The sequence below is a fragment of the Passer montanus genome, unplaced genomic scaffold, assembly GCF_014805655.1.
Source record: "Passer montanus isolate IOZ18808 unplaced genomic scaffold, ASM1480565v1 scaffold54, whole genome shotgun sequence".
NCBI lineage: Eukaryota > Metazoa > Chordata > Aves > Passeriformes > Passeridae > Passer > Passer montanus.
Genome location: NW_024370374.1, coordinates 3,714,623 through 3,858,801, shown reverse-complemented (window position 1 = coordinate 3,858,801; position 144,179 = coordinate 3,714,623). Strand labels below are relative to the sequence as shown.

General features: G+C 41.6%; 1 protein-coding gene across 1 annotated transcript; it reads left to right on the top strand.

The window, feature by feature from the left end:
* The first annotated feature begins 48,496 nt into the window (after positions 1 to 48,496).
* KIAA1549L (KIAA1549 like) lies at positions 48,497 to 126,655 on the top strand. The gene is made up of 21 exons (XM_039724969.1): positions 48,497 to 48,662; positions 50,422 to 50,754; positions 53,944 to 54,558; positions 55,903 to 56,015; positions 58,711 to 58,930; positions 60,068 to 60,201; positions 62,434 to 62,596; positions 65,701 to 65,760; positions 67,250 to 67,401; positions 68,811 to 68,982; positions 72,140 to 72,303; positions 77,855 to 78,045; positions 81,754 to 81,881; positions 90,558 to 90,736; positions 92,281 to 92,498; positions 97,065 to 97,194; positions 103,564 to 103,911; positions 110,790 to 110,887; positions 111,608 to 111,753; positions 115,538 to 115,686; positions 119,210 to 126,655. The coding sequence occupies exons 1-21, from the start codon at positions 48,497 to 48,499 to the stop codon at positions 119,489 to 119,491; spliced, it is 4,161 nt and encodes a 1,386-aa protein (XP_039580903.1). The 3' UTR covers positions 119,492 to 126,655.
* Positions 126,656 to 144,179: the final 17,524 nt, after the last annotated feature.

The following is a 144,179-nucleotide window of genomic DNA, read 5'->3' as shown; positions in this document are numbered from 1 at the left end:
AACTAATGAAAATGACTTAGCTGATGTGATGTCCCTTGTCACTCAAGTTCTGAAAAACTGATTTAAAAGAAACCATTACAGACTTGACAAGTTCTTCCTTTTGTGTAGTTTGCCTTTAATCTGATGAATGTGTCAGTAGTGAAAAATTGGAATTTTATAGGGGTCATGGCTAATCAGGACAATTTTCTGTCATTGTCTTCAATGAGTGGTCTTGAAGCTGAAATTTTTAGGGGCAATTTTCAAAAATTCCTGAAACTGATGTTTTTGGTTTTATTTAGCATGTTCTGGTCTGGCCTTCCACTGCTTCCAATACTGCAGCTTTAAAAGTTCTTCTGTGATCTTGTGGTCTTGGCGTCTTGGCTGAATATTTTTAAGACTGCTGTAGGCTTGGTTGTTGTAGCTGTCCAGTATTCTCTGACAGGTTTGTCTGAATTTCCTGGTGCTCACCAGTTATGAACAACCCTGATGTGTGGTTTTCTTTTATTTGGTTGGTTTCGTTGGGGTTTCTTTTGAATTTTTTCTGTTTGTTTGTTTTTGTTTTGTTTTTTTTTTGTTTGTTTGTTTGTTTGTTTTTTCTGAATTAGATACACATAAAAGTGGACTTGAAAAAACCTGTTTGCTGTTGGCTGTCAGTCCAGAAACAGACAAGAGCTCTCATAGTGGATGCTACAGGGATGTTTTCAAAGCTGCAGCCTCCTGATTTTATCAGTATATTTCCCTGTGCAAGATTTGGTGTCTAAAATGTGTTGCTGTTTAAAAACAAATGTTTGACTTTATTAGATTAATAGAGCTTGACCTCTGCATTGTCTACAGGCAGTGATCTCTTGCTAAATGAGTAAGTGGGAGTGTTGATTAAACATTTTATGATCTTTGTGGCTCTCCTGCTATTAAAAAAAAATTATTTTCTATGTGTACCTTTCTTTAGGCCACTGAAACACCATAAAAAGATTATGAACACCTCTCATGTAATTAGCATGAAGTTATTGAGTTATTTTCAAAAGGAATTTCACCAGATTATCACCTACCAAGAGCTCTTTGTGTTGTATTGAGTGAAGAAAAATCTTTGTTTTCCTGAGAGTCAATGTACAAAAATGTTGTTGACCAGCTGGGGCTCTCCTGAGCACATGGAGTTTTTCCTCCAGTAATCCCATATCCAAAAGAATGAAGAAGTGCAAGTTGGGGAAGGGTACTGGTTGGCCATAGGAAGGAGTACAGAACGCAGGAAAATGTCTTCTGGTAAAACATTTCCAGGCATTTAGGTCACAGAGGAGCCACTGCTGTTAAATTTGCCTTCTGAATCGTGTGAGCCACAAGTTTTCTCCTTGTTTTAGTGACTGATGTGGCCCAGCTGCTCTTGCGCTGTGATCAAGCCACGCCTGTTGCTTTGGGCTCTCAGAGGGTTCCATCAAAGGGTATTTCCCACAGCTCTCATCATCCTGGTGACTCCTCCTTGAGGTGTTTTCAGCCTGGGCTCCCTCTGAAGCTGCAGCCTCCAAGGTCTGGTGTCCTGGTTTGGCAGCTGCAATGGAAGCTTTTGTTGTAGTGCTGATCTTCCCAAATACAAAAGTTGAATTAAGGCTACTTCTGTAGTGGTGCCCATTGATCTGATTATTCGTCTCTGCTTCCAAGACTTGCTTTTTTTTTTTTTTTTAAGTCTACTCTGCAGACTCTGTAATTGAGAGAAGCAAGATTAATGACCCTGCAGCTCAAGTGCCTCTCCTTGAGGAGGCTGCTCAGCAGCCACAGCCCCTCTCACCCTGTAAAACTGGTAAAACTGGTCCCCAGTCCTTGTTTCCAGATGTGTGCTCTGGGACTTGGCTGCATCTGCTGGACTTCATTGTTCCTCACCCCCCCACTTGTCATCTGGGAGCTTTTATCAGAGTTTTGACTTCCTCCTGACAAGAATGTTGGCTGCAAGGCTGTGAATCAGTCCCCACGTGAGTCTATTAAAAGCACTGCTGCTCAATTTAATCATTTAAAGTCTATTGCATAGGCACTGTATCAATTTTATGATTTATTAATCAAAATGTGAGATATAAAGTCAAATGCCTTGCTGAAATTTAAGAATGCTAGATCAAAAATTTAGTCTGGTAGAAATATAAAATGAATTTAAAGTGGCTCATTGTCCATAAAAATTCAATCCTGGGCATTAATTATTCCATCTTCTTTTTGTTCCATCATCAATCAAATCCTTTCTCTGCTAATCCAGTCTATCATTGTCATCAATATCAAAATCTCTATTTGACAGTTTGCATTTACCCTGTTTAAATGTCACAATATTAGAGAACAAAGATAAATACTGTTCTTTGTTTGCTTTGTCTCCTGGCACTAGCAAGAAGGAGACAATCAACAATTGAGGAAAAAACCCAACAAACCCTTACTCCAAACCAGTCTGTGATGCTTCACTCTCCCTCTAGCTGTAGGACTCCTCTTTTTGTGATTTTTTTTTTTTTTTGTGATAGCTTCTTCCTCTGTTTTTCAACGTGGGCCTTGGTGCCTTGGGTAGGAGACCAATGGCATCTTGATATTAATCTCCTTTTTGTCCTCCAAAAGGTCCCAAGTCAGCCTCTGCAATTAATGAAACCCTTGGCATGCTGGAAGGGAAGCACTTCTAGTGCTTATCTGAAATTACACTCCAGCCCTCCAACACGCTGCAGAGCACTCATCCCTGCTGCATGGGTTCTCTGAAAAATCAGAATTAAAAGTAACAGATAATGGGAGCAGGACTGAGATAATAGTGTGTGGAATATTCAAGGCTTATCAGATATTTCAATATAGCTAATATTTTAAGTTTAATGCAGATAATTAAAGTCACCCCAAAGAAATAATCTTACAGGAGCGTGTTCTCAGAATTCAGTGTGTTTTCAACAATATCAACTTTAGGCTACAATAATGTAGCATATTGTGCAGAGTCTGTGTAGGACAGATTTCTGCAGCTATTATTGCAACTGCCCAATCAAAGAAATCTCTCTGTATAATTTCTACAATTATTTAACTGCTAATTTGGTTCTAAAATTGTCTTTCTAGGCAATTATTGCTGAAATCAATGCCATCTACTCATGCACACAGAGCAAAATTCTTAACATTGTAGCCAGCCTAGATTCACTGAATTGATGTTGGACTGCTTAAGATACTTGGGTATTTAATGGCTAATTAGGTGTAACCAGGAGTATCTTGGCCGTGAGCTCTGGGCTGGTCAGGGAGGGGATGGGAGGAATCCTGGGGACATCAGTGGGTGGGGACAGAGCCTCTGAGCAGTGGGCTGGGTCTGAATTATGGGCTGCTCCTCCTGGGATGTGCCACCGAGTTTGCAGGGATCCAGTAGGAGAGCTTTCCAAAGGCTTTCAGGATTTTTCTTGTTTGTTCTGCAGTAAGGATGAAGGAAAAAGGTGAATAGTATGGAGAGCATCAGGTGTAGAAGGTGACACTGATGCTCCCCTGAAATGCAGGCTTGAACAAACTGAAATTGCCATTTTAAGGTGCCCAGCAAGTTGTACTGCTCATCTCTTGAGCCCTTCAGTGACTGGAACAATAGAAATAAACACAGTCAAGATTTATCTGGAAGAGAAATAGCTGCAGTGTGGTATTTGAGTTGTCTGTGCCTTCTTAAAACTGGCAGGTCTTTTCAGAAGATGTAATTGTTAGCCTGACAACAGAGTGTGAAGTTACCTGCATTAGTTAAACTGGTGCAGTGCTGAGACATCTGCCTCTGCTCTGTGTGAGTGTGACATTTTCAGGAATGCTGTGAACTTCATTCCACTTCAGAGTGGTCCATAGTTGTTGCTTGGAATCTGTTGATCTCTCTTTCCAGGAAGAAGAAAGAAATGCAGTGATATGTGTATAAGTCTTCTCACTCTTTTTTTTTTTTTTTCCTGTTTTTAAATCCAAGTACATTTTGGTTGAGAGTAATGACAAGTATATTGATTCATCCTTCCCTTTTTAGAAAAAGTTTGGTCTCTCTATGGTCTCTCTTGTTTCCTTGGCTTTTGTAGAAATCTAGTTTGGGAGTAATTAACTTGAAAAGTGCATAGATCTTACCTCACATCACCCACCAGTAAACTCCCAGTTAAAGAGCAAGTCAAATTGTGTGCCTGAAAGCTACTGTGAGCAGCAAATCCCACCCTTTCAGTATCTTTGTGTATATCTGGGTGTTTCAGCACATCTTGCTAGAAATAACATGGTTTTGCCTATTAAGCATTCAATGTGTGCCTCTGCAAACAAAGATTATTAGTTAGAGCACCTTCCTCTTTTTACAGACTTTTTAATATCAGAATAATGTCATTGTTTCTCTTCAATACTATTTAAATATGTGAAATATTATAAAAAATGATACCAACTACATAATGAGAAGTTATGTCTTTTATTTCTGTATGAAGTAAGCCCCTGGGTAACACTTAGAATTCTTTTGCTATATCAGTACTTTTCCCAGTGATGATATTGGCATTTGTTCTTGTAAATAACTGAAGGATTGCTATTTTATCTCCTTAAGGAAACAACTTTTGATGACTATTAACACTGTGCCTTTGATTTTCATGTCAAAAAGGGGAAGATAATCTCAACTTGGATCACAGAAAGGCTTTCTATTTAATACAAGTGGGTTCTTATGACTGAGGTGGCAATATGATTTGGAAAACTTAGAATAAATGGAGTTTTATGCAAGAATTCATATTTTTATTCCTAAAATGCATCCTGACAGTGTTGATACAGTGGCATTTAGATGAGGTTTCTGGTGTGTATTTTTGCCAGGGGGGTGCCATAGGGATTATTTTTAAATACTTGCCAACCTGTACATATCCCACTGTGTGCTAACAATTGTTCTCAGGACTATTTTTAGGCTCACTGGGTAAGCTGTCTTTGCTGGATGTAGTATTCAAGAGGGGTGAGATAGTGAAGTCACTTGAGGAAATGTCTCCTGTGGGTGCCCCAGCAGTTCCAAGGAGTTTGTGTTCCTGTTTTGTGTTCCCTCAGCTGGAAAACCAGGGGAGGTTCTTCATCTGCTTGAGGAAACCAGGTTCACATCCTGCAGTCCACATGAGCCTGGTCCCACCTGGCAGTGGCTGTGCTGCAGGGATCTTTGGGTTCATCTGGAGATTTTCAGCTCTTCTGTGGGGTTTCCATGCTGGAAATTGTGCTGTGCGTGCTCTTAGTTTGTGGGGCTTCTGGTGATGCCTTGTGCAGGCTGCCCCAGAGCAGAGGCTGGACAGAGCTCCAGAATAAAGCAGGGATTCATTCCAAGGATCTCCTCCATGGATGCACCTTGGGCAGCACCAGAGCCCAGCCAGGGCTGCACCCAAGATGAACCCAAATGGCCCCAAAATGCACGAGCGCTGCCGGGGTCTCTCCCTGGGCTCAGCTCTGCTCCATGTGCACATTGCAGTTCAGTGTCCAGTTCCAGCTGCAGCCCCTGCAGTCCCATCCTGCTTGTTTTTCTCTCTGCAGCCCACGGGGTTTGTGCTCCTGGGCTGAGATTGGGATCATTTGTCCTTGGTGCCCAGCTGGAGCAGGAATTGTTTTGTGTCCCTGCTCTGTGCACAGAGCTCACCATGCCCTCATGTGAAGCCCAGACCCACACACTAAAGCAGCACAGAATGTGAGAAATAGAAAAGCTGAAACCTGAGGCATCACTGGTACTTCCTGCATTGACTCCAGCTCGTTGACCCCAGTGTGGGCATGAGTCCAACCCTTCTGGTCCTGCCTGGGCTGTGCAGGTGTCTGAAAGGCTTTGGTTAAGCTGTGCCTGGGCCTGGCTGCACAGCTGCTGCTGGCAGAGGTGACATTATGCACACTTGTTCATCCCATCAGCTCTGGAGGATTTGTGCACTCTGACGAGTGTCTGTGCTTGCACACCAACAGCAGTATTTATATTCAGTGAGCTCAGGCTTCTGCAAGCCACACTACTGCACATTTTGCTTCCAAAAGGTCACAAATTGCAGGAGCAGCACCAATGCAGAGTCAGTAATACACTTACAGTGTATTACACTTACAGTAATACACAGACCTTGCTGTATTTATTGAGAACTGTGGACATGGCCAATAGTTCCTCTCTAAATCCAGGTGAGAGGAGGGGCCCCAATCCATTTTACTGGGATGAATTTCCTTACCTGTGGTTGCTTTTGCTGAGTTAATCTCAGACTAAAGCATCAAATTTTCATCTTCACTTTTTTTCTGTTAGCTTGGGTTGAGTCAGATCCGACAATCTGCATGGTCCCAATGCTGTAGCCCTGCTCCTGGTTTACAGTGTTTGCCATCCCAGTGTGACATCCCTCTTTTGGGAGGATTTGCAGCAAAGAGGCAATATAGATCTGAATGTATTTCTCCTCAGAGCCACCTGCCAGCCCTGATGCTCTCTGAAGGCAGCAGGCCACCAGCCTGGTGGTGTCAAACACCTCCATAACACCCCGAGAGGCTGCTCCTTTCCTGGCATCACAGCTCTCCATTTTGTCTTTGTGTTTGTTCTTTGACTCGGGCGCAAACCCGCTGTGCATTTCTAAATTTATGTTTTTATCTAATTGTTTTTAATAGCTCTTTCTTTCAGGCCAGCCGATTCGTACACTTTCCCGAGCATTTAATTTGGTTCCTACATTAATTCCATATCAGGGAGTAATTAGAATAGACAAAGAATAAGTAGGACTGAAGTTATGAAACAAAACTGCCATGTGAATTTATTGCCTGTGGTTCTTCGGGACCCAGTCATCTGCTACAACTTCTTTTAATAGCTCCTTCTGACTTTAATGTGATCAAAACAAATGTAGCGTTTTGTTCTTGAGTTACATTTGGATTCTGCTGCTTAGTGGTTGGCACAGAACCCACGGAAAGAGTGGGACCACTGACCCTGAAGCTTGGAGTACCCAAAGCACAGGGGATGCAGTGCAGAGCCTGCCTGGAGCCCTGGGGTACACACTTCTCCTCCCTCACCAGCTCCCTGCCTGATGGTGGTGGCAGAAATGTTCTACAAAACCATTTCTGACTTCTCTGGGGTTTTGCAAATACATTGGTTTTTGACACAGTTTGGTAGTGCAAGAAGCACGAGGTAACATTTTGAGATATTTTGGCTGCTTTCCTAGGCAAACACAACTAAAGCCATGGATTTTACCTTTCTCTTCTCAGTCCATTTGAAAGACTGACAAAGTACAACCTTTGTCAGTAACTTTTTAATCCTTTGGCCAGTTTCCATCACGTTTGTCAGAGATAGAGTTGTCTGCTGTCTCAGGTGCTAGGTGGGGAGCCAGGAGCCACTTCTGGGTGTAGGGAAGAGAGGGATAACAAACGTTGAAATGTTACCTTGTGCTTCTTGGGCTGTCAGATTGCATCAAAAGTAAATGTATTTGCAAAACCCCAGAGAAGTCAGAAACGTTTTTGTAAAATATTTCTTTGTCCCCACTTCCTAGGAACCAACTAACCGCGAGTGCAGCTGCAAACACATTACTGGCACAGTTGTTATTCCATTCCTCCAGCACATGGTACCAAGAAATACAAATTCTCTCTTAAAAGGTCTGACCTATTTCTCCAGGCTTTTCTCATTTGAAACAAAACTGCTGTCAGCACTTGGTCTTGTTTACACAAACACATGTACACGTGCAATAATCCTCTTTTATTCCATGAGCATCATCCTGCTGAGTGCTCCCTTGCAGCTCTGGGTCCTGCATTTATCACTGTGGCAGAAATTTAAACTTTTCAGCAGTTTTCCACAGTGCAATTGTCAAAAAACTGCCAAAAACCAAACAACCACCCCCAACTCCCTCAGTGCACATTTCAAGGATACAAAATTATATTTTGTCTTCCAAGATATCTTGCATTTATGTTATCAACTGTCAAACGCTCGACAACTTCCTGAAAATAAGCTTTTATTTTCCTCTGAGAGATTATTCAAAAATTGTTAACTAACTGGTATCAAGTTTTTGGGTAATCCCATGAAGAGGTGATGCAAATCACTGGTGCTTAGCCATTTCTTTGGGGAGAGGCAAAAAAGAGGACACGCTGCAGTGGGGAGTTTTCAGATCAGCGATTTACATTATCACAAAGTGTTATTTAAGCTTTTATGGTAAAACAAGATGAAATTAACATAAACTTTGGTGCAAAAATAGCAGTATGTTCCAGTTGGTGCTTTCAGAAAATGCTTGGAAGCAAACAGCAAGTTGGGCTCTTGGAAGCTTCTCTTTCCTGCTCATCCCTGGAATGAACCTAAAACCTGCTCATCACTCCTGGGTAGCTGGGTCAGGGCTTGTGAAGGTGCTCCCATGGTTACAGGAGTGAAAAGGCAGGATCCCAGTAGGAAGTCATCTCTATTTTGAGTTTGCTGAACTCTGCCTGTAATTCTCTGGATGTGACAGCCCAAAGCAGCATCCTGTGTGGCTCCTCCCTGGCTCCTGATATTCGGTGTTTTAGCTGTTGGAGTGCTACTCCTCATTAGTGCCTGTAATATTACAGCCCAGATTTTCATCAAGGCTTTAGTGAGCCGCAAGCTAAGCATTTACAATATCCTATTTCTTGTCATTTTTGCCCTTTTGTCAATGGGAACAAACCCCATTTTAAGTACTCAGGAGTTTCTAAAGGCTTACTTTTAAGCACCATGGGTAGTTCAGGCAGCAGGGCTCGGTAATTTTCAGTGAGTCAGTGGTACCAGAGCTGCTGAGAGTTACAGAGGCGTTTGGGTGCCTGCACTTGCAGATGGGAGCCTGCAAGATCACTGGAGGAATTTAGGAATTGCACAGGAATTGCACAGCCTCTTCAAGGGGCTGGTGGCTTCTCAAGTGAGTAGGTGTTAGCTGGCAGCTCCTCCAAGTCCTACGAGGCACTTACATGCCTCATTTGTAAATCTGCCCCTGAGGACTTGTGATGAATTGTTCCAAGCCCTGTGTTAGTTTCGTGTTTCTTTTGCCATCCCTACAGGCTCCGGTTTGTTTGCAAGGTTACCTATTGCAGGTCATTCTCTCCGTGGCTTTCACTCAGCTCCAAGTCTCTCTACTTGCCTTTAGTGTTCAACATAAAACACCAGCCCTTCGTGTTGCTAGTACTTAAGGAATTAAAAATAGCTGGCACGCTCCAGCGTTAATTTTGCAGAGTTGATGCAAGGTGCTTGGGCTGCTCAGTGCTGCCTGTGAGCAAAGACTGCTGCTTACTTCTGACTCTGACTTGTGGCTCTCAAAAGGCACAAATGCCCTTTTAGAGGTGAAAGAATCTTTGCCCTGTGCATGTGTTCATGTGTGTGTCATGATCTTTTACATGGCAAGGAGCGTTTTGGTAGCTGTGCTAGACTGGAATATTAAGTAAATGTGTTTGTATGTGGATGTATGGCTTGTATGCAACTGTATGTGCTTTTCTGAATCCCTACTTTCCCTCATGTTTCTGTAAGGCCAGCATCTGTTTATCTGAAGGTGCTATCTTTAGAGTTGCTGTTTTCATGAATATTTGATCTGATATAGGGTGCCCAGCTCCGTGATTTACGTTAATGAATCAACAATCGCTGCAATTTCAGAATATATGAAAGAAATGGAAACTAGCTCTCTCCCTATATTTATTTCCTCAAATTTGTATTCACTCCTGATTTGCATTTGACTCGAGAGCCACCCACACTGCTTCGCACAGGTTGGTGTAGCTGGGGGGGCTCTGCAGCAGGGCCCTCTCCTCCTCACTCTGAGGGGGCACGGCTGCCTTCCCCCTGCCCTGGGGGCCAAGGCTGCCTGCCCAGCTGGCCAGGATGTGCCACAAGGGTCACACCCAGCAGGCTGCAGGGTTTCTTCATGATTTCGGGTCATTTAAGCTCAGTCTGCCCTTCAGCTCCTCCACGCACAGCTGCATCAGGCACCTGCCCAGTGAGGAGTGGGTGGAATGCTGAGAATAATCACACCAGAGAGCCCTTTCACAAAATTGTCATGAAAAATGGGGAGAATTGAGCAAGGCTTCCAGCCCCTGCTCCCTGCAGCACACATTGCACACCCAGAGGTGGTGGAATGAGCAGCAGCACTGCATCTGCTGCAGCATTTCCCACCAAAGCACATGCTTTGGGCTGTGCGTGGCCACAGGAGGGATGTGCACATCTCCAGGCTGGTTCCTGTGCCTCCTATCACTGCTTCCCCTGGTGCTCAGCAGGGGAATTAATGTGACAGCAACATGGGAAGTGTGACATGTTTGTTAGAGGAGATGGATGAACGTTTCTGTTTGTCCTGTCTGCCCAGCTCTCTGCGTGTCTCCATCACTGCCATCCCTGGCCTTTGCTTCATGAGGATGGAGCATATTAAAATGCTTTAGCCTGAAAAAGATGACTGGAGCTTTTTGCAGTCTTGAATTACCACTCATGTAAGTGATCGAGGCAGTGAATAGAGACTCACTGCTGGCTCTTTTCATTTATTTGTATTTATTTGCTACACATCTCTGAAAACCTGGGCTTCTTACCACTAAGTGCTGTACAAAAAACAGGCTCAAAGGTCACCTTTCCCCAACAGCTCCTAATGCTTCTGTGTCCTGTTCAGCCCACTGCTGATGGGCAAAGCCTTCTGTGCTGCTCTGGAGTAGTTTTCCTCTTCCATTCAACTTCCCAAATTACTCTGTGGGTGTTTTGTCCCATACAGGCAACACGGTTCCTAGATCAGGTGTTCAGCAATGAAATGTGAACATCTGGCCCCACAAAGCTGGGTTTTGCTCCCTTTCCCCAGACATGCATTCTTTGCTGATGAAAGCAAGATTGATCTGATTTGCAAGTGAGGAAATGTCTGTCTTCCCCTTTTCCCAGCTGAAAGTGCAGCCAATTTACTTCAGGGAGCTGCACAGGGCATTTTTTAATTAATCCTTTCCCTAAATGTTGACATTGCATTACATGATTGGGATAATGGGTACTAAACTCAGTGGCTCAGGGTTGTTTTCCAATTATCATTTTGTAAAGATAAAGGAGAGGGAGTGCAGTGAGGTTCTCCAAAAATGCCTTCTGTTGTGCCAAGGTAATGTTTTTCAATCCAACTTGTTCCATAAACCTTCTTCCATTACCTTCTTTTCTGGCATTTCTAATTCTTGGGAAACTACTGAATTCTACATGGTTATTGTAAAACATGACCTTAAGGCAGGCTGCTGCTTATCCTCAAATCTGCTGGATTAGGGTTTTCCAACTGGATGAACACAGGTGAAATCTTGATAGTGAGGAAGGTTCCCTGAGCAGAGTCTGTCTGTCAGCAGTGGAATGGAGTCAGCATTTTATTACTTAGAGCACTGAAAGTAATTCAATGAAATTAACAGAAAACCCTAATTATATTAAATTGCTATGGCAGATATTTGGACTGAAAGTGCAGTGTAATGAACTCATATTCATATCAAAGTGGCAAATCATGTGTAGTGTTGGGCTAATCATTAATTTTTCTGCATTTTTTGTGAGTTCATTTCTAAATGAACGCAGTGATTTCATGGCAGTGTTGATTTTCCTCACTTGCAGTGCACTCACTGTGTTATTAATGTCATTTATGAGCAGTATTGCACTAATGCCTCCAGGTGTCCATTGGCAGGTTCCTGTTTTTAATGGTTTAGTGCATCAGGAAGCCTGGCATTGATACACACCTGGTAATTTTTGTCCTAACACAGGATATCTGTGTTTGTGCTGTCTTCTTTGAATCTCTCAGCTCATTTCTTCTCTAAAGGGAATGGAGGGAGGATGTGAAATGAGGCACCCGAAGCATCTTCCATGCAACTTCTCTCCAGCTAAAGTGTGCTTGTGATGGGGAGTTTCTGCATTTGCCATTAATTCATTTGCCATTAATTTGCTGAAAATGGCTGAATATTGCTGATCAGGGAGGAGAATCCCCCATGTGTCTGTCTTTGTTGAATTGCTGTTGACAGCACTCCAGTTTGGTCCTAGCACTCCAGTTTGGTCCTAGCACTCCAATGGTGCATCAGGATTTGCTAGCTATTACCTTGACATGTTCAGCAGAGTTTCCTGCTACAGCAATTAAATAAGTGAATTATTATTGAGCCATATATGTTGATAATTAAGTGACGAGGTGACTGGATTTCAAGTTGCAGGTGTGACCAGTACAATTTACTGCTCACACTAAAACTCACTAGTTATAGCCAAGGTAAGGAGTTTTTAATATTTGCTTGGATAAATAATCTTTTTTCTTGTCTGGGCAGTATTACCAGAGTGTGGAGTAAAATAATTTAATGACCTGCCCCTTTCTGGTCATATACTGGGAAAGAGTCTTACCTTAATGAGCAGTACTCAGACCTGGGAGCCATTTGGGGGTGAGGGGAAGCTGTTGTTGGTTTTTATTGGTGTATAACCAGAGTAAATGCACTGACACAGCAACGATGGTGCAGAAGTCTGGAGAGAGGGAGATGTTGCTTTTGAATTCTTATAGAATAGTCTTCAATTTCATAGTCTCTTTTCTTACTTATTTTTTAAGCCCTTGAAAGTTTTTATCTATTTCAGTAAATAATGGATCAAAACCTAGGAATGAAGCAGGGCTGTGAAGCAAGGGCTGTTATCAGTGAGAGCTCTGTCTCACTGATAACAGTGAGGATTTGGAAGATGAATTTTGCTGTGGAGAACAAATGCAGGAAAGGAAAGGGCTCTTGGGACAAGGCAGCTGCCATGGGCTTGGTGCTTTTGAATGCAAAGAGTGAGCACAAGAGGGTTTGTTCGCAATGCTAATGCAAAATGATTCAAATCAAATCAAAGTTTACCCTTTATCTGAGTCTCTAGTTTGAGAAATCTAGGGCCTGATTTAGAATGTGTGTTGAGAAGAGGGAGTTTTGACAATGCTGCCAAATTCTAACAGGTCTTTAGAATGAGCGAATTGTCATTTTTTAGAGGCTTATAATGAGTAGATTTGGCTGGATAATCATAGGGACAGTGAATGACACATTTCTGTATTTCATACTCCTGCTCAGAAGAACTTGTATGCTTGTGTTTCTCAAAGAAAGAGCTGCAGGAATTTCTGTGAGGACAGAATAGCAAATTTCATCCTGAATTTTCTTCTCTAAAAAAAACCCCACGTAATCTGTTTTATTCAAAACCCACATCGCTTTATCTCCAGGTCTGATTTAAGGATCATCTCTGTACCAAACCTCCTCTTGAATATTGAAGCTTAGAAAAGAGAAGGAGGTGAAAATAGGGCCTTATGGAAGCAATTCAGCAGGCTCAGCTGCAGGAGTCCCACCCAGGGATGCCTCCCTGGCACAGGGAGAGTGCCATGACCAGAGCTGCAGAGATCTGGGAACTGAGCTCAAATGTGGGAGCCCTGGGTGCTGAGAATCTCAGTCTTTCTGTGCTGACAGGCACTGACCTCCAGGAGAACACTGCATTGACCTGAGGCCTTGGAGAAGGCTTCCAAAATGGAATGACAGAAATGGGATTGTGGGTGTGGAGTTGGAATAGAAGTGTGTGATATCACAAGGGGGGGAAACTCAGAGTTTAAGGGCTTAGAATACAGTAATATATATAAAGCAAGATGGAGGTTTTAGAGTGGGTGGTCTTTCTTCTTCACCTTCTTCTCCATGGGTTTGGGTGGTTTGATGTAACTGGATAAAAAAGTCCACATTGGGGGCCACGGGTGGTTGGTTATTGGGTTAAAAGTGAAAATAATTTAGGTATAATTTCTTAACTGGACAGTTCATCCTTAAAAGGCCTTGTAGAGAGGCAGATACAGCTCTGTTTTTAGAGTGAAGTGCTGCAGAACTCAGGGTTTGTGAGACTGTAACATGGATAAGAACTAATAAATATCTGAGTCTGAACAAGAAATACAACCTCACACATTTAATCCTGACCCTGGCAAAAAAAAAGAAGCAAAGAATCCACATAGTAGTGATCCTGTGTGAGGGAGGACACCTGTCAGGGTTGGGACCTCCCTGAAAAAAACAGAGCTAATGAAAGCAGCTGGAAAAATCCCCGGGGAGAGAAGGAAGAATCCACACTCAAATCTACCAGTCCAGCACATCAGCACTGGGGGATTTCTTGCCTTCCCTTCTTTTGAAGTCTTCAGTGGGTTGTGATTCATGGTGCTTTATGAGGAGGGTTTCACAGCATTAGCTCTGGTTTCAGAGGGAAATGCTCATTTCTCTCTAAAGGAGCTGCCAAGTCAGGTACCTGGTGGGATTCAGTGTGACAAAAGCACTTCAGTCTGGAAATTGTAATAAATATTTACAGCTATTTCTCCAGAGCTCCTTAGTATTGATAAAATGAACAAGTCTAATTAAGGGAATGTTTGTTGAGGCTGTGGTGACTCAGCCACTGGTGCAACAAGCAGAGCAACAGAGACATTTTCCTCCTTGGAAGGTGCTCCTGCTGTGGTTTTGTGGCACGTGTGACTGAGTTGGCACCATTTGGGCTGCCCCTCACCTGTGGACCTCCTGCTGCATCAAAAGCTTTTATCAGCCCTTTTTGAATGTCCATTAACCTGCAGCCAGGGTTAAGTATCAATTGCTTTTGTGACTGTTTTGAGAATGTCTAGCTCGTTGTGAACAATTCTCCAGTGGCAGTTTGCTGTGCTCAGATTAGATCATTTTGGTTTGTTATTGAAATAAAAATGAGAATATCACCTGCAGTGCTTGCAGTGTAGCACTGGTGCTGATCAAGGCATCTGCCCAGCTGCAAAATGTGCTGTGCAGTCCCAGCCCCTGTTGGTCTGAGTTTTGGAGTGAGTGGTAGCTGAACATTGCTCTTGACCTGGATTTCTGGGATAACAAACCCCAGGAGAACAGGCCTATAGAATTTTAGATGGGTGTAATTGGTGGGTTTTATAGAAATGAGACTTCCTTTAAAAATCTCTAGAGCTCAGCAGAGAGCACTCTGTGAATTCCTATAGGCTCGTTCATGAGTTCCACAGAATTTTGTTGAATTTTGTAGTATTTCACCATAAAAATATTTTATAACCTCAGCTTACTCATTGTGGCATTCTCATTGGCAGAAAAACCTCTTTTACTGTGAGGGTGGCCAAATATATACAACAATTTAAATCTATTACAAATATATACAACAATATAACAAGACACAAATATATTACAAATATTTACAACAATATAAAACTCTGTGCTGCAGCATTGCACAGAGACCGAGGTGATGGTTTGCAGAGCCCCTTCAGGAAGGAGAAATGTTATCATGCAAACAGGGGTGGTCTCAGCCATGAACACCCTGCATGGTGCCAGGATCTCAGCCACAGCAGCGTGGCTTCTGCTGCCTTGCTTGGAAAAAGGCAATAATGAAGAAACAGCTCCAAAATGATAAAGGAGAGGGAGTGCAGTGAGTGAAAAATGCCTTCTGTTGTGCCAAGGTAATGTTTTTCAATCCAACTTGTTCCATAAACCTTCTTCCATTACCTTCTTTTCTGGCATTTCTAATTCTTGGGAAACTACTGAATTCTACATGGTTATTGTAAAACATGACCTTAAGGCAGGCTGCTGCTTATCCTCAAATCTGCTGGATTAGGGTTTTCCAACTGGATGAACACAGGTGAAATCTTGATAGTGAGGAAGGTTCCCTGAGCAGAGTCTGTCTGTCAGCAGTGGAATGGAGTCAGCATTTTATTACTTAGAGCACTGAAAGTAATTCAATGAAATTAACAGAAAACCCCAATTATATTAAATTTCTACAGCAGACATTTGGACTGAAAGTGCAGGAAGACAGCAGGTAGCAGAAGGTAGGGGTAGGAGAAGAAGTTAGCACATGGATAACACAAGTTTTTGTCTAAGATGGTGTCCTCTACAGAAGATTGCATCTGCCAGCAAGGAAGAATTGAGATAATTGTTCAGAAGCTTGGACCAGCTACTCATTTTTCCTTGCCCTGCCAGGAGCTTGCCCTTGTGTGAAAAGGTGGACATTGTTCCTTCTCCAGCTGATGTACTGGCCACTACAGGTGCTGCTCTGCAGCAGAACCAAGTCCACCTTTCTGTGAAGACCTGAGATTACCAAATGCATTTTTGCCCCCAAAAGCAGGGGGAGAGGCACTAGAGATTTTCCAGGAAGGTATGAGTCAAATACAAAAAGCAAGGTTTCCACTAAGTGGATACACCTGCGGGAAATAGGCTTTGGAGGTGTGACCAGATTGTCACAGTTTTCTATAAACAGCATTACAAATTACAATTTGGATTTAGATGTCTCTGTTGTAGCTGTGAGAAATCAGGAGCCTTTGGCACAAAAAATCCTGAAGCACTAGATTGTTCCATTAAACTGTATGGGCATCCTAAATTAAGCAGGTCAGCTCATTTCAGACTTAAATTTGTAACAACACACCTGAAAGCCTTTGCAGATTTGGAGGTCACCCACAAAACAAAATGACACAGAGTGTGGAACTTAAAAATCACAGAATCAGTACAGGAGCTAAGCTTGAAAACCAGGGTACCATGACAGGGATTTTGAATGTGGAGCAGGTTGGAGGTGCATTTTCAGAACTGCTAGAGTGAAACTGAGATCTGAAACTGGGCATATCTGATTTTATTATTATGGGCTCAGCTCTCATCTGTGGTTAGACCAAAGAAAGGTAGAGTTTTATAGTACAGCTCCAAACATGATCAGGGTTTGCATTCAAATTCATCCCTTCAACACCCCTCCTAATGGTTTAATTCCACTCACCTTGCATCCTATGCAGTTCCATGGAGGAAAAATCTGGCCTCGCAGCTTCATTTTCACCATCCATACACACAGAGGAATTATTCCACAGGGTTTCCAATTTGCACTGGAAATATCCCTGTGTGGTTTGGCTGAGACCATTAGAAAGAAAGGTATTGAAAAATTAAGTCTGAAATGAGCTGACCTGCTTAACTCTGAAACATTATATTTATAAGCTCTGACAATGGAACAGTTAAATAAGACACAGTTTATTGTGTCAATCATTAATGAGCTGTTTCCTGAAGATTTCAATATAGGTCATTACACAGGGTGATCCAGTAGGAGATAAACACTATCATCAGCCCAACTGAGCAGGGAGGGCAGTAGATGTTACTGCTGCCTTGCAGCACCTTGGCTCTGCTCAGCACAGGCATTTTGTGATGCTGCTCACTGGATTGTGCCCACAGCTCCTTCCAGCCTGCTCTGAAAGGGCTCCAAAGGTTCAGTTGAAGGAACTGGGCAGAAATGTGACGGATTAATTGGCGGGTGAAGCACCTGTGTTCAGAGTTTTTTTGTTGTTTTGTGTCTTCCTGAAGTCGCTATTGCCAGAGGCAGCGTGAGCTTACATGGACAGGCTGTCCTGCTCTGGGTGCTCTCCTCCACACAGCAATGGTCTGCTTAATCAAAATCTAATCTTTATTGCTGGAACCCTGGCTGCTGAGGATTTCAGACTTTCTGTGCTGACAGGCACTGGCCCCCAAGAGAACACTGCAGTGACCTGAGGCCTTGGAGAAGGCTTCCAAAATGGAATGACAGAAATGGGATTGTGGGTGTGGAGTTTGAATAGAAGTGTGTGATATCACACGGTGGAAAACTCAGAGTTTAAGGTTTTAGAATACAGTAATATATATAAAGCAAGATGGAAGTTTTATGGTGGGTGGTCCTTCTTCTTCACCTTTTTCTTCATGAGTTTGGGTGCTTTTGTGTAATTGGGTAAAAAAGTCCACACTGGGGGCCACGGGTGGTTGGTTATTGGGTTAAAAGTGAAAATAATTTAGGTGTAATTTCTTAATTGGACAGTTTATCCTTAAAAGGCCTTGGAGAGAGAGAGAGAGAGAGAGAGAGAGAGAGATAAGGCTCTATTTTGCAGCTTGGTAAAGTGCTTGTAGAACTCATGGTTTGTGTAACTGTAACATGGATAACAACTAATAAACATCTGAGTCTGAACAAGAAATACGACCTCACACATTTAATCCTGACCTTGGCAGAAAAGAAGCAAAGAATGGACATTTACTGATCCAGCACACTTGGCCTGGTTGAAGGTCTGCATTTTCATTGTCCTTTTCCTTGGCTTCCATTTCTCTTTCTGTCCTGCTGTCGTCCTTTGGATGTCAAGTGGTATCAAGGGTTTTGCAGCCTGCAGGTCTCCCAGCTCCAGGGGCAGTGAAGGAACCTCCCTCTGGTATCTTGCTTCCTGGTTTGACTTCATCAAGAGCCAGATGCTTTCTGACAAGATAAAATATGTCAGCTGTAATTCTTAAATCAACTGAAACATCGAATCAGTTGGTATTCAGGAGCAAAATTACACGAATGGGCAGAAGAACTCCAGCAGATGACAGAGAAAACAGGAGATAATGTTGGCCATCACATGCAATCCTGCAGCCTAATCAGGATGCCCTTTTCACGCTGCACCAAGAACTTTTCCAGCTAGACTTATTTTGAAAGGGCCTCATAATTCTGTGGTGGATAAGGCAACATAATACCTAAAAGTCATTACCTTGTGTATGTGTGAAATGTTGCAATATATTAGAAATAAAATTCAGCTATTTGCCAGTGAGAGGTGATGGCATTATCACTGGCCAGGACTGATTACCCTGCAGCCAGGCACAGTGTGGATGTCTTGCCACAGCCTTGTCACTCTCTATCTCCTACAAACACATTCCTCTGCTGCCACAGCCCCACTGTGAGTTAGACCTGGCTGTACCAGTCAATCTGTTGGCTGGGTAAATATCCCTTGGACTCCCAAGCTGAGACCATCACCATAACTCTCCTTTCTCCCATTTTTCCCTCCTCAATCTGTCAATAGCTACTGTGCTGCTTCAGTTTGGGTCAGAGCTGGCTGAGTCACACCTGTCACTGGTTATTTTTTTGTTCCAAGCTCGAGTGTTCTCAGATGAACTGTGAGCAGCAGGACAACTCGACTGGCAGGGCTGTGGGAAGAAGCGTGGAAACTTTCAGTACTCTCAACAAAATGTTCTCTGGGAAGGCTGGTCTAACTTGTTAACTGTTTCATGCAGCCAAAAAGTACATTTTCCCCAGGTGATTCACATGTTATTTCATAGTATTTGCTGACTTAAGTGTGAGTGTGGGGATGAGGGCAATCCCTTTATAGAGCTTGAGAAATCCTTGACTGTACTTGTCTCTGCCTAGTGGTGGAAAATCTTTTTTCACCACAGTTGCATTTGGGTTGATATCTTCTGGGAGTGAATCAGTACAAAACCTCAAATCTCCTTCTCCAGGGTAAGTAAAAGTGGTGATTGTTTCTCACTTTGTTTTTGTGAAATGTCCTATAGACACTGCAGTCTGATTCAGTCTTGGTTACTCTGAGAGCTTAGCAGAGGATGTAGCAGTTGCTCCTTACTGACAAAGGAAATCCTGATTTAATAATTAAATATTTCTCATAACATCCCTACCCATTAGTCGATACATTTATATGTTTATGCCAACTGTTTTTAGATTTTATTATAAGTAAAATAAATTGCAAGGAAATATGATGCATTTAAATGAGAAATGGAAAAATATGGCACATAAATTATAGTGTTGTGCTGGAAGAGTAAGGAACTCCTAAGAAATTCTGTGCTGCAAATGCTTTATATAAAATTTATATTAAAAATTCAGTGCTGGAAGTGGAACAGGAAAATGGATCAAATTTGGCCCTGCAAAATGAAGCTGAGCTGTGTTTAGTAATCCCACAAAACCAGACTATAAGAACAGTGTGTTCTAGTCTTAGCTTAGGTTATTGCTTCTATTTAAATACTTGTTGTACCATGGAATAGTGTAGCTGTTAAGTTTCCTGGCCTTATTTTGTGTTTTATTTTATACACGTATGTATTTGTTTTCAGTGTGGTCTTGCTGAGTGTGTCCCAATCCTTGGAGACACTCAGTGCATCCTTTCATTTCCTGATCCTAAACTTTGCCTAGGTAGGAAAAAATATTGTTGTGTCCTGTCTACTGCTTTTTTGGGGGGGATTAGCTTTACTAAAAATCCTTTGCCATTGGAAGAACCATCTCCAACACTTGCTGTTCTCATAGCTCACGAGCTGACAGGAGCAGTGCATCTTCTGGAGGTTAACTCAGAAGTTATCAGGAAACAGCATCTGGCTGGGATAGGCAGAGCCTGTTAAATCAGCCCTGCAGACACTCCACAGCATGAAAATAACACAGATAGCGTGTGTGGAGAAAAAAAATAAAATATATTTGAATGTAATAGAGAGGGAGCCAGCAGAGCTGCTGTAAGATCTGGGCTGTGAAGAAAAACATGAAGCTGCAGATTTATTTCTGTTTGGACAGCATGACAAATTCACTGGATTCTCTGGACAAAAATCCCAGCGCTTCTCCTGCTGCCAGCATATGATGAGAAAGGTGCATTCATTATTATTATTATTATTTTTATTATGTCTGAGAGGGCACTACCTAATGCTGCTTCTGCACTTGTTGCCTGTAACATTAATTTGGATAATGTGGAGAGGTTGGAAGAACGAGTCAGTGTTTGGTAACAGAACAAGCATTTTATTTATTGCTCCCAACTCCTGAGCCCTTCCAGAGCTCACTTTCATCTTAGAGATGCATCTTCTGTGCTGTGACTAACAGGTTTCTCCATCCCACTGTGGATACGTGCCAGTGCACCACAGAATGCAGATTTCTGGCTGCATGGTGATTATGTTCTAGCCTGGGGACAGAAACAGAGCTATAAGTCCTTTGGGGAAGGCTGACAAAATGTAACCAATATCTAATCTTTGCATTACACAGCTGCTGATGGAGCTCTAGTGACACATCTACCAACTCACTTGCCTTTGCCTGTTAGGCAGCTTCCCACTCACCAGCTACCCTAGGTGTTAATCTGTGCTCCTGGGAAGCAGTAAAGCCTCTGATAGCACAACTTTTTGCCTTTAAAGCCTTCTCTTGCTGCAGATATTTTTTTTCCCCCTGCACTGAATAGATAAATACAAATTTGTCCTACCTATTACCATGGTACTGTTTAGTGATGTACATACAGTTGGTAATTTTCAGACAATATTTGCCAATAGGGAGGCTTTATGAGTAGAAGGGCAGCCAAAACCAGCTCAGTGGTGTCATAAAACTTCCATTAATCCATGGCTTTGCTTCCTTACTTACCACTTTGAAGCAATGCCTTGCAAGTGATGTGGCAGAAAGGCTGAGAGCACAGGTGAATTATGGCTCCTTTCTGTCTGAACAGGAGACTCCTGCTGCACAACTGATCTTGGGGTTGGTGGGGTGGGCCCACACTCCTTTCTTCTCATTGCCATCTGCAAGGCTGGCTTGTGCTGAAAGGGCTGAAAATGCAAAGCTCTTCCCCCAGAATGGCTTACTCTATAAAAATGTTTCCTCAGCCATGGGAAGAAGATGTGAAGATCTGCATCTTCTTGACAGGGATGTTGACTCCATCTCTTGGTAGCAGCAACTCTAAAATGTAACAATTCAGTAAAAATGACATTGCAACAAACCCCCCAAAACAGCCATTTCAGAGTTGCTTTGAAAATGAAATCTAAAATGGGTTTGTTTTCTTTACTTTTTCAGTATTTATTTGTTTAAGGCCATAAAATAAATCATTGTAATGCTGGCTGGATCTTGCATGCTGCAAAATGAATCCTTTTTGTCTTCCAATACTGAATTATTACTCCCTTTCATCCAGAGCATGGAATATTGTTGCCTCAGTCACAGCATCAAAAGTTCAACTAAAAACTGATTTCTACAATTTCTGTGTGTTGCAGTTTCTATACCCTTTGGTTAAAAACCAGTGAGGTTCATTATGGGAAGACCACTTCAAAGACCAAATTTACATTTTTTGATGATAGAAATGTTCTGAGCACAGACCTAGGCTGTTAATCCTATCAGGACAGACCTCCTATAACCTCCTGCACATTTTAGATGCTTTGGGCAGATTCTCTTTTGGCTGATGGGAGCTTTGACTGTTTGCAGTGGATTTATACCAGCAGCTCTAAAGCTGTGTGTGATGAGAGTGAATTTGCTATAAGATGTGTTTACTTTGTGCCTTATTCAGTACCCTGAGCTGTTTTCCAGGGAACTGCATGGAAGTGTTTGCTGTACTAACTGATCATCTGGGTCACTCTGGTAAACAGAAACCTTCTGGAATAAACAGATCACTGTCTGAGTTCTGTGCTGCTGAATTTTTATGCATCAGTGTTTCTACAGTAACTTTGAAAACTAATTATTTTACAGATTTAGGATTTTTTTTTTTGCCTCTTGTTTGGTGTATCTCCCTAGCACAGCCCTGGCTGGAGAGATCTCTAATCCACCAGGCAGTTAGCCTAGCTGGCAGATCCCTCTCCTAATAAACCCTCAATCCACTCAGAAATACCTCACTCCTCTCCCTTAGGTACAGGTTTGCCATGAGGATGTATGCAAACCCCTTTATTTACCCTGTATTCAAGTAACAAATATGTAATCTGAGACACGTGCCAAGGAGTGGCAATATTGGTGTGCTGTTACAGTGCATGTGCAAGGAAATTGTGTCTCTTCTGAGTGGGATATTCATGTAAGTGTAGCTCTTTTCTTTCAGATTTCCTGGGTTTTCTCCATTTTATGGAAGCACTTGAATACATTTTATATTAATCTGCGTATTTAATGCACACTAACATTTAATACTTAAAAGCATGGCATTTCACTGAATTTCTGTAAATATTAAAATAATTCAAATGAGACCACTGCCTCTCACATGGTCATTCTTTACACCTACTGCAAGTGGGGCACAAAAATATGAAGAGATTAAATACTGTCCAGAGGCTCACACAAGGAATTATTGTCCAAAGCTGAGTCCAAAATCCATTTCAGATTTGCAGGAATCTCTCACGCAATTCCCTTGGGTGCTGAGAATACAGGATACACAAAATGAAAGTACCTTTGATCTCTTGATTTAACCACTACACACTTAATTAAAGCCTGTTTGTATTTCATAGAAAAGGTATCAGAGTTTTGATTTATGAGTCTTGGATTTGTAGGAGCAGATGTAACAGGACAAGGTTTTATATTTGCAGAGGCAGTTGCAGTACTGAAGCCTTCTGTGACTTTGATGCAGGAAAGTGAATTTCTAAGACAGTTAAAACACACCTTTTGAAGTGGAATGTAATTGCAGCATGTGCACTTTTAGCTGGCAACATGCAGGTGAATATCTGCTTGCTCTGACTAGCAAAATGCAAGCCAAGCTGCTGCCCTGAAAATCTTCATCTCACAACCTGAGGGGAAAATCTGACCCTCTTCACATTCTGATTTAGCTTGTGTTCACTATTGAATATTTTAATAGTTTTTATTTTATTTTTGGTATTGTGTCTGTGTATTTTGTGAAAGTGTCTACTTCCCTCTGAGAAAGACTGGGAGTTTTATTAAGATTTTCTCACGTGCTCTGTCACCTGCTTTTTTAAGGTGTTTTCAATTCAGTCCTTTCCATTAATAACAAATCCAGCTAGTGTCAGAGAGCACTCCAGCTGTTTTTCAGCTTGCCAGTTTAATTCCAAATCTTTCTTCTTTTTTCACTGTTGTCCACCCAGTGAGGTTGGCTTTAGGGCTTTACTGTCACGGTGTGTGCAGGAAGTGTTAATCCAGCTTGTGCTCCAGAATGATTTGGATAAAATATGTGGATGCATAATTTCTGATTCCATTGCACCAGTTGTTTCCTCACACATTCCCTGCCTTCACACACCACCCACGTGCTTCTTCTGGCCTGCCTGTCCCACCTGCTTTCCCCTTGCCCTTTGTCTGGGCACAGCCCCTTTCCCTGGGAATAGGAAAGGGACCACAATCTCACTGGCCACACCATCAGTGCTGCTCGAGTCCTACAGCCAGGACTGGCTCCAAAGGGATCCCTCTTTGCTCTTCTTTTAAACATTTAAATGAATTCCAAAGAGAAATCACAAATTCTTCTCTAAAAATTAATACTTTCCAAGCAAGGCAATCACAAGTAACAGCATCATTAGAGTGCTAAATGATTGCAGCAGGACACAATGCACTTGCTTCCATGAGGAATATATACTTCTTTAAGTGATTATGAGACAACATTGAAGTGGACAGGTCTTTTCTTGGCAAGCTTTGACCCTCGGTGGATTTACACTGATTTATGACAGATAAAATCTGGCCAGTTTTACCTAGAGGGATTGACTAATACAGCAGCTTTGATCCTACCTCTCCTGATTTCAGTGTGTGGAGCAGAGGAAGCTCTACATTAAATTAAAAAAAAATTAAACCTCATCTGGTGGGTTCAAGACAGTTATAAACAAATAAAATGGGTATGCTGATTAAAATGAAATTAATGGATATATAAAGTATTAGTAAGTCCGAATAGCTTCTCACATTGTCACATATTCCAAATATGCTGTGGGCTTGCATTATGCTTGTTTACTTCAGAAACACTTTGTGGTGGTACTGAAATGAAAGAATTGCTTGGACACACAAAAGTCTTTTGAAGGGAGGGACACCAATCACACCTCCTGGTTTAGGGCTGAGTATGGGTATGAAAAATGAGGCACACACATCAAGTCAGACTGCTCTAGGGAAGCACTGATTGCTGTAACTGTGGGCAAGCCAGAAACTTGGCTATTCAGAGGCACATCCAAACCCACTCTGGAAATTAATAGCGTTTCCTAAAAATATGCCATTTGTCTCACTTTCTTCTGCAAAGAAATCATCTCTTACCCATGAATATTTCTGCTAAATGAGATATTTGTTGCATTCAACAGGAACAAAGGAAAATACAAACACTAATGGTTTTTGAGTCACTTGACTTAGCTATTTTTAACCCCTTGCAATCAAGAGCTGACTTTTCCCTAATTCAGCAGAAATGTTTACAACCTTCTCATGTAGCACCAACTTCCTTGCAAAAGCTGTGGAGCATATTGCTCTCCATATTTACAATTTTCAGGCTTTTTTTTCCTTTTTTTCCAAGGGATGCAAATCCTAGGATCATTTTCAATAAGACTTTTGGTGTTTTGTAATTAACAGACTAACAGTGAAAATTTTTTTCTTTGTTGTTTGTACAGATCTGGATAAGTGTGAGCTTGTATCTCCCTTCCCTGTGCCTTTTTCTTATTAGGGTTTAGGGTTTGTACATGTTCTGCTTTTGTCCATAAAATGTATGCAAGCCCTCTGATGGGGATGAAAGGATGAAGGAAAAAAGATCATCTCACAGACTCTTTTTTTCTGTGTAATGATCTTTGTGCTTTTTAAACTCCCCTTGCTGGTGGCACTCCTGCAATGGGGCTGGTGGAGGGTTATAAACAGGACCTGTAAGTGCTTATAGATGAGATGTTTTATTGGGAACAACTTGCAGAGCTGACAGAATTCCTGTTTCAGATGCACAAGCCTTTCTGCATCTTTTAGATGTGAAAGCAGAGCAGCAGCTTGCAAAGCTAGATGCATGAATAGAGGTGCTCAGAGTATAGTTAGACAGGTATGAATTAGAACATCTTGGAGGACCCTACAAGAGAGAGAAAGAGGTGGATTGCTCTTTAAGACATGAAAAATGTACAGGGTTTGAGTCCTTTCAGTTTCCTGATACCATGTACTTAACAGATAAGTCAGTTACATTTCTATTTATGTTTTCCTGTCTTGTTTTTCTTTAAAAGACAGTATAGAAAATGAATATTTAGTGTCTGTTTTGGACTCTGACACCCCAAGAGCAATAAACTTGGAAAAATCAGTTTCTTGGGATTCCAAATTTATATCCAAAAGCAACCAGGAATGTATGAATTTTGGCATTAATTTTCTTGTACCTCAGATTCTTGATGTGAAAACTTTTTTTCATTTTGGGAATGGCTGAGACATTTTTGTTAGGGACAGCATCCTCAGTGATAAACAGGAAACAGGAACTCATGACTGAAACATGGTGCAGGCAGCAAATATGGCAAATGTATGGTATGAAGGGGACGATTAAAAAAAAGCATGAACTAACATTTTAATTCCTGATTGCTATCCAGTTCCTCTGCTGAATGAGGCAAGGATTTGGAGGAAAGGGTCTGCAATCAGAGGCTGTTGTAAGAGGAGCATTTTCTAATTTTGGAACACTTGACTTTCCAATTTGAGTAACATTTATAACATCAGGTTTCAGTTTTTGATTAAATGGGATATTCAGCACTGTTGTACAATATCTTGGTCATGCCAGTAGAAATACCAGAAAGGGAGAGCACGGCCCTGAGCTGCTCAGACCCAGGGCTCTGTGTGAACACTCAGCCCTTTGGTGTTGCATGTTTTGTCCTCTGACTTGCTGTGAGACCCTGGAGAAGTGACCCTGCCAGCTGTGTCAGATCCTGCACCAGCAAATAACAGAACTTTGTAATGGTAGTTCATACTTTGAGATACCACTTGATGAAAGGGTCAGCTGGGTGTTGCATGTAGAGGAATACGCTGCTGGATTAACCTCTGCTTCATTCTGCACACAACATGGTTATTGAGTTCACCACGCCGTGATTTTCTTTGTGAGTTATCATTACAGGATGTGTAAAAAAGACAGGAACATTTACGTATGAATTATGGAACCACTCCTATTAGGATACTGAAGTTTCACTCTTTTTTTTTTAATGTACCTTAAATGTCACTGGTTTTGTTGTTTATGAGGATCACAATATATTTTCGCTGTATTTATCAGTGAATTTTTTTTTAATACTGAAACTAAATCTGTTGCTGCTGTGTTCTGAAGCTGGGATTGCAAGTTCAGTGTTTGACTGGAGAGGTTCCTTTGCCACAGAGTGCCTTGCTCTCCTTCAGGCTTCCTATATATTAAAATTATTGCCAGATAACATCAGACGTATTGTTGTGAGAAGCTATTCAGACTTACTAATACTTTATATATCCATTAATTTAATTTTATTCAATGTAGCCATTTTATTTGTTTATAATTGTCTTGAAGCCACCAGAAGAGATTTAAAATCCATTTTTTATCAGTGAGGGGAAGGCTGTTGTTAGCAATCTGCTGTGTTTCAGAGTCTCGGGTTTTCCACAGAGAACCTGCCTTTGTGTGGCCTCTGAGTCTGGCTGGCCAGTAAATAAGTGATAATCAAGGAAAATCTCTAACGTTCATCCTGTTTTGACCTAATTGGCAGTCCATTTATAAGATGATTGGGGAAGGATGATTTGATAATAAATTACTCACTTGAGTTTCTTACTCACTATTACTCTTCCTTCATGCTGCTCTTGCTGACTGTTGTAGGTGAAAAACTATGGGTGATGATGAGACAGATGTGGAGACTGTGAGGTGGTCAAAAGAATCCAAATTTATTGTGGAATACCTTTGCTTATAGACTATTTTAGGAAGGGTACAACAATTGGATTAATCATCACATAAACAAACTTACACGTTTCACAACATCTCTTGCTTGCAGAGTTTTATTTAATTTTCTTTTTCCGGTAAGTCAGTCTGATTGAATCTTCTTGCAATCTTGATTTAATCCTCAAAATTCTGTCTGCTCTTGCCAAGGCATCCTGTTATCAAATCTCTTATGCTAACCAGGTCCAAAGTCCATCATCTGTCTTGTGTGTCCCAGTAAAACACCTCCTAGAAAGCTCCCACTTGTTTGGCATTTCCTTGCCTTTTCAGGATTTGTGTTGGAAAAAGCATCGAGTGAGCTCAAGAGAAATGTGTTATGGAATATTGTGTAAGGGATATCACAGTGCAAACTGTAAATCTGGGGAAGGTGTTTTCATGGTGCTCTCTTACAGGGAGGGCTGGTGAGATTGGTGTGAGAGTGGGGGTGTCTGGGGGCAGAAGGTATGGCAGAAAAAAGGGGCTGGAATGAAACACGTCTCAGGACACACCAGTGAGGAGGGATTTACCCAGACTGAAACAAAGGACATGCTGCAAACAGGGAGTCACTGAGCTCTTCGTCAAGAGGTCTTCATCACACTCCTCTGGGCACGTGTGGGTGTTGAGTTTTATCTTCTTTTTCTGCCTTGGTCAGGGTCAGGATTAAATCATGAGATGATGTTTTGTGTTTGGACTCAGATATTCATTAATTCTTATCTATATCACAGTCTCACAAACCATGAGTTCTATAGCATTTCACTCACAAGCTACAAAATGGACCCATATCTATCTCAACAAGGCCTTTTAAGGATAAACTGTCCAATTAAGAAATGACACCTAAATTATTTTCACTTTTAACCCAATAACCAACCGCCCGTGCCCCTCAATGTGGACTTTTTTATCCAATTCCATCAAACCACGAAACCCATGGAGAAGAAGGTGAAGTAGAAGGACCACCCATCCTAAAACCTCCATCTTGCTTTATGTATATTACTATGTTCTAAAACCTTCAGCTCTATGTGATATTACACACTTCTAACTTATTAGAAACTCTGTGATATTATACACACTAAACTTAACTCTGTGATGTTACACTACACAAACTCCACACCCACAATCCCAGTTCTGCCATTCCATTTTGGAAGCCCTCTCCATGGCCTCAGGTCAATGCAGTGTTCTCTTGGGGGTCAGTGCCTGCCAGCACAGAAAGTCTGAAATCCTCAGCACCCAGGGCTCCAACATGTGGGAGCGTGGGTTGGAGGACGTGAGTGAGTGAAAGGAGTTTTGTTTTAAGATAAAACCATCTTGCAGTCAGGCTGCCCTGCAGCCTCGTGGGCAGCTGTGCCAGGCTGTGGTGGCTGAGCCTGGTCCCTGTGTCTGTGGTGTCCCTGAGGTGCCAGCACAGCTGGGAGAGCACGGCCTTTGTCACATCTGGGGCTGTGTCCTGGACAAAGAATTACTGGGAGTGGATGTGAGAGGGAGTGTTCCAAAGGTTTGGCAGGGGCTCAGCAGTGGGTGTGAATCACTGTTCCAGCATTTTGTAAGTATTTTTAGCATTTACTCCTTATCTTTTCTCATTCTACGACAAAGAAATGCACTCAGCAGCAGTTGTTCCCTTTGCCTTCAGCAGAGCTGCTGTGGAGAGGTGGGGTCTTGGGAATGGGACCAGTCTGGTCTCTGTGTTTGGGAGAGGAGAGCAGTGACCACTCCTCAGCCCCACAGCTCTTCAGTTCCTTTGTCCTGCTCAGAAAAACCTTTGAGATCTTTCCCACCTCTCTCCAACCATCACATGGAAACACGAGGTGCAGCTGCTGAAGGACCAAGCTGTAGTTCCTCCAGAGTTCCTGGGAGTCAGGCTGGAGGAACGAGCTGAAGTGCCTGAAAAGAGCTGGTGTGGTCCATGTGTGGATCTTTTGAAGGAAGGAGAATCATGGCAAACTCCAGCATCACACAGACTTAAGAATTTTCATTCTTTCCTCTCTGTAGGTGAGAAGACCTGCTCTGTTGAAGTGTAGCCCAGGAATAAAAGGGTTATAACAATAACCCGGGGTTATTCAGAAGTCAAATCACCATTCCACTTCACCTTACTTCTGAAGTTTGTATAAGTTTCTATAACTGCAAATTAAAAACGTGAAAAAATAATATTTAAAAGAGTAAGCCATGTTTTTGTATATTTCGCTCAATCAAGCACGAAACAGAGCATCCCTGCACCACGAGGTGTGTTTGATGCCATGACTGAGAGCTTCAGGCTGCTGCCTGAAAAGTGGCTGATACTGCTACACTTTAAACTTCCAGTGACATTTGAGCACTTCTGGGGTCGTTGGTCTAAGCACAGAAAACAGTTGAATTTCCCATTTTTTTGTTTGGATTAGTACAGTGGAAACTCTTCCTGGCATTGTAAAAAACACCTGTGCCCTGCAGAGCAGCTCTGGAGGCAAAGGGCAGAAGGGCTGCTCCTGTAATGCTGACAGTTCAGATTTCTACAACCCCTTCACCCCAGGGTTTTGTGGGTTACTTTGGCCTTAATTTGCTCAGAAAAATGTAAACCATGGCCAAAATGTATTTCTGCTTCAGAGAGGAATGTTCTCAGGCCTTTGAGTGTGCACAACAGTCACTCACTGTGTCCAAAATGAAACTATTTCTCTCCAAAAAAGCAGTTTCTGAAGTATTGTATTTTGCCAATACAAGTGGCAGATGATTTTTAAAATTGCTTTTAATTTGCCAAGGAACCATAAAGATGTATTAATGATGGTGGAAGAACAATCTTACTCCTGCCTCATGAGTTGGCGGGCTTTATGCCTGGTAAACTGAAAAGAAAACCAAGTTTTAACAATTTTTTTTTAAAATTTTTTATATGCTTTACTGATTTTCCTGATTTTTTTGAGGAATTTGAGGTGGTTTTCTTAGGATGTATCAATCCTGAGGAATTTGAGGTGGTTTTCTTAGGATTTTCAATCTGCAGTTGTCTTGGATCCACAGTAAGATATGCAAGAAATGTGTGAATTACATTTACTTTTGAGCAAGTTACAAAAAATTGTACTGCCATTTAGGAGAAAATACAGTACTGTAATTGGTATCACTTTGCTCTTTGACTGATACTAGCTTTTGATGAGCAAACAAGGACTGGCAGGTGATAAATATAAATGTATTTTACCGTCTCAGTACCTAGAGGTTAGACCTGTGAATTTTCTTGGTCTTGAATCAAGAGGAAAATTTGGCTTGTGGCTCTTACAGTTCCCTTTGATGTCATTTTGGTGTGCTCGTTCTGTGGCACTGTGCTGTGGGGTGTTCTGTAGGAGCAGGTGTGTGAGCATAAATGACTCATTTAATGCAGATTTTTATCATCCCGTGGCTACTTATGTGGCTTGAAAAATAAAATAATGGTTATTAACTAATTGGAAAAGTGTGTTTTCTCTGTGCCCTGGGACTGTGGATGATAAAGAAAATCCCTCACACAGAAAATCTTTTTAATAATAACCTACTAAACCTATTAGTGAGCTTCATTGAGGCAAGAAGGTGAGTTGCCCTCTGAGGAGGATTCACCTCCAGCTTATCCACTCCCATAATTAGCTGCCTTGCTGTAAATGTTTGCCACGGAATTGTTGAGGGCAGGGCTGTAAATCAGGAGAGGCAGGTGCTGGGGCTGCTCTTCCAAGGTGACAGCAGCACTGCTCCGAGCTGCTGGGCTGGGAATGTCACATGAAGCTCCTCCCTGGGCCACAGTCTCCCCTTCTCCCCCCAGATAAATGACCTGGTTTTAGTAAAGGCTGGGTTTGCTGCTGGATTGAAGACATCAGGTTGTGTGGACCAGGTTTTATAGGTGTGACCTGATTTCCCTCACCGTTTTCTCTCCAGGTTTCTGGCTGATTGACTCCTGCTCTGGGGGTGTGGGATCCATAGGTTTTGGCCAATCTGACAGCTCACTGAAGGGCTTCTGTGGCTGCTTTAGGAGCATATGTAACATTTCAGGCTGGAAAAGTGTCTGTCCTAGAGGAGAAATTTGTTTTGCAGCATGAATGAGCAGGGAAAAAATGGTCACTGCAGGGTGAAGCAGATGCTGTGGCAAGGCTGGGCTGCACAGGGACAGGGGAAAAGAGCTCCAGAATGTTTCCCTCTAGAGCCATGTGAATTGTCCAGCTGTGACTTCACTCATGGCACAGCATTGGTTTTAAAGTTAATCAAAACCTGCACTGGGGAGCAGACAGACGAGAGCACACCACAGAATACAAGCAGAAACCCTCTCAGAGCTGGCAGAATGAGCAGAGCTGACTGCTGCAGGCTGTGTAAAGGTGTGTTTGGGCTCCAGGGAAACATTCCAGAGGGCTGGATGTGCGTGCAAGCCTCTCTCCTTGTCATGTAAAGAAGATGATATTTTTTGCCCCAAGGGTAAAGTAATTATCTTATTAAGTTAGTAGGAAAAAAAAAAAAAAGGCGTTTGGATAGGTAGGCAGGGGAATTGTCCCCCTTCCCCTGCTGAATCCTCAGCAAGCTTGGCCATGGCCACTGAAACAGCTCAGGACTTGGCACGGGCTCCAAACTCAAGGATGGATCCATGGATCCAAACTCGAGGATGGATCTAAATTCAGGGATGGATCCAAACTCAAGGATGGATCCAAATTCAAGCCAAGGATCCAGGATGATGCAAGGTCATGTGGGGTCAGCAGAGTGAAAACAAATCCTGTCCTGTTTGTGTTCCACTCCTTTTTTCTTGAGTGAGATCCTGAGAGGCATTTCTTCATCTCGCTGGCATTTAAAGAATTTAGCAAAATGTGTGTTTTATGCCCTCTCTATTGGTGCTGTGATATTTTAATGAGCAGCCTCTGGGAGTTGGTACTGTGACATTAGTTCTGGGTGAATACTTGGTAAGATCTTGCCCCTCTGTGTGTGTAAAAGGTTGTTCTGGTCTCACTGGAAATGCAGCAAATTTGTTACATTACTGACAGAAAAAAAATATTTGTTTTCTCTCAGCTTTTTGAAGAATGATCTGCTTTTATTTGTGGTGTACAAACAAATCTGTTTTCATGGTTTGTGGTTTTTTTATAAATTGTATCTGGAATGAGCATCCCAGTCAGAGAGTTTAGATATAGAAATAAGTGTTTGCCCTTCTGTGAGGGAAGGAGGGAGGGGTGAAGAGAAGATGTTTTTAAAGATTTTTTTTTACTTCTCATTATCCTGCTCTGCTTTTCTCAGTAATAAATTCAGTTAATACCTCTAATCCCTGTTTTGCCTGGGATGATGTTTTGGGGCTATCTCCCCCAGACCTTATCTCAACCCTTTGTTAGAGTTCCTCTCCCCTGTCCAGCTGTGGAGGGGGTGGTAGAGGGGCTTTAGTGGGTGCCTGGCCACATTCCTTGGCAGCTCCACAGCAGGAGGCTTGTCACCTCTCTGGGTGACATTCATTGTTTACATTAAGATTTCTTATTCTCTAAGCAGGTCTAAACCCAGAATGTTTTATTTGAAAATGAAAATTTGAAATACTCTATTTTTCTATTTTGTAAGTTTTTTTTTTTAATCAAAATGCTCTAATGGCTTAGATAACTTACCTGCTTTTTATTTAATTTTAAATAGTTCCATTAAAAATTCTTTCCTGTTTTCTTCATCTGGATTGGAATAATTCTCTGAGTTTTTTTCTGCCCTTATTTTAATTCTAGTACCATTTAGACCAGCATGTGCTTGGAAATCAGGTGTATTTACTTTCACAAAGTGGCACTCAGTGTTAAATTTCACCTTTCTTAAAAATACTGTTATCTACTGAAAGTAGCAATGTACCCAAGACTTTTTTTTTTTTTTTTTTTTTTTAGGGTAAAAAACCTCATAAAATCATCTCAAAAAGAAGAGGTGATTTTAAACCATAACTTTTTATACCTAAAATTTTTATAAAATTTTATACCTAAGTAAATTTTTATACCTAAATTTTTAGGTATATAAATTTTATACCTAAAATTCATTTGGAATTTACTTTTAATTTTTTGAGAGGGCAGATCACAGAGGACAGATGTCCAGACTCTGCATGAAAATGTTGATTGCCGTGTGCCTGGCAGCTTGTAAATGCCAAGTGCTTATTAGATGTTTATGAAATTATTTTCAGGCACTTCAGCTGATGAGCAGCTTGCAAACTGAGCCTCTTTTTTGAGAAATGTATATATATATGTGTGTCTTTGTGTATGTGCATGTACATAAAACCCAAAAAGAACCCAAAGCTCCTAGAACTGTGAGAAATCTCTGAGGATCTTTCATATTGTGTTAAAGTGATTTTGTATTTCAGAAGATTAAGACCAAGCTACCATGTAAATCTTTAATGCATAGAATTTTAAATTACTGTTTAGTGAACTCATTGTAGAGGGATGGTGAGAAGAAACCCCACAGGAATATTGTTAATTTTAGCTTCCTCTCCTTATATTTTCATTTTCTTAGAAGTTAATGTGTCTCTGCTCAGCAACAAATAGCTGAAATGCATGTATTCGGGGGTCTTAGTTTGGGGACAGGAATCACAAATTTAGGTGTCTTTGTAAATGATTCTTGAAGTTTTTGGTCAGTGGGTGATGAGCAGATGCACAGCTCAGGAGAACAGCTTGCTCTGTTTTGGTGGCTGAGTCTGGAATTTAGTCCACCAAGTTTGTAAGTGTTGCTATAAATAAATAAAACTGCAGAAGGGGCAGGCTTTGGGCAGTTTCCCTCTGCCATGTCACACAACACTGTCACTCTGTGTCCCAGCTTGGTCCCTATGAGCTTTGGGAACAGGGGGGAAGGAAGGGAGGCTGGTTGGGCACGGAATTCAGTGATGTTTCTGTACAACCTCCTCCTTCCCACAGAGAGAATAAATATCTTCATGGAGAACACTGCACAGACCTACACCTCCTTCCTGAGGGAACATGAGTCAGGAATTGTGGGTGAACGTGGAGATGGGATTTGCCCCAGCAGGGAAAGGATTTGCAGCAGGAGTGGGTTTGGTAGAAGCGTCCGAACCACTGCTCCAGACTTGTGCCTTGGTGGGGTTTGTGGTTCAGAGCAGCTTTCCTTGGATGCCTGGCAGGCAAAGCTGGCTCTGAAATCCTTCTAGGAGAGAACAGAGAAAGTAAAAAGGGAAAATCAGAGGCCCCAGGAAAATAAGGTTTGGGTGCTCAGTTAAGAAGATGTTCAGTATTTTGGATAGAAACTTCTTGGTGGTGCTTTGACTCACCTGGATGTTGATGAGGTTGCCTTGCAGTTTACCTAAGCAACTCTTTCTATATTATTCAATATATAATAAAAAAATCAAAAGAAACATTATTATCTACCTAAAAATGCAATGGTGTTTTTTTTTTTTTTCCCCTCATCTTTAAAAAAAGAAACAGATTGTCTGCAGAGAATCCTGCTTGCTAAATTGTGAGGCAGTTTGTAGCCAAGCAGCAGGTCATTGGCCACTGAACACAGATTCTTCCTCTGCCTGTTTTTCCAAGGGAGTGGTGTTATCTTAAGGATATTTGTCTAAATGGTGTGCTTTGTTTTGGCATTACATCTTGCAAGCAGGGAGCAACTTTATTCTCAGTCTTGCCCCATGATTTATTTGTCTCTGCTTGGAGAGACCACCTGGAGAAACAGTGGGCCAGCAAGGACTAATTTTGTGGTTAAATCACTGGTGGCTCTTCCTCCAAATCCCTCAGCAAATGTGGCTTGGCTCAGGTCAGCTTGGAGGCTGAAGCAGTGCAGAATGCTTGAGCTCTTACAGAAGACTAAATATACCAATATATTTTTACCCTTGGAGCCCTTTGCCACACTGAGGGGAACCACTGGAAGATATTTTTCTACCTCCCAAATGTTGTTTTCACTTAGCTGGCTGTGGCAGCTCTTGGATAACTGGAGTGCAGTACCTCGAGGCACATTGTGTGGTACCAAGTGCAGTGTGACAGCGTGACTAATGTGCATCCACAATTAAATAAAGTTCCTGGAGATTTATTTTTTCATGTGATAGTGCCAAGAGATTTCAAAGACTTTGATGTTGACAGTTACAGTAATTGCACTGCATCCATTCTGGTCTTCTGGTAAATTAGGTTTCCTGAATTTGCCTTAGCAGAGGTGCAGCCTCCCATTTTAACCTGTTGTCTGTAATCTACTAAATTTTGATCTATTGAGTATCAGATTTAAATTGGGAATTTGTTTGGTGGTGGTTTTTTTTTTTTTTTTTTTTCTGAGTAGATTACTTGCAGGTATATAGTACACTTCATTACTGATTCTTCACTTATCTCATTTCATACCTACCTGAGAATGAAGGTGATTAACAGAATAGCTTACAAAAAGGCTTATAGAAAAGGAGGGGAAAATAGCTACAGACAGGAATTTAAATGAAAATTAATTTATTTCTCATTGGAATTCAGAAAGTAAGACTTGCCTGCAGGATTATCCATTTCCTTTGCTTTTACACCTCTTCTGACTGGATGTGCTGTGTGTGATTTCCCAGAAATCTCATTTCTACTTTCCTTTTCTCAATAGCCTTGAGCTCTTGGGAAAGCTGGGGACCAAAACTAAGGAGAAAAAAAATACAAGAAAAAGGGTAATAATAATAATAGAATAGAAACAATTGCTGATTTAAAAAGAAATAACCCAAATTTTCCAGAGGTCTGGATCTGAGTGCTGAAGCAGCAGGTGTGATTCATCCCTGCCCTGCTGCTCTTGCAGCTGTTAGCAGCTGTGAAAAGCAAGATCAAAATGCTGCCAGATCAACAGATGAGCCTTTATTCTTAGAAGGGATAGGTTTTAAAAACAGGAGCCAAGATATTTTAGCACTTCCAGTCCCTTCCTTGGACGAGATGGTATTAAGTGACTGCAGTTAAGATGAGCTTTACTAAAACTCAATTGCTTCAGTAGGTTCAGGGAAATGGGGATTAGATTTGTCATGTGTGCAGTATGTTGGAATGTATTTATGTAAATAACTAAAAAAAGAAAAAAAAGAAAAAGTTGACTGAGGAGAAAGCTGGCTGTATTTGCATTTAAAGAGCTCTCTCCTAAACAAGTGGAACCGATGTTTGTGCAAATGTTTGTGCTGCTGTGCAAGGCCCTACTGAGAAGATAAGAGAGTTGTGCTTTCATGGCAGAGCACAAGTCACACCCAGGGAGCCAGAGTTTAATCCCAGCCTGGGCTCCCTTTCTAATCCACTGGTGTAGCATTGTTTCTTTGTGACGGGGATAAATGCGTGGCATTAATTTTTTAGCTTCTAGCTAAATTTTGCACTGCCAATGAACCATCTTATTTCATAACAGTGCAGCCTCATTGTGATAGCTGCCAGCTGAGGTCCTGTGATTGATGCTATTAAGTCATGTAATATAGTGCCTTCTGTTGTCAAAATGTATTTTTGTTATTGTCAGCATTTTAATGTTTCTAGGCAGAGTTTTAAATAACTGATGCAGTAAAAGAAGCTTTTGGTTGAGAAATATGGTGCCCTGTGGTTGGCAGGAAAGGGATGTGACTGAAACATATTTATGACTTTGAAATGACAACTTCTGAGATGACAAATCTTTGCAGAAAATTGCTGTTATTTAGCTTTTTAACTGGAATTCTGGGAACATTCCTCGTTCTCTTTTGAGCACCACCTGCTAATGAAAAAGCAGTAGCCAGTGAAGAATGAAATTAATTGTTAGTCTTTTCTTAAGATTCAGATCGCTTTTGGTAAAACCATGAAAAACAAATTAATGGGAAAGCCAACAAGACAAATCTCTAGACTATGACCAGAATTTACAATCTCCTTTCTACCCTTTCCTGCAAATAGAGCATTTGGCTCCAGCTTAAGGTAATTCAGAATAGCACCTGTCCTTGAGCCCAGATGTTGAGGTAGGGGGTCTTGTGTGTCCCTCTCCTTGTGGGGCCAGAGGAGTCTCCAGCAGGGTGAGCTGGAAGAGTGATGTTCACCATGTTGCAGAGGTGCAAAGGAGCATTTTGGGCTTTCCTTCTGCTGCTCAGCTCCAATCTGGTCATAGCTAATTGTGAAACCAGAAGCTGTCTTGATTTTTCAGCTTCCTTCCCCCACACCCCTCAGCTGCTTTGCTTTGCTCTTCCAAGGCAGCCCCTTTGACACTGTGCAAGCCAGACTTTCTCTGTGGCTAACTTTGCCCCAGGGAACTCCAAAGCTTTGTAAACTCATGATCCACACTGCCTGGGACCCTGGGAGAGTGGCAGGAGGACAGGACAGCAGATAGAGCTGCAGTAGGTGTGGTGTGAGAGCTGCTGGGGAGCAGGGCAGGAGAAGATCCTGGAGGAAAGGGTGGCAAAGAAGCACCCTTCACTGGGAGAATTTAACAAATCATGAGGTAGATGGACCTGAGGTAGATGAACCTGAGGCAAATAAATATTTGAAAAAAATAATTTAGATACTTTTTTTTTCCTGCTGGTGAAATTGTCACGGGCGTCTTCTGATCTTTTCATGTTCTGCATCCACGCTGTAACTCTTTACTGTACCCACAGCTTGTGTTCATGGCTCACCCATGAAGCCACCAGCTTTCTGTGCCAGTGTCCTGATTGATGGCAGAAAGGCAGCAACCTTTGGATGGAAATTTCTGCCCATGAGTGTGGTGTCACCTCTGTGTTTGCACTCACCATTCCCGAGATGTTTTCCTGACATCCAGGCCAGTAAATCTCGACAGAGAGGAAGAGCATGTGTTAAAAGAGTACCTGAAGTGCCATCAATCTGACTTGAGAAATTCACTGATGCTCTGCCCTGGTTTGTGCAATATGTCACATGTCAGGAAGGTTATGGGAAGAAGCTTTCACCTTCTGAATCTGATCTTCCTGGAGCAAAGGCTTGGATGGTCAGGGTTACTTTTTCATAGCATCAGGTACTTGGATCTTAATGCTGATCCTTTCACTGATTAAACACTTAACTGAGTAAAATGAGCAATAAATGGCTGTGTGACCTGCAAGTTTTAGCACCTTCTTCCTTCGTGCCTTTTCTCTTTGTATATCTTTATTTAATTTTTAAGAAATATCCCATATTCTTTAGTTTCCCCTGGTTATTCCTACCTCATTTGAATGAGCTCATTTAAATAACAATACCAGCATAGAGCAGATTAATGGAAAACCTTCTTAAGTACTATATAGTGCATATGTTTGACAGTGTAGCAGTAAAGCCCCTCAAATCCTGGTTAGGCTGAGGGCTTTAAAATCCAGATATTCAGTTATACTGACATGAATGCAAAATGTTTCCACAGTGTGTGTACAAAGGAAAAGCCTGTCTGAGGATGGCATCGTCTTTCTCTTTTTGTTAGAAGTGACTATGCATGTCCCTAAAGATTAACTGAGTGGCTGGAAAGAAATTAGGGTCTGCTTTTGTTGGAGGCTGTTTTTAGAAATAGCTCCCAGAAATTTTTGGAGAACAGAATCTTCTGAAACTTTAGCAAAAAAGAGCAGCAATCAAGTGACAAGAAATATAGTGGCAGTACCCAAAGTGGGTCACAGAGATGGGCTTTTTGGGGGGTTAGTTCTGAGTTAAGCTAGAAGTTAGGAACGTGGGGTTCAGCTGGGGATCCAGGGGGGAAGATTTTCAGTTTTTGTCCTACCAGAGCCATGCTTGCCATTCAGTGAGGTGCAGTGGGATGGAGCATGTGAGTTCCATGAGCAAGCACAGCAGAAGGCAGCCAAGAAACTCATATTACTGTGGAGGGAAAAATGCATCTTTTTTGGTTTTGTTTTGAACTTTTCAGAGGGAATCTTTTACTTACTGTCTATTCAAAAGCCTCAAATCTCTCTCCTGTACCTTGGAGATTTAAATTAGGAGACCCACCAACTTGTGCAGTGCCTTTCACCATCTGGAAATGGCATCATCTTTTCTTTCTAATAATGCCCTTTCTTCCAGGCAGTGTCTTATTTTTGAGAAACCAGCTGGTCACTGGGTAATCATTAACCATTTACAATTAAAAGTGACTTCAGCTATTAGTAGAATATTGTTGGCCCTGTAGCAGTGGTCCTGCTTTTTTCAGTGGTTTTTTTAGGGCTCCTGTCATTTCACAGGGAAGATGTTGTCTAATGATTTGACAGAAAATGCTAATGCCTTTATCTCAGGGAGAAGAATCAGCTTTTTCACACCACATCACTGATTCGTAGTGACATTTTTTTGTGCTTGGGCAGCCAGTGCAAGCACAGAGCTACTGCCTTTGGGTGCATCCACCTGCTTTATCCCTGTGTTTGGCTCTTCCTGAGTTTTGGGTTTGCTGCTTGGATACCTGGGAATTAAAATCCCAAACAATTCAGACAAATCCATCACTTTTGCAGGAAATAGGTGAGGAGCAGGTGAAGACACCTTGTCCTGGTGGTGGTTTGAGTGTTCATTGCTCCCACGGGAGCTCCCTGGAGCTGGGCTGGGAGCTAAAGTAATTCTGCAGCATTTCTGGGAACCCCACAGTTTGCCAATGTTCCTAGAGATTTTTCAGATTTAAAAGCAATTCTCAAATATTTGATTATGTGTGATGTTTCTACTGGATTTTGGACTGAAAAGTGAGATTTGACTGGGCAGTTTTTTAACATTTTTGCCACCAATGTCTGGGCTCACCCTTGCTGCTTTTAGCCTCTTGTCCTCTGTCCATGAATGTGGCTGATTTTTTTTTTTTGTTTTGGACAGTACAGATACATTTTTGAATTTGTTTCCAAGAGGTGAGAAAGAGGAATGACTCAACATATTCTTATAAACCTGAGCTTTTGACACTTTTATGCAGCAAAGAAAATAAATGGGCTGTGCATGGTGAAAGTCATAGAAAATAGAAATAATTTTAAACAGCTTCATGATAGTTTCTAGTCTGAGCCAAGTCTTTGTTTACTGTAGAACAGACAAGGAGCTTAAGAATTAATTAGCTAGCTGATATGCATAGTTCATTAATGTGTAAAGGATATTGCACTTTGTGTTGAATACCCACAGCAGGTCACAGCAAAGTTGCAGGTTGATTTGTTGTTCAGGAGAATTTAATTGCTGCCTGTCATCCTGACTTGACCTCAGGATGTTCTCTGACTGCTTCCTGGGAGCTGAAAGTTTGCTCCACAGGAAAGTGTTTTCCTCTTTTTGAGACTGGGCCTTTGCTACATTTGTAAATGGTAGGAATCAAAGGGCAGTATTGAACTAAACAAAAAAAACCAAAAAAAAACCAAAAAAAAAAAAAAAATCAATTTTTTTCAAAAAGGGATTGCCTTTAAATTGGTAATTTCCAAATAGTCTATATGTAAGGAAGAATGAGGTGTTGTATATAAGATTTTTTCCTTAGTTTCTGTCCTTTTTAAGTGGGGAGGGAGGAAAATCACAGTCTTATAAAGCAGCTTTCTGTGCTGTCCCTTACCTTCAGTGCTGTCCATCCTGCTCCAGAATAGAGTTTTTCTAATCTATGAAAAGCCATGCATTTTATGGGAACTCTTTCCCAGCAACACCTTACATTTGCAGTCCCATTCATGGTCATAAGGAGGATTCCCTTCCAAAGAAGAATGTCCCAAAATTTGAACTCAATATTTGTCTATTGGGTCATTAATATATTCAGTGTTTACCTTTCTGCCTTTAGGGGCTGTGTAATAGACTGCACTTTTTTGGGTTCAGAAATCACATTGCATACCAGGATGGCTAAGCACTGAAATCTTGAAAAGAAAATAGAATTTGGATTTGATTATTTTGTTGAATTTTTTAAAAAAATGGTATGTCATTTGCTGTTTTCACACCCTGTCTTCAGTATGGCCTGAAAGCTTTCTAATCTAAAAATCAATATAATGTTTTAATTTTTTTTAAAGGCAGAGACTTCTGTACTTTGAAAGCATTATCAGTGGGGCAATATTGAACCCTGTGCAGACAGAGAAAGCAGGACACTTTGTGTGTGACCTACATTTCTTTCCTGGTCTTCAGCTTTTTATCCTTCATCACAGGCAGTGGAAAGAGCTGGAAAGCAGCAGAAGACATTGTGGGAACCTGGGTCCTTGTGCTGATGCTGTGGACTTGGCACCTCTGAGATTGCATCTCTCTAAGGCAGGATTAGCTTCTCTCCTGGTTATCTTGCTGGAACAGACCCCAAATGGGATCTGCCTCCAGGGCAAGCACCTGCAGGGCTGCCCAAGGCACAGCCTCCCTGCCTGCCCTTCATCTCTTGGCACTGAAAAGCTCACAGGGCTTGTGTGTGAGCGAGTGTGACCTCCACAAACTGAAACTCCAAAGCTCTGAAAGAAGTTGTAATTAATAAGAACGAGGGTGCTAACCCTTGAGCTCAATTAGCAGCAGCAGTGGCTGCAGGGGCTGGTGCTGCCACCCTGTTTGTCACCTCCTCTCTGCTGAGCTGTGGCCCCTCTGGCACCCCAGGCAGGTGAGGAACACCTATGAATATATGAATATACCTGCCCATCCTTGTTTTGGTGTCCTGGGATAGCCTCCTGCTGCAGCAGTTTGGGTCTCCCTTCTTGGAGGAGGTGTTGGCTGAGCTGCTGCTGGTCCAGAGGGTCTGCTCTGCTCCCGGGCTGTGGCCTCAAATGTTCCCTTCAAGATGTGCTTGGGTTGGTGAGCAGAGAGCTTTTTGGCTCAAGGGAACATTCACAATTGCTCAACAAGCATGTCAGAATATATTGTGTTATGTAATTTGGCCCACAGTTCAACCTTTTGGAAGCACTGTTGTTTCTTTAGGAAAGTTCAGCAAACAATAGTTGTTGTTTTTTTTTGTTTTTCCTTTGGAGAATAATCTAAATGGCTTTTAGCAGGAGCTCTCTGCTGTCTCCTTTTGTGCTGACTTTGGTGGGGAGTTTAAATTCTGAGAGCTTTATTAAAGAAGTAGCTTCTAGTTAAGAAAATACATATTTTTGTTGCATATAATAATAAAGCTGTACTATTATTACTATTATTATTACAATTATTGGCTGCTTAGTTACTGACAGTAGCAAAACTGACACATGCTTCCTGTATTTTGCTGCCAAACTCCAGAGTCTAAGAAGATCAGAATTTGCAACCCAACTTCTCACTCTTTTTGAGAATTTGGTGCCACCCTTTCAGTCTATCCTAGCTCTGGAAATTTAAAATAAGTAAATAACTTTAACCAGTCCTGTGAAAATGTCATACGCTTAAAAATCATGTCATTTAAAAACAGTTTATTGTTCTTTTTTCTTAAGATTTTTTTGGGGGGTGTTCTTTTGTTTGTCCCACAAAAAGCCTCTCAAATATTGTAAAACTCAAGGTAAAAGCAGGAGAACTGGCAGCTTTGCTGTTTTATGTTCCCAAATGACCTTGAATATTTTTGCTACGTTGTTCATGAAATCATTAATGCTGATGGTAGCAGTGTCTACAGCAACTTTCCTCAATAAACACAATTCCTTTGCAAAGGTTTGTGCAAATGTCTGTTTACAAATAAATAGATAAGCAGCATGCTAAAGGAGGCTGTCAGGCTCACAAAGGTATTGATCCTAAAAATGTTGCTGTAAAAGCACTAAAAATTAATTAAAATAATAACAAATACATAAAATAATAACAAATATATAAATTTACACATCATTTATTCATTTCAATCCTGTGAAAAACCAGATCAGCTCAGGCAGAAATGGTCACGGGGATGTTCAGCAGGCTCAAGGGCAGAACCCCAGAGCAGGTTCTTGCAGGAAATCAGGACTCCTGGACAAGTAACCAATATGATTAAGCAGAAGCCATTTCTTGTCTACATTATGCACTATTTATACATTCTAGAATTCCTGCACACACTGATCACACATTTCCTGATTGGTGCCTCTGTCTTGCCCATGGCTTCAGAGTGTGTGACTGGTTACAGTCCAGGTGCTTCACTGCCCTCTTCTATCCAGTTCTTGTGCTCTTGGCATTCTGTTTCTCAGCCTCTTCTTTCTTAATTTAGCACAATTTATGTCTTAGTAACCTTGATGCACTCCAGAGGGCTCTGATAGGAATACCTACAAGCGGTTTGGCTGGGGCACAACGTGCCCTGAGTTGTTCAAACACATTGCTACAGGTTGTGGTTTCTGTGTGGTTTCGTGCAGTTATCCCACAGCACAGCGTGGTATTGAACCCTCCTCTCTTGCACTCTCATTTCCTAAGGATCCAGCCGAGCATCTGCTCTGAATCCAACGTGCAGATGGTGCTGCTGGGATCACTGCTGGCACAGCTGTCCCCTCCGCCACCACAGCGTGGCTTTCTCACCCTGGTGATCCATTGTCTCTTGCAATGCTCTCCACCTCCCTCCCGCTGCTGGAGTGGACTAAAGCCTCCCAGCAGAGCCTCCTGGGTGGCAGAGGGGATACTTTGGAGCCCCAGGCCAGGCTGGCACTCGGGATGAGTCACACCAGCCTGTGGCTTCCTGGAGCAGGGCTGGTGACAGTCATGGAGCTGCAGAATCCTTGCAGCTGACATTTGGGCTGGGCAAGCTAGCCAGGCAGGCCATGCCAAAAGCATTTTGGCAAAAAGTGCATTTTGCCCGCAGCCCTGGATTTTAATTGATAGCCAAGAGGTTCTCCCTAATGTGCTGCTGGAGCGTTGGGCCCCAAAGGGAACTTTGTGAGGGCAAGGAAAGTTCACCACTATCCCAAAGAAAATTTCTGCTTTGGTTTTCATCTGAAAAAAACACATGGCAGTGCAATTGAAATGACCAAATATTGTGCCCTAATGTTCTTCTGTTATTTGTGATGAAGTCCAAACTTTTGTTTGTTGAGAAGGAAACCTTGAGCAATGTGGTACCTCCTCACAGAGATTTCCCCTCACAATAAAGCTGCTTCACTTAAACAGAATTCTGATGGTATCAGGATAAAATATTTTTTCCTGTTTGTCAAAAATAAATCAATAATAGTTTTCAGTTATAATTTTCTAAGATCACTGGAAAAAGGGCTTTTTTTGGATGTAATGGTGTTTTTTTATTGTCTGTCTCTTGTAGACATTGACCGATAAAAACCTCCATTGACCCTAAAACCTCCATCTTGCTTTATATATATGTTACTATATTCTAAAACATTAAACTCTAAGTTTTCCACCGTGTGATATTACCCACTTCTATCAAACTCCACACCCACAATCCCAGTTCTGTCTTTCAATTTTGGAAGCCTTCTCCACGGCCTCAGGTCAAATGCAGTGTTCTCTTGAGGGTCTACATAGACAGTCTAAAATTCTCAGCATCCAAGATTCCAACAGCTAGGATGTAAATATTCTCAGCTGTTGGTAAAATAATCTGGGTTTAAATCCATCAGGACAGAATTCTGGGTTTGGAAAGTCTAGATCTAATCTGGGAAAAATTACGGCTGAAACAAATGTGAGAAGGTGTCAGTTGAACCACTTAACTTTTCCTAGAATCTGCTTGAAAAAATGGATATTAATGAGATACCCATGAAGAACAGGATGTAGTTTTCTGGTTTCTTTACCTTTGCTCTTTTGCAGTTTTCTCTGGCTCTCCACCCTCCATTCCTGCTGTGGGTTTGGCAGCTGCCAAAACCACCTTTGTTATCCCTTCCAGTATGATCCTGGTGGTCCCTCCAGGAAGATTTTTTGGAGAATGAACACAAAACACACTGACCAGAAGAGCAGGCAGGGCTCAGCCTGTGGGAACCAGGGCTCAGGACAGGTGTCTTGTAGGTTGGCTTGTCATCAGGGCTAGAAAACACTTACAAGTTAATTGTTTCGCAAAAGGTGTGTAATTACACTGCGAAGGCCTGTGGAATGATGCCAAAGTGAGATGTATGGGATACATAGGTTGTGATGTAATGATCTCATCAATGTATAATTGGGATAACGTATGATGAAGGCATAGTTTTTGCCATTCTGCACAGTGAGCAAGATTTTGATATGCTACATAGCTATTTTTATAAATGCTTTGCTGAGCATTTGTATTTTCGTTGGTAGTGTATTTCACATCCTTTGGCTCATGAAATCTATATTTTTTGCCATTTCTCCAGTTGTAAACTCTTAATGAATAATGAGAAAAAAATGATAGCATTAGGAAAACTCTGAAGTGGTGCTATCATCATAAAAGTGTAGGCTTAATGCTTTTCAATGGAAGTAAATTGCAGAACCCTGTGATTAGGGTGTGCATTTTTTCACTGGTGTAACAAAGATTACTGTTAATTTCTGTTAATTCTTTTAATTTTCTTACCGTATCCCGTACCAGTCATATCTGACCTTTGGGCACTCAATCTCTTAATAACAATAATAAGTGGGAAGCATTGTACTTTTGAGAAGAAAAAAAATTGCTTTTTTTTGTATGTTATTTGCATTGTTTTAAAGAGGAGGTGCAGCCCTGGGATAGCCCTATCTGGTACTGGATAGGGTGGGGTGAAGTGCTGAAGAGTCTCTCAGCAGTACTTGTAGGTGGGTTGTTGTTCTTCTAGAATTCTAGAACCATGAAGGTTGGAAAAGACCCCTGAGATCACTGAGTCCAACCTTTGGCCAAATATCACTATGCCAACTAAACTAATTGCCTCACTGAGTCATTTCTTGAACACTTCCAGGGATGGTGACTCTGCCACCTCCCTGGGCAGCCTTTTCCAATGCTGGACAATCCTTTCTGTGAAGAAATTCCTGCTGCTGTCCAACCTGAACCTGCCTGGTGCAGCTTGAGGCTGTCACTGGCTGCCTGGGAGGAGAGACCGATCCCCACCTGTCAGGCATTCTAGAGAGTGGTGAGGTCTCCCTGAGCCTCCTTTTCTCCAGGCTGAGCACCCCCAGCTCCCTCAACTGCTTCTGACAGGGCTTTTACCCTCCAGACCCTCCCAGCTCCATTTCCCTTCTGTGGATCCACTCCAGCCCCTCAATGTCCTTGTGGAACTGAGGGACCCAGAACTGGACACAGCACTGGAGGTGTGGGCTCACCAGTGCCCAGTGCAGGGGGACAGCCACTGCCCTGCTCCTGCTGGATATTTCTGACCCACACCAGGTGCCATTGGTCTCCTTGCCCGCCTGGCTCGTGTTCAGCTGCTGTTGACCAGCACCCCCAGGTCCTTTTTCCTGGGCCACTTTCCAGTCACGCCTCCCCCAGCCTGGAGCACTCCATGGGGTTGTGGTGACTCAAGCACAGGACCCAGCACTTCACCTTTCTGAACCTCATCCTGTTGGCCTCGTCTCATCCCTCTGCAGAGGCCTTCCCACCCTCCAGCAGTTCAACACCCCAGCCCCACTTAATGTTGCCTGTGAACTTCTCGAGGATCCCCTTGATCCCCTCACCCAGATCATCAGTGAAGGTTAATAAACAGGGTTGGCCCTGACACTGATCCCTAATGACTGTCCCCAGCTGGACGTGGCACCATCCCCACCACTCTCTGGGCCCAGCCATCCAGGCAGTTCTTAACCAGCAAGGAGTGCACATGTCCAAGGCATGGCCTGCCATCTTTTCCAGTAGAGTGTTTGGGAGACCTTATCAAAGGCTTTGCTGAAGTGTTTGTTTGCAAGTAATTGTATTTCTCACAGTCTGATTTTTTATAAGGTGTCTTTGGAGTTACTCTCCCTTAGGGCTGATTGATTTAGAGCTGTATAAAATCCAGATTGCTTATGTAATATAATGTTTGGATTTCTGCCGTGCTTTATATGGCTACAATTATTCTTATATAGGTATTATTTTATTCCTGAAATTTAGCCTTTACAGTACTTAATAGCAGTTGGGGATTTTTTTTGTCTTTTTTTTTCCTCAAAAATGAATAATTCAAGTAACTTGATTGGAAAATTGAAATTCTGTCTTCAGTACGCTGAAGGTTATGAAAAGATACATACTTGACATATGATGGGGAAGATGCCTTTGTCAGTCATGCAATAAAATTTCTGAGTATGCTCTTTATCAGCTCCACTTTTAAATGTTATCAATCCAGGTGATCTGTGAGTAATGCAACCAAAGTTGAGACAACAAAAATCTTCTGTTGTTGAAGTTGATATTTTGAGTTGATATTTTGTATGGACTCAGAAGTGGCAGAAGGACATTGTTAGAATGATGAAGGGTGATGAAAGTGATGAAAGACCTTGAGGCCAAGATGTGGAGGAAGTGACTGAAGTCCCTTGGCTTGCTCAGCTTGGAGAAGAGAAGGTGAGGGGTGCCCTCATGGCAGCCTACACCTTCCTCATGGGGACCCTCACTGCCTTAAAGGGGAGAGGTGGAGGTCCTTTAGGTGTGCACAAAAGTGCTCAGAAATGTAGCAAACATGGTTTTCTCCAAACTGGACTGATTTTTATCTTCCTGCTCTGGCAATATTCCTCATTATTGCTAATGGAAAGATCCCTCATCAGTGATGGCTGTTGTAATGAGGTTACTGCTAGATGGATTTTGGGATGTTTGGAGGTGGTGGTTCATCAGCAGGCTGAGATATGCAAGAATAACAGGTAATCTAGAGGCAGGAGGAGCAGCTACTGGTGTGTACCAGAAGTGGCTCAGTGCTCAATGCATGCTGTGGGGAGATCTCATTGTGGCTTTTCTGTTGATATGAATTGGTTGTCTCCTCCTTCATCAAGTGTGTTCAGCTGCTAATAGATGTAGAAGTGAAATGTTTTCCTGCCTGCCCTTTTTTCCATGATGCAGTCCTGGTTTGCACAGTTTTTGACAGGGAATTGTAGTGGTTGATGCCAGCCTAACAATTCTCAAGCACAGAGTATGTCCTTCAGTTTAAACTCCGTGTATTTTGTCTGTCTGGTTACTACCAGGATGCTGAATTTATGGCAGTTTGAAACAGGTGCTGACAGTCCATATCTCTCCATAGGCATAGAATAAAAGAGAATCTGCTGCAGTGGAATGCCACCATCATACATAGGTTGCAGCATATTTTATAATTTTCTTAATGCTCCACTAACTTGGGAGCTTGACTTCATTAATGGGCATGAGCAGAGAAATTGGCAGTTGGTAGGGAATGGAAGGAACAAGAACTGAAGGACTGGAATAAAGAAGTGGCCAGAGGGTATATTTACTAGGTGTTTTATCTTCTTGCAATATTTGAACTTTTCTTCACTTCTTGTCAATATGACATAACATCAATGCTTTTTCCAGGTTTATGTTGTCTCTCTGCTCGTAATCATTCTCATTAAACCAACGTGTGAAGAACTGTGTGAAGAATGGTGCAGCCTGTGAGAGAATTGATGCTGACAGGTTTTGCTGTTTTGGAAATTAAAAAACATTGACTTGCTGAAGTCCCCTTTAATACTTGTGCTAGATTAGTTCTAGGACTAAGTGCTAAAAGAAATCCCACAAAAGGCTTTGCAGTCACTTTTCAGTTCTGAGGTGAAACAAGACAGTCAGAGGTGCAACAGGTTGGGTAATGATGACTTCAGCAGCAGAGATATTTAAGCTGCAGGTTGCCTAAAGTCTGGTTTTGCAAAGCAGATCAGCTAGTTCTTAATTTCAGGCACATGTTTGAATCCATTCTAGCTGAGCAAAATTCATCTCATCTTCTTTCCTACCCTCTGTTAAAAATCTGCCAGACTCACAAGGAAGGAAAAGCCACCAAAACACAGTCTAGAACACAATGTGCCTTCCACCATAGGGTGGAGCACATGGAGTGTCAGAAACCAGGCCACGCCAGTCTCCAGTCCCCTGATGACACATCAGCAGCCAAGGCCCAAGTACAAAAGTGTCCCTTCTGTGCTGCAAACCTCTCCTGGTGGGTCAGGTTTGCTGGTGGACTCTGCAGCCTCCTGTCCAGCCTGCTGACCTTCTGGAGTACATCCATAAAAGTGAATTTGGCTCATTATTCCCCTGCTTGTCTCTCCTTGCTATATGTAGCCCTGTGTCTGCCTCCCTTTGCTTTTCTCCAGACTGCTTGTGTGCAAGTTAACCTGTGTCAGGTGAAAGGTCTGGGGACTTCTTTGGTTGCTTGGAGGGCAGAGCTCTGTTCTGTTGTTCCGTTGCCCATCCTGGAGCTGCTTCCCTAAACCAAATTGCTTCTGGAGACTGTAATTATTCTTGCACCTTAGTGAAGGAGATAGTAATGGCTGTTTTTCACCATGGCTTAATAAAACTCTTAAATAGAGGGATAAAATGGAACGGAAGATCTCCCATAGGTTTTGGTTTACTGTTTTGCTTATCTTGGTGTGGGTTTTTTCTTCTTTTTTCTTTTTTTTTCTTTTTGTTTTGTTTTGTTTTGTTTTGTGTTTTAGAGAGAGAAAATGCTGATCATAATTCTAGCACATTCCTGTGTAATTCACACAGTAGCCTGAAGGAGCTGGTCTGATCAACTGATCATCTACTGTGGGCTGTGCATATTGAGAATGGGTGGTGTAGAAACTTAGGAGGAAAGAAAACTGTAGAAAGAAAGAAACTTAGATTTAAACAAATAGGTACAACGTGACCCATTCTCCTCCCTTGTGCTGTCAAGTCTCCCACTGCTGGCTCCTGTCCATGTGGGCTGATCCCAGCTGGTGCTGCTGGCTCTGCTGACCCTTGGGTTCATGGGTGGCTGGAGCCAGTGTCCAGCCCATTTTATGTGTCTCAAGATCTGCTCTGCTTGTTTTTCCACACCGTTATGCTGTGTTATTCACGGGGCTGTGGAGGAGGTTGGCATCCTCTGTGTCCGATCCAGATGTGCAGCATCTGGAGGGCAGGATTTAGCTCCATGTTTTTCCTCTGCTTGGCTATGCAAGGGGACAGAGATTGGCATGGTACCAAGTGCCAGGATTGAGGTTTGATCTATTGTCTTGACAGGGAAGGATAAAAGAAACCCTACCACCTCAAATTTTACCCTTGAGTGAATCTTAATCTTTAAATTAATACAAATGTGAGTGTTCCCATTCTGTGATTTTAGGATAACTGTAATCATTTCAAGAAAACAAAGGCTAGGAACATTATGGTGTTGAATGCAGAGTAAACTAGTGTTTGAAATGATGTGTTGTGCATCTGCACATGTCAAAAAAAGAGTTTAATGTCCTAATTTGTTTTGGATCTTGCCCCCCTCTCCTCTTGTTCCTCCCTGTTTTATTTTCTTCCTTTTGTGTCTGTAATTGCGCGCGTTATTAGAGCTGGCAGGATGAGCACCTCCAGATGCATCCTGCAGGAACACAGCCAGTGCTGACTATTCCCATGTCAGACTGCATGCCAAGGCAGTGAAGCTTGCTTGCCAAAACCCATACCCCTTCTGCACTGCTTCTAAACCCATCTTCTCACAGTATTTTGACACAGGGTGACTCATGATAACCTCAAGAATTGTCCCAGGCTTAAGGATGTGTCTTTTAGTATGTTGAGACATCCCTGGTAAAAGTAGGATTTTGGAATAGCATGGCCAAAATGGGTTTAAAATCTGTCATGTTGAACCTTTCACTGGGTTCAATGTTTGGGGCTTTTTTTTTTTTTTTTGGTAAACTTTCTCTGAATTTTTATGCACTCTGAAAACAACAAAAAAAATCACTTGTTTTTCCAAATATAATGCATTTTGTGTTGGATTTGTAGCAACAAGATAACAACTATTAATTTTATTATTTTACAGGTGTCAGGCAACAGCATGTCAATGATGCTCCTTCTACAGGATCTTTTCCTAACTGGAGATCTATACTATCACCAACACGGCCTTCCACAGAAACCAAGACTCCCTCAGTAGCTGATCTTTCTCTGGGACAGACTTTGGAGAACGCAGACTTGCTTCAGATGATCAAAACAACGCTGACTGGCGCCCGTGCCAGGACTTTGGACCAGATGCACCTGTCGCCCTCCCTCTACCAAGGCAGTGGGAGCAGTGCACCCCAGGAACCCGCTGAGGTTTCAGCCGAGTCGCCTCTGAGGCCGTCGTCTCAAGATGCAGATGACACAGCTGCTCTAACAGGTTTGCCTCAGCTTGGTATGTTTGCCACACTGCCCACCACACCACCTGTGACACATTTGAGTACAGCTGTGCCATCCCAGCCAGTGCCATTAGAAAACACCCTCCATTTCCAGAGAAAGCACAACAGGATCAGGCATGCTTGCAGCTGTTCCATCACCATGATCCTCCTCATTGGTAATCCAGTCACCTCATGCCATTACCTTTTCTAAACCAGCTGTACTGCCCATCCAAGTGCCTTTGTCTGCAGATCCTGAAGGTTTCTTCAGCACAGATTCAGCTAGCTCACAGGTTAGTGAAAGCAGGAATAGTGCTGTAAGCATGGTGCATTCCAGTGTGGTGAATCACAGAAGGGGTCCCAGCTTGTTTATGGGGGCCATGATTTTCATTGGATCAACAACAGTGCATTTCACAGAGTTAGTGGGAAAAGGGTTTCCTTTGGAAAGGACCTCTTTGTCATTTGTATATTCTGATATTCCTGGGTCAAAAAATGCATCAGTCTCCCCTGACAGTAATTTCCAAAAGTTTGTCATGGTTCCTTGATGAGATTATGTAAAATGTCTCTTCTACTGGAGCCATTTAGGACAGCACTGACTGGCAGAATTAGTGGTACCACTCTTCTGCCATCATCAGTTTTTCAGGAGAAAGCAGCGGTTCCTACATCAGTCTTCCATGCTGTGGTACTCCACATGTAATACCGCCAATGAGTCACCCTCAGTCTTTCACAGCACTGACTAATTGCACTACAGCCTCTCACCCTGCACCTTTCATGCCATCAGCCTCCAAGAGCTCGGCTGAGGTCTCCAGCTCAGCACAGAGCACGTCCTCCCTTTCACTGCCAATATCACTTTTTCCAGATGCAAAGCACGCTCGCAGTGCAGTGCTGCCAGTAGGAGAATTTAGAAGCAAAACAGATTTTCTCTTTAGAAATGCAGCACACTCCTCTCCAAGAAGCCCAAGGTCTCCCTCGCTAACGGAGACAAACGAGGTGTTTACTGGGGCAGCACGCACAGCCAGTCCCAGGGCGGCAGCAGCCAAGCAGGACGGGCTGCAGATCCCTCCCGCTGCTGCCTCTGAATCACAGCTTTGCAGAAACTGGACTGATGAAAGTTAGCGGGCAAATAGCAGCTGCTTCTGCCCTGCTCTCCCAAATCCTGGTGGCTTTCCTGTGGCAAGGAGAGCTCAACAGCCTTTCTCAAGAGGAGTGACAGCAAAGATGTCTGTGAACTTTACTGCTAATAATGTTCTGCATTATGGAACTCAGCTCTCCCAAGTTTCTCCAGGTATCCAAACCTGTACACTCCTCACAGGATCAAGGATACCAGACAGTGTTTTGGAGATGGCCACGATGACTCTCTGTTGATCTAGCTGCAGTGCCATTAATTACTTCCACTGTATGCCTTCCCAAACCTGAACCTGCTACCACAAATACTCCTGCCACTACTGCTTTTGTGACTGCACATCTTCCACCTGGAAAGTTCAGATGGAACTGCAAATGAAGACAGAAAGATGAGAGTACCCACTCTTGTGACCCCCACATGCAGAATATTCATCTCCAAGAGCTTTAAATCATTTAACCTCTGGTCAGACTTTGTATTCAATTGATAAAAAGCCACTGGCCTCTGTCATGCCTCCAGCTCGGGTACGTTGCCATCACTTGTTTCCATGACAATAGTGATGGACAGCCACAGTTCTGGCCTCTTCCAGGATTTTGAATGCAGACTCTGAAAGCAATTTAGATCCTGTCAGCCTTCCTGAAGTTGTAACTTCAGCTTCTGCGTGGACCAATAAAGCATTGCTGTCTGCAGCTGGCATTAGTATTCCTTTGGTGAAAACTTCAGTCCAAATGGAAGGAAGGGAGGTTGCTCCAAGTACTTTTCCATTGGAAGATGACTACTATGCACCATACTCAGTAGTGGCAAGTCTGCAAAACAAAATGAATACAAATCAGCAGCCACTCTTCTCCACCCCTTCAGCAAACTATACATATACATCCTATAGTCAAAACATTTCAAATTTACCCTTTCCTAAAAAGAATAACTTTTCAGAGTTTGATGTAGATGGTCTTGCACTGAAAACATCTCCTGTTTAGTATTCATCCATTGCTGCTGCATTGACAATGCCTGACTCTGTGCAAAAAAAGCATGGAAACACGTCTGAAAATATTGCTGATTTCTTCTGTGTTGGAGAGGTTCCTATCAGTATACATAAGAAAGCACTTCTCCATTTACATGTGCCTCCTATTAATGCTGCAGGTGCTCTCCCTAGCTCTATAGAATCCCAAACAAGTGATGCTGGAAAGATTACTGACTGAAAACATTAGGCACAGCAATGGTGCTGGCTTTTCAGCTCACTGACAGCTTGACTACTTCAGCCCCAAACAGGAGCAGTGTCACCCTCAGCACACTGCCCTTCCCTCTAACCAATCCTTTTTGCTCAATTCTCTTGAATAATTTTATCTGAGAATATTGTAAATCAAGGATGACTCTGACGAGGGGAGAGAGAGTGATACATCTGACTCCAACTTATCAGAAGGCTAATTAATTACTTTATTATACTGTACTATATACATTGCATCTAAACTGAATTTGCCACACACTTACTTTTGTTTCTAACTGTACAGAATTGTACTTATCATCTGACTCTCTCATCTCTGTCTCGTGACAGTCTGACACACACACATCTCCTGGCCCTGATAGGCCAAGGAAACAAAACATCCTCACTTTGGATAAACAACCCCCATATTGCATTCTACTTTGGCACAACACAGGCACAGCAAGTGATAAGAATTGTGTTTTCCCTTTCTCTGATGTTCAGATAATGTGAATCTCAGAAATATTCCCGGGAAGAATTGTGCCTTGCTTTTCTCTATGAAGAGAATGTGGCAACATGAGAAGACACTGGTTCTGGGAATTTTCCAGAATTTGCAGACAACCAGTTGAGCCCCCTTGTTATTTGTTTATGGCTGATAAATATCCACCCATATTCAGTGAGGATGAGTGGGACACAAATGCTACAAGTCAGTCTAGTTCCCAGTAACGTATCTAATAATGCTGCCAAGGGCATCCCATTGCAAACCCTTACCACCAGTGCTCTGCAGTCAAGTCATCATAACTTCTGTCCATGCATCACCAACACAGGTAGAGTCTCCTTTTTTGTCAACAACCAACTTTACCCATTCTGTTCTTACAGTGTTATCTGGAGTATCTTCTGGTGCAATACCTACAGTAGAAACTTCAGAAGCAAAACCACTAACAAGAAAATCATCTCCAGCTTCACCAGTGCCAGCTTCTTCCTTCTTTTCTCTAGGCACTGAAAACACACCTTTGCCATCCGTGATGGCTCTAAGCACACCGATCCTGACACTAACAAAAAATAACACTGCCACAAAACTGACACCGGATCTGAGCTCACTAGGAACACAGGCAGATTTTCCTTTTGCAACAAGAAACATGACTGCCTCACCTCTGGACATGCCAGCTCTGCTCATAACCCCCAAGAGCAGCACGGTCACAGCTTCCACACTCACACCCACAGCCCACGTACCAAGGCAGATAGAAACAACAGTAACTGACACCCAGAAGTTCCCGAGCTCAGACATCAGCAAAAGGCCAACCCCATCCCCACTGACAATGACAGCAGCTTTGACATCTATTACAGCATCAGCGAAAACAACTAGGCTTCCCCCTCCTGCCGTGGAACTCAGCCCTGCTGCTCCTGACACCACGGCAGCAGCCGCTTTCGCTAACATGACGGCAGCTCCCTCCCTGGATTGCCGGCTCTCTGCCAACATGATGGTGAAGACAGGTACGTGCAGCCTCTGGCCTTGCTGAAGGGCTCTGCTGTGTCTGTGAGGTGTGAGAAACACACCCCAGAGTCCAGGAATGTGGGGCAGCAGTGATTGATCTGTGCTGGTGAATCAGATGGGTTCGGGCAGGGTTGTTAGTTGGAAATGGTGTTGGCTTTACTTGTGGCTTGGGTTTTAACATGAATGTGTCAAATGAAGTGGTGAGATCAGGTGTTGTGGAGTTCAGGGGTCACTGCAGGACCACCTGTGTGGAGGGACAGCCCTGTAAGCTGGCATGGTTTAGTACCTGCTTTGCAGTGAGGAGTCTGTGCTACTGGAGAGGACAGTGCAGTGACCTGCCTTGGTCCTCAGCACTGTTTATGCACAAAAAACTTATTCTGTTCTAGTATACACACCTAATTCTATCAGTACAGATCCACTTGAAAATTATGTTTAGCATTTAGAGTTGCACATTTCAAAATGGGAGGATTTTGAGTTTTCTATGTGAGCAGTGCCACTTCTGGCTCCGGCTGTTTTTTTCATGGGCAGCTTCTCCTTAGCTGTAAGAATTCTGAACTAAAGGGGCCTGGAGAGGTACCTTGCCCAGGCTTCTCATGGACTCCCTGTGGCAGCACAGCACCAGAAGATGTGTGTCTGGGAGATCTCAGCAAAGAATAGGTACAAAAAAGAGTTTGTGACCTTGCATGATACAGGCTACAGTGAAATAAGCAGCTTTTGGAGCTAATGTGTGTTTCTTAGCTGCTAAATGTGCCCATCAGTAGTGTGATGAGTACAACAGCTATTTCTAAAGATAGAAGTACCTTGTGTACAGTATATAATTGAAAGTACTCAACACAGCTATAAAACTTCTTCTGCAAATTATAAGTGAGAAATAAGAAGGTAGTGATAGGTTTATTAAAGAAAGCATACAGATGCTTTCTAAATAGGAAGCAATTGAAACAGTGGAACAGCAGATTTCTTTTATGTAACTGTGGCCATGAAGATGTGAAGCCTGCCTGTGCAGCTCTGGCTCGGTCCCCTGGGAATGCTGTGCCAGTCTGTCCTCAGGCAGTGAGTGGCCTCACGCCTCCTTGGAGAGGCAGCATGGCAAAGACTTGTTGCTGCTAATGAAATTGCATTTGTTAGACCTTGCTCTGGAAACATGCAAACAATGGGCTATTGCCATGGGATGAATAGGGAGCTCAGGAGCTGCTGAGCCCCTGCAGTTCTTGTCTTTGGAGCTGCTGCTAATCCGAGCTGCTTTGATGATCCCTGCACAGCCAGCCCAATGTAAAACAATTAAGGAAAGCAAACAAGAGCGTGGTGATGTCTCAAACCACCCTGTGGCTTTTGTTGCTCCACAGTTCTGTTTCTGAACACAAGGAGGATGATGATCAGCAATGCCTTCAGGGAGAGTGTGAGAAAAGGCCTCAACCAAGTGCTGAGACAAGCTTTCAACCAGAATGTCAGCGCTCAGGTAAGCGTGCTTGGCTTTCCCTGCATGATTTCACCAAAACAGCTCTCCCACCAAAGAACCACAGCTGCCTGCAGCTCCAGTGGTGTCCCTGGATGCAGGAAGCCTCTTGGAGGGGAGCTCTGAGGTTTTCCTATGGAGAACAGGCAGAGGTGGCACGGCAGAGGTGGCATGCACTCTGGTCTCTAAAAATATAAGGAATACTCCAAAGTTTTAGTGGTTTATTTGATGAAGAAGAAGAGAGAAATGCAAACTTCTTTTTAGTGTGCTCTGGCAAATGACTACTGACAGCAACTTCCTCTTCCCCCTCCAGCTCAGGAGTGACTTCTGCTTGGGGGCAGCCGGGTGCTGCTGTGCTCAGGCTGGATCAATGGCAAGCATGGCTGGTAAATGGGATGTCACTGCTGTCAGTCCACTCCCTGCTCTGAAAACCCAGTACCTGACAGGTGCAATTTCACAGGAACAAGAATCCCAAGCAGGGAGAAAGAATGTTTTATTGAAAATAAATGGAGGTGATTTGTTCATCACTTTGCAGCTAAATTGCATGAACCTCTGCACTGCTGTGTGTGGGAGCAGGATCGGGTGGGCTGCCAGGGTCCTTTTCCTTGGACACAGCTTCCTGTGCACTCAGGTTGGGGTTTGTGTGAGATCCAAGCCTCTGGGAAGGAAAAAAGTAATTTTTCTCAAAACAGAGGTTATCAAGTTGACTTCGGTCCTCACGCTTTATTGCTGCAAGTGTGGAGGATGTCACTTGCCTTGGGAATTGTGTGCTCCTTGGCAGCAGCAATAAAAACTACCAGGTTTAGTCTCCTGCCTTTTTACAAACTGACAGAAGCTGCTTTCTTCTAACAGAGGAAAATACAGAATTTTGAGGTAAAACTCAGCTCATGTTTTGACTCACAGTGTGTCCATTCTTGTGGTTTGACATTTCCACTCATATAGGTCCGCTCATAGACTTAACCACCTGGGACAGTACAGGAGAACAGGAGATAAGAGACAGCCCAATCAAATATTAGAAATCTTGTCTTTCAAAAATCTGTCTGCAAAATCTGGAATGACATAAAGTCAGTGAACTTCAGGCACGGAGGAGGAGCTGGAAGCGCTCTGTGTTTTTCCATGCATATGTAAAATGTCCCAGTATCTGTGCACGGATGAAGGCCCAGCCTAACCTGGAGCTTTGCAGCTGTGGTAGCAGTTCTGCACTCCTTCAATTCGGGGCTCATGCTGCATGGACCAGGCCTAAAACACTCTGAGCAGCTCTGCTAATACCGTGTCTGTCGCTACTGTGTTGAGGATGGATAAATAAGGACACATAGACTTCAAAGGCTCAGAAGGCAAAATGCTATTTTAATAAAAACCACACACTTTTTATAGACAGTTATGATGCAGGTGGACCTGATTGGTCCTCAATCACTTGGCTAATTAGGCACACCAGTCTCTTGTAAATACCTTAGGAGAAAACAACACCAGCTGCAAAGATTAAGAATTGTTTTAATTCCTTCTCTGAGCTTTCCCAAAACTTCACAGAGCAATTCCTGGGCAAGTTTATCTGACTCTCTTCTCTGACCAGTTCTCAGCATCCACACCTTGTCTGATATGACACTAACTAACCCCATAGTGTTTGTAGGGGATTATAGGATAAAAACCCTGCAAGGGACACATATTCAGGGTGAGAAACCCCATCAAACAGCTGTCACTGTTTAGTAAGAAATGACACAGAATCATCAGAAGGCTGAGTGGCATAAAGTGCCCATCTTTACTACTTTTACACACTCTTTTATACACTGTCCTGATACAGGTGGACCTGATTGGTCATTCAATCAATACATTTCATCTGATTGGCTAATTAACAAGACACCCATTTATAAACAATCTTATGAGAATAACAAGAAAACAGATATTAGGAAAACAACACCTGCAGGTTGTTTTTAATAATTGGATCATTGTTCCTCTTTAACTCCCAGGCTGATTCTGGAAAAACTTACCTAGTTTTCTCACTCTCTAACCAGGCTGTCACATCCACAAACAGTGGCTGAACTGCTGTTGGTTTCTCTGGGTCTGCAATGAAGGCACTTGAGATGATAGTTCATGTTCAGACTCAAGTGTTTATTATTTCTTATCAGTAAAACAGTCTCACAACCATGAGTTCAGCAGCTTTCCATTAGCAAAGCACAAAATGGCCAACAATCTCTTGTTACAAGGTCTTTTAAGACTAAACTATCCAGTTGAGAACTGACACCTAGATTATTTTCCCTTTTAACCCAATAACTGATCCCAGGAAGCCTGCAATGTGGACTTTGCTGTCCAATTACAAAATGCCACCCAAACCCATGAAGAAGAAGGAAGAAGAAGCATGCAGAAGAAAACCAGGATGACACCCTGCGCCCTCCATCTTGCTTCCATTCACAACATACTAAAAATCCCAAAACCTAAATTTCTCACCAAGGGATACACCTGCACTCTATATACTACTATTCTCTATAATCTATTTCACACTTCTTTGGATTCTAGTCTGTCTTGAAGTCTAGGGAACTTTCTCCATGAATGAGGGTCCAAGTCAGTGCTCCCCTGGGGGTCAGGGCACCCCAGAGCAGACAGAGAAACATTCCCGGTGCCCTGGGTTTCCACAAACTTCCAAAAAAAATCACAAAATAATAAAAAAAAAATTAAAAAAAACATGCTGCCCTGTGTGTTTCAGGTTGAAATCCTGGAGCAGTCGAGTAACCTGACGGTAGGTTACTACGTCACGCGGGGCAGGCTGGTTTTCACGCCGGCTGCGGTCGCTGAGAAGCTGCTCGCCTACGGCCTCAGCAACGCCACGGCGGACATGAAGCAGCACGTGCCACACCTGCAGGCCCTGGTGGCCCTGGCCCTGCCCTGGCAGCCCCTGCCCGCCTACCACTTCCAGCTGAAGACGGGTGAGCGAGGGGTCCCTGCCAGGGTGGGTGTGAGTCCGTGCTCCGCTGCCCGGCTCTCTGGGGGCAGCAGGCCAGGCTCTGCTCTGCGTGCAGGCGTCCTGCGGGCACTGCTGTGAGGGCGATGTCTCAGGATTTTAGCTTTTCTATTTTTCGTATATTTGTAACCCTGCAATTCTTTAGTGTGTGACTCTAAACTCCATATAAAGGGTTAGCTGCTCTTCTCCCAGTTTGGGCAGGCAGAACAATTCCTCTCCAGGCCTGGGAATCAAGGACACCTCACTGCCCCGAGAGATGGAAACAAAAGTGAGCTGGGGGCAGCAAACTGGGGGTAAATTACTTCATTACCTGAAGTTGTAATTGGAGGATTAACTCCCAATATGCAAATGGACCAAGTTTATAAATCCCATGAAACCCATGGTATGAAACCCAGGTGTGAAACCCATGACCTGTCATCCATTTTTTTGGGTGTAGCCCCTGGGTGGGCTTTGTCTGCCTGAAATGTACCCGAAGGCCCTTCGATAAATACAACTGCATTTTTTTCCTTAATTTTGTCTGGCCTTTGTTTTTAGGTAGTCCCAAAAAGGCATCAAGGGGATGCAGCAGCAAGCATCACTGCAGAGTAATTGTGGGGCACTATAAGATTAGGAGAGGGCAGAGTGCTCTGAAATGATATATTAAATGATAAAAAATATTCCTTAGATGTGTGCTTACAATGTTTGTATACACATACTTATGGCAGTTACAAGTACATTTTTCCTAGAGTAAAAATAAAACAGAATTAGAATCAATATTATGATTGATTATATTTTGCAGGACCAAATGACCTACAAGATTTAAGATTATAACTTGTCTTTTTTGAATGACTTTGCTTACTGCCTGGCTCTGAGCAAGTATATGCACAGTGAACAGGCCTTACCATCTTATATATCATTGCAGAAGCAATCTCCATTTGTTTGTGGAAAGTATCAGCTCTAACAATGCTGTTTAATTCTTACATTTTGTCTTAATTAAGGCTAATTTAGTGCAGTTCCTGAAGTGGCATTATTTTCACCTGCTTAATGTGTAAATTGATCATTTTGTTCTTGGTGCTGCAACTGAGAATACTTTGTCCACATGCTAATGCCTTCCTTTTTCCAGAGCTGCAGTTTGTGGGTCAAACAGACAATATTCAGTCATGCAAATTTGTTCAGACCATGGAACAGCGGCTCCAGAGAGCATTTCAGGATGCTGAAAGAAAGGTCCTAAACACCAGCAACAACTTAACTGTTCAGGTACAGTGTTGGGTGCTTTGCCTGCTGCCAAACCCTCCTGGTTATTTGCCAGGTGTGTGTTTTTATTCCAGCACAGTGCCTGTGCTAGCCACTGTGGAAGGAATTTTGTTTTCATCTGCAGTAAGATTGTTTATGCATTGCAGGAAAACTTACAAATGCCTGATTTATAGAAGACTGTTGCTTTTCATGAATTGGAGTTTTACTGCTTGCACTTCAGTTATATAAATGAAATTCCAAGTATAAAAACACAGTCTTCCAAATTGATGTTTTTACTGAAGATGTTATTCTGACACATTAGTTGCTTTCAGTGAGGCTCTTCAGGTATAAAGATGGTGCCAGGCACAGTTGTTTTTAAGCCCTGAAATAATGGAATAGATTTCTTTCTCTTGGTATGCATTTCAGTTTCATACTCACGGGCACAAATTCACCACAAATTTTTACACACCTTTATATGTATAGTGGGCCAACACTCTTACATTCTATACCATACTTCAGGACTAGAGAAATTACCTTCTGGGCAATATTATGATATGTTTTTGATTTTTGATAAAACTCTGTGTATGGACTGTGCGCCTCAGAAGGAGAAAATTTTGCCATCAGTGCTCTGCTAATTATTTTGGTGCTCTTTCTTGTGAGCTCATGCTCAAACTGGTGGACGTCAGAGAGGCAGCAAAGCATGGGGCAAGAGAGGCCCTACCACAGAATATAAAGTGATTAATGATCAAGTTTTTCAACAGCTGGACCCGTGGCATTGAGGGGAACTTCATGGTGCCTAATTTGCTTGTGGTGGAAGTGGCAGATCTCAAAAAGCACCTAAGCAATTTTGGAAAGAGCACTAGGAGAAGGCTGTTTTTGTGGGTGTTGCCAATTTAAGGAGAGACAGGAAGGAGATCCTGAAGGCAACATATAAGCTGGGGAGTAAGAGACTCAAGGGTGTGATCTTGATGATAAATTTTTTTAAAGTTATTCCAGTACCATGCAAAAGATTAAGTCTATGCAACAAAACACTTATGAGGGCTTTAGATTAATTGGAAACTGGGGAACAGTTCTGGAGCAGATAGAGCCAGTTTAGAAAAGGCATTGCTGCCCTAGGAGAGTAGAGGGAAGGTGGGTAAAAGGAATGAAGCATCTTCCATGCAAGAAGAAATGAAATTGGCCATGGCTCTCCAGCTACTAGTGAATCAGGAGTGGCCACTTGGGGTTTCCTATAACAGAACTACTCAGATTTAAATAACAAGAAGCATCCTTTCACACACTGTGTGGTAAAGATGTCCAGATGTAACTGGAGGAAAAAAAATGTGGAAATTACAAAAAACACTTGGCCAAAGATATAGAATAAAAAGTCATCAACCCTTTTAAAACCCAGGCATATGGTTTATGGCTCTAACACAGCTGTGGAATAATCTTACACTGTTGAGAGCCATTTATTCCTCTTGTCCTGTGCTAATTCTCCAACCCTCTGCTCCAGCCATTTGTAGGTGGACATTGGCTAGGCAGACTTTTGGTCTGACCTTGGGCTCGTCTGATGCTTTTTTTGTACCATGGTTTTTCCTTTAACTTGGTGATCCAAACCATAAAAATGGAGTATTTAAATAACATTCATGAATGCTGTTGGGCCTACCTGTCAGTAGCCAAATAACCCCATTCCCCTTGCTCTCAGGTGTAAGTTTTTCAAGAAAACATGTGGGTTTTGTTCCTGGTGTTTGAGAATCCCATCTAGTACTTACTGAATAGAATTGGTCCTCAAAACGTAGTAATCAGATTTGGGCCCAGGAAGAAACTGGCACTGAGCTGGAGTAGGGAGGAGGGCAGGGATTCATATGATGTTAGGGACACAAAGACATGATATCCCTTAATTTCATATGGAAAATCTGTGGGTCTAGAAACCAGCAGTAGGAAGGCAGCAAAGACAGCAAGATAAACAGCACAATTTCTCTGCATCAAGCACTGGATGGTTTTTCTGATAAGCATCCTCTCCCTCATCCCACATTTCCTGGTAAAAACAGGGGAAAACATTTTCAGTCCTGGCTGCCCCTTTTCTGCCTGCTGCTGTTCTCCAGGAACCCTGTAAGTGCTAAAGCAGGGATTAAAGTATCACACAAGTAAAGTAGGATGAGATGTAGTTAATCCATTCTTCAGGTTAGCCCTTCCCCAGTTTCTTTGTATTGCCTTATTTTTATTTTTTTTATGAGCTGAACCACAGCAACGCATTATATTTTGCCTCTGTTTCAGATTTTGAACACCTCCAATGTCTCCCAAGCTGTCACTCTGTTTTATGTAGTGAAAAATCAAAGCACAACTCTAAATGGCACTATTTCCAGCAACCTTCTTAATCAGCTGTCAGCTGAGCTGGTGGGTTTCTACCTCACCTACCCACCTCTCACCATTGCTGAATGTAAGTATGTGCTTCCTTCCCAGCATCAAGATTAGCCAGCACCAGAATTTGGCTTTGTTGTCAAACTCAGGGATTGTAGGTAGTTTTTCTGCTTACTTTTTAAACTGTATTTTGTTAAAAGAAAAGGGGGGGGGAAATTAGATTATTATTTTTTTCCCTTGGGTTCAGTGTTTATTTTGGCTGCTAGCAACACTGGCAAAAAACTAAGGAAAAACATATATGCTCTGTCATTAATAAAAAAAAAATAAAATTCCTGTGCTAATTTCTGCTTACTTTTTAAACTGTATTTTGTTAAAAAAAAAGGGGGGGAAATTAGATGATTATTTTTTTTTCCCTTGGGTTCAGTGTTTATTTTGGCTGCTAGCAACACTGGCAAAAAACTAAGGAAAAACATATATGCTCTGTCATTAATAAAAAAAATAAATTCCTGTGCTAGGTTGCAAACAAAATAAAATTGTAGTTTTATGAAAAGCAAAGAACAAAAGGTCCCAAAGTCTTCATTTCAGGAGTGCTTAGCCCAGCACTGAATGAGCTTTATCTTCAGCACAGCCCTTTGCTTGAGGGGAATCCTCAGCCCTGGTGGTTGCTCCAGGGGCTGGGAGTGTGTGTTTGGCCAGTGGGGTGAGCTCCACCTGTGCTTCTGTTTTAAAAAGCTGTTGGTGCATTTGCTGAGAACTGCACCCTCAGCCTACAGGTGGTCTGAGCACTTGGGCATCAATGGTTTTCTTGCATTGCTGTTGCTATGAAGGCCCTGAGGTACAGAGAGCTGGAGACAATTGTGTGGGCAGCCCGTGTGGTGCATGTGCTCTCTGACTCTGCCTGCTAGTTTCTTTAAAATGATTAAAGGGACAAGACACTTGATTATGGGGATTTCTGTTTAATCTGCTTGTTGATGTGATGTGTGAAATTAAGCTCGCTGCAGACTGGAGTTCTGTGTCTGCTGGGGGTGAGAAGAGACATGCTGGGTACATGCAGACTGTTGGAAAGTGAGCACTGAGGAAAACACAAATTCGCTTGTTCGGTGTTTTTTTTGTTTTTTTTTTTTCCCCTCAGTCCATTTTGTTTGCAAACAGCCCAACAGCAGAGAAATTACATGGGACAATTCACCAGTGACTTGCAGGATGAGCTTTCTGTGGGAGAAGTGGTTTCTCTCTGCTGTGAAGCAGTCAGGAATCACAACTAACTTAGGTGGATGTGCAAATCTTTGGGAAAGGAGGTTTGTATGTCTTTCTTGAGGCATTACCTATCAAATTATGATATTTGGAAACAAATAGGTGAAACTGCCCTGTAAGTTCTTGCACTGTGTTGGTGCACTTTTGAGTCTGAGTTTCCATCACGGAGTAAGAGTCACATACCATCTATTAAAATCTTAAACTCTAATTTTTTCACCACATGCTATTACACACTTCTAATCAAACTACACACCCATAATCCCAGTTCCATCATTCAATTTTAGAAGCCTTCTCCACAGCCTCAGCTCAAATACAGTGCTCTCCTGGGGGTATGAGTCTGTCAGCACAGAAAGTCTGAAATTCTCAGCATCCAGGGCTCCAACAGTGGGCTTGTGTTTTCATTAAGTCTTTCCACAGGGGAGGCAAGGGGAGGCAGAGGGAGAGAGGCTGTTGGTAAAGGGTGTGGTCATGGATCTAGACGGGATGTCCACCATTCCTCATGAGACTGTCTCCTTTTTGATGATGCCCTGCGTTTAGGACATGTTTTCATCTCCTGGGCCATCCAGGAGTGCAAGGAGAGAGCTGGAGGAACTTTTGGTGCTGGCTGTGCTCAGTTCAAGTGTTTGGCCTCCAAAATAGGGCTGTTGCATAGGAAGAGGATTGTGGTGCTTCTCACAAAGGCAATACAAGCACATGCTTGGTAGTCAGGAGCTGTGCAAGCCATTTGTCACACAGCAAGCCTCTTGTGGTACTGCAGTTGTCTGCTGATCCCCACACATGATAAACAGACCTGATAAAGTCTTTAGCTAGTGTTTCTTTAACAACTAATGGCTTATATTTCATTTTGGAGCTCTTGGTTTTATTCCCAGTGCAGCAGCTGTGCTGCAAACTCATGAACTTAATGCACGCGCAGTGTTTACGGCTCCAGACTGATAGTGTGTCTGGAAAATGTTTCCTTTGAAGAGTGTTTGATGCTTATTCATGTGGCAGTGTAGTTGTCTCAGTTTATCAAACAAATATTGAGGTTGTTCTCCAAGCATGTTATTTCCCAGTAGGCTCCAGTGGCTCCTCCAGAGCCTTTGCAGTCTGTCCTGGAAATGCACAGCTCAGGGCATGCTGTGAAGTGCTCCTCAAAGGCAGCTACTATGTGCAATCAAATCTTTTACAATGTTTACTATTCCCAGCCACTTTGGGGTTTAAAAATCAAGGTGACTCAGGAGCAGCCTATCAACGTGCAGAGCATGGATGTTTTCTGAATTAAGTTCCTGGAATTCATCTATTGAACAAACGCTGAGCTGTGGAATGAATTAGCAGCATATTGAGCTTTACAGCCTAGTGCACGTTGGAGATGGAGGAGCTAACAAAAGGCATCACAACAGCAAATATCAGTTTCTCACAGATGCAGACACATATGGTAGTAATGCCTTAAGTGGTGCACAGTGAGAGAGCACCACACTCCAAGGTGTGCTCACAGTTTTGTTAGTCTCGTTTGCAGTCCATGTGGAGTCTGATCCTGGTATATTTTCATGTTATTTTAGGCTGAAAGTATGGTCTGGGCTACATAAGGATTAATCACAGAATCATCATGGAATCCCATCTGGTTTTCTGCAGGGAGAAAGCAGCAGAGATGAATACAACACCTATTACCTATCCTTCTTAGTTCTGGGCATTCCTGGGCTTCATCCAGACTCTGTCCCAGCCAGTATTTTGGCACTGTTTGGAGATATATGTTCTACTTTGTATGGCAATGCTTCTTCTGTTTACACTTGGTGTTCTTTTTCAGACAGAAAACAAATTGTAACCCTGAAAATTATGCTCCAGATCTCCTCTTGGGCCATAGTTCAATTTTATTTATTGCTGTCAGGGATTTGGGATGCATAATGTGTAGGATGTTGGAATATTATGACATAATTTAACCTTCTGTTTTTAAAGCTTTGGAGTATCCAAACCTTGATGTCTCGGAATCAACTAGAGACTACTGGGTGATAACAGGTACTTTCTAATGTCCTTCCCTCCTCCAGGCACTTCAGGTAATAATTTTTAGTGCTAATTTATATGAACAGCAGTGCAGTAATTTTACAGAGAAATAAGTGGCTGCCCACTGAACCTGCCTTCAGCTGAGCAAATGTACTTACAGTCACTCTGTGGCATGAGTGATAGATCATCTTGAACAGAGACATCTCCAGCAACCAACACCCACCTCAGAATTTATAGCACCTTGGTTGAAACAATTCTGAGAGCAGCATTACCTTCCAAGAGTTTTGAGACACAGCTAGACAATTTATTTATTTATTTATTTATACCCTGGGACATGGATTTAAATCTGAAATCAAAAGAGACACGTAGACATAACCCAGGAACAAAGGTGAAGCTCTTACACCAAGGAACTTTGTTTTGATTTGCTGACTATCTGGGTGCAGGGATTTTTTTCATCTTTCGCTTGAAGCTCTTAAGCTTCAAAATACTTTTATCAAGTCATTTCACAGGTGCCACATTCTCATGCACAATAATTTTGAGTTGAGAAATGATAACTGGGCAAGAAAGAGACCCTTTCCCTCAGACATTTTTGATGATACCAAAGCTTTTCTAGTTGATGTGTCTGTACCTGGAACTGTTTAATGCTCAGGAGAGCAAGAGCAAAGGGCTCTGACATTAAATAGACTCAGTTCCATCTTTTCATAAATTTGAAATAAAAGATAAGTTTATGCAGAGTTGATGATCCTCTGAAGGGAGTGGAGCAGCTTCTCCCAGTATGGACCCTGTGAACCTGATACTCCATTTCTTGCTTCTGTGCACTTGCTGTGATGCATTATTCTTGATATTACAATGGAAACTCTGTTTTCAAAAAGATCCTGGTGGTCCCAGATGACTTTTTGGAAATAATACTGAAAAAACCATACATATGTATGGATTGAATCAGCATGTCATATCACTTTTCTTGAACTTTAGAATCCAGCGTCTTTTAAATCTTGCATTGATTTATACTTCAGATGCCTTCATTTATATTTCAGAAATGTTTATTCAGGTTTCAGTGCTCTCAAACAGGATATTTTGTTTGAGACTGTACAAAATCCAAACTTCAGAGTTCAAATCCTCCAGGATGGAAACTGGTTAGCAGGAGCATCTGGCAATAAGCATAAACCCAGCAGATCTCAAAAAGTTTTGAACCTAATTTTTATATTGAAGATCACAGAATAGATGCTCCCCTGAGCCATTTTGGTAAACTGAAGGTCTAGAAATGGTATTTTGAGACTTTTATTCTCTGAAATAGCTTTGATATTATCTGAGGTAGGCGTGCAGGGACTGAAACTGAGGTGTGTTATATCCCCACAGGGAATTACTGAGAGGGGATAACAGTGTCCAGGTGTTTAATTTCCGAGTTAGTCTGCACCTCCCTGTCCCAACCTGTCCCACAGACCATGTGTTTCTTCACCTGTGGGTGCACAAAGTGATGATCTGTGTTTTTCCTCTGTTCCCACAGTCATCCAAGGTGTGGACATTGCCTTGCTGGGGCTGAACAACCAGAGCTTTGCCAGGCTGATGGAGCAGCGCTTGGCCCCGCTGTTCATGATGTCCCACCAGCAGGGAAGGAGGTTCAAACGTGCCACCACCGTGGGCAGCTACACTGTGCAGGTGCTCAATGGGTTAAAAAAAGGGCTTTGCTTGCATCTGTCCTGCTTCAGTTCCTGTAAAAGACATGCCCAGCTGAATTTCTAGGCTGGAATTTCCTGCTTTTCTCATGGGTATCAAAGCAGCGAGGGCAGGATGCCTGGCACTGCTGGTGGTGCCTTTTTCTGCAGCCAGCCATGTTGGCATGCCTGCCATCCTCGAGAAATCATCATTAGTTAATCAGTGTTCATAAATATTTTCTCTCTGGTTGCTATGAGGATTGGCACAAAGTACATATTTTAGCGTATTCAGCATAATGAAGAGTTCCAAGCTTTTTCTTCATGGTAAAAGTTTCCTAGGTAACTCAAAGCTACAACTTCTTTTTTTTTTTTTTTTTCTCTTTTTTGTTGGGAAAAAAATATAAGAAGCAGCCTTTATTTATACAGGGTTAGTCATCAAATCATGTGGCCCCAGATCATGTTATGAAGTAGAGACTTGAGACCTGAGTAATTTATTAATCATCCTTCTCTTATTTACAGCATTTTTCATTCAGTATTTTGAACTGATCACATTTTGTTTTCTCACCAATTAAGCCAAATGATGCTGTGGGCAATTAAAAGATTTCTTCCTCCATCTTCAATAATTAGTTATTTACAAAAAATGAAATTGTTTTTCAAGAATTGCTATTATAAGGTATAAACCCAAGTAATTGCTTTTCCCATTTGCCCATACAATTCTTTGTATTTTTCCACTCAAAGAATTTAAAAGAAGAAACATATTTTACTTGCCAAAAGTGTGAACCTTTGTAAAATTTTTGTCCATAACGTAATGGAGAAGAATCACAAAACTCCTTTTTCTTCTCATCATTAGAAATGTTTGACACTTTCTCCACTCTCAGGAAAGGTAGAGGTACAATGGAAAAAATTCTGCCAGTGTTCTGCAGAATAAAATGGGAAAAACATGATTCCTTTATTATCAACCTGGGACAAAAAAATAGAGAAAAGTATAGAAGTAAAATGTGAGGCTGTTTTTCAACTGCAATATGCCAGTAAAGTAGAGTTATCAGTATTAGAAGAGATTATAAGAATTCCCCCTTTACAGAGGACTGTAATGTCCAAAAATTTGATCATTTCCTCTTTACTGCATGCTTTTCTTAGTGTAGGGTTTTACCTTAGGATTATGTTTCATTTTTCTTCAAGAAAAATTTTAGTCAATTCTCTGACTGACTGATTTAATAGCCTGGGCTCTGAAGGGGAGAAGCTGTGATCCTATGAGGATATTTGCATGGAGCTTGTGCTTGTAGGAGGTCTTGAAGGAGCTCCCTATGGACACTGCCTCCAAAAAGCTCCTGGCAAGTTTTGCAGTGGTATAGCACAAACACAGTTTATTTCTCTTTCTCTCCTCACTTATTTATTTATTTATTTCCCTTAAAGATGGTAAAAATTCAACGTATTCCAGGACCCAAGGAGCCAGCTGAACTGACATATTACACTTTATACAATGGGAAGCCTTTGCTGGGCACTGCAGCTGCCAAAATTTTGAGTACAGTTGACTCGCAGAGAATGGCCTTGACCCTGGGCTATGTCATCCAAGTTCAAGCTGATCGTAAGAGCCCTTTCAAAAATTCCATACTTAACCATTGTTTTATTCCATGAACTGAACACTATGGAAAGTCAGAATTAATTCTAATGCTGACAAAATCCTGATGCCACACACTAATGATGACTGGGGCAAAGTTGCTATTCATATAACTCTGCCATAAAATGTAAAATGTGGTGGCTGTTAAGATGTCCCTCATTTTTGACTTGATCAAAATAATGTAGATTCTTTCTATCTCAAAGGGATTATTATTTTTTAAATAATAATTTTCACCAAGAAAGCTACATGGTTGTTAAAGATATTATTTAGACACAAATCAGAAAAGTGAAGTTGAAAAGAGCTACTTGTGCATATGGGCAGTTTTCAGATTCAAGATATGATAGTATTATTCAGGATAACGTGGCCGAAAATACTCCATTCTTGAAAAGTAAAATGTTTTCAAATTTCTCTTTCAAGACCTTCATCAGTTACTGAGTGATTGTGGACACAGGTTTCTTTAATTTTTTTTTTTTTAGCTATTCCTATATACTTGGACAATAGTCATAAACCTGTGGTGAATCTTGGAGTATTTTTTCATGCAGTTACCATAATGTATAATTATATCTCATGCAGTGTACAAATCCATGCTAACTGGATTTCTCCACTTTGCCAAAGTATTTCTTTAGAAGGAATCAAAATTATGTAGCGGACTTGTGCACTGGATCTCCTTACTGGTGAAACAGCACATAAAATGGGTGTTCCTGGTGCAATTATATCTGCCTGGAGGAGTGGTGGTACTGAAATAATTATGTTAAATGGTGACAGGAAAACAAGAGACCACTGTAATAAGTAATTTATATACCATCCATAAACATAGGATTAAGTAAGAAGACTGAAATATGATGCAATTTCCAGAGAATGCACCATGTACTTTATCTGATCCTTGAGTTGATCCTGGTCTGCTACTGACTTTAATTCAGCTGAACCCAAGGATCTCCATTCCATTAATTCCAGCATTTAAATTCCAAGTAATTTTGTTTTCCATGATAATATTTCTTTAATGTATTTTTTACTAAAGAAGATATAGATATAGCAGTTTCCTAGCTCTTTGTGCAGTGATGTGATTTATATTTATGTGGGTATTTAGGCAATTATTAAGTCTACTGCTCATCATCTAACTTTGTATTTCCATGGTCTGATAAAGCAGCCTCGTTCATCTGTAGATTTTAATACCAGCCATGTATGCAAAGAACACTGTAAAAATAGAATAGACAGGAACTGAAATTGTGACCTGAGGTATCTGAGGATTCTGAAGGTAGAGTATTTGAAATGTAGGAAGTAATTCCATCTTTGTACCTTATTATGGAAAAAACACAATTTCTTTCCTTTTGACACAGTTATTTGTAGTCTGTATTGCCACAGAAAATACTTTGTGTGGATTTCATTTTTGCTCATTAAAATTTCTGTTCTAGCAGAATGAAAAGTGCTGTCCCAAAATACTGTAAGAAAAGACATGTGCCCTCGGGAGCTCATAGCTGGGTTAGATGAGACAGACAAATAATAACACAAAAAAATGGATGTTCCTGTGTTATGAGCCAGAGACTGAGTTACAGCAGAATGAAAGGCTTGCTCCAAAATCCACTGAAGTCTTACTGAATTGAATGAACCATGGGTTGACTTTAGGTCACATTGGAGTCTGGTAACTGAATTAAAGATGTAAATTAGGACTCCTAAATGTCTATCCTATTATCCATAAGGTGATCATTTCCTCTGCATCCCTTAGAAGCAATAAATATAATTTTTCGACTATTGTTTGCTGCTTCCACAGCAGCAGTCTATAATTAAAGTTTCTGTTATTTGTTAAAATTCAGATTCCATTTCCTTCCCCACAGCACTTTCATCCCCAAACTAAATGTCAGAGTCAATAATTAAGAATTCTGCAAGTCTGCTGAAAAGCGAACCTTGAACGTCTCCAACCTGGCCTTTTTGCAGTCTTGTGCTTGAGCTCTGAGCCTAATGGTGCTGTTCCTACATCACCCCACTGGCTTTGCAAAACCTTGCAAATGTACCAAGAGAACGGGCTCATGCTCCAGCCAGGGTTTCAGCTGGAGGACTGTAAAGTTCCCAAGGCCTGCTGCAGAAGAAGCTGATTTGCATTTGAAGTCTGATCCTGGGAGATGCTGAGTGCCTCTGACAGCTCATGAGCTCAATGACATTTGAAAGCATGGGTCCCCCAGGAAATGGGAATGGCTGCTTTGTGCTGGTGTTCTCACAATTGCCTGCCCACGCCAGCAACCAGTGCCACAGCAAAATAAACAGGGATAGCACGGGGAAGTCCACTAAATATTTCACTACAGCAAAGTTCAGCATCATAAAGAGGTTGTCTTCCAAAATGAAATGAGGGAACCGGGAATGTGCCACAGGAGGATCTCGTATGTGTGAACAAGTTGAAGGCTCATTCTAAGAGAGATTATTCTGATGAAATGGAGTCGAAAATGCTTTTGCATTGCTGCATTTCTGAAATGTACCCTTTTCGTGATGCCATCGTTGATATATCTGCACGTAGCTCTTTCCAACCTCATTATTTCTGCTCCTTCAGAAATGATGAATTCTTTTTGACCTTAACTATGATAAACTACTTCTAGAGCACAGGAGAAGCATCTTCTCATTGCCTTATTGATATTGATAGTAACTATTCCAGCTAGTTTCATTGCTTTTTAAAAGGCTCTGCCAATATGTATGCTGCCATGTATGGACTCCATGTGTGTTGTTTCAACACGCATGCTATGCTACATTGCTCTAAGGTGGGCTTGTGTTTGAAAACTAGTCAAGGATGCATTATTTGCACCTTTTATTTGTTTGTTTATTGTGTGAATGAACTGTTGGAGTGAAATCTTATATGATATCTGTCTTGACTCTGGAGTGGATGTCTGCTTTTGCATATAACCAGGTAATATAAAACTAAGAGAAGAGAGTCCAGGGATTTGTGAATTCAACAGTATTGCTGATTTTCCCCTTTTTATTCCTACTAATGTAATACAAAAGGTATTCCCTTGTTTAGAAAGCTAGATTACTTAACAGTGCTTTTTATACTAATTTCTATATGGAGGCAATTGAAGGCTCTGGAAGCAGCAGGAACCTTGCCCAGTGAAGCTCACCACTGCTGGTTTGCCTTTTTCTGCAGCCGTGGTGAAGAACCCCCCAAACAACCTGTGGATCATTGCAGCCGTGCTGGCCCCCATTGCCGTGGTCACCGTCATCATCATCATCATCACCGCAGTGCTGTGCAGGAAGAACAAGAACGACTTCAAACCAGACACCATGATGAACCTGCCTCAGAGAGCCAAGGTCAGTGACCCAGCCCCACGCCCAGAGGTCCATTTGCCTGCTGAGGCTGTGACTCTTGGATGGATGCAGTTGAAGGATGTTTGGATTGAAAGGGTTGGTACTCACAGCACATCTCCTGTAGGACCTCAAAACCCGTGGCCTGAGCTGTTCCTGCCTGCTGAAGGTGGGAATGTCTGAAGTTTGGTAGCAATTCAGACCTGGTGCTATCAAAGTTCTCCTCACAATTTTCTAGAAGTGCAATTCCCCCTTTCCGGTGCATTCCCCCTTTCCAGTTTATTTTCAGACTCCATAAAATCCAGAATTGACATTCTTTGAGGTTTTTTTTTTCTCCTACAGCTATTTTTCTTTTAGGTGTTTTGGACTTTCTAATTTATGTATATTGCTGGTCGAGTTCAAGCAATTATTAAGCAATTATCAAGCAATTAAAGTTACTAATCCATATCAATTATAATAATTTTTTTCCCAAATCAAATGCACTTCCAGTTTGATCCTCTGACAGAAAAATGGCACACAATACTGTTTTATCTCCATAGTGAAAAAGCCTGCCCTCACAATGTTGCTATTCAATGGCTCTTGATCAGGTCCACCCAAAGACAGGAGTTTTTAGCCTCTGGGGCTGTGTGTAAGTCAGACTGTTCCTTTGCCCTTTTAGCTGGCTTTGTTCTTCTCCGCTGACGTGGGATTGAGATGATGAATTTTTTCTTTGGTTTCTTAATGCTACAGACAGCAGGATTATTGAGATTTCAGCTCTGTTGCTTCTGCTGAAAAATGTGGTTTGGAAGAAGAGTTGAAGGAAGGCATGAGGCATTTGACAGCTCTTTTCTCCTTATCTTAGGTTCGTTGCAGATGGGTGCAGCTGGTGCCAGTTGGAAACCAGACATTTGTATCAAAAAATGATGTAGATAAGACATTTTCATTTTGGTTCCAGTGTGCTCATCTATTTATCCACTATTATCCAGCCAGTGTTAAGACTAGATCTGCAAAAGTGCAACACACAATATCACAAACACAGACAGGAATGAATATCACTGCAATGCTATTAGATGCCCCAATGAAGCCCCTAAAATGCAAATTATACTTTATTAGGGGCTGTTGCCAATGCTATGCACCATTTGATTACTTTTATGTCTCATCTTGGTCCAAGCTAAAGGAAAAAAAAAAAAAAGATAAACCTTGTATGTTGTTTTGAACTGCCCATCAATGTGGGATGCTTACCAGCTGAAGAAAGTTGCTGTGTAAAAAAAACCCGAAAACAACCTACTGCTGGTTGAAATTATAGCACACAAAAAACTTGAAAGTATTTTCATATTTTAATCCATTGTTTTAATTCTAAAAAGAAAACAAAATTGAGCTTTTACTGTTCCTGAGAAATCAAATTTAATCAGGCTGTAAGATACACACTCAGGTTAAAGCCTGTTCAGTTAGGTTACATTTGCATCAGATGGGAGCCGGATCTGCAATTGCTGGCACAAACCAATTGGTGCTGAGCTCCCAGCACCCACACCAGTCCTTTTCCTGGGGGTTTGTTTTCCAGCTTTTCCTGCACGTTTGTTCTCATTGCAGCTGGAGTGCAGGAGGTCCCTTTCCAGAGTGCTTTTCCCCTTCCTGGTTTATTTTGAGACTCCATAAAATTTAATTTAATTCATTATCTGAAAAGTGGTGCATTTCTAAATGAAAGCTAAATTGCTTTCCATTTAGTTTCACAATGATGACTCCATCAGAAAGGTTCTGCCAGGTCTGGTTTAGAGTTTATGCTGTTATATGGACTGAGGAAGACAAATCCACATGGGAATGGACTGGTTTGGTCATTCCTGATTTCAGCATCTTTAATTAAAGTAAGGCTAAGAAACGTATTTTGAGAAGATAATGAAAGAAGGTAATTTTGAACAGAAGAGTTTTAGTTTTATTTTTCATTCCAGTGTTAGGGCTAGTAGTAATTGCTTGAACTGTAATTGCCATATTTCATGCAGTTGGGGAGCACAAACGAGCACATATCCGTGTCACATTTAAAATGAGCCTGTCGTATTTCATGGCTGAGCAAAGTGCCCGAGACTGCTGATTAATGCTGACTCTGCTGGACGTGGAGTCACAGTGGAGTGATTTGTAGCTCCAGCAGCCGTGCTGGTATTTTGCCTGTGTGCATCGGCGATTCTCTGAGAATCCCCGGAGCAGTTCAGTGAGCCCTTTCGGGCAGCCAGCAGCCGGGTCGGGAGCGGAGGAGCCCTGCTCGCAGGGATGCCCGGCGCCGCTCCCAGGGATGCGGCATTCCTGCGGGAGGGACGCTGCGGAGCGCAGCCGCCGCATCCCGGGACAGCGCCGGGGGTAACGACGCATTTACCATCCGATACCCATCCAATTCCCATCCAATTCCCATCCAATACCCGCGTGCGGGAGGCGGGCAGGGCATGGAGCAGAGCAGCGGGGCTGCAGCCCGAGCCTGGGAATGAAGGCGTGACTTGTGTGCCGTGGCAGGCGGAAGGGTGAATAAACGAAGTTTGCAGAATGACCTCTCGTACGCAGCGTGGCGTGGTTTATAGGAGCTCTCCTGGGAATTGTGGTGCTGTTCTGAATTGCCTCAGCAGTCAGGGACATCTGGATGCAGTTGCAGGGGAAAGGAAAATTGAAAAACATTTTTTTTTTCCAAATTTCTCTCTCGCTGTAAGATGAAAGAAGTATAAATTCAAATTGGTGAAATTCTGATGGGATTTTATTTTAATGTTTTTATTTCAACGCTGTTTTTATTTTAAGCAACTGTTTCTGCTTTGAGGTTTTGGATGGATGTTAACTTTTGCCTTCCTTGCTTTCTAATTTACAGCATGCTTTTTTAAAGTCTAGAATCTCATTTGTCCCCTCACCTTTTTCTTTTTTCAAGATCATGAAAGAGTAAGTATGCAGGTAAAGAGAGATAAGATCTGTAGTCTAAGACCCACAAGCAAAAGCAAGTGCTGCAGGGTGTGGGAAAACAAGCCTTATCATTTTGATAAAGGGCACAGAGAAAAAAAGTCAGTGAGACTGTATACCAATAGAGGGGAGGGGCTGATCTTTCTTTCTTTCTTTCTTTCTTTCTTTCTTTCTTTCTTTCTTTCTTTCTTTCTTTCTTTCTTTCTTTTCCTTCCTTCCTTCCTTCCTTCCTTCCTTCCTTCCTTCCTTCCTTCCTTCCTCTCCCTTTATCTCTCTCTCTTTCTCTCACTTCCTTCCTTTCTCCTTTTCTTCCTTTTTTTGATTTTTTAAAAAACATCTTTAGTGTCTTTTTCATTATCATTACAAGGAAAAAGAGTCCCAGAAACAACTGTACTCAGTCTGCCCTTTGCCAGGCAGTGTAATCTAGTGGTCTCTCTCTACCCATTTATTATTTCAAAAGCAATTATTAGCATCTCAGTCCTTCAGTCTTTGTCAGTATTTTGGATGTATTGGACATCTATGTTTGCAGTGCTTCAGCTGTGCCTGGTCGTGATTTAGCCTTGCCAGTTCCCTCCAGGGGTGGCAGAGCCATCTGCTCCTGTGGGCTTTTACAGAGCAGGGATCCAAGAACAAATTTTATTTAATGCAATATGTCTGCTGATGAGGATGACTTTCTCAGCTCTCCTTTTATTGCAGTTTGTTGCTGGACATGGTGGTAAGTAGAACTCTGATGATTAAAATAATCCTTCATTTTCTTGCTGTGTCAGTTCTGAGCTGGGGCATTGCAGACTTCTTTAGGAATTCTCATGTCCTGCAGTTTCTGGTTTGGTTTGTTTTTTGTTTGGAGAGGTGGCTTTTTTTTAAAAATTTAATAAGACATGAAGTTGAAACTTATTTGATTCTTTCAAAGGCATGGAGGGAGAAATAACTCAATCACCTCTCTTGTTACCTTTTTTCAGAATATCTAGGGGTATCTTAACTGACACTTAATATTTATAATGAGGTAGAAAAACAATATTTCAATTAACAATATTATTATGTAGGATATTGTGCAGAATTTCTTCCTAGCTGTCCTTCACACAGCTTCTGCTTCCCTTCTTTCCTTTGCTGTTTCTGTAGCTAATTTGGTGGCTGTTTTGTGATACCCTGCTTGCCATGGAGGGGTGGTGGTGAATTAGCATTTCTCTGATATATTGCAAGTTCCATGGGGGTGATTTGTGGAGTTGTCTGCTCTCCCTTATCAGCATTAGCCCGCTCCTTAATGCACTGAAGCTTCTTATCAGAGCAATGCTGAAGGATGGAAGCACATTAGGAACCATTAGCCTCAGTCTGAGCAGGAGTTTGGGAATGCCATGCAGGTCCACACAAAGAAAAAGCATTTTTCAAAAAGTGAAAACCAGCCCCATTCTTTTCAGACTGAAATCACCTGTGAAATGTATCAGAATTTAGAGCTGCAGCCTAGATTTAGCAAGGGACACAACAAGAGAAAATGCTTTTCAGAGTTCATCCTTTTTCTGTACCAACAGCAATTTTTTTTTCTCGTGCTGCTTTTCTTTTGGAACCAAAATATTCAATGATGACATGACAGGAACCTGGAGTAATCAGTCATGAACTAATTCCAAAGTATGTGTGAGGTTTAAAACCTCCACTTTCTCGACTTTGAAGTGTTTTGTGGTCCTCTTTTAGCACTTTTTCAATAGTCTTTTTACCCCTGGAAGAGCAAGCTTCCTGTGTTTGGTAAGTTAGTTGTATTTAGTGTAGAAAGAATATATTTTCCAGAGGTGGTAATGAATTTCTTTGAGTGATTTATTTTTCATTTTTTTTTCAACAACAACAACAAAAAAAGTTTTTTCGTTGTTGTGGGTTGTTTTGTTTTGTTTTGTTTTGTTTTGTTTTTTTGGTTCTTTTTGTTTTTTGTTTTCCCCCCTCTTCTCTTTTCCTTCCAATTGAAAATGCAGTTTGGAAAGTCAAGTTTTGCTAAAATGTTTAATTTTTCCATTGAGAGAATCCACCTTTCCTTGGCTGCTTTGCCCAGAAGGCATGTGTTAGTTCTGCTGGGCAGGAACTGCCTTGCTGCAAGGCTCTGGTGAAATGCCACTTCCCAAGAGAAACGTGAAGTCAGTAATATCCTTCCCAGTAGGCAACTGGCAAGCCAGGGGAAATCTAATTTCACTGATCTGAAAAAGATTATTTTCTGGAAAATGTTGCCCATGAAACTTTCTGATGTGTGCCTTTTTTACTTTGGCTTGACTGGGAATAAATTACTCCCACCTTCTTTGGAAGCACAAGGGTTTTGTGAAATAAAGTTTTCAGTATGGTTTTATTTTTTTTTTACTCCTAATTTTTCCTTCCACATTCTTGTTCTCCCACTGTCTGTCACAGTAATTTCTGGGGGTGTTAGAGCAGGGTAAGAAAGGTTAGCCAAGATCAATTTTATACTAACTAATCAGGTTTAAAATGTGTGGAATGGAGATCTCATCAGAAAATTGGTTTCCTGTTGGGCATTCACATTGTAATCTATGTATTTCTACCTGTCACTTATGTAATTAAAAACGTTAAGGGGCAGTGAAAAATTTTACATTGAATTTGAAAATTTATATTAAATCTAATACACGCTGGAAATTCCTGTTATTTCTCCTGTTTTTTGCAGCCAGTACAAGGCTTTGACTATGCCAAGCAGCACTTGGGCCAGCAGGGAGCAGAGGATGAGGTTTTACCTGTGACTCAGGAGACTGTCATCCTTCCACTCCCAGTCAGAGATACTCCTGCCTCCCAGGAGAGGGAAACGACCCAGGATGGGAGCACCATCAAAACTGCCCAATCCAACGAAACCAGGAAAAGGTATGGGCTGGCAGCTGGTGCCTTTCCACACAGGGGTTTAATATGGATATGTGCTGCTGGTTGTTGAAAGGTTTGGCACTCTGTGTGTGACAGGTGGCTCCTCTCCATGATGTATCCTTGGCATAACACTGGTCTGTGCTGGTTGTGTAAGGTTGCTGCAGAATATGAGATAAAACCACGTGAAGTCTTACTGAAGAGATGAAGTGGCTTTTGTGTGCACGTTGGTGCTGCACAAGAGATGAGCCCAAATGAACCAGGTAGCATGAGCACTAGTAATTTCTCAAGGAGCCAAAAGACAGGTCCTCAGCCACTGTCAATTGCTGTCACTCCACTGGCAGGCTCTGCCACTCCAGAATTGGACCTGATGCCTTCACTAGCAGAAGGGGAAACCCCAAACACCCACTAAATTATGGAAGACCTCTAGATCCAAAGCATCTACAGCAGGACAAAACTTCAGAAGTGTAAGAATAGAGTGATAATGTCAGTGTCTAGGGTGAAGTGTCCCAGGTCTGCACTGTCTTCATGTCGAGCCTGTAGGCTTGTAGGATCATGGATTCAAGATCCCCAGGAAGCTATATGGCTCCTCTTCTCTGCTGCAGGGTCCAACATCCCCCTAACTCAACTTTATCTACCTTATTTTAAAGTCTTCCACTGGTGGGATGATCACAACCTCCTCCAGCCATCTGTTCTCTCCTGCCTTTCCTGTTAGGAAGTTTTACCTCATGTCTGCCCTCACCCATGAACAGAATAGCTGAGTATTCCTTGTCTTGGTCCTTGCAGGCAAGGAAAGCAGATTATCCCTTTATCCCAGGTGTTTTGCATGCTTTGAAGCCAGTTTTTCCTTGATCCTCTCTCCTTGGCATTAAATGAGAGTGGAGCTGAGGATGGATGCTGAAGGGAAGAGAGGAGAACAAACCTGTTAGGCAAACAGCCTGAATAGAGGTAGCTGTTGTTGGGTAGCGTGCAGGAATTCCACGGGCCTGGCCTCTTGAAGGGATTTTATAACATACAAGAAAAGCAGCTGACTAATGCAGAGAAATTCTAGAGAAAACCAAGCCTTCCTAGCTGAGTCACCTCATCTCGTCCAATATTTCCCCCTTTGGAATAACGGGAAAGCTTGGAATACTCAGCACAGTGTTGCTGCACACTGTGACAGGGACGTGCTGGAAGGGAAGGTGTCAGCCAGTGTGGTGTGGGGCTGGAAGATAGCAGGGGTGGGTAGACATCCCCAGTGGTCATCAGCTGAGGTTTTCCCTGCAGAAAAGCAGACAGAAGGACCCTGAGCTGGTGCCTGGTTTGTCACATTCCTTTGTCTGTGCAGTAAATCACCTGGAACATAGAAAGAGCTGTCTGCAGGGCACACCAGCAGAGAAGAGCGAGCTAGCTGCAGTTGGATATAAACTCTTGTTCTGCCATTTAATGCCAGTGAGGTGTTGTTCAGGCTACAAGCCGTTGAAATGTAAGGGTTAGGTCCCACAGTCCATGTGAACCTGTCCCTTTCAGAGCCTTCCATCCTTCGAAGAAATGACAGCTGGAAGATGACCATGAAACCCACAGCAGCTGCTGGTGCTGGGCAGGTCAAGTCTTTGCAGGAATTGTTCTTTAAAATGTTTTGAAGCCTCCCAAAGCCATGTGTAAATACACATAAAAAATGTAAACCAGCCCTGTTAATTAATCCTCAAACCAAAGTGATTAAGCACTCCACTCAGTCCTTTGAGTGAGCGCAGAAATCCCCCACTTAATCTGCACCATTTTAAACAAATGCTGATAAGCAAACTTGGTCTAGGAGAGTTATTCTCATTATAAAATGTGCTGAACCTTGGTGCCCTTCTAAGCAAATAACTAAGAGTTAGTTTTCCCTCCCTCAGGGTGATTACTTGAGTAAGTAAGAACATGTAGAATTTCAGTATTTTTGATTCCCAGGAGCTGTGTCTGGAAATGGAATTTAATGGTTGATGAAGATGAAGAAATATTTCTTGCCCTTTATGTATTTGCTCTTTCATTCAGGGTACTTTACAGCCTAGAAAGGTCAATTCAAATCAGACAGCCATGAAGTGGCTGGTAACTGATCAGAGAATCTTTGCTATCACCACTGAAAGAAACTTCTCAGTTAGTAATATTAGGACCACTTAAAAAGGATAAATATTTGGATTAGTGTCACCACAGAAATCATTGTGCAAGCTATCCATGCTCACTTCTTTTCTGTGTTCCCAAGTTGAGCAGATTTTCTTCAGGGGTTGGTCTGTCCCTGGATGGATCTTTTTTACTGGGCTGGGATTATCCGTTTAGCAGTGATAGACAGGTTTATAGGGAGGAATCCTGCCTCTCAAGAATACTTATTTTCAATAGAATTTCCAAAGGAAACCCTCAGGCTGGACTGAGTGGGGTTGCATGCTGTATTCTCCTAGAGCCCTGTAGCTGGAAAGAGCCTGTCTTAAATTATACATATTTCCAATTAGGCTATCTTCAAAAGGGAATCCCCAAGAATTGCTTTTCTCATATTTGTCCCTTAACAGTAAATACTTTCTACTTACACCAGGCAGGGTGGCCAGACCTGGAGGTAAATGAATGTTTCAAGCTGATGATACAGTATTTGCAATGATTTACAGGATGGTTTTGACAGTTGTTTTGTTTTAGTACCATTGTCTGGTTATAAAACCATTGTGACAGCAATAGAATTTGATTTGATTCTTTTTCTCTGTAAATGGAAGCCTCTGTGCCCAGGCCCATTTTTTTTTCTTTAATGTAACCTCTTCACATCACCCTGTCACTGCCCATGACAACTCAGTGGTAGATTGCAGATAGATTTGTGGATAACTACACAGGTCCTGAGGAGAGTTTTCATTCCCTTTATGGCAGTTTCACATGTAAAAAAAAAACCAAACTGTGGCTGGATGCAATCTGGCATCAAACGTGCTATTATCTACTGTGGCCTGATTTTGCCAGCTTGTGCATTAGGATTTGAGGGACTTGTCCACCCCAAAAAGCAGAGGAGCTGTGGTGGGAGTTTGTTCCCAGCACAGCCCAGAGCATGCTGCTCATTTCTGTCCCTGCTCCTCCCTGGGACTGAATGCACAGTGGTTCTGCCCTGCCCTCCCTCCTCACCCTGGGCAGGGACCAGTTTCAGGACAAGGACATGCAATGGCTGATTAAAACAAGCATTTTCTTTGGGGTTTCAGACAATTAGGGCGCTGGTTAAACAAGGGTATGTGCCAAAAGGAGAAAAGGAGAAATTTCTTATCGCGTTGTGTGTGCACATGTGCAAAGTGAGCGAGTGTGTTTTGCATTGTGGCTGACAACAGCTGACTGTAAATGCAGGCTGAATAATAAAGGAATCGATTTAGCCATGCATCCTAAAACAAAGGTCTACTTTATTTTGTCTGGGTTAATGACCCTGAATTGACAAGGGGACTTTTTGTCCTTGGTGGTGGCACTTTTATCATTGTGGGGCTGATGCATGAGGAGCAGTTGCATTCCAAGCCACCAAGATGCCCACCAGCCCTGAACTAATTGGGAAAGTCGTGCTCACCTCCCATCACTCTGCTCCTGCCTTTACCGTGTTGCTGCGTGCTGTTTCTATTCTGTCTCCTTTTGGTACCAAATCAGACCTGAAAACTCAGCCATGCAAACCGTGCGAATGAAATAACCTTGAAAGGAGGTTGAGGAGGAGGAACTCACGTCCTGCCTTGTTGCTATGGTTACTTGCAGCCGCTCCCCGAGCCAGACCGGCTCCATCCTCAGCAATGGGTCGGGAAAGCCCAGCTCCGGCCGGAGCTCCCTGCACAAAGTGATGGCACCGCAGAAAGCGGCCAAAGACGAGGGCAGGAAAAGGAACGGTGAGAAGGGTTCGCTGTGCTCACTGCCACTCCCACACGGGCTCCAATGGAAACCGATTTCTTGCACCCTCAGCAGTCCCTGGGCATTTTGTGTGTGGCTCATTTGTTGGGTTTTCTCCTTCTTCTTTATTGCTTTAACTGTTCCTCCAGATCCCATGAAACATCCTGGTGTTTGCTCTGGGTGTGGGCCTTTGCAAGTTTTTTTTTGTTTTTCCCCTTTTTAAATTTTTCTTGGAATACCAGTAAACTAATGAAGAGGGTTTACAGCTTTCTTTGTTTTGTAGTTCCCTAAGATATTAATTTTCTCTGCTGCTGCTGTTAAGCTGGCCCAGATCTGATGAAGATGAATTAATTAGATAAAAATTAATTTGAGAAAGTGTGAAACATCCGCTGCTTTGTCTTTCCTCACATCCTTGGCACACCTGTTTGTCATTAACACTTACTGACAGCTTTTCCTGATGCACCTGGGATGTCACACTGGATGTTTCTTACAAGACCTTAGTTGATTGTGGTGACCTTGTGACTTGAGATGGATTAGTGATGATCCATGATGGATGAGAAAAGTACCCAATCTCATTTCTTCCTTGCTTTTCTTCTCTTTCCTTATTTTTCCTGAGTTATAGCTTTGTTCCCATAGCTATGCTTTCCTTATAAATAGAAAACTGGCTAACAGGTTCTAAGTTTCAAAGAGGTTAATTATTTTGTCACTCTATGAAATGTAGCTCATTTTACAAGACAATAACATTTGTGTTTTCCAAAGTTAAAAGCTGTAATTTATGATGACTTTTTTCTTACCCACTCAGGGAAGCCAATATTCAAACCAATGCTAAGTGCTGTTTACATGGGTAGACAAAATATTTTAGTGAAGGTATTTTGTGTTTTGTTAGGTTTTACATCTTCAGAGAAAATTGGTAAGAACTCAGTTTTGTTTATTTGTTTGGTTTTTTTAAAGAATTGACTAGCACCTAACATCCTTTCCTCTGATCTGGGCTGTAGTGCATTTCTAGAACTACACATGCTACCTAAATAAACTTCTGAATGCAATGGAAGGAAATAGTGACCCTTCATTTTAAATCTTAGTTTCATTAAAATTTAGGAGAAAAAAATTAGGAGAAACCTGTGCATGAGACACCTCACCTGCCCTCCTGGTAGAGAGTTCAGCTCCTTCTGGTGGAACTCTCTTCACCCGACTGCCATGGCACTAGAAAGGGTCACCTGGTCATCTGGCAGAGATATGAAAGGGAATCAATACCTTGCTCCCTGGTAAAGAGAGGGGAACCTTTTATCTGTAGTCATGTCTTTTAATGTATGTTTAGGAGAGTTTCCTTAAACAACTCCTTCAGAACAGCTTCTGAGAAGGAGGGCGTGGTCATGGCAGATGAAATGACCTCCCTTGTCAGAATTAATGGAGTTCAGTTTGGAGCTGTGTGATCCCAAGTGCCTATTGAAATTGAAATTAAAATCCAAAGCCTCAAGACACCCATTACTTCTCATCATAGAGCCTGCCTTGGTTCCCCTGTGCTGTGATGATGAACACCATTGTCACCTTGGACAGTTCATGCTTTCTGCAGGGTTTTACCTTTACCAGAGTATTTAGCATCCACAGAAGGTGGTGTCTGTTCTCCCTTCCAGTTTCAGAAGGAAGCTGCTTTTCTCCCAGTTGTTTGCCTGAGCCTGCTCCAGCTCCCCAGCCTGGCTGGTGGCTCTCACACAAATGTTGGCAAAAGCAGCAGCAGATTTTCTTCTCTGAGAAGCAGCATCTTCAAACTGGAATGAATCCCTTGATGGTCACATGTTGGATATGGGGACTCCAAGCCAGAATGGCTCATTAGTTGCCATAGTTACAGACCAATTTTAGATTCTATTTCTTGCTGACATTTAGTTGCAGGGAGGAATGACAGCACTGGATGTTATCTCAGTATTTAAATTCTATATGGCTTGTATCAAAATTGACTCCCCATGGAGTGTGTCAGGGCTATGAGTGAACAATGTGAAACCAGCACGGACTGACAGGCTTGGCTTCAGGACCTGATGCTTTGGAGGATCAGGAGAACTCTTCAACTGAGCATTATTTCTACAGAAAACACAAAAAATGTACTTGGATCAAACAGTGTTAAGATTTTGTAAGATAATGGCATGTTTTTTCTTGAATAATACTTATTATTATATTAATAGAAAATTTTCTTTCTAAAAGTTGATGAGTTATACATTAATTTTCTTTAGGCATTTCAAAAAAAAATTTATTTTTAAAAGTGCCCAGTTATGTATGTTAGAGGACTGTAATATGGATGAACGAGCCAGTAGAGGTACTGGCAGTTTCTGAGATGGGTTTGTGAGAGAATGTGGAAGAGAAGAACAGGATATTAGCAGTTCTGCCCATCATTTATCAGGCCAAACATCATTCAGGGAGAAGCAAATGGCTGAACCCACTCAGACCTGGAGAGCTAAAGCAGCCCACAGTGCAACCTTTCCTTTCAGCAGCTCCTCACTAAATGAGGCCAATGAAATTGATGTAGGTTGTTTTTCAACCTTTAAGTGCTTGATCTTGCAACCTTCCCATTAACATCTTTGGAAGAGTGTGAATGCTTGTTTCTTTTTTTAGAGAAAACCAAAAGTTATGATTTGCTATCAATTCTTAATGAAGCATATGACTCCCCAACTTTTTGGGAACTTGTGAAGTTGGGTTAAGAACTTGTGTAGTTGAGCTCAGTTTTATACTTAAACCTCACCACCACAGGTGGAGATGTACAAGAAGCATTCCCCAAAAGTCAAACTTTGTATAGGAAGCCTTCCCCAGCTGGACCAGTTTCTCATTTTCCAATCATTTGGGCAATGTATTTGAAAACAGATGTAACTTTTCACAAGTCATTCAGTCAAGGGCGTCACTCCTTTTTAAAATACCAGTCCCTAAGACTATAATTTCCTTTGTCCAAGCAAGAGCTGTCTACAGGAGCAAAGTAGCAGGGGAAAAAAAACTTGTCTGTATTATTGGTTTAGCTAAAATCAAAGGGATTTTTGGATATAACTCAGCCAAGCTATGATACATTGCTTCCTTTATTCTACAGAAGCGTGGGCCACTAGTTTTCACTCTGTCTGATGTGGCAGCTCAGTATCAGAGCCTGTTTTTCTGAATTTCTGAGCAGTTGTCTATGGTGACTCAAAATAAAGTGAAATATGGCAACAGCAGCATTGTCTGGTGGCAGCTTGGGCACAGAGTTAGCTGGGGCAGCTGGTGGATCCCAGCAAACATCCAGCAGCCTTCTTCTGCCTTTTTGTGCTGGGTGAAGTACAAGTCAGAATGGAAAGGGCTGCTTCTAGAGGGTCATGGCCAACGGGGACAGATCTCTGGAGGTAGATCCAGTCAGAAAGGAGCCCTGCCTTGGAGCAGCTCTGCAGATTTGGAGTGAGATTATTCCTCTTCATGATGCCTGTGTCTTTGAAAGGCCAAGAAGGCAGAGTGCTGGGAAGAACTTGTGGTGTAGAGAAAGGACTCTGCTCTTTTCATCCTCCATTCCCTCATCCTGAAGCATTATTTTAATTTGCCCCCAAAAGGGTGTTAATTGGGAATTTCATCTGACTCTTCACCTCCTCACAGCAAACTCCTAGGCTTTTTGGAGTAATTTACTACTTTTAACCAGAGGGGGGTAAAAATCCCAAAGAATAAACAAAATCCACCTGTTCAGCTGAAGTCTTGTGTGTTGGCACCAGTTGCTATTGAACCTCCCAGAACCTTTACACATTGATTTCCTCTTCTCCCAAGATTTCAGTTTGTGTGACACAGGCTAATTCTTCCCCTTACTGTTTCCATTTCTTCCACTGCCCTTGTTTTTTTTTTGTTTATTTGCTTTAAATAATGAGAGCACTGTGACCCTGCTAGCATCCTGCTGGTGACTGTGGACCCTTTTTTAATTTTAGACTTACTCAATGCTTTTTTATTTTAATCCCTTTTTGGTTGCTGTTTTCATGTTAAGAAAATACTGCATGCTGTGTTGCTAAGGTGCCTGTTGCAGCAGTTCTCTGAGGGATCTGGGATCTGCAGGTGGTCACACAATTAAATATTTCTTCATTTCACATTTGCCTTCCCCTCTGGATGACTTTGGCTCTGCCACTAATGCAGTCTGACAGGAGTTTTCACCCAAGCAGTAGTGAAAAGAGCTTGTAGATGTTCATGCCATCAGACCCAGTGGCAGTCTGGATGGCTGGGATTTTTCACTAATATGTCAGCACTGTAGAAGACAAATGTACAGTTTTATTGTGCAAACAGAAAACTATTTTCGCAAAGGTTTTTAAAACTCCATTTCCTTAAAGAAGGAAAGGAAGGGCACAATTTCTTTAAAGAATCTTCTGTTATAGGCTGTCATGTCTTCCCTGTCTTTGTGTGTTCATCATCCTTGTCAGTTAAATAATTTTCTTTTAATTAGTGAACATACCTACTTATTAAAGAAGTGTCAGGCAAGAAAAGGGGCTGGCGAATTCACTGGAAACATTTTGAAATATGTGGTCTCTTTTTGAAAGACTTTGATGTTTAGAAAGATGAGGCAAATGTGGTTGGAGAAGACATAACCAGAGAGAGATCCTTGCTCCTGCTTATAAGGAAGACTTTGATGTTTAGAAAGATGAGGCAAATGTGGTTGGAGAAGAAGACATAACCAGGGAGACATCCTTGCTCCTGCTTATAAGCACAGGAAACCTTCACAAAAGGAACCAAACAAGCAGCTGAGGGACAAATACTCACCCTATGTGCACAGTTTCATTGGAAACCTGCAGACACCACTTTGGAGATCTCAAATGACCTGCTCAGCTGGCTCTTGCTTCAGGATCCCAGGCAAAGCCAGGCCCAGTGACACTTCAGGCACATCACCAAGCATTTAGCACTTTGCACCCAAGGAAATACTGTCCAGGAGGAACCATGAGCTGCTCCCATTAGTCTGTAAGCTGTCTGCTTCTGAAAAATACAATATTTGTGCTGTTTGTGAGAGGTTTAGCATTGCAGTGGCTCAGAGCTGGGTGTAATTGTGGAAGGGTGTGTGTGCACACAAGTGTGTTTTCTGTTACACTGCAATATCTTACAGACAGGTCCTTCTGTCCTGGATAGGTTCAGATACTAATTTTGGGAAAGTTGTATTTTACTTACAGACCTATTAACTCCTTCAGAAACAGATGTTTTTGGTACTGCTTAAAGCTTCTTTTTGTATCTTTCTGGAGATAGTAATCTGACCAATGGAATGACTTGGATGATATAGGAAAAAAATCTATTTTTTTTCCTTTATATAGAGATTTTCTTTAAAATGAAAATTAGTTACCCATTATTAAATCATATTCAGGAGTCAGGATTTCTGTTTGAAATACTGATACCTGGGCTTTTTCCTAAAGAGCTTTTTTAGATAGTTGACACTGCTTGCTCTTTGTCAGACTGCAGGTATATTCTGTAGGTATGGTTACAATGTTTGCTTTCCCTTCATCTAAAATAAATCTTCAAAAATACTTCGTTGAGGGATGTAAGAAATGGCAGAGCATGTCCACCTTCTTGCAGGTTCCCAAGTTTTGGCTTGATGTGTTTTTCTCTGTTGTCATTCTTTTTCTGAGGGCTTCCAAGATCTTTCTGAGCAGGACAGCACATATCTTTGTTTCAGGTATTTGGCTGTAAGGTTACCTGATTTACAGGCAATTTAAATGTCCCTAATTTTATATATTTTTATGTGCAAATATTTTAGTCCCTTTTTTCTTCATTCCAGCATATTTTGATGTGAGAGAGGGGAGGAAAGACAAGGTAGAGGGAAAGAGAGAGGAGACAAGGAATCTTCCGTGGCCTCATTGAAATCTTTGGCTGACAAAAGTATCACTTTTTTAAACTTTAAATTATTAACTAGATAAAACCAGAATAGATCATCTGCCTAATTGTTTTTTAGAGCTGCAGTCCCAGAGCCCTTTTTCCATGGCACCAGCTGGTCACGAGTGGGCAGCACCACCTGCTGGCACTGCTGGCTGGAATAGCTCAGAGCTGCCTGGAAAAGGGAGGACAGCATCCCTGGGGCAGACTTCGTGTTCTGGTGGCTGCAGAGGTGTGGAGACAGAGCTTCAGGGATGCTGCTGCTCCTCAGGGACCCAGTGCCACCCTGCTCTTCACTGCACCTGGCACTCCACCTGCATCAGTGATTGCTCTGGATAGATCTTCATTATGTGCTGCAGCCACAGAAATATTAGGAGGAGTAATTCAATCTCAGTGGATCGTGTGGCATGAGATATATGGCACGAGACATTTCAGAGGTGGGAAATTGCTGTTAAGTAGTGATCAAGTTGGTTTTTGTCCTTTTCTGCTGCTGAGCTTCTGAGTCTTACTCTGTGCTCACACAGTGCAGGCAAGAGTAGAAGCACTCCACAATAGTGCTGGAACTCATCTGTTTGGAAACAGAAATTTAAAACATCACTTTTAAACCATGTTGCCAACTATAATAAGCAAGGGTGATTATTGTGAGTGACTATAAAGAACGTGTGGGCAGTTTCCTGAAGTTTCCCATGCTGGCCAGTTGTTTACCCATGGATGGACTGGCCCAGGGCAGAGATACACAGCAGAAACAAACACTCCTGGACTTCTCCAGCATTTCTCTGAACTTCCTTTGGTTTGTTTTTCAAAGTTTGGAGATTGTTATGGTTCAGTCATGTCATAGATGGTTGCTGTAAGTTCTCCTGGGAGGAGATGGATAGGAACAAAGGATGAATTTCCCAGTGCTTGCTATGGTTCCCTACCAATGCAGATCACAGACTCTCTTTATCACTTATCAGTGAAAAAGAGGCAGTGGGGAAAAAACCTCCTTTTACACTATAAATGAACAAATGCTAAGGTAAGGTGGATTAAAATTCCAGTTCCTAGTCCCATTTGGCTCTCATTTCCATGCCGGTAGCACTGCAGTAGGTGCAGGAGTTGTGCTCACCTTTGAGAGGGCTGATACTGAGAGTGCTTTGTGGTGCTAGTGCTCCCCATCAGAATTAGCTGTCATCTGTGGTTTCTGATTCTTTCCACCCTTAATTTTTCTTTCCTTTAATGAGACCCAGAAGAATTCTCTTTCATTAAAAAACCCTCTTGGTTTCTGCTCCAGAAACGAGGTCTGAGGGGACACCCCACGCATCTGCAGGTAGCTGAGCTCTCTGTGGCTACTGGGTTTCAGAATCCCTCCAGGGAAGAGCATCCCTGCATCACCTTTGTACTCACTGTGACATGAATGGCTCCCTGCTCACGTGGGGTCAGTGCCAGGCGAGGATCCCCTCGCTCCCTGATCCTGCTGCTGTGGTGTCCTGGTGGTCCCTGGCAGTGTGGGTCACTGTCACTGAGCTGGGCTGTGAGCTGCTCGTCCCACTGAGCACACACATCTGGGGTGTTTGAGCAGCCCCAGGAGGGACAGGGCCATTCAAGAGCCCCTGAAGCCTCCGTGGTGTTTGGACAGTTCTGTGGAGCTGCAGGGACAGTGTTTAATGACACAGTGATTTAACCCATCAATTGCTCAAAAGCTCAAGTGGTGCCAACTCCAGTCACACTGAGCACAGACAGAGATAATGAGCTTACTCAGTGGGTTCATATTTTATCTTACTGCTGTCAAATGTTTTCTTACCAAAATCATTGGCTGTCTAAACTGCTGAGTTTATACAAGTCCATTGTAATTCGTGCAGTGATTAAATATTAAACCAGAGTTTATTTTCAGAGGAAATAAATTTAGAGCAGACCACTTTGTTCTTTAGCAGAGGATCTCTGCTCCTGTCAGCTAGGAGATGGAGCAAGCATTCTTCCCTTTAATAGCATAATTATTCAAAATTGTTTGCAAGGATCTCTTTGTAGAATTGGTGCTCGTGCTTTAGTGTCATTCTTTCATTTCAAAATGTGGGTAAGATTTTTCAGATTCAACAGCTGACAAAGTGATGCAGGTTTGCAAAGAAAATTTGGAGAAGAAAGGGCCCAACTGCATGTGGGAGAGTTAATTTATATAGAAATCTAAAAGTAAAGCTGCTTTGCCATGCCATTTAATTTTAAAGATTTCAGAAGCCTTTTTCTGGTTCTTAAGAAATTGTAACAGTTCAACTTCTCAGAGACCTGAGGTACTGCTTACAAAGCAAAAAATTAACATAAGATTAGATACCATCAGTTTCTTAAGCATTTTTAACACACAGCAGAAAATGCTTTTATTTTAATAAATGCCATTTTTAGCATTAATAAGTTTTGAAAAAGAAACCTACTTATTTTAGCAAATTTTGACTATGCCCTTGCTCTTGCAGCATAAGACAGGAAAAAAGCTGCTCTCTTGGGTTTGATCAGGTGTAGCTCTGATGCCTTGGCATGTGGGCACCTTTGTGTGTGTGTGTGTGTTTCCATGTGAAACCTAGGAAAACATCTACCTTAACTTTCACTGTCATTTTCATACCATTTCCTCTGTGTTCTTCTCCTTTTTTCCATCTTATTAGCATGGATTGGAACCTTCTCTGGGGGAGGGACAGACAATCCTTAGAATACATAATGTTTCCTGTGCTCTAATGGGATGTTTTTTCCCGGTGTAGAGGTCTCCCAGGCCTGCACCTCGGGTGCACTGAGCACATCATTAATCCAAAGCGTGCGCTTGCTGAATTTCCCCTTGAGCAGGCAGCTGGAATGTCTGTGTCTTTGTGCTGAGTGAGTTTGATGTGCTCTAGTGGCCGTGAGTGATGAAGAGGAAGGAGGGATGCTCTTTGATAACGTCGCCAAGTCTGCCGTGGACCCCTTCGACACCTCCTCGGGCTCGGTGCAGCTCATCGCCATCAAACCCGTGGCCCTCCCTGCTGTCCATGCTGCTTCAGAGAGGAGCCAGGAGTCTGCCATCATCAATGGGGAGGTAAGGACTGCCTGAGAAGAGTCTCCAGCTGTTTCCTTGGCTACAGCCACAAGTGGAAGGATCTTAAGGCTGTTAGAGTTGAGGGCTGCAAGGAGCTTCTCACCTTTATGCTACATGAAGTTCCATTAGCACTGTGGGCTCAGAGACCTGAGAATTTAAGATCTGCTCTTTCACAATGCACCTCTGAATGCCTGCGACCTTGGAAGAGGTGATTTTCTATATTCCTACCCTCCCAGCGTGCCTCTCTCCTATTAAAAAAAAGTGAGTTATGAAGGCAGAAATCAGAATAAGATCTTTTCCTGTGTGAATTCTGTGGCTGGGTATGAAAATATGCATAGATCACCTGGGTGCCCTGCTGATCTTTCTGTACTGAGCACTATATCTCAGTCAGAGTGAGAAGGGGGGGCAGTGCACACTTGCTTTGCACTCCAGCCTGTGCATAGAGGGTGCAGTTGTTTCAAAGGAAAAAAGGGGGATGGCACAAATGTCTGCTCCAGATGCTGGCCAAAAAGCATGCTTTGACGGCAATACTTACGTTTTGATGTAGATTTAATCAAGACCAGTCAATTTACGAAGGACTGAGGCTTTTAAGAAGTTGTTGAACATGGTGGGAGCAAGCCACAGAGGTGCCTTGTTTACAAGCTGACATTGCAACAGTCATTTAAACAGCTAAAAACATTTTTAAAGCAGCAGGGAGGGCTGCTGCCAGGGACACTGTAAAAGACAGAGGTCCCATGTGGGCCTGGATTATTGCAGCCTGTTGTGCTCTGTTTCATACTTGCATTTTAAGTTCTGATGTGCCATGTAGCTTCCAAACTCGGAGAAAGGCTTATTTAGCTGTCAGCATCTCCTTTCTGTAAGGCAGCAGGATGACACTGCTGGTGCTGCGTGCACCTGTACACACACACTCCCTGTAGTTTGAGGAGACTGTAGAATTTGACTCTGGAAGCACAAAGCTCAAGTAAATCCCTGATTTCCAAGTAACTTGCAGTTTGAAGCAGGAGGGAAGTTTTTCCAATACTTAGGATAAACCACTGGACTAAGCTCTACCAGGATGGACTAAACACCCCTTTTTTTAAGGTTCCTCTCTGACAGGAGCCCGTAAGAAAGTGTATAAACAAAATAAACATTTGATGACATTTCACTGGAGTTCTTCCCCAGCCATCAGTGGTGACTTGTTTCAGGTTTAGTGTAGCCAGGGGGATGTCTCTGTACCCCAGCAGAGTTTTCACTGGTGAGCTCTGCCCCGAAGCACGTGCAGCGCTGGGTCACGGCAGTTGGCTGACACCACTCGTGTTTTTCCTCAGTGGGTGTCTCTGAGTCACTGTTGTAACGGTACGCAGTTTTTTTAGGCTAAAATTATTTAACCATCTGCCAAGCCATAAAAATGCAGCGACTCTGTTCACTTCCAGTTCCTCGCTGCTTGCAGATGGCACGGTGTGCTACAGAGGGATGACACACGCGGCGCATCAAACACGCGCTGACGAGCTCCTTTGGAGGCAGCCAGCCCACCAGCAGCCCTGAAACATCTTCTTGCCTTTTAGGTGAACAAGGCTTTGAAGCAGAAGTCTGATATAGAGCACTACCGCAACAAGCTGCGCCTGAAAGCCAAGAGGAAAGGGTACTATGATTTCCCACAGGTTGATAATAGCAAGGCGCTGACAGACAGAAAGAGGATGTATGAGAAAAACCAGAAAGAACTTGACCACATTTTGGATCCAGATGCAGATGTCTCATCTCCATTTGCTGAGCCTAAGAACAGGTGAGACTTTTTATTTGCAGTTCTTCAACTGGCAGGAGATTTATGTCCTGGGAGTCAGAGGGGCCATTTTAATGAGCCAGGTGTTTGTTGTACGCTCACTGGTCCCTTCTGCTTTATGAAGAAAATTCATACAACCCATAGAAAACATGTTCTCTGGTAAAATGCAGTGTGATAAAAACAAACAAATGAAAGAAAAACAATAAGGGAAGGGACTGTTACAAGTTCTTGTGAGTAATTCTCAAAGGTAAACAGAAAAAGTGGTAGTAATGTTATTGGTGATACTCAGAGCAGACTTTAGGCAGGAAGTTAGCATCTAAATTGGCTCTTTTTCAAAATACAGTGGGTCACTGTTTTGTCATTATTTTAATTTGAATGTAACTATTGCAGAGGGCATGAGATAGCAGAACCAGTGCATTGTCCCTGTAGGTCTTGCAGGGATAGTATCTGTAAGATGTTGTGTGTGCCTGTTTTTGGTGATCTCCCTGTGCCTTTAACAGAGAAATTCATAATTTGCTCATCTGTCACGTGAAGCTGGCATGTTGTATAACATTACCAATGTTTGATTAACACTTCACTGTCTCCTGAGGATGGCACAGCAGTAGCATTCAAAACCCCATTTTAGAAATGAGGGGGGAGTGCAGGTGCTGACTGTGCCTGAGCTGCTGCCGTGGGTGGGTGCTCTGTTGCTGGTGCTCTCTGAAACACAAACTGGCACATTGGAAAGAGAAGATCATACCAGTCTACCCCAAGAATGGCACAGTGTGCAGATTCGTCTTCTTTGGAAGTTCTGGAGGTGTGAGGGATGATAAAAGAGTGTGTTTGCCGCTACACCTTGCACAGGAGGGCTCTGGTTCTTACTGTAATCAGGGACTAACATCAGTTGGTCCATGAGAGAAAAAGGGATGCTGAAGCATCTTTCTCCTGGAAATGGCCCTCACCCCTGGAGGTACAATCTTGCATCCTATTTGCTGGAAAGCCCAGACCAGAATTTTCCTATGAGTGTGAATGGACTGCAATCAAAGTGTTGCTGGTGACAGGGCATTGCACACAGTGCAACTGCAGCAATTACTCTCGGGGCACAGGCATGAAAAGGACTGTAATGGGAATTACAAAAGCACTGGTGGCTCAGAATATGGGCAAAAGCTGAGCTCAGATGTGTTTCTGTAGGTGTAGAGTTCAGTGGCTGACAGATCCTGCCCTGGAAGAGCCGTTTTCCAGGGCTGCAGAGGTGAGTGAGGAGAAAGGGCTGACTCAGCTGTAGGTTATGTTCTTACTGGATGTCCTGGGGCACCGTTTCCTTGTGCAGTTTTCCAGTTTATTGTGAACTGAGAAGGTAAGAAATGGAGCCTGTCCTTACATGGGAGCCCTGCTCTGCACACTCTGTGCAGGAGGTACAGACAGAGCACTGGTGACCCGTGCTGAGGAATGCATTTAGTCCAGGCAGCTGGAAAGTTCCCTCAACAAATTGCTGTGGCTGTGACTGATTGAGGCATTAATTTGGATGCTCATTATGTGTCACATGGCTCACAGGAAGTGTTGAAAACATGCAACTGAAGTTTTAACACAGCCACGTGCTTTTTGTTAAATACACTGATTTTTGTTCATGTGCCATTTTTTCCTGTGTGTTGTGTAAATTTGTCACAGTCTGTTTGAGCCAGTGAGCCCTGGCATGACAGAAACTGCTGGGAGGCAGGTGAACTCCTGTAGAGGAATGATTCCAGTGATTCCAGCTGCACCGTGAAAGGCTGGCTGCTGGACTTGTTAAATATGGTATCTGTATCCCCACATGAGGAGAGAGAATCACTTCTGATGCACTTTCTGTGAAGACACAAAACACTTAATGAACTTTACAGATGCTGCAGATGTTTACAAACAAACCAATTCTGAATTCTGTGCTAAAATTTCCACACTAAGACCTGGAACTGAATTTGATATGCTGCAACACACGTGACAATTATTGTCCTTATTTTTCTAACAAAAATAAGATGGCTAAAATGTTACACTGCTGGAGAAAAACCTCAAAAAATACTACAAGGTAATGTGGGGTTTTGTTATGTATGAATGAATCAATGCAATTACATTTCTGTAATGAAATAAAACTGCTTTAAAAGCAATATGGGTAAGCATATAATTAAAAAAATATATTTTTCTGTTTTGAGTCATTGTTACAGCAATTAAAACCTGAAAAAATTGAAATTTTAAAAACTATCACTAAAAAACTAAGTCAAAGATTTCAAAGTTTCTAGGGAAGAGGTCTATTCTACTCTTTTCTGTTTTATATATATTCCTCTAACTTAAGTCACATTGTTACAGCACTTCCAAAACATATCAGAAAATAGGGATGCAGTTGATTACTTAAGGTTACCTTTATATTTTGAATTAGTTTTAAATTGTATATAAAAGTGATTTACAAAGCACTGCTTCTAAAAGATTTGATTTTTTTCCAGAACAAAGAGCTTTGTGCTCTTGGTACCTCTCAGTCATCAGTACCATAATCCTCATGTTTTAAAACATTCCAGCTGTGTTCCCAGAAGGCACTTCCTAACCCATTTGAATGCCAGTTGTTCCTGTTCATACCTCCTTTCTCATTAGTAAAACTCTCTTAAATGAGGTAATTGGCAAACTCAAGGTAATTTTAAGAGCCTACTGATGATATGCACTATTCTTGGATTTTCTTTAATAGTTTGTAATCAGGTCAAGAATCTGCATGTTGTACAGAGCTGTATGTTTGAATCCCTTAGAAAATACATCACAATTGCCTCAACTAAGTATTTACGGACCTGTTGTAAAACATATGAACTTTTGGAGACCTTTGATGTAAGAAGATGGAGATTGTCAGATCTGATTACCCTGTGCATAACCCTGTTTTCTGTTAATGTCAATGGTACAGTCAGAGAAAGACTATATAGGAATAAAAAATTTACTCAATATTCTTTTGTAGGGGAAACTTATTCCAAAAGCTCTGCTTGCCTTCTGCTTTAGCAGTGCATTTGGGACTTTAAAACACAAGCATGGTGATCTGTGATCAAAGGTCACACAGAAGTTTTGGAAAGTTGCCTTAAAACTGAGTACATGCCTGAGTAATTTATTTAATCAGAAGCGTGAAATTGGGTTTTTTTGTCCTACCTTTTATCCTGTCTGATCATGTAAATGTCCTACTTTCTGGATTTCTGCAAACCAGTTTCTGCTGCTCTAATCTGTCAAGGCAAACAGTGCTGTTAACAAGATCTGGAATAACTGAAGAATTATTTATCAGTGAATTAATTTGGACTGTCTTGTCTGTTCATTTCATTGATGGTTCTTGAGATGTTAAACCATGGAGTGACATGAAAGTGTGACTTCAGACATAATAGTGCAACTTGTCTTACTTCACTATGAGCATTGGCAGGTCCTCTGTGTGAAATAAGCAGCACAGAGACACCTTAGATGATCTGATCTAATTTCAGTATTCTGAATGGAGTAATTGGATGAGGCAGAAAAATAGCATGGCTAGGCAAAGATAACTTTATATCAGGCTGTAGTAGTGCAATTACTGTGTTAATAAATGAAGCTGGCATGCCATTTTTTCTTCTGTTACTGATCTACTTCAGGACCAGTGCTCCTCTGGAGTGAGCAACAAAATGAGTAATAGCCTGATACAGTATGAGAACAGTATGAGAACAACTCATAACTCTGCTGGTGTAGAAGTAGCCTTCTTAAAAGATGGAGCATGAAGTTCCTCTGCTACCATTTGGCAAACCCTCCTGCAGATATGTACAGATATGCTCTGTATTTCACAGAGGGATGCTGCATTTGGTTTTGTATAGCCAGCAACAAGGCAGAAATGGTTTTACTGAAGAGGTTACTGGGTATTTTGGGTATTCAGTTTTATTCTGCCTTTCTATTGTATTTGCTTCCCCTTGGTTAGGAGCACCCAGCAGTGGAAGCTCAGTCCCAGGGATGAGCAGCACTTTGTCCCAGTGAAGCAGCTGAATCCCAGAAGCACAACTCTCTGAGAAAGCTGTGGCCAGTCACCAAACTGGCTATTTAAAACCAGCATCTTGCAAGCAGTTTCCTCCCACTGCTGTGTCTCTTCCCATTCCCTGTGCTGGGGGTTTGTTTCACTGGAGCGTTTTCCTGCTTCTCTCTCAGCATTCAGGATCAGCAACCAAAATCTCTGCACCCCATCTGTGTGTGTGGGAGAGCCTGTTATTTTTTAATATGTTTTTTTCAATGAGTTTGAATTATATCAGCTGAAGTTAAAAGGGTGCTGATACCTTCTTGGGACATATTTCATCTGACAACTTCCCACGTACAATGTCCATGTCTTTTACATAACTTTTATTTTCCTTAAACTGTAAAAAACAATTAATCATCTCTCAATAAGGTCAGTGATTTCTAGTACTTCATATATGTAGAAAGAATATCCTGTTAACAAAGTGGCATTTTTATGAACATCATAATTTTAGATAAAAGGTCAGTGTTGACAACTACTACCTGTCTTTTTTTTTTATTTTATTTTACCATTACAATTTCATTTACATATTTTTCCATTTTTTTCTTTTTTTCCCATTTTGTGTTTTCTAGGCAGCCACTGAAGAACTCGGTGTACAGAAGCAGGCAGTCCCTGAACAGTCCCAGCCCAGGGGAAACTGAGATGGATCTGCTGGTGACTCGAGAAAGGCCGAGGCGTGGCATCCGGAACAGTGGATATGATGTAAGTTTATTTGCTATAGGCAGTGAAATCTGCTCAGCAAAGCCTTGACTTGCTCCAGGGAACAATTGATAAGCCACAAGACAGATTGCCATGAGATATTTAGTGTTGCAGGAGTTTATGTGCACTCAGCATCTTGAAAAAAGTTTAGACTCTTTCATGTACTTTATCACTCTACATCATCTTACAGTCTGAAATGCAAACGTTTGCCCTAACCCCATTATTTGCCAAAGTATTAAATCTTGACTTTAGGTAGTTCTTCTAAGTGTGTGGCTACTTGACAGTGAGCTTTCCTCTTTGCAAATAAAATCCTCTGTTTGTTCTGAAGAACAGCCTGGAGCTGCTCTCTTGATTCAGAAGAATGAACAGGCAACTCCTGGGATTTGCCCCTAAGTCTCAATGTCAGTGTTTTATGGAAATCCCCTAGGGACAGGTATTGTCCTCTTGCTCCCAACAGAGCTGGGAGAGTTTTGGGTAGGTAAATGTCAAACCCAGCCAGAGGTGTTGCTGCTTTGTGGTCCAAAGAGCTCATGCAGCCAGCACAAGGCAGAGGAGTTGTCTTGTGCAGTCTGAACAAACACTGGGTGCAAGTTGACACAGTGTGAACCCAGAAGGAGGATTAAAAATAGCCCCTACACTGGGGAAATGTTGAGTTTTTCAGTCCTTTGTCACATGTACAAACTACTGTAGCTCAGCCAGCCCTGAAGATCAGTCCCTAGCAAGGGTTCTTTCTGGAAAACAAGGAAGTTCACCTGTGGTTGCCCATCCTCTAAACATTGTAAGTGAAAAACATTTTTTGTGGGGTATGGGATTTCATTATCAACCCTCTCTCTGCCAGGAATGTGATTTTAGCAAGGAGAAAGAAAGTACCAAAGTTGGGGAGACGTGTTCAGGAAAGTTTAAACCTTTTACAAAATTCTTCAGTGCAGGTTGTAGTTGTCAGATTTCTGAAATGATTCCCTGCATTTGGACACTTCCCATCAGACTGCAGGAGTCATGGGGCTGTGTGAGTGGGCTGACTGGTACACTGCTTTCTGAGGAATTAGGATGCCAATACTATGCTAATAAAAGCTAGTTTTTCACAGGGGATATTTCCCTGGAAATCAGGGTTGAAAACATTCTGGGAGCAGGCACGGCAGCAGATTTAAAAAAATGTATTTCAATATATTGTGTATGCTATATATAAACCATATTTTAAAGAAAATTTGTTTAAAACCTTGGAAGTAGATTAATGAGCTTATGCAGATTCTGAAGTGTCCTCAGAGTAATGATAAGCTCTGAGATGTGTGCACATCACAGAAAAAATTGCTTTTGCCTTGCCTTTGGCACTGCAGTTGGGCAACCTGTCCCTGGCACAACGCTTCACTGATAAGTTACATAAAATCCCTCTGCCCGATGCACTGCAGATTCACTGCAGTGCACCTCTCCCAGCTCTGAATGCATTTCCCATCTGAAAGCACAGAAATGTTGCTGGGAAATGGGACAGGATATTGAAATTTAGCTGCCAAGCCTGAGCCTGCAGCGTGGGCTGATCCCCCACTCCTGTTTGAGGCTCCTCGGAGCTGTGTCTGACAGGCTCTGTTTCCCAGGATACCCACTGATGGCTGCATCCATGGAATTCATGGATCTCACCAGCTAAACACCTCTGGAAATCTGACCTCTGAGAATGGGTGAGAAAGGGCTGCTTTGAGTGCTGACTCTTTTGCCCTTTCTGTTTCATAAAACAACACCTGGTACCCATTTTTGACATCCAATTTGTCATATTAAATGTTCCAGCCTTCTCAGACTGCTGCTCAACTCTTCCTCCCAACATGTTATTTAGCAGCAAGTCCTGCCAAAGAATAGTGAAATCTGCATTTTATAAGCAGTGCCAAATAATTCAATTTATTAATCAAATGGTTTATATTGCCTTCACATTGGGGGACTTTTTTTACAGCATAAAAAAGTGTGGGGGGAATTTGAGCTGTTACCAGTACACCCAGGTTATGTGTTGAGGTTTTTCTGCACAACAACAATAATGCTTTTATTTTTAAAGAAAAGAGATTGACATCTCCCAGATTCTTTAAGAAAACTCCTTAAGAAATCCTCACTCATGTGCACTCATGAAACCACAATGTTTCCTTTCAATAACAACTTTCTAAATGATTTTCTAAAATGCTTTCATTCATACTTTTCTAAAATTACTTCATTCTCTATAATTAATTTTTGTGATATTTCTCTGAATCGTGGTTCTGTTTCCCAGAGCTAAAAACTGGTAAAGATATGAGGATAAAGATACAATATTTTACATTTGTCCATATGGAATATGTAGCTTTTAATATTACTTTGGAGTGTACATTCTACTGTTTGATGTTCTCAGTATATTATTTGCCTTTATAGTGTCTTTTATAATGAATTATTATTGAACAGTAGCTAGCTTTCCATTTTAAAGAATCCCAACAGGTTTTACTATCATCACCTTCAACTAGGAATTATATTCAGGAGACTTTATTAACATGTTTATTATTTTCAACAAGTTCATGAACAACTGTGTGGAGTAAATCCCATAATGAAAGATTCTAGAACCTCTAGACTGCTCTAAAGAGATTTATACCAGAGCAGACAATATTTAGGCTGTTTTTGCTATACAAGGAGGAAAATTACCTTATTATACATGTCTGAGAGATCAGTATACAAAAGAATTCACGGGCATAATTTTGTTGATATAGCTAAACTAATGCAATGCATCCCAAAGTTTATAGATTAATGTTCACATAAAGAATTTTACTGATAAAGTTAAAGCAGCAGAATTATTCAGGAGATATAGAAAGTCTGTCTCTCACTGCAGGGTTTTGTTTGCTTTCTTCATGTACCTCTAGTCCCTTCTATTATACACTAACTGTGTATGAATTTATGTAATTGTGTGTATGAAATTATGTACTTTTGATAACTATGTGTTTCAGTTGATAGGATAACAAATAGCAAAATAACAAATAACACTCACAAAGTGATAAGATGAATTGAAATAGATTTTAAAATATGAAGAAAAGAAATTATTATTATTTTTCTCCAAAATCTGTATGTCAGATTTTATATTGATAAATCAAAGCTGCCTTAAGGTTGGCTGCTAATATGAATCTTGTATACACGTGATATATTTTAACCATTCTGTGGGGATCTAATGGCTGGTGAGTTGTAGTAGAAAACCTGATTTATTTCAGCACTGGGTACTAATAGGTCTGCGTGGGATTCCACTCACATTTTTGCAGGCATGAGCAAATAGAAGAACCATGGTTATTAATCATCCAGTCAGGACATTATGATTTCAGAGGTTCTTTGGCTGCACTTAGACAAACTACCATTGCATTTTATAGTCAGCTTTCTAAAACGTGTCTGATTTGTATTTATTGGAGCAACACAAACACCGATGGAATCAAAATGAAGGAGTGAAATTGAGGAATAGCTTTTAGTTGAAGATTTCCTACAAAGTTTTTCCATTTAAGATCATTTGGTGCAGTTGCATTCCCCTTCCCCCAGTCTGATGTGTATACCACTTGAGAAGCCTGAATTTGAGTTTGTGGTTTTGAATTTAGATAATATACTGTGTAACCATGACTATGTAAATTATGGTTAAATTCTAATGTGCAAATGTTTAATTTTATCTTAATTTTTCTTTCTTTTTCACTGCCATACTTTCATTCAATACAAAATATAGCTATGCTTAAAACAGAGAAAGCAATTACTATTTTACTTAGATTTATTATCAGTTTTCACTACCAGTGTAACTCTTTTACAAGTGGCTGATAACAGAAAAAGAACAGCAGTTTGGTTTTTCCCTCTGAAAAGGAATAAATATATTTTATGATTGTCCTACAGCTTAGAAAAGCTTGGGGGCACAGTCACTTATCTATTCAGGTGTAGAAAAACACTATTACAGGGAAAAAAATATGCCACACTAGGAGCTACAGAACACTGAAATGATCAGGATAGCACTGGAATTTTTAACAAGAACATCCTGTTGTATTCTTTTATTTATGGCTATTTTAAACACTAGCACAGTTTCTAAGCTCATGCTATATATAGAAGGAGGCACATATCCTATTGCTCATCCCAGTTATCCTTCACAGGCAATGCATTTTACAAGTATTTAAAGAATTATAAGGAATCAGTTGCTGATTTAAAACATATGTTTTTAAAACTCTGGGCTGTAAAATTGATCTTACAAAATATAGATCAAGTGTGATATTCCACTTTCAACTTCTTGCTGTGTGATGATTGTTTTGTGTCATGGAGTTACAGCCAAAAAAACAAAAGCAGGGAGGTGATTTCTGTTTGCACTTATCTGTACAGAAGGAATCACCCTAGGAGTAACCCTTCAAGCTAAGCTGCCCAAGCACTGTCTGCTCATTGGAGAATGTGTTCCATTCCCTCCCTGTTCCCAGGTTAACTTTGCATAAATGCCTGTAACTCCTGTTTGGGAGCTGGGTAAGCCCCTGAGCTGGGCCATGGTGTTCTCTGCAAGGGGCAGGGCTGAATTTGTGGTGTCATTTTGGAAGTTCAGAAAAGCTCCGAAACTTTAGTTCTTCAGAAGTCTTAATCTGAGAGCCAGAACAAAGGAATTTCAGTCTCTCTAGCAGTAATAATCCGTCCCTTGTAAGGGGTTATTCACAGTGATGGCACTGTTTAGAGAACCGTACTCTTCCTGGCACAGTTGCACTGCCATTGATGCCACAACTAAGGCAACAATTCAAACATTAATTCTAATTGTTTTTAAGTGAGCCATTGACAGTTTAATCTGCTACTGAGTGTCCCTGATGCTTTTCCCAGCAAACAATGTAGAATATAAAGGGCTATTATACTCCCCTGCATCATATGATTTCTTTCCAATATTTGTTATGTGTCTATATTATTATCACCACTTTAATTAAAGGGATGGGACCACTGTGAGGCTAAAAATAATTTCTTGCTCAGATAAACATCAGTCTCAGAGGCCATGAGATTTATGAGAGCAAGCAGTTGGCTATAGCTCAAAGTAGTCACAAGTTCTTCATTACAAGACAATATATAACTTTTTATCCCAATGGACAGTTGCCACAAAGTTTATTTTGCTTTTCTAACCTATCATCTTTACTTACTTCTACTGCAATGCAGATACTTTTGTCCAATGGGCTACTGTTACACGTACACACATATGCTTCTATTATAACATGTAAACTCTTAGCTTACTCTATAAAATTACACCCTACATTATAAACCCTTCACCATCTTATTAATAAAGTTTTTTACTTACTTAAAGCAATTTCTTATTTATAACTATAGAAACATAAGTTTATGATTTTCTGCTTAATGTCTGTGTATTTTATTTTTACATCAAGCTTCTCCCAAGGCTGCACATCAAACCCTCCTGTGTCTGTGGAAGTTTCTATTTTTCCATTTCCCACACATCTGCATTGTCACAATTCCTGATTTGTGTGTGTTACATCTGTGTTTGAGAATGTTGAAGCGGCACAAATGCCATCGCTGGCCGGGGGCTGTGTACAAATCAGGAACGGGACGGGACTGCTAAGGAACACATCTTGAGCTGTTTTGTTTCCATCACCAGCCTCATGACATGGTTATCACAATGGGAGGATGCCAGAAGCTCCCATCCCTGGCAGCAGAGCAAGAACTTAACCATTTCCCACACATCTGCATTGTCACAATTCCTGATTTGTGTGTGTTACATCTGTGTTTGAGAATGTTGAAGCGGCACAAATGCCATCGCTGGCCGGGGGCTGTGTACAAATCAGGAACGGGACGGGACTGCTAGGAACACATCTTGAGCTGTTTTGTTTCCATCACCAGCCTCATGACATGGTTATCACAATGGGAGGATGCCAGCAGCTCACATCCCTGGCAGCAGACCAAGAACTTAGTGTTATAACTCACTTAATAAGTTTTTTGACCAATCGCACAAAGCAAAAGCATATTGACAGCAGTTCCATCCAACCACTATAAGCACACTTACCTTTGGTTAAAACAATGCTTGCTTGTTTCAAATACAATACCTGCTTGTAATCATTAAAACACAATGCACAGAGCTCCATTATTAAGCTTAGAACTTCCTAATATCTCGCTAGATATGCTTTTCTGCAGCTGAGGGAGTTATTCTAGCCAAGCATTAATGCACAGACCATTTGTCCTTACTTTTCTACTCCTTACATAATTTTTCTGCTGACCAATCTCACGGCTACTGCTTACCTCTAATCACAGCTCTGCTGTCTCTGAGGCCTGCCTTTTGCAGCTTTCCCAAAACCCTCTGATTTTATGGATTCCCACAAAATGCTATCTTGCAAACGCCATCAAACGCTGCCTTGTAAAGCCTTTGACATCCACTTCCATTCCCCCCACCAGACCGAGCCTGAAATCATAGAAGAAACCAACGTTGACCGCGTCAACGAGCCGCGCAACTACGGCAGGGCCCGGCAGGCCAAGGGCCACTCGGAGACGTCGACGCTGAGCTCGCAGCCGTCCATCGACGAGGTGCGGCAGCAGATGCACATGCTGCTGGAGGAGGCCTTCAGCCTGGCCTCTGCTGGCCACGGCGGCCAGCCCCGGCACGACGCCTACGGCTCGGCCCCACACCTGCCCTACTCCGAGGTGGTGACCAGCGCCCCCGGCACCATGACGCGGCCGCGGGCCGGCGTGCAGTGGGTGCCCACCTACAGGCCAGAAATGTACCAGTACAGCTTGCCGAGGCCCGTAAGTGGAGCTTCTCTTCACCACATTGTAATGTTGGAAAGGTGCTTCTGTTTTGAGCCACATGTTTTTATTATTTTTTTAAAGTAGTCACATTTAGGTGCTTAAAAAACAGATGCTTACAGAAAATAAGTATGTGTAGGGTGATGTGCTTGCCTAGACACCAATCTTGACTTTGCAGCTGGGAGATGAGCTACACACATACACCGTGAAAGACTCAGTATCTGTTTTAGCAGCAAGGTTGTCTTCTCTAAGTTGTACTAAGTTTAAAAGAACAGGCTGCAGAATACACTGAAGATTTAAAATAGGCTGTTCAGCAGATCCCAAACTGTTGGAACCCTGGCTGATGAGAATTTTAGACTTTCTGTGCTGACAGGCTCTGACCCCCAAGAAAATGCTGCACTTGACCTGAAGCCATAGAGAAAGCTTCCAAAATTAAATGGTAGAACTCAGATTATAAGTGTATAGATTGAATAGAAGTGTGTAATATCACATAGTAGAAATCTTAGAGTTTAAAGTTTTAGGATATAGTAATACATATAAAACAAGATAGACGTTTTAAGGCAGAAGATAACCCTTCTTCTTCACCTTCTTCTTCATAGGTTTAAGTAGCATTATGTAATTAGATAAAAAAGTCCACATTACGAACCACAGGTACTTAGTTATCAAGTTAAAAGTAAAAATATTTTAGGTATCATTTCTTAATTAAACAGTTTATCTTTAAAAAGCCTTGTAGAGAGAGAAATACGACTCCATTTTTAGTTTGTTAGAATGAAGTGCTGTAGAACTCACACTAAACTTATTTGCACATCCCCTTCTACTCATAATAGGAATGCACAATAGGAAGCAACTTGGTTTTATGGTTTAACTGTGGTGACATCTGGGTAGCTCTTCTGCATCACAGAGGTTCACCACTGAAAAGCAACCTGAAATGTGGGCTGTTATTGGCAGTCTTGCACTTACAGCTATTGGCTTGGGTCTCTAGAGAAGAAATCTAGAGAAGATTTAATTCCACAGGTCTCTTAGATGACCTTATAACTGACTTTATCCTTCGTTTTCTAGCCTCAAGCAGCAGCTAACACGTCCTCACCTCGGAGAAGTAATAAATGAATTAGGAACTTAAACCCAAGGGTGGAAATTGTTAATGCAATTTTGTAGGGGTCTGGACAGCAGTGCCACTAGCAATGTGCATGCCCTCATGTGGGAAACTGCAGCTGAATTCCCACATATGGTAATGTGAAACTCAACAATATATTTTATTTTGTGTCAGATATAAATCTAAACTAGAGGTGATTGCTTTCTGATAAGAAATAGCCTATCTAACAATACCAGTGTGATAAATTGTTCTTTTTAAGGCTTTTTTTTGTCAGAATTCCTTTTTATTTTTTTTTTAAGAATATATTTCAAATTGAGTCTCTAACTCTGGCTAGAATAAGAGGGTAATGCAGAAAAATGTCCTCAGTTCGAAATCACCATTACCATGACTTTGTTCCATGACAATAAAAAAGACATTAAGGGATACTACTTCTGAACTATTCCGAACACAGCTGAAAGCCAGTGGCACTGCCTGCAAAGGTTCAGGTTGGTGCTATTTAAGTCATGCTAAGGTTATTTCTGGCACTTTGAAATTGGTCCGATGAAATTTGTACAGCATATAATCATATTTTATGGTTAGAATTCGATTAAAAGCCTAAGAGACAGCTAGTGGGGAGTCAAATTACCTCAATACTTCAAAGAATCCTTCTAAAATGAAATAAAAAATATATGGTGAGAGGTTTTTAAAAAATATAATAGCTGCTCTTCTTATGGTGAATGATTCACTGTTGTCTTTCTAAGACTTATTACTGTCCTAAATCATCTACATGTTTGGGACCTTTTGCTTATCTTTCTGGCATTCTGAAGACAAAGTTAAATAGTTAAATTCCTTGAAGATGGTTGATTGCCACAGATGAGGATAGGCACAGACTGCTGGGCTTTGGATAAGGGCTGGTAATTGATATTTTTCTGCATATCAGTTTCATGAATATGCACAGTGCTTCAACTACCCCATTTCCTGGTTTGTTCTCATGGGGGATGGAGGGTTGACATTGAAAATATCCCCAGTTTTGGGGATGAGAGGTACCTCTGCACTGGGATGTGTGTTACCTCTGTAAACCAAGAATTAGTAATTTCTTCCCTTTCTTAAAATTCAGTTCTTAGTGCAATTAGAAGTCAGCATCAACAATGCTGTTACAATTCAAAACACTGAGCATTTTGAAAATCAAAATTTAATCTTTGAAAATTCAAGGGCATTTTGTCTGCCTAGATGGAACAAGTTCAGAGGGGTCCAGAACCACTCTAGTTCTGTGCTGCTTCAGGTGTCCTCCAAATTGTGGATCTTTAATTTTTTTTAGTCAACTTCTTGGCTAGTCCCACCATCAAACATTTGTGTATCTCTCCAGGGTATGCACACATCTGGGTTTTTTTATTATTATTTACAATTTTCTTCTCCCTTTTGAGGCCTTCTGTGTGTTTTTTGTTTGGTTGGTTGGGTTTTTCTATACATGTAATACCAAAATTATCTGTAGCTCTTGTGAGGGAACACCTGCTTACCAACCTGCCTGTTGGGTGACCTGTGAAAAGAGGATTCCTCCACACGGGGCTCATGCCTTCTCCTGGCAGAGGAAAGCCAGTGAAATGCAAACTCTCCCTGTTGTCCTGGAGCTTCCAAAACATGATGAGTAACACTTGGCTGAGTGCTTGGCACGCAGCTGGTGTGCTAAGACTGGAGGATGTTGTTAAAGGGTTGAAGGTGTGACACCAGCCCAACAGACAGCTCCATGCCTTGGTTGATCATGTTGCAGCTTTGGAAATTTGCTCAGCTGAGTCAAGTGAGAGCTGAGACCAGAGAAGAAAACCCTCTCCATCACAAGGCTGAACCAGTTTCCATCTCTCCTCTTTATCAGTGCTCTGGAAAGAGGAGTGGCAGTAACAGAGCTCTGAGTCCCAAGGTGAGACCCAGCACCACAAACAGGCACTGATGACCAGCACATACAGCCTGAGTGGCTGGTAAAGCATCCCTGTCCTCAGAGCTCCCCTGCATTTAACAGGGGTAAAGTGGGAGGATTTTACCAAAATTCAGCCAGTTTCAATAACAGCTTCTTAGTATGAAACAGGACAGCTATAAAGGCAAAGCCAAATAAAAAAAAATTATATTATTCTTGAATTGCAATTTAATAATCAAGTTAAATCATTCAATGAGTTAGCAAGGACACTGGTCTTTTAATTCCTATGGATATTTCTGTAATTAGAAGGCAACATAGAATACTTTCACCCAGGACCAATCTGTAAGTGGAAGGTTAGGTAAAAATATTTAAATATTGTAACTAGGAAAATGTAGCCTTTAAAACCAACTGCAAAGTTTCTGCTTTGGCTGATAGTTATTTTGTGCTGGCCTATGAGCACAGGCTGAGAGACTTGGGATTGTTCAGCCTGGAGAAGAGACAGCTCCAGAGAGACCTTAGAGCACCTTCCAGTACCTAAAGGAGCTACAAGAGAGCTGGAGAGGGATTTTTTACAGGATTATGGAGTGATAGGACAAATGAACTGACAGAGGGCAGAGTTAGATGAGATATGGGCAAGGAATGCTGTACTGTGAGGGTGGTGAGGCACTGGAGTAGGCTGCCCAAAAAGTTGTGTATGGCCCATCCATGGAAGTGTTCAAGGCCAGGCTGGATGGGGCTTTGAATAACCTGGTCTAGAGGAAGGAGTCCCTGCCTGTTGCAAGGGGCTTGGGCCTGGATAATCTTTAAGGTCCCTTCCAAACCATTCTGTGATTTTTCTTTTCTACATCCTGACAGGTGGGCTGTAGGAGACAATGGTGCAAGTGTCTGCTGGTGGCTGGACTTTATCCCCCAGAGGTTTTATTGTTCTTGGCCCAATGGCTGCTAAACTGCACTTCCTACTTTTAAAAACTATTTATTGGTTTGCTTTTTCAATTGTCAGTGTTCTAACCACAGCAGACTCCTTCATTGGCATTTCTTGCTGAAAGGGTGGCACAGGGTCTGCGCTCTGCTACCTGTGCAGTCTGTCCTGGGTCTCAGGTGGGATTATTTCTGTCTGATTGTTATATATGTTGCAGACTTTATCATTTCTCACAAAATAGAGTTCAGAACCCATGCAGAATGTTTTCCTTCTTATGATTTTTGTCTTTTGTTTTTTTGGGCTTTTGGTTTGTTTGTTTGTTTTTGTCTGGTTGGATTTTTCTTTTGCTAAAAAGCAAGAGATCATTTAAAAAAGATTAATATTTGAAGAGTAAAATAAGGCAAATCTGTGAAATCAGCTGGGTTGTGTTTTTGGTTTGTTGTTTTCCTCTCTGACTAATTTGACAGTGGTGAAGTGACTTTAATTCTACAATCAGGCTGGTTGGCCAAGAGCCTAAGGGCTCATAAAAATCTTTAACAGGAATCTGTGGTAAAACTTTGATTTCATTCCGCTACTGAACACTTCTTTCCCATTTGTATGTTGCCTACAGGAAAACACTAATGCCCCACCCCATTAGAGAAACTCTCAAAATTTCACTGGAGCTCCCTCCCACAACCACTTTGGTGTGTGGCAGCTCAGGGTGACGAGGGCTCACTCCTGTCCCCTCTGGACAGACAGCTCCTCAGCGTGGTGGAGCACATCTTTTTACAGGATTTTTCACTTTAACAGGATTCTCTCTCCCCAGCCATTAGCAAAATATTGCCACTCACACAAAATTGTTCATCTCCCGTGTAAGCAGCAAAATAAAGGCTTAGGTTTTCTATTTTACTTTTCCCCCTGATATTTCCAGTGCAAGTTGCAGCATATTTGTGAACTGTGATCCCTTAAAACACCTAATACCTCCTTTGATGTCCACATTCCAAAGCACAACACATGAGAGAAAACCCAAATCTACCTCTGAGTCTCTGCCCTACCCTACTTTACAGTGTCTGGAGTTCCCAAACATTATCTCATGTGCTGTTCCTTTAAAATAAAAAAGGGGGAATAAAAAGGATTTCATGCTTGGCACAAATGCATGCTGAGAGCAAGATGTGGGATGAAAGGCTTGTGGAGGCAGCAGGGAGAGTTCAGGCAGCCTGTGAGGGCACTGCCAGCCTTTGAGATGCAGGAGAGGCACTCAGACCATTCCACATCCAGCACTACCAGGAGAAATATAATTGAGGTTTTCTTTCATGCAAATAACATTTTTTTTCCCTTACAGTTCTTTCATTAAAAATCAGTATTTCAAACCCATGGCTAAGAAATGTAGCAGTGTCTTTTTAGACTTTTCTTTTTCCCCCCACTTAAATGTAGAAATGCTTTAAATATCATGGTAGCATGGTGAAAGTAAATATTAGGAGACTTTGTAGGTGGCATGCAAGAAAAAATTATTTTCAGACGCATGCCTTTGAGGGTTTCTAACCTGCTTTAAAAGGGGTAGCAGTGAGAGGACAGAGAAAGATGCTGGATCTGTAGTGCTTTTCCCTTGGAGACACATCAAAAATCAGTTTGATAAGTTACCTTTCCTTTTTGTTGACCTAGTTTTGCAGGTATTTCAGAATGAAGGCATTTGGAATATGGTCTAAATGTGTAATTTTACAAGATGATTACAGAAAGACAGTGTTTTCTGATACATAGTGTGGGATTTATATTGCCAAATTCCAATCTAAATGTAGGTGGTAAGTCTGAAATAATCATGTAAATCCTGTAGGCTCTTTCTCTGGGCAGGAGACAGAGGGTGACTCATCCCATGTGTTTTAATGTGCTTTTAACTTAAACTGCTGTTTGTGGAGGAGCTTCTCTGGGTAAACCAGATACCTCTTGTTTAGAGGGCCAAAGTCCCACCATTGGACCCCATTTTTTTTTCAAAATGCCAGTGTCTTGATAGTGGTCAGCCTTCCCCCAATATTTATTTGTTATTCCTCTGATTTTATCTTCATTCTCATGCATTGCTCTGAAGCCTTCTCATGCAAAACGAGGCTTTGCCTCATCCACAACTGAAAAAAAAATCACAACTAAATAATAAAACAAAAACCAATAGGAAAACAAAACCCTCACCCATGATGTAGTGAAGCACCTAGTGAGATATCATTAGAGATTTCTCTAAGTGTATTTGGAAAAATTATGGCCTCTAATCTATAGCAGTGCAAAGGATTTAGGAGGAAAATGTTGTCCTTCATGTCATTTGGGTTTCATGCACATAATTACTCCTCCTTCACATGTATTGGTGATGAAATTCAGAATTACTGCAAGCAAATTGCTTAATTTTGTGACTTTGTGGGTGGGCCTGGTGTTCCTCTGGATCAGTCTGCCTTTTCAGAACTGTTTGAAGCCCTTGTTGCTGTTTTGGAAAGTTACAGAACTGGGGGGTTTTGTGGAAAATTTTCTTTTCATCTCTTGAAGGCTGAAAGGAAGAGGTTGAAATATGGGTTGCTCACAGGCAGCTTCACTGCAGTACACACTGCTCTGAGGGTTCTTTCTGAAGCTTTGAAATGCTTTTTTTTCCTGGAGAAAGTGAAAATACTCAGGTCTTTTTCCATGATCCAAAGCAGTTGTTGAGTCTCACATAATCACAACAGATCTGCTTTGCCAGCAGGTTACAAATGTGTAACACTGTTACAGAGACAGTGTTTAATATATTTTACTTTAATTAGACTTCATCTTGTCTCTGAGCTAATTTTCAGGTTTTCTTCCACATTCAAAAATCACCAAAGCACTGTAAATTCCCAAATAAATGGAATTATTGTTGACGCCACAAAAAGTTACCTTCCAGTTGTCTGGCACAGAGAGCAAGTATTTAATTTCTGATTTTGGTTTGTTTTTCAATTTGACTGAGATCTACTGGTGTTTCAGAAAATATTTCTTTTTCTCTGTTACAGGCTTATAGATTTTCTCAGCTTCCTGAGATGGTAATGGGTTCTCCTCCCCCTCCTGTCCCTCCCAGAACAGGTCCTGTGGCTGTTGCCTCTCTCAGGAGGTATTTATGTTATTTTATTTTAGGCACGGTCTCTAAAACCCACTGTCATAACAAGAACTAGTCCAAACCCTGGAGGGGCACTTAAAAAGATACATTCATGAAATTAGAAACATGTTGTTTTTATTTCATTTTAACACAAAATGAAATAACAATGAATTTTCTGTTAGCCAGTCTGTGTCAATAAAATTAGGAACTGCAGTCTCTTGTTTGTTTTAGAGCATTCTTTGCCTCAGCTGTCATAATGGTGTGCTGGATTGAGGCAGATGATTCACACCATCATTCTCCTGCTTTCCTGGACTTGCAACATTTCCAAAGACCTTAGCATTTCCTAAGTGCAGTAAAGTTATTTACCACACTGCTCTCCTACTGTATGATACCATGCCATCTACACTGTAGACTGTGTTGGTGAATTATGGTAAAGCTCTGGTGAATTAATTATGGTAAAGCTCTGGTTTTACAAACACAGGCATTTGTTTGAAGCAGCAAGCAAAGGCCTTATACAATGCTTTGGTAAAAAGAGCAACCAGGCTAAAAGGGTTGTTTGCAAACTTCTCCAGACTTCTGTTGTGCAGTCGTTCTGCAGATTTCTGTCATGCCAGGGCAAAGCTGGACACATTGTTCCTCCCTGGCTTGTCCTGCCGTAGCTGATAGGTGTGTATGGCTACAAATCACATCTGTAGATCAGAATGATGACAAAAAGTTGTATTTGTTTTCTTTCAGGTCTACATCAGATATTGGCAGCAAAGTGAGAATACCTGAGTCCAGTGGAGCAGATCAGGCCCAGCATCATGATCAGACACCTTTTGCACCGGGTTCCAGAGCTCCCATGTCTGTTGGTCCACTCGAACAATCGGCTTTTCACTCAGGTGACAAAATAGCGCGGATTCAACTTTGAGAGCCTTAGAAGTTATTTTGGATAGAAATGAAAGTATGGGATATAGCAAATAAGGATGATTATTTGGGGAAAGACTGTATTAGGTGGGGTTTTTCCTGGTGCAGCTGAAGGAGCCCTCCAGAGGAGGGTCTGTCCCATTGTAAGTGCCCCAGCTGCATCCTAAAACACTCATCCTGCAGCAGCACCAGAAAATGGCCTTTTCTGAAGGTAGGATCCAGCAGTAATGTCCCAGATGTTCTCTGTTCAAGTATGCCATTCTGCTGGCACATTAATCAGGACTCTGAATTGATAAAACCTAGTAAAACTGTAGAATTTTTAGGGAGGATATAGAGGGTGTTGGTAGCAAAATAAGTTGCAGTATTGGGACAGCTGTGTGACTTGTTTGTGTTGCATTTTGTACCAACCAAGCAAAGTGGGAGAGACAGGCAATGGGGGAGAAATTAGTTAGATCCTTCCAATATTTTGTCAGTCAAGAATACTGATCCCGGTTCTTGAAAACTTTTTTAAGGCTCCCTATTTCCTCTTGAGAAACTTTACCCCTACTCTTGTCACAAGAGTGGGCTACTGAGGAAGGCAGGTTGAAGGTACATAACCCCTTCCCTTCAAAACACAAGGCAGTGGAGGCAGTGGTGCTATTCAAGGTCAAAGATAATCTGTTAGCTCTTCACCTCTCCTCTTCTGGATGATATAGTTTCTGCCCAGAGCTTGTCTTTGGTCTAAAAGTCCCAGTTTTAAAGGTCTAGTCAGTTCCTGGTCCTTTTGATACGAGTTGTATTTATAAATTAATTGATTTAATCATGAGATGAAGCTGATATACTGTTTTTATGGTGTCTGGATAATATTTAGCTGGGAAAAAATATTTCAAAGGGGTTTTTATTGGCAAAATGTGTTTTCTTGAAGCATTGTGGAAAAGAGCTTACATTATTCAAAAGAATTTTTCATTAGTTCAAAGCTTTGAAATTAGTAGGTTTGTTAGACATTGCTCTGTTAATCTGCCAGAAAAAAAAATCTTCTTAGCTTCCTCAGAAGTAATAGAGAGTTATCTGCATTGTCTTTGACATCGCTGACTGAGAATCATAATGTGGCTAAGCAAATGAATTGTCAATTAATTAAATGCAGTAGGTTTGAAGGATCCATTCTACTCTCACTTATTGTCATGCCTGCTGCAAATAGTGCAGCACCTGAAAGGAGAAGATGCTCACACTCCCATTTCAAAACATTTCAAGCTATGAAATGTGCCCCACTACCTAGACCTCTTCTTTATGTGTGCAGTAATGGGGTCTGTGGGATACACTTTTTGATTGGATCCAGTGATGGGGAGATTTTATTACTGTGTGCTGCTGAAGGGTGGCTGCAGTTCAGAAGAGACAAAATGACCTTCCTGTACATTGTGGAGTTTGCCAGAATAATTCTGGGAGTAGTTGAAGGAAACTTTCATATGTGACAGGTGCTACAAAAGGGTAGGCAAGTAAAGACAAGGATAATTCTGAGAAATGTGCAGTTGTAATACAAGATTTCTAACATTCTGATATGAAAATAAATTTTTTTAGCCTCAGTACATGAAGAAACATTGCTGCAGGTGCTGATTTGGAATGTTAACGCCTAATCTCACTCTCATGCAGCCCAGCATCAGCTCTGAGATAAGGACGTTGCAATAATAATTTAGGATAAGGTATAACATCAGCCAATTGAATATTCATTTTGAGTAGTAGCTCCTTTTGTTGTGGTTAAATTAAAAGAGGGTTTGGTGTAGAAGCCATGTGCCATGTACAAGAGCAGCACTTTCTTCTCTGTACATGTATGAAGAATGCTCATTTTCAGCCTTGCTAACTCATTTAAAATAGGAACCCTTGTGCTGTTTATGACCTGGAAGGACAAATGATTGACCACACCTCTTCTCTTAGCCCACCTTCTTCCAAGCCATGGGGCTGGAGGAATTGGGATAGAGGTGGTATGTTTCTGCTCTGGAGAAAAAAGTGCTACAAACCATATTTTTACTCCTCTTCTTTTACCCCTGATTGCATTCATAGCAATTCTGGTCTGAGACTATGTGGGAGGTCATTGAGAAACTGTAAATATCTGGGTTTATGGAGACTGCTTTGGGGATGGATGTCACTGGTGGATTCTTTCTATCTCTGTGTACCTGCCCATGCAATGTCCCAGCATCTGTCAGAGTAGGCAGCATAACCCTCTTGCAGATTGTTCAAGAGCAAAAAATGTGCCGGGGCTGTAAATGAGATTCTGGGGGATGGATATTTGAAGCAGCCAGTAATTGATGCTAATTCAATTATACTCCATATGAATTTCATGGGCCTTCCCATGTCTTTGTGATTTTGTCAGCATAGTGGTATCATAGCTACTGAGAGCAATTAGTAGCAATATTCAAATGATGTGCAGTTGGAAGGGGGAGAAATTTTATTTTCTCTGCATTAATTCTAGTACAGAGAATCTGCCCAGCTGTGTGATGTTACTGTGCTTCCATTCCTCAGTGAAAATATTGGAGTTGTATTTTGTGTTTTTAAAGGGTTTACTGCCCTTTGGCTTTCATGTAAGTGATGTTATTTTTGCTATATTCTGTGAATCTGAAAAGTAAAATACATGTCCATAGAGTATACGTGAATAAACTGAAAACCTGATAACTGATGAAGATGATATGCAGCTGTCCCACCCAGGATTTAGGGATGAGGGTTTCATGCCCTCAGTGTGATGTTGGTGATTCACTGCTGGAGTCTGTCTTTGCATGTAAATAGACACTAGAGGAAGGAAAGAAAGTTGTTTGTAGTCTATTTTTAACTAGGCAAATACATGGAGTTATGATAGCAAAGGGAATATATCAAGGATATCTCAAGGGAAATATGCACATTAGGATGCTGGTCTTCCAGACAGCCCAGTGGATAATCTCTGTACCAAATTGTTCTTTGCATCTCTGTGGGCCACAGGAATCAACCTTCCCTGAAAGCAAATGTGACCCTACCCAGAGATCTGGCTGAAACTCTGGCTCCTTCCACACAAATTGGAATGTGATAGTGGGATTTTAATCCAGGAGGCTTCCTGGATATTCCTATGCATGCATCTTAATCAAGACGTGATAAGCCAGATTTGGAATCAACAAATATTTATTTGAGTTTTAGCTGTGGAATTTATGGCAGTCATGGACTGTTCTTGAGAAAGGAACTGAGCAGGTAGAACCTTGGTATTTTTACAGAAGCATTGAAGTTTTATGATGGAATTGTTGAGAGTACAGCCTGTTAAACTTATCCGTCACTCATTTTTGTAGGTTTTTAACCCATAAATAATATAGATATAATATAGTAATATAGATATTAATAATAATATTAATACTATAGCTATTAAGAAACACTGGGTAAACAGCAAAAAGAGAGGTGCATTATACTGAAACCCATGATAAAAACAGCTGAAAATTGAATATAAGGAGGCAAATTTATGGGGAAAAAAGCCTTTTCTCTAATGAGTCAAAGGTTTGACGAAGATCATTTGTTGCAAGGATCAAGTCCTAGGGACTCCTTACACGAAGGCTGTACATGGTTATGAGGACAACTGCAAATCTTGCCTTCTCCAGTATTTCCCAGCATGATGAAGTTGCTTGAGTCAGATGGGACAAAAAAACTCACCCAAAACCCCAAACAAAAAACCTCAACAAACAAACATGAAGTCCCTATTTCATAAGCACTATATTGTGATTTTCAACTGAAATCTCAGCTATTAATGACGCCTACTCTTTTTTCCTTTGACAGGAAATACGGTACCAGCAGTGTTTGCCATTCCAGCAAACCGACCTGGCTTCACAGGCTACTTTATCCCAACTCCTCCCACTGCCTACAGGAACCAAGCCTGGATGCCCTATGCTGGGGAGAATGAGTTGCCAGGGCAGTGGGCAGACTCTGTAAGCATCCTTGCTTTTCTAACCACCCGTGTTTTCTGTTTTGCACAGGAGGGATTTTCAGCAATTCTTCAACAAAGAAGCAGAAAAGGATAATTTTTCCTTGAATTGGAATAATCTCTAGCAGTGAAAAGCCATAAGAGATGGCTTAGACATAGATACCTCAGCTGTTCATAGCATGAACTGTGAGCAAGATCTTTAGAGGGTGGAATCATTCACTAGGCTAGGGCCTGGCACCTGTTTAAAGTTAGTGGGTTAGATGTAATTTTTGTTTCCTGAGAAAGGTTAAATTTTTAGATAGACACATGTCAGGAGAAGGTGATGCTGCCTCTCAAGGCAGTCCTGAGCTGTTTGTAAGTTGGGGAAGCATCTTACCCTCCTGGAGGCTTCTCTCAAGACAGCCTGGCTCCCAAATCTTACCTCGCAGCACTGCTGCAGCCCTGCTGTGCAGTGTTTCAGGTCCTCCCGAAGGCTGCAGGGACAGATCATAAATTAAATAATTAATTGCACAATCCCAGACTGGAACAGATGTAATTTTTAGCCCAAAGTAAACCTACATTTCAAAGAATTGAAGTTGAAACATCCTGAAATGAATTGCAGTACTTTATCATGTTTGAAACAATTTCTCAAATGTAGGGCTTTTTTTTTTTTACACAAGGGAAAAAAAGATAAATTCTTCTGCTTGAGCTCACATCTGGTATCTATGCAGAACCACTCTGGCTAAAAAACCTGGGAGACAGATTCAATTTCCTTGTGCAAATCATGAACAGAACATTTTAATGAATTGCAGTTGAAATCTAAGTTGGCTTTGAGCAGCTAAGCAGGAGACAACACAGTCACATAAATGTTCCTGGAGGCAGCTTTTTTGTTGTACACTCTTTATTACTGCTCCCTATGCCTGTGAGGAAAACAATTCAATATGACTTTGTGATGGAAGTCTGAATTTGAAGGCTGAACTGTCAGAAAAAAACCCAAACCTGTTCATTTGTAAGCTGAGCACACCTGCTGATGTGCCCCTGACCCCTGGAGGCTTGTGATGCTCTGGTATAAATTTCCTTCTCAAAGCTGCCTTTTAAAGCATGAAAAATATTTATTTTCCTTTGTTGTTTTGGTGTTTGTTTTGTGTTTATTTATTTGTTTTATGTGTGTTTTTAACCATTCTTACATCTTAAATCCAGGAGGCCCCTTGTATCTTAGCAACGATTTTAAACTTTTTCTCTAAGAGGGAAAAAAGCCATGAAACATATAAGGAAATTTTACTTGTCTCCCATGCATCCTCCCTTTTGTATCCCTACTCTTGATTGCAGTCCTGTGGAAAAAGAGTCAGGTATCACTTGTCAAAAGTGGAGACTGAAACAAATGGGTCAAAACTGCAAACCAAGTCTCCAGCCCCCAGCTCCTTCCTCTGGAAAGTGAAAAGTATAACCCTGTTGTGGGTTTCCTTGTCTTCAGGGAAAGAAAAATGTCTGAAAAATAACCATGACAATATAGAATTCAAAGGAAAAAAATGTTCCTTTTCACTTACCCATGGCAGAGCTTTAACAACTCTTTCCTACTCAGATTTTCAACCCACCAGTGGCTTTGCAGAAGAGGTTAAAATGTAGAAACTACTGCAGTTTCTACAATGAATTTGCAAATCTGTCAAGAAATTGTCTCTATTTGAAAAATCATTACTAGAGGAGCTAGTAATAGCATTAACAATATAGCACAGTCAGAAAGCCTGAATAAAAGTGAATAGCATAAAGATCTGAAGTAATACTCAGGTTTTCTCGGTAATACTCAGGGCTTGAATTTCTGGACATGTTCTGGTTTTTGAGCCTCTAGATTATAGCTTGATCACACTTCCAAGATTTTCTTAAAAGTATTGAGAACAGAGGCTTAATATCTATAAGATTCTTCATTTTCCACACATTTCTGCTAGCCTAGACTGTAAACAAGGGAGTAAAGGAAACAAGAGGTTTGACAACAAGGAATTATTTTATAAGCACAATTACTGTAATATATTATTCTCTGAGACAAATGGTAAGTATTGAAACACTAAGTTTTGTGGGATAAGGCAATTGTATCCACAAAGCCCTTATTTTCTGAACTGCTGGATGCTGCTTAGTGAAAACAGTAAATTGGTGGCCTCTAGTGGCGTGATCACATGTTGTTCTAGTAAAATCACCTTTTGAAGAGCCTATTGTAAACTAAACAGAGGTGCCTGCATCTAAAGATCACTTTCATATCAGACCTGCTTCCTACATTTTTCTCATCACACTGTAGTGAACATTAGTTTGATGTAGTTTGACATTCTCTTCAGCATTTGATGGATGCCCAAGGCTGTGGAGAGGATGTGTAAATCCTAGCGGTCAAGCTTCAGACATAAAGCTTTCTTCTAAATTAAGGCCATTTTGTAGACTTTTGGAAATCATAAATACTGTTTTTTATTTTATGCATTACAATCTTCTGAGTGCCAAAAAGACTGGTATCATGGTTCGTGGATTTATGAAAGAAATTTAATCTCTCACCGTGACTAAAGGGCCTATGTTATTGTTTTAGTTTTAGGGGATGTTTAGTTTTATGGGGATTAAATCTGTGGAGTTACAAAAATTATGTCATTCTGTTAGACATGGCCAGAAATCCTGACACTTCTGAGCAGTCAAACATCCCTTTGAGTCTTCAGTTTCCAAGTTGGTGCACCTGAGCTTATCCCTGGTGTCTGGATCTAGTGAGTTTCTGTCAGCAGCAGTGAGGCCTGACACTTGGCTGGCTTGGATTAGATAGAATTCAGAAAACTGCTTTCTGTTGTAGGTTTTTGGTGTACTAAAATCATGCTGTTTGTTTAAAACCAAAGTGTTTGCTAAGCAGAGAGCACACTTCCAGAAAAATCTTTTCCCTTGGACTTTTGGAGGTGATGATAAATGAGGACAAGCAGATGTGCTTTGTGCTGCCACAACTGGGACATGCATAAATGGCACATGCCAGGACAGGCATTTGTAGGCAGAAGCTTGTGGCATTCACATTCTCTGAACAGAGAGAGACATAATTCTCTCTCCCAGGATTTTTCCTGGAGAAGCACAGAGAGAAGAAGAGAAAACAATTCTTATCTCTATTCACTGCTCCTGTTGTTTTTGCACATGTGGAATGTGTTATGGAGATTGTTTACTGAGCGTGAGCTCTTAATTGGATTCTGGTGGTGATTGTTTATATTAATTGGCCTATTAGGTCCAAGCTGTGTCCTGACTGTGGAGACAGTCATGGGTTTTTCTTTAGTATAGTATCTCTTTAATATGGTATGATGTACTATAATATAGTTTTAATGAAGTAATTGTTCAGCCTTCTGAATCATGGAGTCAGATGCCAATCATTCCCAGACGTTGGGGTCGCCCTGCATTCGATAGAAGCTGGGAATTCTGAGGTTTGCATCCCCTCCATGTGCTCTCTGTCACATCTGGCCGTGCCCCGGGGAGGTTTGCGGATCCCGGCGGGCGGCACCACGGATCGATCGTCCCGCGTAATCCTGTGCAATTCCAATTCCCCGCAGGTGCCCCTTCCTGGCTACATCGAGGCTTACCCGAGGCCCCGCTACCAGCACAACTCGCCGTCCCGGCTGCCCCGGCAGTACAGCCAGCAGGGCAGCCTGCACCCCAGCCTGGAGCAGGCTCCGCTGGCCTCCGCCGCCGCCTCGCAGCAGAGCCTGGCTGACAACGACCCCTCCGACGCGCCGCTCACCAACATCTCCACGGCTGCCCTCGTCAAGGCAATAAGAGAAGAAGTGGCCAAGCTGGCCAAGAAGCAGACAGACATGTTTGAGTTCCAGGTCTAACATATCTTCTGTACACGGTGTTTGTGTCTTGCGACCTGGGGTAGCCAGGAAAGCAACTCCTTTAGTTTTCGGCTGCAAACTTTCTGTGATTTGTGCCAAAGCGATGGCATTTTAATCTGTCTGAAAAGTCAACACTATGGAATGACTGAAAGCAGAGCAACAGGGCTCTGAAGACATGCAATTCCGCTTTCCAGCTAAGGAAAAGCTGCCAGGAAACTGTTTCATATTGATGAGATCAACCATATGCAATTGTTTATCACTTTGCTCTCGTATTATGACCCATCATCACTAAAGATGCTGCTGAACATGTCTGTGCCACAAGAAGTTTCATTTACAGGCCCAGAGGCAGAGCTGCTGAAAATAACTTCTGCATGCCAAAACTTTGATTCAAGAAGAAAACTGCAGAACAGGGTTTGCTGAAGGCCACGGCTGGCATGGCAGTGGCCGTGTCAGTTGTTTGCTGTGGGACATTGTATAAGGGGTGCTGGTTTCAGCAATGCAGAGTCATTTCAGCCTTTTCATCCCAGAGACTGTATTCAAACCACAAGAATTCAACGTGGTTAACTAATATAAATAAAAGTCCTGTAAATAGCTCCGAGTCTCTTCATCCTACTAACAGTGCAAAGAAGTGAAAGAAAAGAGGACTGTGAAGAAGGTGAATGACATTTCCATCATTGGTGGCTACTTTGTCCCCCAGTGCCACTGATGAGTTATGGAGGAGATTTTTTTTTTCAGCGTGAGAGAATACAATGCATGAAGAGCCAACAAAGGATATTGGTGCTAAAAGCTTCCCAGAGAAATGTAAAAAGGTTATTCCTGTTTGCTCTATAATTGGGCTTTTCACTCTGAATGCATGTGAAGCTAGTAAACCTGAGACCTTTAAATCCTTCCAACCTGGAAAAATGAATACACCTGCTTGGATAAGAAAACCTCTGTTCAACACAGTGCTTTTTTCCCTCTTTCTTTAACAATGCTGTCTACTAAAGTGATGCCAGAAAGTGCTCTCTGAATCTGCAGTTGATTTTGATTGCGCTGGCACTGTGAAGCGCTGAATGTAGAGGACCTAATTACTATATTAACATGTAAATAAGTTAACAGCTACATGGATTAAAAAAAATATGAATGTTCTGTGAAAAAGAGAGCATTGCCAGAAATGATGTTGACTTTATATTGTGCAAGATAAAGGTCACTGATTGTTACACTGCGTTGTGGTAGGAATCCAATCCCAAAAGAAAATCAAAGCACTTGGGATGGGACAGTAGTTAATATTTTGCAGTTGTACAAACTTGTTGGAGGTCATGAACAGTTGTTTTCAGTTCCTTCAGCAATTAGCTTCAGGAACTGAAGTTGTTGCAAAATTTGTTGTGTTGGGCGTGTTTGATGTCAACTGGAGTTAAAGGTAATGTCCTTCATTTCAGTGGGTTATTTAGTTATCCTCAATTGCTATTCTGTCTGATCATTTCATTTCCCTGAGTTTCTTTGGTCTTAACTGATGTGAGAAAGGGAACTTGGTTTAGCTTTTTGGCCATCAGTAAATTGAGAGAAGGAGAGAGACGACTAGAATAGGGGATAGAAGAAGAAATTGATGAAGCACAAATTTTTAAAGCAGAGCTATTTTCTCTCCTAATAATTATATTATAAACCCTGAGACTGTGACGCATAATTATCCTAGAATATACAGACATCCTCTGCTCCAATACCTTGAATATTGCAGAAGCGTTTGGAATGCTAGCTAATCTTTCAATAAATGTGAAATTTCATTTTTATTATTTAAAATCAGATATAAATAAAATGTATTTTTGTAATTTCTATGTATATATGTGCTGTATATTTATATAAGTGACTAGTCTGCTATAGTCAGAAAATTTCCATAAACTAAGTGGAAAAAGACAAAAAAAGAAAGAAAGAATAAACCCCTGATAATTTTACTGATCAATATAAATGTGCTACGTCTGGAGGTCACAAATATACAATTGGGTGACTTGGATACTAAACAACCAAAGAAACTCAATTTTTCATGTAAGTACCAGTCTAGCAAAGACTGACTGCTGTCTCAGTTACCTGTCAGCCAGGTAATACTGATGTAATACAACACAGCCAAATTGGGTTAAATTAATAGCTGGCCAAGAGCATCACACGTTAGAATAACAACTAAAAAATACTGTGCCAAACTCAGTGTGCCAGAAAGACACTGGTTGGCTTCAGTGGGAATTTCACTCACTGGGAGCTGGGCTGAGTTTCTCTATTGAGCTTTGTCTATAAAAGCAAATTTCACTAGACCCCTCAAGCAGAATTCTGTTTATTTTTCAGTCATTTGGATCACTGTAAGGTAGGTGAAGACATAATGGAAGAGCAGCTGATTTTATTTAGCCTAAGCTGGTTCACAGCTGACTTAAGCTAACCTGGGAAGTGAAACCTGCACCAGGTCGTGCCAGCCACATTCCTGCATCAGCTTTATTTTCTCAGTTTTTGAATGATTCTTCTATGTAGCCCAGTGAAATTTTGCAAGTAAATGGTCCCTTCTGAGCAATGGGGGTGAAATGTGCTGTGTAATAAATTTCTCTAGCTTAGAGTCCCATTTTGCAGTTCTCCTGAGGCTGAAATGATGCAAGCAGCCACAATCCCATGGATGGGCACACTGAAGCCATAGAGGTGGGAAGGGTAATGTCCCAATGTATTCCCAAAAAAGTCACAGGAAACAGGGCATGCCAGTTTTAAACAGCATCTTTTGGACACTTAACTCCATTTTTAAGTCTGTTCCCACTCTTAAATTATGGCAATTTAATAGCTCTAGTGAAAATGTCTGAGGGTGAAGTCTCATATATCTTACACAATGAATCTTGTGTCTTGCCATACTGGAAACTAAAAAATTTGGAAAATACAGAAATGTCCAGGGTTTGAATGTCTGTAGAAAATGGAAAACCCCCAACCGAAAGCATTTAAATAGCCTTCTAGAAAGAAAAACCATTTCAGTATAGTTAAACAAAGTACTCTTCATACTTCTGATGAAGACCAGTTAGAGATTCAAACTTAATTTTGTTTGGTATTATTATGGATGATGTGCAGTCTACTGAATATTTCCTGAACCATCACTCTGAAACCATTGTGGTGCACTTTATTCAGAAAACCATCTTACATTCTTCATTCATGATGCCTTTTTATCCTGTTTGTAATATGTTTCTGTAATTTTTTTTTAAAGTATCAAGTAAGATTATATCAAGACAGTTAGGACATTGCTGGGAAAGAAAAATCATGCTGTAATATTTATACTGTCTGAGCACAAAGCAATGATAAAGTGAAAATATAGTGTACAAATAATTTGTAATATAATAAACATTTTGTATGGCTACAAGTACAATATAGTTTTTCAATACTGATTTCAAAGAAGAAAGTATTTGTGTTTAAAGTTATAACCTTGTCCAGATATATCCATACCATTTTTACTGAGAAAAAAAGTAGTAATTTAGCTTTTTCTACTCAATGCCCCAGTTTTCTTTAAAGATATGTTAAATGTTTAGGTGAAAGTACTGTTTACTGTGTACGTGAAATGTTGATGTTCTGACCACTGTCTGTCTTCAGATTTGTAGATCATCAGTAGGAAGAGTTGCAAATGAAACAACAAAAAATTCCTTCTTGGTATGTGTGTCCTGACCACTTTCACTTGGAAAAACACTTGTGACATTTATTAGCATCAGTAGAACAGTAACTTTAAAAGGATAAAAGGGAACTTGTTGGCAGTAATTTCTTGACTTGTTGGCAGTCATTTCTCGACATATTATCTGTGTTGGAGAGAAGCTCTAGCACTCAGTCTGGAAATATGAGTAATATTTGTATGTCATAATACTATGAGTAGAACTTGATAGAAATGCATGCAAACCCTATATATAGAAATGAGGATATTATCTTCAACAGTGTTAATTTCTTTTTCAGACTCTCTTTGAAAGATGAGGCATGTAAGAAGTGTAAGACAAAAATGAGAGGAAGCTAGAAAATGCAACATTGGGTTGAGTGGCAGAATTATTGTGTTTAAGGGCTGATATGTCACAGTTTCCATTACATTTCAAGATGTCTGGCTGTTAAAGACTTAATCACATTTTAATGCATGGGTTTTTTAGCTCTGCATTGCCCGTATAAGAGTTGACTGCCAGCTTCTAGAAGTCTGAGGGAGCTTGAAAGCAGCAAGTTTTCTGAGCTCACTGCATTTTGCTGCCCCTGATCATCCTGTGCACATCCCATCAGCTCCAAACTCTGTGTCCAACCAGTTATTGTCCTTCTCTTGCATTTCTTATACATTAACAAATCCCAGTGGCTTCCCAGTCCCCACTGATATGAAATGGCAGAGGGAGAGGGACCTTGCATGTCACTCATACCTACTAGAAAATGCAGCTTTCCCTTCATGGGTTAATTTTTAGCTCCAGGAATGAGCAACAGATTTCATTTTTGTTTATCAAAATAATTCAAAGTTTGTTGTTTTTCTCATTTTTTAAGGAGAAGAATACTCTTTGAGAAGGCTTTTTTTGAACTTTTGCCTTTCTCTCAGAAATAAATAATGCAAAACTCGTGGAAGGGAGATTTATATATAGGTCAGTAAAGAAATTGCATACTGACTTGCTCTTTAAAAATCTTTCAAGATGGCCAAGTCATGAAGGCAAAGCTGGTCAATACTGCAGAATCTCTCCTGCATTACACAATGTGGTTTATGTAGGTCCTAATTTTAAAAATAGTTTAAATGCCTTCAAATCATATAATATTTCATGCTTTTCAAATCACCTTAAGACAGTATTCTTATGAATATTGTATCATATTCATATGTATTTATATATGTGTGTGTCAAAACAAAAATAATTTCAGAACTGGTTCTATTTGTCCATCAATTTGTCCCCATCCATTTCAGGTTCCTGAAGGGGTACAGAGGCAGTAATGAAGAGATAAATATCACCATTGTTCTGATATGAAGCTCATGAAAGATGAGAAATGAGCCTTAAATAGTTAGGAGTTAGGTGGTCAAATGTACAGTAAATGTCTTGAAGATAATTACAAGTATCATGAAGAGGTGTTTCAGGAATTTAATTTTTTTCTTTCTCTTTTTTTTTTATTATTTGTTAAAAATAATGACTGTTTTAAGAAGTCCGACTTCATGAATTTTCCACACTCAATTCTTATCCAAGGAGTAAGTTGTTACTATATTGCATTCTATTAATAATTTTGTAACTTTAGAAACACGCATTTACCCATTGGGCAATAGTGGGTGCAAAGGACAGTAAATCACAAAGAAAGGCCATTCCACTGAGTACAATATTTAGAGAGCAGGTGAATTTCTCTTCCAGAGTATTCCCTCTTCACTGGAGCCCAGAGCATTTCTGTGCTGTGTAAACCAGCCCAAATAACATAACAAACTGTGCCATCAATTAAGGCCTTGTGTATCTGGCAAGGAGATCTGGATGTAAGTAAAATTGAAGTTTATTCCTTATCCCTGTCTTTATGTCATACTCTCCATGCTGCAATGAAGAAAAAACCTGAATACTTTATTTTACACTGAACAAATTTTAGTATTTCCTTGTATGACAAAGAGACTGGGAAGGCTTTTCCATTTCATCTTGCTATTGACTTCTGCAAGCTGTATTCAACATCATACCTGATAGGAAAAAAAAAAAAAAGAGAGTGAAGCCAAGGATTTTGGAAAATATGATAGAACCCATCTTGCTGAGGCTTAAATTTTGTCACAGGATTTAGCAAAGCCAACAGAAACAGCTCAGGCCTAACAAAAGGATCAGTTCTGGGCAGTTCCTTGGGTCTCATCAGAAAGCATCTGATATCCAGCACAGATATTCCTATGCTTTTTGACTTTTTATTTTCATTTAATGTCTTCCCTGCCATTGCTGTGCATTCTGAATTTGAGTTCTACATCGTGCACACAAAGAAGTGCACTCTTTACCTCGCTGATACCTGGTGTGGCAGCAGCAGCAACCAACACAGGACAGAAAATTTAAACAGCCATGGCACTGCATGGCTTCAGCCCATGTGCTTTGTGTGTTCTCCTATTAGTGTTGAGGCAAACCACAGCTGTAAGTAACATTTTCTGCTGTTTTACTGGCAAAACACCTCCTCCCTTCAAGGAGAACAGGGCTGAGGCAGTAACCCCCCAATAAATTTGCCATCACAAGTGTCTTAAAACTGTGCCAGGAGAGGAAGGCTGGTGTCTGGTCATGGGCGGCTGGAAATTGGGAGATGGAAGGTTCGTTTGCTTTGCTTCAGGATTTTGGATTGGTCCAAAATGTGACTGTGCCTCAGTGTCCCATCTGTAGGGCAGGGTGAAAGGACTGCCTCTCCTCACTGCTCTGCTGAAACTCAAACCCTGGACTGCAGTGGACACTTTAGTAAGAAGCACCATTTATTACTTCATGGAGCTTTGGGAATTGGTCAGGACTATAAAGTACCTATTCCTATGGTAGCATTTCAATAGATGTGAATTTACAAGGGAAAAAAACACCTATTGAAAATATTTCAGTATGTTCTAGGAAGCCTTTCCAATAACAACCTCTACACTTTTTTACAGAGATTTACAGAATTTATATCAATAAACTGTCTCACTTTCCAGGCAACAGATCTCACTCTCCAAGGAAATGAACTTTTCTTACATGTTTGAATTATGGAAAGGACTAGCTCTGCATGATTACAAACATTCATGTTATCTTTGGTGTTCACAGCTTGATTCACCTGAATTGTAATGGCTGTGTCTGTGAAACTTCCTCAAAATTTATGAGTGTTTCAGCTGTAAGTGGGAAAATTAATTTTATGAAGCTGCAAAATTGAGAGCAAATCTAAAGCCAGTCTAGGGATTAAATTGAGAGCATAAGAGAATAAAGAATTAAAATTTTATACTATGCAATCTGAAGGAAAATCTCCAAGACCTGTTATTTAAAACTACATGGTGATGGTAGAATTTTACATATGACTGAAAAGGGGGGATTTAAAATGTTCTGGGTCATTACAAAATTCCCATGTTTTCACTCTGAGCCATAGAGTGATTCTAGAATAAAGCTTACGAGTACATAGAATAGTTCCTTTCATGTTAGTGGCTATAGCTTAGAAGTTGTACACGTGTTTTCCTTGGCAACTTTGCACATGAAATAAAATATGTCTTAAAATCTGTGTTGCTACTTATTGGTTGTTCCTGCCGTGTCCTCCTCTTTAGATCCAGTTTTTGTGGTTTTTAAAATCATTTACTCAGGCCTGAGTTTCATGCTGTCAGTCTGAAGTAAAAGGAAGAGGAAAATGCAGCTTTTGACAGGGCTGCTTTTGTATAATTTGTGATGCAAGAAATTTGGAATAAAAAGTTCCTTTACTATTACTTTGTAGTTTCAGAGGGAAAAGGAGGCAGGAATGGATCTTCCAAAAATAGAGGATAAATGAACTTCCTAGCGTAAGTATCACTACTAAGGTTCTAGACAGACGGCCTAGTTAAGATATAATTTTTAAAATTTATATATGTATTTACATATTTTATATACATGCTGTGTCTGTGAGTACTTAAACTGCCTCAAGGGGTTGTTCTGGCTTTCCTCAAGATACACCAAAATCTGAGCCTATTTCACAAATGTTGACAAGTCTTCACAAACGAGGACAAGTTTCCCAGAGTTAGGTGCTGCTCAATTTCCCTACTTCCTGTTGAGATATTAGCTCTGAATTTTCAGGGCAGGTGACTGTAAAATGCAGCAGACACTGCTGAAAACAGAAAAATCATTTCATGATGGCTTAATGCTTTTGGATTTCCTTTCTAATCTGTCCCTGAACTAATTAAGGCAGCTTGACTTGAAGATTAATTTAAATTCTAATTATCTATTGTAATAAGGCTGAATATCTATTTGGAGAATTTTAATGTGGCAAACTCAAACACAGCAGTGTGAAATTTAATGTACCCAACTGCTTGGTATAAAATAATTTCAAGCTGAAATGCATTCTGGTTTTTGAATAGCTTTGCATCTCATTTTCCCCACCACAGAGCAGCCAAGGCCATTTGAGGTTGCAGAAGTGAGACCTGAGGCTCTCCCTGGGGAGCACCTGGGTGTCCCTGCAGGTGCAGACTCAGGCAGGCTGGGAAGGGGTGGCACTCTGCTTTTTTAGAGGCTTGCCTCATTTAGGATTGGAAATGGGAGCAACCTACTAATATTTTGAGATCTCTGCCTATGAATTGAATTTTTAGCCTAAAATTTCTGTCTTGAATGCAATAGGGATAGATTTGTTCAGTCACAAGGCAGCTACATGAAAGAGATCTGAACTGTGCCTGCATCTGAATGTCAGGTTAGCCTCCCCTGAGCAATCTGACAACAGAAACAATTAAAAAAACAATGACACATTCTTCATGAATGAAAGAAAATGCAGTGAGAATGCTATTCTATTCTGTCTAATACATGGCTTAATTTTTACAAAAGAAATGATAAACAGACCAGCTTTGAGATGAAATCATAAGCCCTCAGATGAGACCAAATTGCTAGATTTAAGAAGATCAGGTGGAAACAGAGCAGAAAAATAAAGGTAAGTAAAATGTTTAGGGGCAAATGAAAATCAGCCTATGTGCCATTATGTACCAACAGCCTTTTTTTTTTTCCCAGAGGAAAGGTTTTGAGCAAAGGAGTGCTGTGGGTGACACTGGCCAAGGGTGACCATTCTGCTAAGTGCCAGGATCCAGATGATTTTTTCAGGAGATGTGTGATCCCAGGCAGCTCTAACTGAGATTGCACATTAACTGATGTTATTCCTTGTGTTATCACCCAGTAATTAAACTCCAAGTGTTGTTTCAACATAAAGGCCATATGAAAAACAGAACAGATGGAAAATATTTCAACTGTGTGCCATGAAAAGCAGCTCTACGCCAAGAAAACAAAGGAATAAATAAAAAAAGTGCATAATGGCTGGTGAGAGCTGGATGTAGAGTGAAAGGTTTGGTAAAAGCTGAGAAGTAATACTTAGGAAGCAGCAATTCCATGTACTTAAATCCTCTGTAGGCTCTTGCAATAACCTTGGAAAGTTTAGAGTGGTTAAGGAACAAAACTGATCTGGAGATTGGGAAAGTGAAGATAGTTCCTCTCTTACCTAACTTGATTTTAAAGCTCTCACTTCTCCACAAAGCCTCTGAAGGCCTCTGTGTATTGGCCCTTTTTGTCCAATCCAAATTTGTTTTCTGGTATTTAGTTTGGGTTTTAACAAAGTTCTCATTTTCATAGTAACCAACTATTTCAGCTTAACCATTCACAGTTTCACAGCAATTAACTATTTCTGCTTAAGCCTCAAAACACTTTGAGAGATTTTTCATCCTCTTTCTGCAGAGGGAGCAGTGAAACACTGCAGCCCAGATTTCCAAAGTGTTCTGGTGTTCATTTGTAATCACATTAAAATGGGGTTGCTGTAGTTTGATGATTGAAAAATGGAAGGTATAAACTAGATTTTTTTTTAATATAAACTCTGTGTGCAGTAGATCAAAATCTGGCTGGAAAAACTGATGCAGTATAAGGATGAATGCTGCAATAAACAGTGAGAGGAAATAAAATTTTGATACTGGATTTTGTTAAAACATTTCACAGCTGAGCAATTTGAACACAGTTTAAAAAAACAGAGGTTAAAATATTCCTCTTAAAAATAAAGCTCTTTGCCAAAATATTGCAGCTTCAGGGTCGGTAACTTTATTATTTCATGCTGCCACCTACTGCTTTGGAAATGGAATAGGAAAAAGTAATCAGTATTATTATCAGTCTGATGAGCCCGTTTGCTACTTGGTGTTCTTAATGCATGGCATTATTTTTGAATGCTGAATGCTATCCAGATCTTCCCATCCCTGCCTCTGTCCATTTTTATTTGTGAAAGGACATGCCTTCCAAACATAGGCATGTTTTCACTTCAAAAACTGCCACGGGCTTTAGCCTAAGCACTGTTATTCCTAAAATGATGGTAAAATGTCAGTTAACAGCCAATGTCGTGTGACTGCTCTGTTAAAAACCAAGTCAAGCCACAGCTTCTCTAATTTTATGGTAATAAAGGAATACACTGTGACTATAAAAAAGTTTTTTATGCTAACATGAAAGTAGTTCTTTAAGTTGGTTTAGAGGCTTAGGACTTTTAGCCATACCTATTTACTCAAAATTGCACTTAATGTACTTAGAACTAAAACAATACAAAACACAGCCATATTTTATATTGCCATTTCTGTGTTTCCCAGCTGCAGATATGGACTGCTGGGAATCCTGACAAAAAGAGTGTTAATTTCTCCGTGTTTTTGAAGAAAATATTATATGCTTCTTGCATAAAGTAATTGGATAAAAAGAAAAAGGTTCAAATACACAGCAGTGTTATCAGTAACTAGTACCAGACAAATAATACACAAAGAAGTCAACAATATGCTATATTTTTAATTTGGCAGTAGAACAGCATATAGTGCATAGAAACCCAATATTGAAAACCCATTAAAACAGTCCACAGTGAGAGTGGCAAAATATCCAGCAGAAATAATCCTCAGTGTGTTGGTGGACATCACTTCAGGTTCTGCATTGCTTTCATGCTTTGTATCTTCTTTTCCTCCAGTGCCTTCAGGATTTTATCTAAACAGGAATTCAATATAATTTGTCATTAATGATGTAGTTAATAATTTACAGTACTTTTAAGTAAATCCAATAATGTGTTAAGCAAACTAATAATCCTTACAATGCCTCGGCTAGCAAATATCTGAAAACTAGAGCTTCTCAAAATAGTAAGTATTAAAAATGGAAAGTGATGTGTATTGCTATAATGAAGGGGAAAAAATACCCAAACTACCAATCTGAATTTCTTTTGAAATCTTCCTTTGAATGCATATATCTGATGGACATTTTCCCTATTTTCTTGTAACCTTTGCACTCCTGAAAGTTTCCTGACAGGCAGCCTGTGACCTTGGAGGAAAAGATGAGCATGAAATCCTTAGAGTTGTTGACCTCACCACCTGAACTCCCAGTGCCATCATCATCTCCTGAGTTATTTTACTCTCAGTGCCATCATCATCATCTGCTCAGCTATTTTATTCCCTGCACTTTCTTCATGGCCAGCAGGTTGCAAAATTAAAATGCCAAGCTCACTTATAATTTAACTGGAGGGTTCTTGTTTGGTTGGTGGTTATTTTTGGTGTGGGTTGTTTTGATTTTTTTTGGGGGGGGGCGGGTGTGTTTTGGTTTGGCGATTTTTTAATGTCTCCAACTATTTTATTCCTTTATGTTACATCAAAGCTGTTGCACAACAGCAGGGGGCTCGTTGCTACTCGATACATTTTTGCATGTACAAACTCCCTCTCGCTTGGCTGATGCCTGCGTTGGTTTTTTTTGCTGTCACTTAACGACTTTGGGGGTTTTGCTCCGTGCTGCAGCAGCGGCTCCACCCGCAGTCCTTGTCACTGCTCTAACCGCGCTCTCGGCCGGCTCCCCGTGGGCGGTGACCCGGGACAGCGCCTTTTGTCCCCGCAGTGCCGCCGTGCTCCCGCACGCACCGGGCTGGCTGCGGGGATCCCCAAAACCCGCCCCAGGCGCACCCCGCTTTGGGGGTCCCTGCCGGGGCCCCGCAGGGCGGTGCGGGCCGGTGCCGTGAGCCCGCAGCTCCGCCCGCAGCCGCCGGCCGCGGCACCGGCTCGGAGCCGTGGAAGTGCGGGAAGTACAGCGGCGGCCACGACGGGCGCTGCACGGTCATGGCGCGGCGCCGCCGCTGCCGCTGCCGGCCGTTGTGCCCGCGGGCACCGGGAGCGCCCGGCGAGACCGGCGGTTGTCCCCGAGGCTCCCCGGGACAGCCCCGTGGTTGTCCCCGCGGGTGTCCCCGGGACAGTCCCCGCGGTGTCCCCGGGACAGCCCCGTGGTTGTCCCCGCGGTGTCCCCGGGACAGTCCCCGCGCGTGTCCCCCCGCGGTATTGTAAAAGCAGGCGACCCCGTCGAGGGGAGGAATGATGTATCTGACTCCGTGCTATCAGAAGGCTAATTAATTACTTTATTATACTATATTACACTATGTTACGCTACATCTGGACTGAAGCTGCACAAGTGAACCAAATGTCCTGACTGTCTGCTGGCCGACAGCCTGCACACGGCTTGGCCCCGACAGGCCAAGGAGACAAAACCCCATCGCTTTGGGGAAACAATCTCCACGTTGCCTTCTGCTTCGGCACAACACAGGAGCAGCGAGTGAGATAAGAATTGTTTTGATCATTCTTTTCTCTGCTTCTCTCAGGTTCAGAGAACGTGAATCCCGCACCCCGGCCACAGGAGCTGGGCTCCACACCTCCGGCCGGAGATTGCCCCGTTTTTTTCCCTCCCTTGTTGCTTCTGTCCCCAGCGTCTTCCCAGTTTTCCTGTGGAAGGGCAGGAATGGAGCCGGCTCAGGGCGTGGGTTGTGGAGGAGTCACACGAACTACGGGCGCAGTCACTGCTACACAAAGGAGCAAAACCCCAAAAGTCATTAATGTGGGAACCAAAAAAAAAAAAACAGCCAAAAAACCAAAAAACCCAACAACAACAACAACAACAACAAAACCCAAAAAAACCCCAAAAAAAACCCCCAAAAAACCAAACCAACCCAGGCATCAGCCAAGCGAGAGGGAGTTGGTACATGCAAAATGTATCGAGTAGCAACGAGCCCCTGCGGTTGTGCATCAGCTTTGATGTAAAATAAAGATAGTTGGAGGCATGAAAAAATCCCCAAACCAAAACACACCTGCTCACCCCCCAAAAAACTCAACCCAGTGGTTTTATTTCTGGGCTGGGAACGCGGTGTTTGAAAGGGTGCAGTAAACTCTGGAAGTAGCATTGGTTAAAAGAAGTGAGGAAGGCACTGTCTTAAAAGTCTCTAACTTTTAGAAGTTTTCTTCAAGGCTATATGTGAAGGAATGAGGGAAAAATTCATCTTCAGGTGGTCGTGCATGGATGGCTGATGCTCTGCATGCCTGCTGTTCAGGATTGTGGGGGTTTTGGTGGGTGGGGATAGGTGCTCGCCTACTCCCCAGAATTTTCCATTTTGCTTGTGTTTATTTGAGGATGAGACTTGTCATTAATACTGGTTGGTGAGTATTTCTTTAGCCTGATTTCTTTCCATTAAATATGACACCCCTCCTCCAGCCCTAGGCAGCAAGTGTGGGCATTGCTGACTGCTTCTGTGGACCTCAGAGCAGGCCAGAAAGATCCTCTCAGGCTTCCAGCAGGAGGACTTTTGGGATGGATTTAAGATGATTTGAGGTTTTGTGGACAACCCTGGTAGCAGAGGTGCTGTACCAGTACTGTTGATAAAGTATTGGTGACTGCGGGGGCTGTGGAGTTTAGTCAGGATCAACAAATTCTCTTAAAACAAGGTGAAAATCCCACTGCACTACTAATGCAGCCTTGAGCAGACTTCAGCATTACACAGCCTCTAAGGGACTGCTGTGTACTCTGGAGTAAATGTCATTTTCCAAGCCTTCCCTTGAATAAAACAGGAAGATTTTCTAGAAGCAGAACTTCTGTGCACTTTTAAGCGCAGCGCTCCGAGCTGTGAGCAAATGCTGATGTGAATGTTTTGAAACTTGTCAGATCTACAGATGCTGGCTGTCACCAGAGTGGCAGTCAGTGCCCTGAAAAGTGGTGGGTACAGAAAAATAGTGGCAAGAGTCACTCAGTATTTTATTTTAAAGCGCAATGTTAAGGGTTAGAGTTCTGAGTTAGAGTTCATGCATGTTGTGTTACATACAGCATGCCTAAATAATTAAAATTCCAGTACCAGTGCAATCCCAGTACAAGTTGCATATTTTGTAGATGGAGCACAACGTATTTGAAATAAACACTGATCAGAGGAGAAGTCTCATAACAAGATTCTCTCTGGGCATCCTGTTCCAGTGCTCAGTCACAGTAAAGAAGTTTTTCCTCATGTTCAGGGGCAGGATCTCCTTCCTGATCTGCTGGCAATGTTTGGGTGTAGAGGGAGGGGAAATGCAGCGCAGGATGCCATTGGCCTTCTTGGCTTCCAGGACTCACAGCTGGCTCATGGACAGAGCTTTTTGTCCACCAAGACCCCCAGGTCCTTCTCCACAGAGCTGCTTTCAGCAGGTTGGCCCCCAGCCTGGACTGGTGCACGGGGTTATTCCCCCCCAGGTGCAGGACCTTTTGGCCTTTGATGAGTTTCAGACAGTTCTTTTCTGCCCATCAAGACTGCCGTGCTATGAGAGGTGAGAAAAACTCTGCTTTTAGCAAAGGTCCACGTGCCTCATTTATAGTGTTACACGCAGCTCACACACCTGCCTTCACCTTTGGCATTGAACATTTGGTACCAAAACTGGAGACATTTAACCCTGGGTTCTGCATGCGGGCAGGCACAAATGACACAAAGAGCAGAGGCTGGAGACAAAAGTTGTCTGTGTGTGGTTTTTGGCCAGCAGGTGCCAATGCTGGGGCCAACAGCTGCACAGCTGTGATCCGGCAGAGGGAGGCAGACACACACTTGGTGGTGTGTCACACTTTGTCACATCTGCACCTTCATCTCTGTGTGTTTAGGTGCTGATATTTGAAGTGCTTATGAGAGTGTTTGCTTTGGAGAAGCAAATCTTTTGCTTATCTAGCCAGCAAAGGCTGTAGTGACAGCATTCCCTCCACTGCTTCTGTAAATACAAACATCACAGCTCTTTGAGAGGCTTTGTTAAGGATAGTGAATTGAAATTATGAAGTCTGAGGGCAGCTAAAATATTCTTATATTATTGGCAGTAGTAGTTAGACTGCAGTGACAATAACTGAGAAATACTGTGTGTGTGTGTGTGTGTGAATTCATGTTTTCACACAGGTTGCTCCAAGTATCTTTAAAAGCCACTAAAGCTACAGCTCTTCCCCTTTTACAATAAATTTTGATGTCAGTTAAAAAGCCCCAGATTTTCATCGCTGATGTATGGTGAAGGGTTATAGCAAAAAAAGGTTGGATTTAACATCTAATGTGTTGTTTAAAATGTATACTAATAAATCACATTGTTGCACACGGTTGAGAATTGTGTTGGTGTTCAAGCATGGTATTCTGCCATCTCTTCTTTTTAATTTAGGTTTCTTTTTTAGCTGAGTTGTTTTTCCTGCTTTTTGTAGTTGATTTCATTGTGTTGGAGTTCCTGGTTGGTCCTGTCCAATTACATATTTTATACCAACTTCCCACTTGCAGCTCTCAAATTCCCAGCCTTTTTTCCTGTCATTCAGCAAAAATTGCTGTATTTTGTCCTTGCCAGAGGAAAATCTTCCAAAAATCTCTCCAGGAGCTGCTGTGCTGTGCTCCCAGAGCCTGTGTCTGCAGGCAGTGAGCTGTGACCCTCCTGCTCCCCTCGTTCCTTTCTGCTCCTGGCGCTTCTTGTCTCTCACATTTGTGACATTTTTTGGTGCTGTTTCTTGATGAGAAGCAGGAGAGCCCCACTCTGTGTGTGAGCAATGGTCCTGCCTCTAATTTGTCCCTTGTTTCTGTCTGAAGAGGTGTTGCTGCTGTGCACCCAATCCTGATTCAGACATGTGACCTCCACCCCAGTGTATAACAGAAAACGTAATAATTTTATTAATTATTAATTACTCGTCACAAACACAAATATTTCATTTGCTGTTAACAACATGTAATTGTTTTTCCTGAGCTCCTCCTGGTTTCAGTTTATGTCACTCCCTTCCCTGCTGTGTGTCTGGCCTGCCACATGTGTCACATCACAGTGATGCAAACCAAATATGAAGTGGGCTATTTATAAAGCCTCAGAGCACTTTGCCAGCAAACTTCAAATTAACAGAGAGCAACTAATTAACAATTATACAATTTGAAAGAAGTGCTAATTAAAAAGTTTTTTAAGAGGTGAATTTTCAATTGAAATTCAGAATTAACTAGAGACTTAGTGCCTGAAATAGAAATTTGGACTGATTAACAGAAATGCAAAAAAAGTGCTAGCTGTGTAAGAAATGAATTTTTAATTTTCTCTTCAGTGCCATGTTTAGGATCTGAAGAAGATGTGCTGTTTTGGACAGAAGGTCTACATCAAACTATTTTTCAGTGGTGTTGTTTTAGTCTTACTGTGTTTATGGTCGTGTTCAATCATGAAAATTGGAGATTTTGGCAGAGGAGCCATGACTCTGCCTCTCTCTGATCATTTCTGTGCCTCTGAGTTCAAAATGCCTGCCTTATTTGAAGAACAACAGGAGGTAAGAAACAAGAAGTTTTCTGGAAGACAGGAGCTGCTTAAAGGCATTCAAGTCTGGTACCTGGGGAACCTTTTTATGTTCTGGGGTTTTTCTCCTCTTTGCCATTCTGTCCTGTTCTGGGAATGGGAATCTGGTGGCTTCAGGAGTGGGACAGATGTTACATTTTTACCAACGTGGAGCAGGGTGCATAAACGGAATAAAAGCAGCATTAAAAACTGATCTAACTGAAGGCTCTCTGAGAAATTCTCCTGAAATTCCTTGGGTTTATGCATTGTATCTTCTGCATGAATATGTGTAGGGTGATGGAGAAGAAATGAGATTATTTTGATAGAGCAGGGTAATGTCTGCATATTAATTGAGCAGGTAAATACTTTGATTAGCTGTGTTTGCATCTGAGTTAATGCTGGGTGCTTTTTCTTGAAACATGAATTTTGTCAAACCCTGATGGTTCTCTCCAGATTTATCTCTAGAATGACCTCATTTCTGAAATGTAATTTTTCATAGTGTGTCTCTTTTCGGGAGACTGCATTGTTTTAGCAGTGTGCTTGGCAATTTAAAGGAAATAATGAGATCTCCTGTGAAATGAGAAAGCTGAGTTCCACCGAGCTTTAGACAAGAGACCTGGGTTCAGTGCTACTGAAATGAGTCATCACAGCAGGTGAGGTTGCTCAAAAAAGCCACAGTTCACCACATAAAAAATTAAAGAGAACCCAATCCATGCCAGCTTTGAAATAAGAGAAGCCATGAATAGTCCTGAAGGCAGACTCACATCTTGCCCCTGGCTGCTATTATGCCACACTCCCAACACCTTCTGAAATTCCCAATGTAGAATGATTTAATCTGGGCTCAAGAAGCACTACTAGCCTTGGCAATAATAAAGTTTACTTAGCAGTATTCAAATGGGTTACATATTTTGCTTTTTCCTGTTTTGGATTGAGAGGTGTTGGGAGACAATCTACATGTCAGCCAAATATTTTTCTTTGTGTGTTGGGAATTGACACTGTCACAGGTTTGTGCATTTTTACATGGTGGTGTGATCTACAGGTCTCAAAATTTATTTGGGAGGCTTTAGGCATCTAAAATCCATATGGATTTTATATATATTCATTCCTATGGATACATATCTGTAAATATACATATGCTCATAACTTAATTCAAATAGGCAATAACAAAAGAGCCTTTTTGTGGTCTGTAATATTTGTTTTTTAAACAGTTTACATGATAATTAGAGACTAAGAATTGTGCTAAAAGCTTGCCACATCTTTAAGGGACAGTAATGTTTTTTCAGAACTGTGTGAGTATCATTGGCACATAAGGAGAGGTTTTTTCCACACTTTGCAGTAGTTTCTGTGAAAGATGGTTTATCCTGGTTATCTCAGGATAAGAAGTGCTGCAGTTTGGAGATGTAGATGGTTTCCTCATCAGAGGAATGTGAGTGGTCTCTGATTCACTCTTCAGAGCTGCAGCCTGTCCTATCAAGGAATGTGCAATCCTACCACAAGTGCAATCTTTGCTACTTGCATTAACTAAGAATTGTGGAAACTGCCTCGTGCCAAACATAAAAGCAGAGTGATTGCAGCTGAAACTGTATTATAGTGGTACAAGGGGTTTCATTAAGAGTCATTTTCATCACACAGCATAGCAGATTCAGAGCAGAAATGGAGAAATCCAGTACTTCAGAGCAATATGCCCTGGCTCACTTTTACTGGTGCCATGCACTGATGAAGAGAAATGATGAGAAAAGTGGCATTTTCTTTGGAGCCTATTAAGGCTGCTTCATTAAAGTGTCCAAACAAGATGTGTGGTTCATAAACAGCAACTGGTGTCTGTTGACTGATTGTTTAACTTTCCTCTGTTATTAGCTTAACTTTGCTTAAAATTTATTTTCCCTGGAGCATTAGTATTTCTAGGGTTTTTTTACTGTTTAGGCAGGTGTGCTACTGTAAATTTTCTGCTGCCTCTTGTAAAATTGTTTTTCTGTCCCTGCAATTGACTCATTTGGACAACAATTCAATGGCCTGATCCAAGTTTCAATTTATCCTGAGCCACCTCTGCTATTTTCTTACTTTCAGTACTAAATTAAAGAAAAATATGAACGGGTCATCTCACTTAGGCATATTTGGGGGTGGAGGGAGGGGAAATACAGTGAATATTGCCACACACTCACAAAAAATATTAAAGAAGGAAATTGTCCGTGAAAATGACCTAGAGGGAGAAATATGAGCAGGGAGGACACAAGGAGGGCCTTGTGAAGAGGTGTCCTGTCAGGAGGATAAGGTGTGCTGCTTTCTAAAAACCAGGGATTATGGGCAACCTGGTGTATTCCAGAAGAAAATGGAAAGTCTGGTCACAAGAGTTTTTCTAAGACCTAAAGGCTAAGTCCTGGAGAGGGCACAGCAGCTGTGGCCTGTGGGTGCCATGGTCCCACCTTGCATGGTGGCACTCCCTGAGCTCCTCCCTGGGCAGGGCTGAAAGGCATTGCTTGATAACGGGGAAAAGAAGGCTGCACAATTTAAAAAGTGGGTGGAACCAAATGTGAGGCAGCTTCAGCAGCAGCCTTGGCCTGGCAGTGAGGTATTTTGTGCCTTGCTGTTGGTTTGAAACATCCTGCTGGACACCTGAGGCACATTTTCCTCCCTGGCTCTTGGTAAAGTTCAAAATATGAATATTTAACCACAAGTCAACCCAAACCAAGCTAACAAGGCTGTGGCTAAGTGTCACTTTAAGGCACTGGCTAAGAAAACTTTTTTATTTATAGCTCACATGGCTAAAAATAATCTTTGTCCCAATTTTAGGGGAGTAGCTCCCTGGAGGCTGGCTGGATTCTCATCCCCCTGGAGCTGTGCCAATGATCACACACCTCCTTTGGTGCCAGTGCCATTGCTGTGGGTGATGTTAGTTAAAGGATCATCAAGGCTGGGTCGTTTACAATTAATTGCTGTGCACTAATTGGTTAATGGGTGGCATCCTCTCACTCATTTGCTGAAATTACAGGACTGGTATTTATCAAATACCTTGCATTCAGAGCACATATTCCAGCTTTGAACTGGATGTGTAATCCTATTAGTAATAAAACCTCCTCTTGTATCAAACTGCATCCATCGCACTGACCACATGTGTGGAGTAAAGCAGCAAACCACATCCAACAAAACCAGAGGAAATGCATCACAAATGAAACAGGATGCACCTGGGAGAGGGTGCCATCAAAACAAAGGGGTTGGGTTCGGCAGATTCGTGTTTCTAATGAGCCCTGAGTGGTTAATTTTCATGGCTAGGTGTGTGTCCACACGGGTGAATTGTTGTGCTTTGGTGGTGGTGGTTCTTTGTTATTAGTGCCAGCAGATGTCTCTCTTGATCATTGCACAGCACTGACCTGAAATCTGATTTATGCTGGTGGGCAGCAGGGAAATGCCTCATGCCAGCCCTCCCCAAAGAGCTGCAATCCTGCCCTGTGCAGGAAGGCATCGAGGAAAGGCACCAAGGGTGAACATGCACAAATGTCACCCACACCCGTGCCAGTGCCACAAAAAATTACAATGCAATGATGCACTCCAGGAAAGAGAACGTGAGAAATGCCTCATTTGGTTTGCCTGCTGAAGATTATTACGGAAAGAAGTGAGGGCTCAGACAAAGCTTGGATAATCTAGCTGAAGGAAAAATCTCTTACCTAAAGCTGAGAGGAAACATCTCAGGTATAATAATGAAATTACTCAAGTGCCATTTTAGATCATTTTTTCCAATTCATATTCTGAGCTGAAATAATAAAGTAATCGAAGTAGGGGTGTCAAATGGGTATTATAACCTTTTTATATTTCTGACCTTTGCTAATATTGAAATAAGTTCTTGAAGGAGAAAATGGAATTTGAGGAGAAGTTTGAGCAAAGTGGAAATCTTCTGAGGCTGGTGTACAGTGGGGAAAGCCTTTCAGGGGTGGCTGCTGAAGGGCTGAGAAGATGAAGGCAAGGCCAAAGTTGTGTTTTATCAGTAGAGGGACGGGTCAAAGGTGTAATGTGTTTGAAATTCCAGCTGCCCTGATGGGTGACAGAAATTCTGACATGCTGGAAAGGATGTCAGAGTGAAAGGGAGAGAAGTCACAGTGGAGGTTCACTAGTTACGGAATAGAGTTTGGCAAGTAAATGTGGAAAGTAATTAATTAGTGTATGTTGCAGAAGAAGTGGTCTGAAAATAAAGATTAAACCAGACAAGGATTCACTAGGGACTTTCTCCTTGTTAGCAGAGCCTGGTGCTTCAGCCTGCTGCTGAGATAAAGGTTCACAGGGCGGATAAGGAGCTTTGGAAATGGGAGGGATTATTGAGGTGGGAAAACAGGGCAATGGAAAGGGTCCAATTTTACAGTGCTGGTTGAACACAGGGGTGGTGTGTCCAAGCAAGCATGTGCAGCATTAGCAGGCTCTTAAAAATACATCTTACTGAAATGCAAATGCACTTTATACCCAGCTCCCTCAATAATGGTGGAGGTGGGGTGTGGTGAGGGCAGAGATTTATTTTTCTAGTGGTGCAGCCAAGGAATTCTCCCCAGGGATTCCTCTTCAGGAGCAAGATGAGCACATTGCTGGAGTGGAGGATCTCATCTGCCCCCTGACATCAGTGTTTAGTGCAACAGGAGCTTCTCTTTTCAGATATGCACTTCTGGAGAATCAGTTAGAAATGAAGCCTGAAAGAATCCCTAAAGAAACCTGCTGTGTGTTTTTAAAGTATTGTTTGGTTTTGGTTTTTTTTTTTAATATACAAACCCTTTAGGAAACTGTGACACATCTCCAAAAGGATAGATACTTCAGAAAAGCTCTGCTAGAAATAAATTCTTTTATTGTGTTTTGTATTACTTTTAAAGTTCTTTTAGTTTCCTTTATGAAAAGCTATTTCTCTTTCATTGTGAGAGTGTTTCTGAGGGAAATAAGTATCTGATACCAACAGATTCCACATAGGGTTGTTTCAGGATATTTGTAGTTTCTGAAGGCACAACTTCCATTACAGGGAAAATGAAAGTTCTCCTTTTTTAAAGAACCACACAGCATAAGAACAAAGAGGCCCTTGATAACTTTGCAACAAAGAGAGAAGAGAGTCTTATTTCCAAGCCTGTAAGCAGAGATTTTTTTTGAGTGTAGAATCCCAGATATGCAAACAAAAGAAGAATCCTGGATTTTTAGGCAGATTACCTTTAAGATGAAGGCAAGATGGGTGTCCATTTTCCCAGCTGGCTTTGAAAATGTCAATTGTGGGGTTTTCCTTGCAAATCTAACCTTGAAGCTGTTGCTCTGCATAGCCCAGGAAACAGTGGGACATCTTTCTCCAAACACAAATTGATTTTTTGGAAGCTGTGTTTCTGCACAGCTGCTCAGACCTTATTCCACTCGTGTGCATGGTTGTGTAGAGTGAATTCTGCATAAAATGACAGCTGGCGGTTTTGCTGATAGGAAAAGGATATTGCTGAGAAATAATTGGATTAAATTGCTTATCCTTGCATTAACATTGGTTTGCTGAATTGCCATGCTTGCTGAGGAGGGAGGAACTTCTTGCTTTCACAATTTTGCTTTCACTTCTTGCTTTCTGTGGGGATCCAGGTAATTTGGCTTTAAGCAGCAATCTGCCTCTGGAGTTAGGACCAGAGAATAAGGACACTGCAGTCATAACATTCCTGTTTTGTCACCTTTGCCTGGATATCATATTGTTTTACCCTCTCTGAACAGCAGGAGTATGGATCAGCCCATGTTCATCGATGCTGTGGATTTTGTGACGTGGGGAGTGGTGTCTGTGCTTTAAAAAATGGATGGCAAATTAATTTATGCTGTTAACAGCACTGCAACTTGCAAAGAGGGGGAAAATATTGCTCAAATAAAGCTCAGATTCTCTGCTGGTTGCATGTAATTGGCAAAATTAGAATTATTTCTGCTTTTCTCTAGTGCTGCACAGCAGGTACCACACACAAATCTTCTGTTTCATCTTGTGATGCCCTCAGTGCTGAAAGGTCTGATCTGCACTGGTCCCTCCATGCACCCTGCTCTGAGCAGGCAGGAGGGTGAGGTGGCCTCTGGTGGCCTCGTCCCACCTAAATAATCCCACTAAATAAAATTCTGTGAGCATTTTCTGCGATAAGAAACAACTTTCTGTCCCATTTCTGCTGGTGACAACGATGCAAACAAGTTGTGCAACATTGGTGGTCCTCTGCTGCTTTGTTTGTTAGTAAATTGGACTTTGAAACCAATTTAGTTTAAATATTATATTGCATTTGAAGTGAAGGGAAATATTTTTATTGAGAGCAAAAAGGTTTAGGTCAGACTTTCTAAACTTATTGTAAACATAGTAAAAACCTCAATTTTTACGTAATTGCACTTAAAAAGATATCCTCTACGAAAATTACCTTTTTCTAGGGGGGAGAAACCCTGCTGGAAAATAGTAAAATCCCTACATCTCATGTGAAATATCTAATAAAATTAGCTTTAAAAGCTACTTAGATGGTTTAAATAATTTATGCTGATTGATATTAGAAATCCATATGTTTTTCACCATCTGAGATTTTGTTTATGTTTTATATTTCATTTATGAAGTTAAAGTAGATAAACATCTGGATATAGACACTTTCATTTATGTTATTTTAAGACCCCAATCTATTTTTTTATTTCAGTGCTGCACAAAAATATCAAGTTAAAATAAGCCTGATTTAGAAAGCCTTGCAGTATTACTTATACCATGTCCTTAGAAAGTTAATTTCTGTAATATTTTGTCAAATCTTTTATGTAGCATCTAAAATTTACTTTTGAATTGTTTGATGATATGATTCCTAAACGGTACTAGAAGTGTGATACAAAGCAAGACACAAGAAATGCTAAACTAAGGATGCCATTATTCAAGGTTTTATTTACATTAAGATGTATCTAAGTAAATATTATTTCTTTGACGTTCATAATTGTATTCTATGCTCAGATATTATTTTAATTTGATTTTTATCAGTGTATATGAGCCATGTGATACTATATTCCAGTAACTTTTGCCTGAATAGTTCTGCAAAATTTGATAAATATATGTCGCAGTCACCATTTATCCTGATTTGTTATAATTCATCTGAACTTTGTCATTTTAGGCTAAAACATCCAAAGCTCCTTGTTATAAAGATTTTTTTTAAGTGACTATGGAAATTTGTTGGGTAATTGCAAAATCGTTGAAATACACACAATTGCACAGGGTGTCTGCCTGTACAATTAATGCAGTATTTAGAATTTACAGCTCTTATGAAGATCAAAGCAAACACACTGGTTATTTCTGTGGTCGTAATGAGATATACTACAGGGAAATGTATTTTAAGGTTGCTGCTTCTCATAGGAAAGAACACAGCACTTGTAATGAAGTCTTTCCAGGAAAAAAAAAAAAAGAAATCTGCATAGTTAATGTGGTGTTTTCCTTTTGGGGAGTACCCTGATGCCTCAGGTTTGGCTTTTCTATTTTCCAGATTCTGTGCTGCTTTAGTGTGTGGGTCTGGGGTTCACATGAGGGCATGGTGAGCTCTGTGCACAGAGCAGGGAGACAAAACAATTCCTGCTCCAGCTGGGCACCAAGGACAAATGATCCCAATCTCAGCCCAAGAGCACAAACCCCGTGGGCTGCAGAGAGAAAAACAAGCAGGATGGGACTGCAGGGGCTGCAGCTGGAACTGGACACTGAACTGCAATGTGCACATGGAGCAGAGCTGAGCCCAGGGAGAGACCCCGGCAGCGCTCGTGCATTTTGGGGCCATTTGGGTTCATCTTGGGTGCAGCCCTGGCTGGGCTCTGGTGCTGCCCAAGGTGCATCCATGGAGGAGATCCTTGGAATGAATCCCTGCTTTATTCTGTAGCTCTGCCCAGCCTCTGCTCTAGGGCAGCCTGCACAAGGCATCACCCAGTCCACAGCAAGTCATGGATGTGTTTCAGAACATCCAAAGAAAGCTGAGGAGGCAGTGGGAGCTGTGGGGTTTGAAGGTAGGAGGATGACAGAGATGTCTGCTCCTTCAGGCAGTGGCTGGATGAGAACGACCTGATCAGGATAAAAAAGAAGTCATGTTGCTTTTTAAAATAGCAAAAAAAAAAAAAACAACAACAAAACCCCATTTTTTATGGTAATAATGATAGTTTGGGGGTTAAGTTTTTCTTTTCTGGTGTGATGTGCAGCTTGTAGCTTTATATTAAGTTAGTTTATGGTTTAGTTTATATTAATGCTCCTAGGATCTTTTCACAGGGTGGTGAAGACAAAACAATCCCCTTCCATCTGGAGATTCAAGGACAATCTCTTCAAACTTCAGGCCCAAAGCTTGAACAGTGTGAAAAGAGGAGGGTAGGCAAGAAAGCAAGGAGGGTGAAACTTCATCATTTGGAGCTATTAATCGGGCAGTTGGCTCCTGTGTGCAAATGGACTAAAGTTTATAAAAATGTGAGATCTCGTGACCAAGCCCTCTTTTGCTTCCATCTTGGAGCCATCTGGGCACTGCCAGGGTGTGGCCTTTGAAGGCCCTTCAATAAATA

Coding starts and splice junctions, on each gene's coding strand:
- KIAA1549L (XM_039724969.1), top strand. CDS start 48,497: ATGGAGTGTCAGAAACCAGGCCACGCCAGTCTCCAGTCCCCTGATGAC. Junction 97,195..103,563: donor TCCGGAACAGTGGATATGAT/GTAAGTTTATTT, acceptor TCCCCCCACCAG/ACCGAGCCTGAAATCATAGA. Junction 103,912..110,789: donor AGTACAGCTTGCCGAGGCCC/GTAAGTGGAGCT, acceptor TCTCTGTTACAG/GCTTATAGATTTTCTCAGCT.